General features: G+C 42.4%; 4 protein-coding genes and 4 pseudogenes across 5 annotated transcripts in view; 5 read left to right on the top strand and 3 right to left on the bottom strand.

The window, feature by feature from the left end:
* IGFL2 (IGF like family member 2) overlaps positions 1 to 17,212 on the bottom strand; it is a 22,188-nt gene extending 4,976 nt beyond the window's left edge. The window contains exon 1 of the mRNA XM_010377442.2: positions 17,153 to 17,212. Coding sequence (XP_010375744.1) covers positions 17,153 to 17,171 — 19 coding nt within the window. The 5' untranslated portion in view covers positions 17,172 to 17,212. The remainder of the gene's footprint in view (positions 1 to 17,152) is intronic.
* Positions 17,213 to 30,953: 13,741 nt separating this feature from the next.
* Positions 30,954 to 31,818, top strand: LOC104673417 (homeobox protein TGIF1-like). The gene is made up of 2 exons (XM_010377444.2): positions 30,954 to 31,249; positions 31,281 to 31,818. The coding sequence occupies exons 1-2, from the start codon at positions 30,969 to 30,971 to the stop codon at positions 31,816 to 31,818; spliced, it is 819 nt and encodes a 272-aa protein (XP_010375746.2). The 5' UTR covers positions 30,954 to 30,968.
* An 11,302-nt stretch (positions 31,819 to 43,120) lies between these two features.
* On the bottom strand, positions 43,121 to 44,123 carry LOC115900748 (annotated as a pseudogene).
* Positions 44,124 to 48,362: 4,239 nt separating this feature from the next.
* IGFL3 (IGF like family member 3) lies at positions 48,363 to 50,994 on the top strand. Of its 2 annotated transcripts, XM_010377445.2 has the most exons (5): positions 48,363 to 48,424; positions 48,728 to 48,781; positions 48,893 to 49,195; positions 49,753 to 49,815; positions 50,939 to 50,994. In XM_010377445.2, the coding sequence occupies exons 1-4, from the start codon at positions 48,400 to 48,402 to the stop codon at positions 49,782 to 49,784; spliced, it is 414 nt and encodes a 137-aa protein (XP_010375747.1). In that variant the 5' UTR covers positions 48,363 to 48,399; the 3' UTR covers positions 49,785 to 49,815; positions 50,939 to 50,994. The 2 variants fall into 2 exon arrangements, with proteins under 2 accessions (XP_010375747.1, XP_010375748.1); XM_010377446.2 differs by lacking the exon at positions 50,939 to 50,994 and having other exon boundaries at positions 48,893 to 49,164; positions 49,753 to 49,793.
* Positions 50,995 to 59,556: 8,562 nt separating this feature from the next.
* Positions 59,557 to 61,506, bottom strand: LOC104673420 (annotated as a pseudogene).
* Positions 61,507 to 61,994: 488 nt separating this feature from the next.
* On the top strand, positions 61,995 to 86,573 carry LOC104673491 (annotated as a pseudogene).
* Positions 86,574 to 96,286: 9,713 nt separating this feature from the next.
* Positions 96,287 to 96,777, top strand: LOC115892415 (annotated as a pseudogene).
* Positions 96,778 to 139,504: 42,727 nt separating this feature from the next.
* On the top strand, positions 139,505 to 140,748 carry IGFL4 (IGF like family member 4). Its single transcript, XM_030941627.1, has 4 exons — positions 139,505 to 139,530; positions 139,899 to 139,949; positions 140,027 to 140,310; positions 140,539 to 140,748. Exons 1-4 carry the CDS (start codon positions 139,515 to 139,517, stop codon positions 140,581 to 140,583), a joined length of 396 nt encoding a protein of 131 aa, XP_030797487.1. The 5' UTR covers positions 139,505 to 139,514; the 3' UTR covers positions 140,584 to 140,748.
* The last annotated feature ends 3,431 nt before the right edge of the window (positions 140,749 to 144,179 follow it).

Genomic DNA, 144,179 nt, shown 5'->3' with positions numbered 1-144,179 from the left:
AATGCAGCCGGCGCACGGGAAGGTGCAGACCAACTGGGCATGCGCCAGGTGACGTCAATGGGAAGAGACCAAGATTTACCTGGTCGCACCTGCGGAACGCCCCCCTGACATGCCCCTGCCCCGCCTATTGCCCTCCCACTCCTAGAAAAGCCGCTCCGGAGGGACGCCACGCGCGGCCTTCCTCAGTCCTACACTCCTGTCGGGATGTCAGGACTGCAGGAACTCCGTCCGAGAGCCCCACCGCGGGACTCTGTCGGCCTTCTTTGCAGGAGGCCGACAGACCTCTTCCCCACACCTTAGGTGACCAAAATAAACTTGCAGTTTTGCTCCTACACTTGCCTACTGGCTGGTTCTTTTGTGCCCGCTCTGGTGGTCTTAGAAAAACAAATCAGAGTTATTCCTAGTTTTTCCATTATTATTCTTTTAGTGTCTGCAAAACCTATAGTGATATCTCCTGTCTCATTCCTGACACTGACAATTTGTGTCTTCTCTTTGTTTTTTGAGAGCTGTGCTAAAACTATCAAAAGATTGATCTTTTCAAAGAATTAACTCTTTATTTCATTGATTTTCTAGGCTATTTTTCTGTTTTAAATTTTATTGACTCTTGCTCTCCTCTTTATTATTTCCTTCTTCTTCTTGCTTTGGGTTTATTTTGCTCTTTTATTTTTTCCTAGCTTCTTGAAGTGGGAGCTTAGACTATTGATTTTTCCTGTTTTCTAATACAACTATTTAGCACAATAACTTTCACCCTTAGCACTGCTTTATATATGTTCCACAAATTTTGATATATTGTATTTTCATTTCATTAAGTTATACATAATTTTTAAAAATCTTTGAGACTCATTATTAAACCATAAGTTATTTAGAGTTGTGTTGCTTAGCTTCCAAGTGCTTGGAGATCTTTCTGTAGTCATCAGTTTGATCAAATTATGGTCAGACAACTTACTCTGTTTTAAACTCAAATACTTTAGAACTTGTTGAGGTTTGTTTTATGGCTCTAGATAGAAGCCAGTTCCCCACTACCATTTACAATGACATCAGAAATAACAAATACCTAGAATTAAATCTAAAAGAAAGGTGAGAAACCTCTGCAAAACTATGCTGAAAGATACTAAAGAACACCTAAGTAAATGGGAAACATGCCATGTTCATGCTTTGGAAGACTCAATATAACAAAGATGTCAATGTTCCCCAAACTGATCTATAAATTCAATCAAACTCAATAAATATGACAGCAATGTTTTGTATCAGTTAACAAAGTGATTCTAAAATTTATCAGAAAGTGATGGTCGGGTATGGTGGCTCACACCTATAATCCTAGCACTTTGGGAGGCTGAGGCAGGAGGATTGCTTGAGCCCAGGAGTTCAAGACCAGCGTGGGCAACACAGTGACACCCTGACTCTATACATATATATTTTTTAAATTACCAGAAAATGAAAATGACAAGATAGCCAATACAATATTGAAGAAACTAAACAAAGTTATAGGACTTACACTAACAGATCAGGAAGTTTTATAAAACTATAATAATCTAGAGTGCGGTATTGCAAAAGATAAACAGATTGATCCATGGAATGAAACAGAGTTCAGACACAGACCCACCCATAGGCCATCAGTGATTTACGACAAATGCACCACTACAACTCACCAGGCAAAGACTAGTCCTTTTAATGGATATCTACATGGTGGTGGGGGGTGTATCTCAACCCTTATTTCACACCAAATGTGAAAATTAATTTGAAATGGGTCATAGACTTAAACGCTAAATATTTCAAACTATAAAGCAGGACTTCCAGAAGCCAGTGTGAAGAGCATGGGCGCCTTCCTCCCAGCAAAACAACCATTTAACCGGTGAAAAAAAATTTTTTATATAAAAACAACTAGTTAAGTCTCAGGAAATTGTCCTAAGGGCATACAGCAAATGAAGAAATGTTTATTCAAGAAATTCTACTCAATCTGTATAGAGCAGCAAGAGTCTGAGGGCATTTAAGCCACAAATTACCCCTATTCCCCGCATCCCCAGCCAGCTCTGTGTAATTGAAGCTCTATGCTGGGTAGTCACGGACAAGAAAATGGGACTCCACCTCTCCCCAGCTCCCAGCCTAGGGTTACAGTTTCAGTCCAGAAAGGGCAGCACACCAGTATTTATTTATTTATTTATTTATTTATTTATTTATTTATTTATTTATTTTTGAGACAGAGTCTCGCTCTGTCACCCAGGCTGGAGTGCAGTGGTGCGATCTCGGCTCACTGCAAGCTCCGCCTCCCGGGTTCACGCCATTCTCCTGCCTCAGCCTCCCGAGTAGCTGGGACTACAGGCGCCCGCCACCACGCCTGGCTAATTTTTTTGTATTTTTAGTAGGGACAGGGTTTCACCGTGTTAGCCAGGATGGTCTCGATCTCCTGACCTCGTGATCCGCCCACCTCGGCCTCCCAAAGTGCTGGGATTACAGGCGTGAGCCACCGCGCCGGCCGCACCAGCATCTTTTAACCTGCTGCCTCCATGTTGCAGATGCTCTACATTAGTTAGAAATTGTGGCTTACAGGACCAGAGCTCCTTCTCCCATCCAGCCCCTCCTTCTAGCATGGAAGTTCCACGCCAAGTTTAGCAGGTGAAGTACACCGGGCTTCTTTGGTCCTGCCTGAGTTCGCTCATGGGGCAGAAGTTCCACACAGGAAAGGGCAAACCGAGAAGACTGGCAGCTACCACCCCCTCCCAGTGTTCCAGCTGTTACAGCAAAGACATCACCGCAGGAGAAGCTGGCTGCTGTCCCTGACACCAGCTCCAGTCCAGTAGCTCAGCGGTTCTGCCCCGGGGAGAGAGAGGCCATCAGAACAGAGAGCTCCACAAGTCTCCCTAAAACTGTCTTTTCTGAAATAGAGTGTGGAGAAGTACATGCCTAAGGACATCGTACAAAAAAATTGGAAATTTTGGTGTTAGAAGAGGGTGGTAATTCCGTGATGGTAGTAACAAGAAACAAAAACACCAGGCAGAAGCTTAACAGAGAAAATCAGAAAAAGAGATAACTAAAAAGGGCCCTCCTGGAGTCAGAGACAGCCTCAAACCCTGGCAACACTCTGTCTTGGCAAAAGGGCTAGACATTAAGCAGCCTACAGAATGATTTATGCATTGTGCTGTAGGCCTATTAAAAAGAATAGAGCGATCAATTAACAATTAGAGGGTGTAACAGATGCAAGTGATACCAACAAAGGCAGATGAGCCAGAAGCTTAACAGAAACATCAGGGAAAGAATAGTCAAAAACAATGAGTTCGTGTCCTTTGCAGGAACATGGATGAAGCTGGAAACCATCATCCTCAGCAAACTAACACAGGCACAGAAAACCAAACCACATGTTCTTATTCATAAGTGGGAGTTGAACAGTGAGAACACATGGACACAGGGAGGGGAACAGCACACCCCGGGCCTGTCAGGGGCTAGGGGGAAAGGGGAGGGAGAGCATTAGGACAAATACCTAATGCATGCGGGTCTTAAAACCTAGATGACGGGTTGATAGGTGCAGCAAACCACCATGGCACATGTAACAAACCTGCACGTTCAGTACATGTATCCCAGAACTTAAAGTAAAAAAAAGAAATATATATATGTGTATATATACACATATACATATATATGTATAATTTGTAAGAAACAGGCAAAAGCTACCCAAAAAAAAAAAGAACCCAGCTAAAACCATAATTATCTGGAGTAGTTAGCGATCCAGCACTCATGCCCAAGGCTGTACCCTCTGGAGAGCACTAATAAAACAGAATTATGTAATTATATAAGCAATTATATAATTTGTAACTCCTTATGAAAACAGTATAATTGCTTATTTCTTATCCTTTCTTCTCTTAACTGTTTTTTTTTTTTTTTTTTTTTTGTGAGACGGAGTCTCGCTCTGTCACCCAGGCTGCAGTGCAGTGGCGCGATCTCGGCTCACTGCAAGCTCCGCCTCCCGGGTTTACGCCATTCTCCTGCCTCAGCCTCCCAAGTAGCTGGGACTACAGGCGCCCGCCATCTCGCCCGGCTAGTTTTTTGTATTTTTTAGTAGAGACGGGGTTTCACCGTGTAGACCAGGATGGTCTCGATCTCCTGACCTCGTGATCCACCCGTCTCGGCCTCCCAAAGTGCTGGGATTACAGGCTTGAGCCACCGCGCCCGGCCAACTGATCTTAAAAGTAATGGCATAAAACAATATGTACATAACTGTATTGCTGGGAAAAATAAAGAATCTGATTTTAAAATGGGCCAAAGATCTGAATACCTATTTCTCAAAAGAAGACATACAAACACTCAAGTATATGAAAAAAAGTATATGAAAAAATGTTCAGCATTACTCACATTAGAGAAATGCAAATCAAAACCACAATAAAATACCTCATCTCAGTTAAAATGGCTTTTATTAAAAAGACAAGAAATAACAGATGCTGGCAAGGATGCAGAGAATGAGGAATATCCACACATGAGAAATGCCCATCCAGGCCTAGATGGTGAATTTTACAAAACAGTTAAAGAAGACTTAATACCAGTCATTCACAAACTTTTCAAAAAAAACAAGCACAACTTTCCAATCTGTTCTGAGGCCTCTATTACCCTGATACCAAAGTCAGACAAAGACATCACAAGGAAAAAAAACTACAGACCAACATCTCTTATGAATATAAGTTCAAAAATCCTCAACAAAATGTAGCAACCCAAATCCAGCAGCATATATAAAGAATGATATGCCACGACCAAGTGGATTTATCCCAGGGATGCAAAGTTGGTTCAACATATGAAAATCAATTAATATAATACACCATATTACTAGACTATAGGGGGAAGACACGTAATTCTCTCAAATGATACTGGAAGAGGATTTGACAAAATCTACACTCTTTCATGATAAAATACAAAGAACAAACTAGGAATAGAAGAGTTTCCTCAACCTGTTAAAGAGCATCTACAATAAACTCATAGCTAACATCATACTTAACTGTGAAAGATTGAATACTCTCCCCCTGATATCAGGGACAAGACAAGTATATCCACTCTTACCACTCGATTCAACATAGCACTGGCGGTTCAAGCCAGGAAAGTTAGGCAAGAAGAGAAAATGAATTTAGACTGAGAAAGATAAAGTAAAATGATTTCTATTTGCAAATGACATGATTTTGTATGTTAAAAATCCTAAGGACCAGGCACAGTGGCTCACTCCTGTAATCCCAGCATTTTGGGAGACCAAGTGGGGAGGATCACTTGAGGTCAGAAGTTTGAAACCAGCTTGGTCAACATAGCGAGATCCCGTCTTTATAAAAATAAAAGCATAAAAAAGTAGCCAGGGATGGTGGCACACGCCTGTAATTCTAACTGCTCAGGAAGCTGAGCCAGGAGGATCACTTGAGCCCAGGAGTTCAAAGCTGCATTAAGCTATGATCATGCCGCTGCATGCCAGCCTGCGTGATAGAGTGAGATTCTGTTTCAAAAAAGAAAAAGAAAAAAAAAAAAAACCTAAGGAAGCTACTAAGACCTAAAGACTAATAGAAAAATTCAACAGGGTTGTAAGATACAAGAGATCAACATATAAAAAGTAATTGTATACACTAGTAAAAAACCATCTAAATATGAAATTAAGAAAATAATTCCACATAAAATAGTATCAAAGAGAATAAAATACTTATGAATAAATTGAACAGAAGAGGTGCAAGATTTGTGCACTAAAATAACAAAACATTGTTGAAAAGAATTAAGAATATATAAATAAATGGAAATACATCCATGTTCACAAATTGGAAGACTTAATATTGTTCAGATGCCAAAACTCCCGAATTGACCTATAGAATCAATGCAATCCATATCAAAGAACTCTTGTGAGATGAAGTATCACTCTGTCACCCAGGCTGGAGTGCAGTGGCACGATCACGACTCACTGCAACCTCCACCTCCCAGGCTTAAGTGATCCTCCCACCTCAGCCTCCCAAGTAGCTGGGACTGCAGATGCACACCACCATGCCTGGCTAATTTTTTGTATTTTTTGGTAGAGACGGGGTCTCACCATATGGCCCAGGCTGGTGTCTAACTCCTGAGCTCAAGCGATCCACCTGCCTTGGCCTCCCAAAAGTGCTGGGATTACAGGCGTGAGCCACAGCACCCAGCCTTCTTTGAAGAAATTAATCAGTTGATCCTAAAACTCATATTGAAACGTAAGGGACCCAGAATAGCTAAAACAATCTTGAAAAAGAACAAAATTGTAGAATTGATACCTCATGATTTCAAAGCTTACCACAAAGCTACAGTGACAGCGTAGGAGCTGACATACAGGATAGACATAGAGATCAATGAATCAAGCTAACAGTCAGAAAATAAACCCTTAGATTTGTTGAAATCAAATTTCAATGAAAGTGCTAGGATGATGAAGTAAGGGAACAAATGATTTTTCAACAAATGGTGCTGGGAAAACTGTATATTCATACATAAAAGAGTGGGCAGAAAGAGAATCTCTTCCTCACAGCATACACAAGGATTAACTCAAAATGTATCATAGACCTAAATACAAGAGCAAAACATATACAGCTCTTAGCAGAAATGGAAAATAAGCAAGCCACAGAAAGACAAATACCACACCATCTCACTTGTATGTAGAATCTAGAAGAGTTGAACTCATAGAAGTAGAGAGGATGGCAGTTACGAGGATGGGTGTGGGCAGATGGGAACAGGGAGATATGCAAAGGATATAAAGTTACAGTTAGACAGGAAAGATAGGTTTTAGAGATCTACTGCAGGGCACGGTGACTATAATTAATAATAGTGTATTGTAGGCTGGACGTGATGCCTCACACCTGCAATCCCGGCACTTTGGGAGGCCAAGAAGGAGGGTTGCTTAAGCCTACAAGTTGGAGACCAGCCTGAACAACACAGTGAGACATCGTCTCCATGAAAAACAAAATTAGCATACAGAGACATCAGGGAAAGAATAGTCAAAAACAATGAGTTCGTGTCCTTTGCAGGAACATGGATGAAGCTGGAAACCATCATCCTCAGCAAACTAACACAGGCACAGAAAACCAAACCACATGTTCTTATTCATAAGTGGGAGTTGAACAGTGAGAACACATGGACACAGGGAGGGGAACAGCACACCCCGGGCCTGTCAGGGGCTAGGGGGAAAGGGGAGGGAGAGCATTAGGACAAATACCTAATGCATGCGGGTCTTAAAACCTAGATGACGGGTTGATAGGTGCAGCAAACCACCATGGCACATGTAACAAACCTGCACGTTCAGTACATGTATCCCAGAACTTAAAGTAAAAAAAAGAAATATATATATGTGTATATATACACATATACATATATATGTATAATTTGTAAGAAACAGGCAAAAGCTACCCAAAAAAAAAAAGAACCCAGCTAAAACCATAATTATCTGGAGTAGTTAGCGATCCAGCACTCATGCCCAAGGCTGTACCCTCTGGAGAGCACTAATAAAACAGAATTATGTAATTATATAAGCAATTATATAATTTGTAACTCCTTATGAAAACAGTATAATTGCTTATTTCTTATCCTTTCTTCTCTTAACTGTTTTTTTTTTTTTTTTTTTTTTTTTTGTGAGACGGAGTCTCGCTCTGTCACCCAGGCTGCAGTGCAGTGGCGCGATCTCGGCTCACTGCAAGCTCCGCCTCCCGGGTTTACGCCATTCTCCTGCCTCAGCCTCCCAAGTAGCTGGGACTACAGGCGCCCGCCATCTCGCCCGGCTAGTTTTTTGTATTTTTTAGTAGAGACGGGGTTTCACCGTGTAGACGGATGGTCTCGATCTCCTGACCTCGTGATCCACCCGTCTCGGCCTCCCAAAGTGCTGGGATTACAGGCTTGAGCCACCGCGCCCGGCCAACTGGTCTTAAAAGTAATGGCATAAAACAATATGTACATAACTGTATTGCTGGGAAAAATAAAGAATCTGATTTTAAAATGGGCCAAAGATCTGAATACCTATTTCTCAAAAGAAGACATACAAACACTCAAGTATATGAAAAAAAGTATATGAAAAAATGTTCGGCATTACTCACATTAGAGAAATGCAAATCAAAACCACAATAAAATACCTCATCTCAGTTAAAATGGCTTTTATTAAAAAGACAAGAAATAACAGATGCTGGCAAGGATGCAGAGAATGAGGAATATCCACACATGAGAAATGCCCATCCAGGCCTAGATGGTGAATTTTACAAAACAGTTAAAGAAGACTTAATACCAGTCATTCACAAACTTTTCAAAAAAAACAAGCACAACTTTCCAATCTGTTCTGAGGCCTCTATTACCCTGATACCAAAGTCAGACAAAGACATCACAAGGAAAAAAAACTACAGACCAACATCTCTTATGAATATAAGTTCAAAAATCCTCAACAAAATGTAGCAACCCAAATCCAGCAGCATATATAAAGAATGATATGCCACGACCAAGTGGATTTATCCCAGGGATGCAAAGTTGGTTCAACATATGAAAATCAATTAATATAATACACCATATTACTAGACTATAGGGGGAAGACACGTAATTCTCTCAAATGATACTGGAAGAGGATTTGACAAAATCTACACTCTTTCATGATAAAATACAAAGAACAAACTAGGAATAGAAGAGTTTCCTCAACCTGTTAAAGAGCATCTACAATAAACTCATAGCTAACATCATACTTAACTGTGAAAGATTGAATACTCTCCCCCTGATATCAGGGACAAGACAAGTATATCCACTCTTACCACTCGATTCAACATAGCACTGGCGGTTCAAGCCAGGAAAGTTAGGCAAGAAGAGAAAATGAATTTAGACTGAGAAAGATAAAGTAAAATGATTTCTATTTGCAAATGACATGATTTTGTATGTTAAAAATCCTAAGGACCAGGCACAGTGGCTCACTCCTGTAATCCCAGCATTTTGGGAGACCAAGTGGGGAGGATCACTTGAGGTCAGAAGTTTGAAACCAGCTTGGTCAACATAGCGAGATCCCGTCTTTATAAAAATAAAAGCATAAAAAAGTAGCCAGGGATGGTGGCACACGCCTGTAATTCTAACTGCTCAGGAAGCTGAGCCAGGAGGATCACTTGAGCCCAGGAGTTCAAAGCTGCATTAAGCTATGATCATGCCGCTGCATGCCAGCCTGCGTGATAGAGTGAGATTCTGTTTCAAAAAAGAAAAAGAAAAAAAAAAAAAACCTAAGGAAGCTACTAAGACCTAAAGACTAATAGAAAAATTCAACAGGGTTGTAAGATACAAGAGATCAACATATAAAAAGTAATTGTATACACTAGTAAAAAACCATCTAAATATGAAATTAAGAAAATAATTCCACATAAAATAGTATCAAAGAGAATAAAATACTTATGAATAAATTGAACAGAAGAGGTGCAAGATTTGTGCACTAAAATAACAAAACATTGTTGAAAAGAATTAAGAATATATAAATAAATGGAAATACATCCATGTTCACAAATTGGAAGACTTAATATTGTTCAGATGCCAAAACTCCCGAATTGACCTATAGAATCAATGCAATCCATATCAAAGAACTCTTGTGAGATGAAGTATCACTCTGTCACCCAGGCTGGAGTGCAGTGGCACGATCACGACTCACTGCAACCTCCACCTCCCAGGCTTAAGTGATCCTCCCACCTCAGCCTCCCAAGTAGCTGGGACTGCAGATGCACACCACCATGCCTGGCTAATTTTTTGTATTTTTTGGTAGAGACGGGGTCTCACCATATGGCCCAGGCTGGTGTCTAACTCCTGAGCTCAAGCGATCCACCTGCCTTGGCCTCCCAAAAGTGCTGGGATTACAGGCGTGAGCCACAGCACCCAGCCTTCTTTGAAGAAATTAATCAGTTGATCCTAAAACTCATATTGAAACGTAAGGGACCCAGAATAGCTAAAACAATCTTGAAAAAGAACAAAATTGTAGAATTGATACCTCATGATTTCAAAGCTTACCACAAAGCTACAGTGACAGCGTAGGAGCTGACATACAGGATAGACATAGAGATCAATGAATCAAGCTAACAGTCAGAAAATAAACCCTTAGATTTGTTGAAATCAAATTTCAATGAAAGTGCTAGGATGATGAAGTAAGGGAACAAATGATTTTTCAACAAATGGTGCTGGGAAAACTGTATATTCATACATAAAAGAGTGGGCAGAAAGAGAATCTCTTCCTCACAGCATACACAAGGATTAACTCAAAATGTATCATAGACCTAAATACAAGAGCAAAACATATACAGCTCTTAGCAGAAATGGAAAATAAGCAAGCCACAGAAAGACAAATACCACACCATCTCACTTGTATGTAGAATCTAGAAGAGTTGAACTCATAGAAGTAGAGAGGATGGCAGTTACGAGGATGGGTGTGGGCAGATGGGAACAGGGAGATATGCAAAGGATATAAAGTTACAGTTAGACAGGAAAGATAGGTTTTAGAGATCTACTGCAGGGCACGGTGACTATAATTAATAATAGTGTATTGTAGGCTGGACGTGATGCCTCACACCTGCAATCCCGGCACTTTGGGAGGCCAAGAAGGAGGGTTGCTTAAGCCTACAAGTTGGAGACCAGCCTGAACAACACAGTGAGACATCGTCTCCATGAAAAACAAAATTAGCATACAGAGACATCAGGGAAAGAATAGTCAAAAACAATGAGTTCGTGTCCTTTGCAGGAACATGGATGAAGCTGGAAACCATCATCCTCAGCAAACTAACACAGGCACAGAAAACCAAACCACATGTTCTTATTCATAAGTGGGAGTTGAACAGTGAGAACACATGGACACAGGGAGGGGAACAGCACACCCCGGGCCTGTCAGGGGCTAGGGGGAAAGGGGAGGGAGAGCATTAGGACAAATACCTAATGCATGCGGGTCTTAAAACCTAGATGACGGGTTGATAGGTGCAGCAAACCACCATGGCACATGTAACAAACCTGCACGTTCAGTACATGTATCCCAGAACTTAAAGTAAAAAAAAGAAATATATATATGTGTATATATACACATATACATATATATGTATAATTTGTAAGAAACAGGCAAAAGCTACCCAAAAAAAAAAAGAACCCAGCTAAAACCATAATTATCTGGAGTAGTTAGCGATCCAGCACTCATGCCCAAGGCTGTACCCTCTGGAGAGCACTAATAAAACAGAATTATGTAATTATATAAGCAATTATATAATTTGTAACTCCTTATGAAAACAGTATAATTGCTTATTTCTTATCCTTTCTTCTCTTAACTGTTTTTTTTTTTTTTTTTTTTTTTTGTGAGACGGAGTCTCGCTCTGTCACCCAGGCTGCAGTGCAGTGGCGCGATCTCGGCTCACTGCAAGCTCCGCCTCCCGGGTTTACGCCATTCTCCTGCCTCAGCCTCCCAAGTAGCTGGGACTACAGGCGCCCGCCATCTCGCCCGGCTAGTTTTTTGTATTTTTTAGTAGAGACGGGGTTTCACCGTGTAGACGGATGGTCTCGATCTCCTGACCTCGTGATCCACCCGTCTCGGCCTCCCAAAGTGCTGGGATTACAGGCTTGAGCCACCGCGCCCGGCCAACTGGTCTTAAAAGTAATGGCATAAAACAATATGTACATAACTGTATTGCTGGGAAAAATAAAGAATCTGATTTTAAAATGGGCCAAAGATCTGAATACCTATTTCTCAAAAGAAGACATACAAACACTCAAGTATATGAAAAAAAGTATATGAAAAAATGTTCAGCATTACTCACATTAGAGAAATGCAAATCAAAACCACAAAAAAATACCTCATCTCAGTTAAAATGGCTTTTATTAAAAAGACAAGAAATAACAGATGCTGGCAAGGATGCAGAGAATGAGGAATATCCACACATGAGAAATGCCCATCCAGGCCTAGATGGTGAATTTTACAAAACAGTTAAAGAAGACTTAATACCAGTCATTCACAAACTTTTCAAAAAAAACAAGCACAACTTTCCAATCTGTTCTGAGGCCTCTATTACCCTGATACCAAAGTCAGACAAAGACATCACAAGGAAAAAAAACTACAGACCAACATCTCTTATGAATATAAGTTCAAAAATCCTCAACAAAATGTAGCAACCCAAATCCAGCAGCATATATAAAGAATGATATGCCACGACCAAGTGGATTTATCCCAGGGATGCAAAGTTGGTTCAACATATGAAAATCAATTAATATAATACACCATATTACTAGACTATAGGGGGAAGACACGTAATTCTCTCAAATGATACTGGAAGAGGATTTGACAAAATCTACACTCTTTCATGATAAAATACAAAGAACAAACTAGGAATAGAAGAGTTTCCTCAACCTGTTAAAGAGCATCTACAATAAACTCATAGCTAACATCATACTTAACTGTGAAAGATTGAATGCTCTCCCCCTGATATCAGGGACAAGACAAGTATATCCACTCTTACCACTCGATTCAACATAGCACTGGCGGTTCAAGCCAGGAAAGTTAGGCAAGAAGAGAAAATGAATTTAGACTGAGAAAGATAAAGTAAAATGATTTCTATTTGCAAATGACATGATTTTGTATGTTAAAAATCCTAAGGACCAGGCACAGTGGCTCACTCCTGTAATCCCAGCATTTTGGGAGACCAAGTGGGGAGGATCACTTGAGGTCAGAAGTTTGAAACCAGCTTGGTCAACATAGCGAGATCCCGTCTTTATAAAAATAAAAGCATAAAAAAGTAGCCAGGGATGGTGGCACACGCCTGTAATTCTAACTGCTCAGGAAGCTGAGCCAGGAGGATCACTTGAGCCCAGGAGTTCAAAGCTGCATTAAGCTATGATCATGCCGCTGCATGCCAGCCTGCGTGATAGAGTGAGATTCTGTTTCAAAAAAGAAAAAGAAAAAAAAAAAAAAAACCTAAGGAAGCTACTAAGACCTAAAGACTAATAGAAAAATTCAACAGGGTTGTAAGATACAAGAGATCAACATATAAAAAGTAATTGTATACACTAGTAAAAAACCATCTAAATATGAAATTAAGAAAATAATTCCACATAAAATAGTATCAAAGAGAATAAAATACTTATGAATAAATTGAACAGAAGAGGTGCAAGATTTGTGCACTAAAATAACAAAACATTGTTGAAAAGAATTAAGAATATATAAATAAATGGAAATACATCCATGTTCACAAATTGGAAGACTTAATATTGTTCAGATGCCAAAACTCCCGAATTGACCTATAGAATCAATGCAATCCATATCAAAGAACTCTTGTGAGATGAAGTATCACTCTGTCACCCAGGCTGGAGTGCAGTGGCACGATCACGACTCACTGCAACCTCCACCTCCCAGGCTTAAGTGATCCTCCCACCTCAGCCTCCCAAGTAGCTGGGACTGCAGATGCACACCACCATGCCTGGCTAATTTTTTGTATTTTTTGGTAGAGACGGGGTCTCACCATATGGCCCAGGCTGGTGTCTAACTCCTGAGCTCAAGCGATCCACCTGCTTTGGCCTCCCAAAAGTGCTGGGATTACAGGCGTGAGCCACAGCACCCAGCCTTCTTTGAAGAAATTAATCAGTTGATCCTAAAACTCATATTGAAACGTAAGGGACCCAGAATAGCTAAAACAATCTTGAAAAAGAACAAAATTGTAGAATTGATACCTCATGATTTCAAAGCTTACCACAAAGCTACAGTGACAGCGTAGGAGCTGACATACAGGATAGACATAGAGATCAATGAATCAAGCTAACAGTCAGAAAATAAACCCTTAGATTTGTTGAAATCAAATTTCAATGAAAGTGCTAGGATGATGAAGTAAGGGAACAAATGATTTTTCAACAAATGGTGCTGGGAAAACTGTATATTCATACATAAAAGAGTGGGCAGAAAGAGAATCTCTTCCTCACAGCATACACAAGGATTAACTCAAAATGTATCATAGACCTAAATACAAGAGCAAAACATATACAGCTCTTAGCAGAAATGGAAAATAAGCAAGCCACAGAAAGACAAATACCACACCATCTCACTTGTATGTAGAATCTAGAAGAGTTGAACTCATAGAAGTAGAGAGGATGGCAGTTACGAGGATGGGTGTGGGCAGATGGGAACAGGGAGATATGCAAAGGATATAAAGTTACAGTTAGACAGGAAAGATAGGTTTTAGAGATCTACTGCAGGGCACGGTGACTATAATTAATAATAGTGTATTGTAGGCTGGACGTGATGCCTCACACCTGCAATCCCGGCACTTTGGGAGGCCAAGAAGGAGGGTTGCTTAAGCCTACAAGTTGGAGACCAGCCTGAACAACACAGTGAGACATCGTCTCCATGAAAAACAAAATTAGCATGGTGTGGTGGTGCGTGCCTGTGGTCTGAGCTACATGGGAGCTGAGGTGGGAGGATCATTCGAGTCTCAGAGGTAGAGGGTGCAGTGAGCTGTGATCACACCACTGCATTCCAGATTGGGCATCAGAGTAAGACCCTGCCTCTTAAAAAAACAAATGGTGTGTTGTATATTTCAAAATTGCTGAAGAGTATATTTTAAATGTTCCAGTGACAAAGAAGTATATGAGGTGGTAGATATGGTAATTAACTTGATTTAATCATTTAACAAGGCAGACATAGATTAAATCATCATATTTTACCCCATAAATATACACAATTATTCTTCATCAACTTCTTTAAAAGATTCCTAGCAGAAAACATAGAAGTAAGTCTTTTTTTTTTTTTTTTTTTTTTTTGAGATGGAGTCTTTGCTCTGTCACCCAGGCTGGAGTGCAGTGGAGTGGCAGGATCTCGGCTCACTGAAAGCTCCGCCTCCTGGGTTCACGCCATTCTCCTGCCTCATCCTCCCGAGTAGCTGGGACTACAGGCGCCTGCTACCACGCCCGGCTAATTTTTTGTATTTTTAGTAGAGACGGGGTTTCACCGTGTTAGCCAGGATGGTCTCGATCTCCTGACCTTGTGATCCACCCGTCTCAGCCTCCCAAAGTGCTGGGATTACAGGCGTGAGCCACCGCGCCCGGCCAGAAGTAAGTCTTAATGACCTCGAGTTAGGTAACATTTTCTTAGATATTACACCAAAAGCACAAGAGACAAAAAGAAAGAATAGACTCCATCAAAAATTAAAAACCTACGCACTACAAGCAATAGCATCAAGGAAATGAAGACAATCCACATAATGAGGAAAGTATTTGCAAATTATATATATGATAAGGGATGAGTATCCAGAATATCTTTTAAAACTCTTACAACTAAATAATAATAATAATAATAAATAATAATAAAATAAATAACCCAATTTAAACATGGAAAAATCTGAATAAACCTTTTCTCAAAAAGAAATACAAATGGCCAATAAGGACATGGAAAAGACGCTCAGCGTTGTTATTTACTAAGGAAACGCAAATTAAAACTACACAGGATATCATACACACCCACCCAGGTAACTGTAATAAACAGAAAAATAGAAAATAACAAAGGCTGGAGAATCTGCGGAGAAATGTGAGCCCTCATGCACTGCTGGTGCGAGTGTAACTGATGCAACGTCTGTGGAAAACAGTTTGCCAATTCTTCCAAAAGTTCAACAGAATTACCTGTGGCCTAGCCATTCCACTCCTAAGGCTACACCCCAAGATAACTGAAAACAGGTTCTCAAGCGAATACATGTATATGTATGTTCGTAACAGCACTATTCACAATAGCCAAATGGTGGAAACAGTCCAAGTGTCCATCAACAGATGAATGGATAAATGAATGCTAATATGTGGATACAACTGAATATTATTTCATTATAAAAAGGAATGAAGTACTAATAAATTCTAAAACAGGGATATGCCTTGAAAACATTCAGTAAAAAAAAAAAACAAAAAAAGTGACACAAAAGGTCACATATGGTGTGATTCCATTTATAAGAAATGTCCCAGAGAGGTAAATCCAAAGAGACAGAAAGCAGACTGGTGGTTGCCAGGGGTGAGGGTAGAGGGGAAGGGAAGGAACAGCTGAGTGGGCATGCGGTGGTCGGGGGCTGTGGGGCCAGGTGACTAGGGGGTAAAAAGCAATTCTGGAATATGATTGAGCTACTCTTCCTTCAACTTGAGAGAGAAAGTAAGAGAAAGAAGGAGAGGAGGGAAAAGACAGGGAGGGGAGAGGGGACGAGAGCAGAGGGCGATGGGAGACAAAAGGAGAGAGGGAGGGGGAGGAGGGAGAGAGGGAGAGAGGAGGAGACAGAGAGGGACAGAAAGAGAGAGAGACAGAAAGAGAGAGAGAGAAAGAGAGAGAGAGAGAAGAGAGGAAAGAGAGAGAGAGAGAGAGCGATGGTTGCCCAAAAAGAAGTTAACGAACACAGCAGGCATTGCTCATCTTGATGGAATACAAACAACAAAACAGTCCACCGCCTGGGCTGCCCTTACTTGAGCACACTCCTGGTGTAGTCGATCCTCATGCCTGGGACACTGAACCTCATGATTTCCTGGTGCTGAGAGCCCAGGAACTCCAGGCAGCAGTGCCTGGGCTACAGAGCTGGGTCTGGTTCGAGGGCAGGATGATCCCCTCATCACAGTCCCAAGAGATTGCAGATCTGGTCTCCACTCCTGAGTGTCAACTGGCACAACCACAGTTCAATATCTGGAAGAGTCAGAGCTGATGAGCTGGCAGGCTCCTCTGGGAGCTCCCAACCCTATCCACAGTGCTATAATCCTCCCTCCTCTCTTCTCCCTCCACTCACCACACCCATTCTCACCAGTAGTCCCTTCTGAGTCTGAGCCCAGGAGTTCAAAAATAAAGATCGGCTGAGAGCAGAAGGAGAATGACGGTGATTCTGGGATCACCAGATCATGATCATGGAGCACAAGATGTTGTCTCTGAGTTTCTTTGGTTGCTATAACAACTCACAGTGGAATTTGGGACTGACTCTGTGTGCAGGTTCTGGGGACTGGGCTTGGCAGGTGAGGAAATGCAGGGAGGGCTCTGGGAAGGGTTAAGCTTCTGGAATTTGTAGATGGGGACAGAGATTGCAATGCAGTCAGAGAGGACACGAGTGACTATGAGGTGGGAAACCAAGAATTAAATAGGGAAGAGAGAATTAAGTATGAGGTTCAGAGGTACATTAGAGATAACAGTAGGCATTAGCTCAACCTGGGGCTAGCGTTGCCTTACCAAAGATTCTGGGTACCATGGAGCTTCAGAGCAGCTGATGGGATAGCAGCAGTGGAAATGGGTCAGTGACTTTACACAGGGACTTACGTAGGCTATGAACTTACCCACATTTAGGGAGGTGGGCGGAAGCAGTGGCCTCTTGGAGAGGGTGGGGCATGAGAAGTTGCAGAAAGCATAAGGAAAAAAATGCAGCAACAGCTGAGTAAGATGTTCCTGGACCTGTTCCAAGTGGCTGCTACCTTCTCAGAGCTCTCGAAACCTCAGTATAAAGTCTTCCCTAGAACCTTTCAAAGCTGTGAGTGTCATTCTTTGAACTCTGCCCATGCAAAGCCACTTGGAAGAGATTCCTTGGCTCTTACTTATCTGACAGCATACTACTCACCAAACACCAGCCGTCTCTAAGCTCCCCATATTCAACCACCCTGAAGTTTCAAGGGGTCCCTCTACCCCCATCTCAGTCCACCTCCAGACCTGCACTGTGAGAAACAAACTCACCCATCCAAGCCCAAAGAATGGACTCAGAGACACAGAAAACAGCAGAAGCAAGACTTTTAATGACCATCTTGCAAAATTGAGTGTCTGGTAGGCAGGCACACCCTGTATGGTTACAATAAGCAATTTACCCCTAGTGCACAAGTCTCTCCCCCAGTTCCTCGTAGGCTGAGTACGATGTGGTCACAATCTTCCCAGACATCATCTATTGGTTGCTGGGTTGAGGCTTTTAGGTGTTTTCTTCAGGATTGTCTCACTGCATTTTGTTGCAGCCTATAATGCATTGCAATCAAACTCAGCTTGGGGGCTTTTCAAGTATTTGACTTATGACCTAGGTAGCCAGGCAAGCTGATAAGAATAGATAAAATGAGCTATTTTGCTGGCTAGTAAACTTTCATTCTAGGACTAAACTCTGAATCAGGCGAGGGTAACTAAGGGGGCCCCAACAAGCATGCACCAGCTATTAAAGCACGGGCCTAGTATATTCTGTCCTTCCATAGTTTGTGGGCCTCAGCCTATTTGAAGTACTTTTTCTTGGAAATGGATCACCATATCCATTATTATAATTGTAGACAGCACTGTCTATAATTCTTCAGAGTCATTTAGGGGAAACTGTGAAGATGCAGCATAATCTAGAAAAAGAGCAGGAGCTGTAAAAGCTCTGCCAGGGAGAACAAAAAAGGAACAGTGATAGAACAGACATCTGGGATTCATAGAATAGACGGAAAGGCAGCACCTTTTTGTTGTTGTTTCTGGAGTGCTTTGTCCAAGGAAATGCTCCTTCTGTGTTTCTTACTGTTATTTTATTGTCACCATCACTCTCATTTGTGTGATGGGATACCATGTGGGCTATTATTATAATGTGCTCCTGTGTTTTCCATTGACTTCCTTCCCATACCAGCAGTGAGATGGGTGGGAGGGTGAGACAGAGATCAGGAGAGGTGTTAGGCCTTTATAAAAGTGCACTGTTAGTAGAAGAGTCTCTTCCCCGTCTCTCTCTTTTAATTGGATGTCCAGCTCTTCAGTATTGATTCACACAATAAACTAGCTCTCCTCTCCTAATTCTGCAGTTGTTTGCATGAATGTGTCTGTCTGTCTACCAATATGCCTTCTCCTTGCCCACACAAACAGAAGTTCCACCTGTAAATACATATCCTCCCCATCTACACAAAATAGCTACACAGAAAACAGACCTATGAGAACTACATTCCTGTTTACCAAGTTAATTAGTGTGAACTCATTATAACTCTCAGCCAGCAACCAAGGTATTCACAACTGTCAAGGAATTCATGACTGCTTGAAAGAGAAAGGCCAGGGTTGGTGCCAAGATGGCCGAATAGGAACAGCTCCAGCCTCCAGCTCCCAGCGTGAGCGACCCAGAAGACAGGTGATTTCTGCCTTTCCAACTGAGGTACCGGGTTCATCTCACTAGGGCGTGTCAGACAGTCGGCACAGGACAGTGGGTGCAGCCCAACGAGTGAGAGCTGAAGCAGGGCGAGGCATCGCCTCACCCAGGAAGTGCAAGGGGGAAGGGAATTCCTTTTCCTAGCCAAGGGAAACAGTGACATACAACACCTGGAAAATTGGGTCACTCCCACCCTAATACTGCGCTTTTCCAAGGGTCTTAGCAAACGGCACACCAGGAGATTATATCCCGCGCCTGGCTCGGAGGGTCCCACGCCCACAGAGCCTCCCTCATTGCTAGCACAGCAATCTGAGATCTAACTGCAAGGTGTCAGCGAGGCTGGGGGGGAGGGTGGTGTGCTAAACAAAGCAGCCTGGAAGCTCGAACTAGGTGGAGCCCACCGCAGCTCAAGGAGGCTTGCCTGCCTCTGTAGACTCCACCTCTGGGGACAGGGCATAGCTAAAAAGAAGGCAGCAGAAACCCCCACAGATGTAAATGTCCCTGTCTGACAGCTTTGAAGAGAGTAGTGATTCTTCCAGCACGGAGGTTGAGATCTGAGAACAGACAGACTACCTCCTCAAGTGGGTCCCTGACCCCCGAGTAGCCTAACTGGAGAGCCTAACTGGGAGTAGCCTAACTGGAGTAGACCTCAAGCAAACTCCAACAGACCTGCAGCTGAGGGTCCTGACTGTTAGAAGGAAAACTAACAAACAGAAAGGACATTCACACCAAAACCCCATCTGTACATCACCATCATCAAAGACCAAAGGTAGATAAAACCACAAAGATGGGGAAAAAGCAGTGCATTAAAGCTCAAAATTCAAAAAATCAGAGCGCCTCTCCCCCTCCAAAGGAACGCAGCTCCTCACCAGCAATGGAACAAAGCTGGACGGAGAATGACTTTGATGAGTTGAGAGAATTAGGCTTCAGTCGATCAAACTTCTCAGAGCTAAAGGAGGAACTACGAACCCAGCACAAAGAAACTAAAAACCTTGAAAAAAGATTTGACAAATGGATAAGTAGAATAACCAATGCAGAGAAGTCCATAAACAACCTGATAGAGATGAAAACCATGACTCGAGAACTACATGACAAATGCACAAGCTTCAGTAACCAACTCAATCAACTAGAAGAAAGAGTATCAGAGATTGAAGATCAAATGAATGAAATGAAGCGAGAAGAGAAGTTTAGAGAAAAAAGAGTAAAAAGAAATGAACAAAGCCTCCAAGAAATATGGGATTATGTGAAAAGACCAATTCTACATCTGACTGGTGTACCTGAAAGTAATGGGGAGAATGGAACCAAGTTGGAAAACACTCTGCAGGATATTATCCAGGAGAACTTCCCCAACCTAGCAAGGCAGACCAACATTCAAATTCAGGAAATACAGAGAATGCCACAAAGATACTCCTTGAGAAGAGCAACTCCAAGATACATAATTGTCAGATTCACCAAAGTTGAAATGAAGGCAAAAATGTTAAGGGCAGCCAGAGAGAAAGGTCGCATTACCCACAAAGGGAAGCCCATCAGACTAACAGCAGATCTCTCGGGAGAAACTCTACAAGCCAGAAGAGATTAGGGGCCAATATTCAACATTCTTAAAGAAAAGAATTTTCAACCCAGAATTTCATATCCAGCCAAACTAAGTTTCATAAGTGAAGGAGAAATAAAATCCTTTACAGAGAAGCAAATACTGAGAGATTTTGTCACCACCAGGCCTGCCCTACAAGAGCTCCTGAAGGAAGCACTAAACATGGAAAGGAACAACCGGTACCAGTCATTGCAAAAACATGCCAAAATGTAAAGACCATTGATGCTAGGAAGAAACTGCATCAACTAATGAGCAAAACAACCAGCTAACATCATAATGACAGGATCAAGTTCACACATAACAATATTAAACTTAAATGTAAATGGGCTAAATGGTCCAATTAAAAGACACAGACTGGCAAATTGGATAAAGAGTCAAGACCCATCAGTTTGCTGTATTCAGGAGACCCTCTCACGTGCAGAGAAACACATAGGCTCAAAATAAAGGGATAAAGGAAGATCTACCAAGCAAATGGAAAGCAAAAAAAAGCAGGGGTTGCAATCCTAGTCTCTGATAAAACAGACTTTAAACCAACAAAGATCAAAAGAGACAAAGAAGGCCACTACATAATGGTAAAGGGATCAATTCAACAAGAAGAGCTAACTATACTAAATATATATGCACCCAATACAGGAGCACCCAGATTCATAAAGCAAGTCCTTAGTGACTTACAGAGAGACTTAGACTCCCACACAATAATAATGGGAGACTTTAACACCCCACTTGTGGGGAAAAGAAAGAGAGATCAGACTGTTACTGTTTCTATATAGAAAGAAGTAGACATATGAGACTCCATTTTGTTCTGTATTTGAAATGCTGTTAATCTGTGACCCTATCCCCAACCCTGTCCTTGCAAGAGACATGTGCTGTGGTGACTCAAGGTTTAACAGCTTTGGGGCTGTGCAGGGTGTGCTTTGTTAAACAAGTGCCTGAAGGCAGTATGCTGGTTAAAAGTCATCACCATTCTCTTAATCTCAAGTACCCAGGGACACATACACTGCGGAAGGTTGCAGGGACCTCTGCCTAGGTAAGCTAGGTATTGTCCAAGGTTTCTCCCCATGTGCTGATCTGAAATATGGCCTCATGGGAAGGGAAAGACCTAATCGTCCCCCAGCCTGACACCCGTGAAGGGTCTGTGCTAAGGAGGACTAGCATAAGAGGAAAGAAGGCCTCTTGGCAGTTGAGATAGAGAAAAGCATCTGTCTCCTGCTGGTCCCTGGGCAATGGAACATCTCAGTGTAAAACTCGATTGTATGTTCTATTTACTGAGAAAGAAGAAAACCGCCTTAGGGCTGAAGGTGGGACGTGCTAGCAGCAATACTGCTCTTTATGCACTAAAAAGGTTTATGGAGATGTTTGCATATGCGTATCAAGGCCCAGCACGTTTCCTTAAACTTATTCATGTCACAGAGATCTTTATTCATATGTCTTACTGCTGACCTTCTCCCTACTATGATCCTATTATTCTGCCACTTCTCCTTTTCCAAGATGGTCAAGACAATGATCAATAAATACTGAGGGAAGTCAGAGACCGGTGCAGCACGGGTCCTCTGTATGCTAAGCGCTGGTCCCCTGGGCCCACTTTTTCTTTCTCTGTACTTTGTCTCTGTGTTTCATTTATTTTCTCAAGTCTCTCCTTCCACCTAACGAGAAACGCCCACAGGTGTGGAGGGGCAGGCCACCCCTTCATATAAATACATATTAGCTATACTAGAATTACAAATTAAAACCACAGTGAGATATTGCCTCCCATCTACTAGAATTGGTAAAATTTAAATATATATAATATATTAAATAAATACATATATATTTATATATAATAAATACATATAAATATGTATTTATATATTTATTTATTTATACATATTAGCCATACTGGAACTACAAATTAACACCACACTGAGATACTACCTCCCATCTACTAGAATTGGTAAAATTTAAATATATGTATTAAATAAATACATATATATTTATATATAATAAATATAATAAATACATATGAATACATATAAATATGTATTTATATGATTTATTTATTTAATATATTATATATATTTAAATTTTACCAATTCTAGTGCATCCTTAATTCTCTATCAGTGAGGGAAGCTGGAAGCAAGATGGGAAGGTGGGGAGAAGAAGAAACACTGAAAGGAACTAAGAGTTACTGGAAGGAGGGCTTCAAGCTGGTAAGTGGGTCACTCACTGGTAGGTAAGTCATGTGTGGAAGCCTGTTTGGGGTGTTGCAAGGATCGACTGTGTCGGACTGGACAAGGGAGGGCCACTGGGGGTGCAGGTGAACAAGTACTGGAGTATGCATATTTAGATATTATGAAACTATACACAAACATATATGAAAGAGAGCGAGAATACCGGCAATATCGAGTGCTAACAAGCAAGTAAAGACACTGAATTTCTCCTATTTCACTGATGGAAATGAAAATGGTATATATATGTATCACTCCGAAAACCATTTTGGCTGTTTTTATAAAATTATACATTTACCATACAAACCATCACTCACACTCCTGGGTATTTATCCCAGAGAAATGAAAACGTATGTTCCCACCAAAAAAGCACAAGCGTTCATAGTATTTTACTTGTAATAGCAAAAACGTGGAAACAACTCAAATATCTATCAACAGGGGAAATGGGAGACAAACCGCAGTACACACATACAACGGAAACTTTTGAGCAATAAAAAGGCAAGGAACTATTTACATACACCATGACTTGGTGAGATCTCAAAGGCACCTTGTCAGATACAAGAAGTTGGTCTCGACAATTACATAGGTAAGAATCCACTCAGCCTTTCCTGTGACACTCAGGAAAGGCAAAACTGTAGGAAAGAGTGAATGCCAGGATTGGGGTCGGATTTGGGGTGATGGAACTGTTCTGTAACCTGATAATGATCGTGATTACATGAATCTATACCTGTGTTAAAAAGTTGTGCATAGAAAAGAGTCAACTTACTGTATGTTTTTAAATAAAATAATTAAAATCAGGGTGTGGAAACTAACCTTTGTATTCACTTATTTATTCAGAAATAATTTTGAATATATATTTTATGCTAAGTGTTGTTCTAGTTGCAAAGAATACAGCAGTGAGCAAAATAAGGGGTTTAATTTTGTTCAGAAGACACAGAAAATAAACATCAAATAAGTAGATATGATATGATATGATATGATATGATATGATATGATATGATATGATATCAACCAGTGATGTATGCCATGGAAAAATAACAAAGGAGTTTCGGAGATAGAGAATTACATGGACGGGTATCAGCAAGTCATGACTTGAGGGTCAACTGCCCGAAACTAAGAATAATTGTATCAATGGTCAAAAAGTTCAAAAGAGGAGTAACATTTCAAGACACATTTAAAATACATGAAATTTATATGAATTAAATGAACTTAGCATTTCTGTATCTATATATAAGGTTTTACTGGAACACAGCCACATTCACTCATTCATTCATTCATGTATTGTCTTCACGCTTCTGCACTACAACGGCAGAAGTGAGTGTTTGCAGAAGAAACGTATGTTTTGCAAAGCCTGACTCTTTACATAAAAAGTCTGCCAACCCCTGCTGTAGACGATGCTAAGTTAGGGTGGTCAGGGAAGGCCTCTGTGATGAGGTATCTTCTGAGCAGAGGCCTGACAGAGGTGAGGGGTGGGCCCACAGATTACTCAAGGAATCCCCTAGGGTTCTAGCCCAAGTTGGGGTTGCCAGCATGGGGCATTCAACAAATAACAGAGGCTATGTGGTGGGTCTGAGTGAGGGAATGTGAGGCGGCAGGTGATGGGTCAGAGTAGACCAAGGGCCTGTTTGTACAGCTCAGTGAGCCACCGTGCACAATCTTGATTTTCTCTGAGCCACAGGGAAGCCACTGGAGGGGTTTGAGCAGAGACATTATCTACAGTGCGTGGCAAATGGGAAGGGGTTTATAAATGTGAGCTATTGTAATTGCCAACAATACCATCTGATAATACAATTGGCTCTTGAACAATGTGTGGGTTAGGGGTCCTGACACCCCTGTGCAGCTGAAAATCTGCATATAATTTTTGACTCCCCAAAAATGTAACTACTGGCTGGGCCTGGTGGCTCATACCTGTAGTCCCAGCACTTTGGGAGGCTGAAGCAGGTGGATTGCTTGAGCCCAGGAATTTGAGGCTGGAGTGAGCTATGATTGCACCACTGCACTCCATCCTAGGTGACAGAATGAGACTCTGTCTAAAAGAAAAAAGAAACAAGAAACAAGAAAACGTAACTACAAATAGCCTACTGTTGATGGGCAGCCTTACTGATAACATAAACAGTAGATTAATACATAGATCGTATATTCTATGTGTTATACACTACATTCTTACAATAAAGTAAAATAGAGAAAAGAAAATGTTATTAAGAATCATGAGAAAGAGAAAATATATTTACTATGCATTAAGTGGAAGCGGATCATCATAAAGGTCTTCATCCTTGCCTTCACACTGAAGAGGGTGATGAGAAAAAGGAAGGATTGGTCTTGCTGTCTCAGGGTTGGCAGAGGTGGAAGAAAATACAAATGGACCTGCATAGTTCAAGCGTGTGTTGTTCAAACACCAACTGCAGTAACATGTAACAGTCAACCCCTGCATTTCCACCCAGCAACCTCACACGGCCAGTGCATTTATAGGAGTTAAATGAAAATTCTTCGGATTTTGTAGTGTAGAGGTGTTCTTCATTATATAAACTTACGCTATAATAATATTTGCTGTGAAGACTTGACAGTGATAAGCTAAATGAGATTATTTGTATCAAAAGCTGTTATAATGTGCATGTAGAAGCCAGTGGAAGCTTTTAAATTGACAGAAGTCCAGGCAAGAGGATGCAGAGTGCAATTAGCCAATGTCAGCAGCTCTCTGGGCTTGTTTGTACATACAGAGCAGTATCTCTCATCTTCCCTACCATTTTCCGGAGGGTTTCACCCAGCATGGGTCCCAGTAATAATATCTAACAGCAACTAGTGGTGCTACCTACTAAAGTCCAATTTAAATAGTCTCTTTCATATAATAATTTAAACATAGATAGATAACATATTTGTATATTTATATTACATCACAGTGCATCATTTTTTCATTGCAGAAGGAATAGATAACTTGACTTAGATATTATGCAACATATTTCTTACTTCAGATACCCATACTCACCAGTGAGTAAATGTTAACAAAGAAGTAACTCTTTTTGATGCTATATTTCTTTCTTTCTTTTTTTTTTTTTTTGAGACGGAATCTCGCTCTGTCACCCAGGCTGGAGTGCAGTAGCCGGATCTCAGCTCACTGCAAGCTCCGCCTCCCAGGTTTACGCCATTCTCCTGCCTCAGCCTCCCAAGTAGCTGGGACTACAGGTGCCGCCACCTCGCCCGGCTAGTTTTTTTTTTTGTTTTTTAGTAGAGACTGGGTTTCACCGTGTTAGCCAGGATGGTCTCAATCTCCTGACCTCATGATCCACCCGTCTCGGCCTCTCAAAGTGCTGGGATTACAGGCTTGTGCCACCGCGCCCGGCCCTTGATGCTATATTTCATGTAGAAACCCTGGATAGACGGCTAGAAAGCTTTTTAAGAGTATTTTTGTAATGTTTGAGGAAATTACCTGGTGGTATGAACTGGGCTAGGAACATTATTACTTTTGTCAATTAAAATAATAGAATGCAAATTTCTACATTTCTACATTCTGAAAATTTTCTATCCAACATACTTCCCAAGGTGGATTCACTCGGCATGATAAGGGGTGTGTGTGGGGTCCCCACTTTACATGATCTTTACACACACATTTATGTTATTGGATGCTTATAAGTCATTATTTCATTGTGCTTAAAGAAGAAACTGTAGCTCAGAGATGTTAAGTAAATTTTAAAATTCCACAACTGGTAGTGGTGTCTCTGGGTCCCTAAAGTCACGAGAAAGAATTATGAGAGTATGATAGGAAACTTCAGAGATACTGAAGCCAGAATCTGCTAACAGCACTGATCTCTGAGGAGTGCAAATGAGCAAGTGAGGGGTGAGGTAAAAGGAGGAGAAGGATACTTTATTTGTAATTTTTAAAGACCATGTACTGGAAGTTTTGTTCTTTGCATGTGTATCTTTGATAATTTAGGGAGAATTTGGGTTGGGCAAATACCCAGGAGAGTGACCAATGGCAGAACAAGATAATGAGAGAGGTAAGCATGAGTCCTATGGGATGCATAGAGTGAGTCCTTTATTCTCTATCAGTGAGGGAAGTTGGAAGCAGGGTGGGAAGGTGGGGAGAAGGAGAAACCCTGAAGTAACTAAGTTACTGGGAGCAGGGCTTCAAGCAGGTGCTGGTAGGTGAGTCATGTTGCTGAAGCCTGTTTTGGGTGTTTCTAGGAGTGGCTGTTCAGCTGGATGACGGATGGCCACTGTGGGTGTAGGTGGAGAAGGTGCTGGAGAGAAAGGCAGGCCCAGGTAGTGAAGAGCCTTATGGGATGAGCTGGGGAGCCTGGGTTTTATTCTAGACATGGTGGGGAGTCGTTCAATAATTTTAAGCAGTGAAACTCACGACGAGATTTGCATTCTTCTAAAACCAGGCCCCACTCTGTGATCCTGGTGTGTCTTCCCAGACACCTGGTACTATCACAGTCACCATGGCAGCAAGGCAGCGTTTTCCTGCACACTAGTATCACCTTGCTCATGTGTTTATTTACTTTTCAAAAATATTGGTTTGTTGGTGTCAGACACAATTCTCCATGGATCTTTTGCAATTTTGCCGGCCTGGCAGTGAGGCATTGACTGTCCTTTTGTTCCACACTCTTTTCAAGGATGTTTGTGTAGTGAACCTCCTTGGAAGACAGAGGTATGGTTTTCCTTTAGCGCAAACAATAGGTGTTTACTGTCCTGTATAATAATGATACTCTCTTCCTCCAGGTCATTTAGGCTCTGATAAAACCCTAATAATTTAGGTTCTGGTAAAACTGGTTTCTCTTAACGGCAGAGCTTGTTAAAAAGAACAGAACACTCTGGTGTGTTTCGCAATGGTTACTTTCCCCTTCCCACTTCACGCCGGGGCATGAAGGAGATTTTTCTCCCATATTCGCTGTGAGAACCTGATAGGGTTCCTGGAGGTAAAACTCTTGGAGAAGTGCAGAGGCTCCCCTTGGACTGGGCCCCCTGGAGTTTTTAATTCTCAGATTGGTCCACACTGAGCCTCCAGGATTTCATTCATTAGACTTCATGTTTTCCTGTCCTGGTACTGGTTCCCACAGAGGTTTCTGCTGATGGGTTCTATTGCAGTAGTTTTGATTCTCTGCATCCACCTGCCTGTGTCAACAAATCTTAGGGCAGTAGTTTGCTCTGTGATCCCACTTATCTAAGAGTTGTTAATTTTTTACTTTGTTCAGTATTTACTTTCTGTTAAGATGGTGGTGAGGAGTTCCAAGCCTCTTACATGCTTGACTAGAAACTGGGAGTCCCAGAGAACATTTTCTTTAGAGATGAGGTCTCACTATGTTGTCTAGGTTAGACTTGAACTCTTTGGCTCAAGTGATCCTCCCACTTTAGCCTCCTAAGTTTCTGGCATTACAGGCAGGTGCCACTGTGCCCAGCTCAAAAACCTATTTTTAATAATGTTCATCCTCTGGAAGCTGAGATTTTCCTTATGAGCCAACATATGATCAATTTAGCGTAAATCTTCTATGTAGACTTGAAAATCATGTACGTTCTACCATTTTGAGATATATATATATAGGCTGGGTATGGGGGCTCATGCTTGTAATTCCAGCACTTCGGGAGGCTAAGGTGGGTGGATCACCTAAGGTCAGTTCAAGACCAGCCTGGCCAACATGGTGAAACCAAGTCTCTCCTAAAAATACAAAAATTGGCCCAGCATAGTGGTGCACACCTGTAGTCCCAGCTACTCAGGAGGCTGAGGCAGGAGAATCATTTAAACCCAGGAGGTGGAGGTTACAGTGAGCTGAGATCATGCCACTGCACTCCAGCCTGGGCGAAAAGAATGAAACTCCATCCCAAAATATATATATATATTTGTGTGTGTGTGTGTGTGTGTGTATAGTGTGTGTGTATCTCATACTATAATATACGTATACACATATAAATATATACACACATATAAATACATATAGACATATACACATGTAAGTTTGGTTATGTGTGTTAGTTGCATTGTTCAAATTTTTAGCCCGTTCTGATTTTTTGTTCTCCTTATTACATAAGCTATCCCAAAAAGTGTATTAAAGTCTTTCACCATAGTTGCGACGTTGCTTATTTCCACTTTTATTTTAGTTACTTTTTTGAAGCTAAGTAATTAGGAATATTCAGATTCATAATTATTATATGTTGTTTTTGGATTGACCCCTGTGTCATTATTCCTTGTCCTGCTTTATCTCTAGCTTTATCTTTTGTATTAAAGCCTACCTTGCTATTCACTTAACTACAGTAATTTTCTTTTGCTAGTGTTTGCATGACGTATCTTTTCTACATATTAATTTTTAACATTTCTGGAACCTCATATGTAACATATATTTCTTACAAGTGCATAGAGGTTCTTTCTTAAATTCAGACTTAAAATCTCAGAATTCAATTTGAATGATTTAGTTTTTTTTTTAAATTGGTTCTGACTGGCGAGAGGAACTGAGATAGCCAACCAGATGCAGCCAGAAGAGCTTCTCCCACCTAGAGACTGACCGTCAAGAAGCCCAGCATACACCAAGCAGATCTTTGAAAGGAAGGCATTGAGAGTGCAGTGAGGGAGGCAGGCCCTCAGCTGGAAGGGGAGGAAGCTGGAAACCCTGCACAGGGTTGCTGAGCATGAGGACTTGATCCTGGCCCTGAGCAGCTCTTGGGGAAGTGAGGAGTTAAATAGGTATGGAGTGGTCCACTCTTGCAAGAGACCTCCGGAATCCTAGCTGCAAAAGCTCCCACAGCCCCCATGGACATTTGCGCTGGCAGAGAGAGCTGCTTGGAGAGTTGGCAGGGACAGGACTCTAGCCTGTGTGGAGTCCAGAGCGTCCAGTTTGGAGACAGCTGCAGTGCAGCATGGACAGAGATGCTCATTCCCCAAGGCTCACCTTTGGCCTTTCTTGACTGTCAGACCTGGACAGAACAGGACTGTCTTGCCCAGGGGATGGGGCCAGTCTGATATGAGTGCCTCCCAGTGTGCTGGCCTCTCCCAGGTTCCCTACCTGCCACATCTGTTTGCGGCACAGCCTCAGTTGCCAAACTGGGGTGCTTCCCAGGGGCCACTGCCTTAGCCCTTTCACCAGTAGACCCCGTCCAACTATCAGAGAGCCTTTGCAGATAGTTTCCACCAGGATGCACCCAGCCAAAGGCTCCTCTCACCACTTTGCCAGCAAGCACTTACCCACAGCCTCCCTTCAACACTTTGCCAGCATGCACATGCACACAGACATCAATGCTTCACCACCACCAGCACGAGTGAAGATCCCACTGCCATGACCCAGATGAAACACTTCTGTCAACACCCTACATTGCAGTGTCGTTGCTAGTGAATGGGGAACACCTTAGCCCCTCTAGTGCAGTAGGTGTTTAACCCTGAAGATCCAGAGAACAAAGCCATGGCAGCTCCCCAGGGTTAGATGATGCAGCCCAGAAGTGCTGAGCTGAGCCTTGGCCCCATGAAATCATCCAGAAATGAAACCAGCTGACTAAACCCAACTTATACCATAGTTAAACCCTCAAGGGCATCAAAGAATATAAAACCCCAAAGCCCCATCCAAAGGAAAGCAACTTCAAAGATTAAAGCAACTTCAGCCCACATAGATGAGAAAGAACCAGCACAAGAACTCTGGCAACTCTAAAAGCCAGGGTGTCTTCTTGCCTCCAAATGACTGCACTAGCTCCCCAGCAATGGTTCTTAACCAGACCGAAATGGCTGAAATAACAGACAGAATTCAGAAGCTGCATGGCAATGAAGATCGTCAAGATTTAAGTGGAAAGTTGAAACTCAATCCAAGTTATCTAAAGAATTTACTAAAATGATTCAAGAGCTGAAAGAATAAACAGCCATTTTAAGAAAGGACCAAATAGATCTCACAGAGCTGAAAAACTGACTACAAGAACTTCATAATATAATCAGAAGTATTCACAACAGAATAGATCAAGCTAAGGAAAGGATCTCAGAGTTCAAAGACTGGTTCTTTGAATCATCTCAGTCAGACAAAAATTTAAAAAATAATTTTTAAAAATGAACAAAGCCCTCTCCCTGAAGCTGGGGACCAGGGCCACTGGCCACATTAGTGGGAACCTCCATGGTCCCCATCCTGTGGCACGCAGGGTCCTGCTCCTCTGTGCCGACTCATGGAAACAATGAAAGGTATTGTTGCAGCATCTGGCAGTGAGACTGAGGATGAGGACAGCATGGACATTCCCTTGGACCTTCCTTCATCCTCTGGCTCAGGCAAGAGAAGGAGAAGGGGCAACCTGCCCAAGGCGTCTGTGCAGATTCTTCAGGATTGGCTGTATGAGCACCATTACAATGCCTATCCTTCCGAGCAAGAAGAACCACTGTTGTCCCAGCAAACACATCTGTCTACACTACAGGTCTGTAACTGGTTCATCAGCGCCCGCTGCAGACTTCTCAGATAAATGAGCCTATGGATGGTGTACGCGTCCTGACATGCTGAGAAAGGATGGCAAACATCCAAATCAGTTCACAATTTCCCGCCGTGGGCCCAAGATTTCTGAAACAAGCTCTGCAGAGTTGGTGATGGGCATCAAAAACTTCATGCCAGCTCTAGAGGAGACCCCGTTTCATTCCTATACAGCTGGGCCAAACCCAACCCTAGGGAGGCCACTGTCTCCTAAGCCGTCTTCCCCAGGATCAGTCTGGGCTCATCCATCAGTGATCTGCCATACCACTGTGACTGCACTGAAAGATGTCCCTTTCTCTCTCTGCCAGTCAGTTGGTATGGGACAAAACACAGATATACAGCAGGTAGCGGCCAACAACTTTACAGACACCTCTCTCATGTACCCAGAGGACATGTGTAAATCTGGACCAAGTACTGACACACAAAGTAGTCTTTTCAACACTCCTCCCCCTACTCCAACGGACCTCAACCAGGACTTTAGTGGATTTCAGCTTCTAGTGGATGTTGCCCTCAAACAGGCTGGAGAGATGGAGCTTCAGGCGAAACTTACAGCTTAATCCATTTTCAAGCAAAAGAGTTCTCAGAAATGTCATGATTTCTGGTGTGATAGCAAGAGACGAATTACATTATTTTACCTATTTTTTATTAATATTTACACATGGGATTGCTAAAACAGCCTCCTATTACTGAGATGCCTTCAATGGAATACTGTCATTCCAAGAACCATAAACTCAAAGCTACTGTAGTAATAATGAGTTTTCTTTTTTAAATGTTTCTTGGTAGATTATTCATAATGAGAGATGGCTCCCCATATCATGTAATTTTTTTTCCCTTCCCTTCCCCTTTCTTGTTAGTTTTTCAGACTGTGCAATTTTTAGAGAACCCATAGCATCTTCTCATTCCCATGTGGAACAGGATGCCCACATTCTGTCTATTTAATACATTTTCAATTCTTTTTCAAACAAGTACGAATCTAGTTGATTGATGACTTTTTTCATGACATAAAATTTTCTTAAAAAAATGAATGAAACCTACAAGAAATGTGGGATTATATAAAGAGACCAAACCTACCACATATTAGCATCCCTGAAAGAGAGGAAGACAGGGCAAGTGACCTGGAAAACACATTTGAGGATGCTGTCCATGAAAATTTCCCCAACTTTGCTAGAGAGGTTGACATTCAAATCCAGGAAATTCAGAGAACTCCTGTGAGATACTATACGTGAGGACCATCCCCAAGACACATAGTCGTCAGACTTCTCCAAGGTCAATGTAAAAGAAAAAATATTAAAGGCAGCTAGGAAGTAGGGGAAGGTCTCCTAGAAAGGGAATCCCATCAGGCTAACAGTGGACCTTTCTGCAGAAACCCTACAAGCCAGAAGACGGAGGGCCTATATTCAGATTCCTTAAAGCAAAGAAAGTGTTTGCTGCCATACTTTGTAGATACCTCCTGAGTTTGAAAAATGTTGACACGGATGAAGTCTGGAAGCCAAGAATAGTTAGACAATTGCCAGATAATAAACATTTACACAACTGTTACTGGAAAAGAGATATGGAGTCAAGAGTCAAAGGCAGTGGAATGTTTCCACTCGGGGCTGCAAGCCTGTCCAGGAAAGTCTTCCCTTTGAGGTGGAAATTGGTTTTAGATCTACATAGCCACAGAAGACTGGAATGGAGGTCAACTTCCTATTCCTCCAGCATGTTTCTTGCATAAGTGAAGTCCTACCTCCCTCACTGGAGGACCTCAAATCAAAGGTTTCAGGAACTTGTGTCCTACTTCAGTGAGGTTCCTGTAGGAAGTGACTGAAACCTTTGTTCTAACCCTCTTCTCTCCCCTACACTAAAGGGGATGGTTCAGAGCAGGGGCTCTGGCTCTCGGGGGAGATGCAAACGACTCTGACCATGAGTTAAACCCTGTAGTTAATGGATACCAAATAGAGAAATACAGACTCAAGAAAACACAAAGCACTATCCCAGTTGGGAGGGCACAAAGGAGACATGATCATCAAAAGCAATGTGGGATTCTGGATTGGATCCTGTAGCAGAAAGTGGACACGAGAGGACAACTGACAAAATTAAAATAAAGTCTGTAGATTCGTTAATAGTGTTAGTCAATATTCATTTCCTGCTTTCTATAATTGTATTAAGATCACTTAAGATGTTAACATTATGGGAATCTGTGTGAAAGATAGAAAGAAACTGACTGTACAATATTTTTGTAAGTTTAAAATTATTTCAAGATAGTAGTGAAGTTTAAAATTATTTCAAGATAGTAGATAAGAAAATATTGTAAATGATACCTAACAGATATTATCAAGATAGTGACAGTGAACATTCATTAAAGAGATAATCAGGATGCCCAATGATGCTTCCTTGTGCCTAAAACTGCAATTACAGAGCTGCTCCTCTTCTCAGTATTATGTACCTAGGGCTCTCCTTGAGACAGAGGAGAGACAGGGCTTGGTTTCATCTCATCCCTACTAGAGCAGGGGTCTCCAACCCACAGGCCATGGACTGGTACCAGTGTGTCTCCTTTTAGGAACGGGGTTGCACAGCAGGCGGTAAGCAGTGAGTGAGTGGGTGGAGCTTCCTCTGTATTTACAGTTGTTCCCCATCACTCACCTTACTGCCTAAGCACTGCCTCCTGTCAGATCAGTAGCAGCATTAGATTCTCATAGGAGCATGAACTTGATTGTGAACTGTGCGTGAGAGGTATTTAGGTTGCACACTCCTTATCTAATCTAATACTCCTTATCTAATCTAAGAATCTAATGTCTGATGATCTGTCACTGTCTCCTGTCACTCCCAGATGAGACTGTCTAGCTGCAGAAGAACAAGCTCAGGGCTCCCACTGATTATACAGTATGGTGAGGTGTATATGTAATATATAATGTATATTATTTCATTATATACTACAATGTAATAAATAATAGACAGAAAGACCACAATTAATGTAATGTGCTTGAATCATCCTGAAACTATCCCCCTCCTCCATGGTCCACGGAAAAAATTGTCTTCCCTGGGAAACCAGTCCCTGGAGCCAAAAAGGTTGGGGACTGCTGTACTAGAGCATTCCTGCTAATCACAAAACCCACACCGCTACCTCATTGCTAATAGTCCTTTTACTTAAAGAATCCCAGGAACTGGTCTTAGGAGACAACCAAGATCCCAGAAAGAATGCTGAACAACTGATTCACAGCCTTGTTGCCACGGGCCAGACCACCAGGTGGTCCATTCCTCAAGAAAACCATCCTAAGCAGATACTGCTGACCTGCAAACCTTACACCTCTCCGGCTTTGCCCGGCCCAGCCTGCATACCCTACCCCGATGTCAATTCCCATACTTTGCCTAATAAAAAAAGCACTACCAGCTCTTTTCAGGGAGTCATCAGGGAATTCTTTCTCTCTTGTACTGCCTCTTTTATGTCCAGGCATAATCTCCAATGAAGCCTTGTCTGGGAAAACTATTTTGACCTCTTGTCAATTTCTATTGCATTGAGAGTCCAAGAATCCATGACCAGTAATGTATTATTTAGGGGCTTGCCTGGGATCACAGTGTAGAAAATAAAATAAGTAGAGGTTCCTCTTCAAAGGGACTTGCCTCCTCCTCCTCCTTGAGAACAGACAGTAACCTCTCTTAGAAGCAAAATTTACTCAAAGACCTGTGCTAATATTTTTAAATATCTGCTAGCCATAATAAAGAAATCAATATACTCTTTTTTCTTACCTACCACATTTTAGTCTAGATATTTGACCTGGCATGCCTGAACAGGCCCAAGCAAGCATTAGGTCATGGCCTATTTCTCTTCCTTATCTGGAAGTGTTTTTGCCTCTCTCAGCATTCTACAAGTTACTTCCTCTCTTCCTTTGCTCTCCTCTGCCTTTGCCTCTTTGGGGAAGTTCTAAGTTGCTGGCCAATCGGGTCAAGTACAGAATGTGAGGTCCCGTTCCAGCCAATGGAAGCCGGACATAGCAGCAGGGTGGCACATCAGGTTATAAATGACCCTGTCTCCTTTGTTCGTGTGTGTTCTCATGGCAAGACCACTAGCAAGCGGCCCTCTTTCTGCAGAAAGTAAACTAGCCTTGCTGAGAGATCCTTTGTCTCAGTGTTGATTTTTGTGACACTGAGCACCCACTCCCAACAATGGGATGTGGGGAGCCTTTCTCTCCCTGAGGGTGAGACTTGGGAGCTGATGGGACTGCTGGACAAGATCCCTTCACGGCTGACAAGCAGCTGCCTGAACTTCTGATCCAGTGTCGCCATGATGGTTGAGTCTTTCTCCCGCCTGCCAGCCCTCCTTGCCTCCCCCTTCCTCCTGCAGGCAATGCTTTTCTTCCTTCTCTTCTTGCTTTCTCTCCTTTCCACTTCCTAACTTTTCCGTCACTTAGGATGCCTTGCCTCTCCTCTCCTAATCCTTACTGGTTTGGGTCACCTCAACAGGTATCTGCGAGGGACAGGTTGAAATCGCTGACTACCTGGATCTGATCAACTCAGCAGGCAGTGGGACAGAGTGTACCTTTCCCCTGGCCTAAGCTGGTTTGGGTTTCAGTCCCAAGAAAAAATTCTATCCATCCATCCCTCCCTTTCTCCCTCCTTCCCTTTCTTCTTCTTTCCTCTCCCTCTGCCTCCCTCTCTCCCTCCATCGTTTTCCCTCCCTCTTCCTCTCCCTCTCTCTCCCCTTCTCTGTCACACTGGCCCTCAATCCAGTAACTCTATTCAAAACCCCTCACCACTTCACTTTCTCTTTGCCACACCATGTGAGGAGGGGAAGCCTGTGGACTTTTCTGTCATCTGTCTGTCCAGGTGTGTGAGTCTATCAACTTTGAGTGCTGGCTTTTTAAGGAGAGAATTGACAGCCCGTGGAGCCAAAGTTTGTGTCACTTATGTCCCAATGAATTTTTTCTTTCTGTGCATTTAATTCAATATCTTATTTTCCCATGCAACCCACTTGATGGCCTCTTGTAAAAATGAGAGACTTTTGCCTATGGTTCCATGAAATGGAAAGGGATCATTTTCTTTTGTAACATGGCTTGGCCCCCACAGCTATGCCACAGGGAGCAAGGTCACCAAAGTTGCTCAGAAAAAGAGAACCCAAAACCCTAGCATGCCAGCAAAAGGGTAAGACTTTCTTACCAGCCAGGCTTCTGGACTTTCTGTGTGTGTGTGTGTGTGTGTGTGTGTGTGAAAACTGGTTGAGCGAATGGCAAAATTCACTGTTTCCCTCCTCTGCAAGGCTTTAACCCACTTCCTGTTGGCCAAGAATATTCTTATCTCTAATACTAATGTAAAATCGTATACATTTCTGTTACTGTTAGTATTAGAGACAAGTTCTGCTTAGAAATAACTCCAAGAACAGTTTTGTTGTTGTTGTTGTTTGAGAGGGAGTCTCGCTCCGCTGCCCAGGATGGAGTGCAGTGGCATAATATTGGCTCACTGCAACCTCTGCCTCCCAGGTTCAAGCGATTCTCCCACCTCAGCCTCCTAACTGAGACTACAGTCACAGGCCACCATGCCCGGCTAATTTTTGTATTTTTAGTAGAGAAGGGTTTCGCCATATTAGCCAGGCTGGTCTTAAACTCCTGGCCTCAAGTGATCTGCCTGCTTCAGCCACCCACAGTGCTGGGATTACAAGCATGAGCCAAGAAGGGGTTTTTATGTTTTATTTTCACATTGGAAATCAGTCATATTTGCTTCAGCCTCGAAGAGCATGTTTATGTAAAATTAAATGGGTGGTGACAGCAAACCAGACCTAATAAAAAAAGAAGTCAGTAAACCTCTGAGACAAAGTATTAAGACATTACAATGCTCATCCTTTCCAAAGCCAAATAATGTTTACAAAATAATTTCATCTGAATTCCCATTTTTAAATTTTGCTATTTTTTAGGAGGAGGGTTTAGAAAATTACTTTGGAGCTCTTAAAGCTGACTGCACAAATATTGTCAAGTAAAGCTTAATGTAGTGTAATAAGGAGAGAAGTTTTTGTCTATTATTAAAATTTAAAACAAAGCTACTGTAAATGAACCAGACACTACCTAGGAAAATTACACATAAATCAGTTGAACAGAGTCCATCAACAGATAAAGCTAATGATGGAAAACCGAGATATAAGAAAAGTAACATTATACATTAGAAGAAAAGGGATGAAACTAGTCAACAAGTAATTTTAGATTCAAAAGGACATTCATTAGCAAGAAAATTAAATTAGACTCAGCATTGCATCATATAGAAAAAGTAAGTTATATGTGAATAAAAATGACGAAAATGAAAGTAAAAATATAGAACTATTCATAGAACTTTAAGTTGGAGGTGACCTCCTTAAGTAAGTGGAAGCCAAAAAGTGGGAAGAAGATGTAGGGTAGTGGTAAAAGACACTGCTGCATAAAAATTTAAAATATCTCAAAAAAGAAGACTCCATCAGCATTACTGAGAAACAAACACAAAGGCTTAGAAAACACGCGAGGAAAACATATAATAGACAAAAGGTATCTCCAATATACAAAGAGCATTTATAAATTAATAAGAAGGAAGCAAACAACCCAAAACAATTACTCTGAATAGTGTATCATTATTTACAGGAAAGGAAGTATACATCATTAAACATAAAAATAATGAGAAATACTGGGAACCTTCATCCAAGCTCGTAAATTTCTTCTAATCTTAGTTCTTGCTCACTTTATTTTTTAATTTGGAACCTACCAAAGATCGTAAGTTCCTCTTTTTGCCACAGCTTAAGCTAGTTTAAACTGGCAAGCAACCACTTGCAAGTAACCAGTTTATAAACATAATGAAAAGGTGCTTCCAAGAACCTCGATATATGGCATGTAGACAAACAAATGCCATATTTTAAATAACATGGTATATTCTTTTTTTTTTTTTTTTGAGACGGAGTCTCGCTCTGTCACCCAGGCTGAAGTGCTGTGGCCGGATCTCAGCTCACTGCAAGCTCCGCCTCCCGGGTTCACGCCATTCTCCTGTCTCAGCCTCCCGGGTAGCTGGGACTACAGGCGCCGCCACGTCGCCCGGCTAGTTTTTTGTAGTTTTTAGTAGAGACGGGGTTTCACCGTGTTAGCCAGGATGGTCTCCATCTCCTGACCTCGTGATCCACCCGTCTCGGCCTCCCAAAGTGCTGGGATTACAGGCTTGAGCCACCGCGCCTGGCCGGTATATTCTTTAACTCATCATCTGATGCTTGCTGGGGGAACTAAAAGATTTTTCAAAACTCTAAAGAAGTTATTGCCCTGTGAGATAATGAAAAAGGCTGCTTTGTAGGAAACGTGTACTTCACCCACTTAGTTCAGGAGATCATACCCTGTAGTATTTGGTTTAAATAAACAGTGAACCTGAACCCTTAAAATTGCTTGCAGTCCATCTCACATGCAATGACACCCATAGGCTCAAAATAAAGGGATGGAGGAAAATCTACCAAGCAAATGGAACACAGAAAAAAAGCAGGAGCTGCAATCCTAATTTCAGACAAAGACTTTAAACCAATGAAGATTAAAAAAAAAAAAAAAAAAAAAAAAGACAAAGAAGGGTATTACGTAACAGTAAAGGGTTCAATTCAACAAGAAGGCCTGACTATCCTGAATACATATGCACCCAACACAAGAACACCCAGATTCCTAGAGCAAGCTCATAGAGACCTTCAAAGAGATTTAGACATCCATACAAGAATAGTGGGAAATTTCAATACCTCACTGACGGTATTAGACAGATCGCGGGTCAGAAAATTAACAAAGATACTCAGGACCTGAACTCAGCACTGGATCAAATGGGCCTGATAGACTTCTACAGAACTCTCCACTCAAAAGCAACAGAATATACATTCTTCTCACCACCACATGACACACATTGAAAAATCGACCACATAATGGCAACGAAACACGCCTCAGCAAATGGAAAGAGGGGCCTTCCCGGCCCCCCAAAGTGCCAAGATGCCTAGGTCCTCCCTGTGCTTGGGAGGGTGGGGCTCTTGCCTGCTCCCAGCCCCCAAGAACACAAGGAGGCCCCGGTCTGCAGCCACGACTTGGGAAACTGCAGCCCTGACTTGGGCACATCCAGGAGGGTGGGGCACCTGCCTCCTTCTGGCTTCAGCTGGCTCTGTGAAGTGTGGCACCACCCTCAACGCAGCTTCTCCTCAGGGCTCCTCTCTGCCTGCCCCTCTGTGCCCAACCAGGCTGCTCCCCTGCTGGAGGGTGACTCAGCCCGGCCCCATTGTGGTGGTGCCCAGGGCAGTGGGTTCATATGGCTCCCAGGGACTGGCTCAGGGGACTGCCCACCTCTTCTCTACATTTTCCCGGCAGTGATGGCAGGCAAGGTGCTGGTAGCGCAGCGGCCCCGACCAACCCCACACAAACTCGATGCTCTCAGGGCTGGCCCCAGGAGTCCTGGCTGTGCCTTCTGCCTGGTGCTTGTGGGTTCCTGGGACGCAGTGGGGAGCAAGGCTGAGGCTGCAGTGGAGGCTCCAGGCCTGGGAGTGGGTCCTGTTAGGCCATGCAAGGGTGGGAGTGGCACAGTCAGCTGCCTCGGGAACACAGGGCACAGGGGATGCGGGGCACAGGGGTTCCACCACCACCACTGTTGCTCCTGCAATCACTCCCACCACCACTGCAGCGCACCTCCCCGCTGCAGCCAGCATGATTGCAGTGACCACTTCAGACGGCCAGCCGCTGCTATCAAAAGCAATTTATAGATTCAACACTATTCCTATTAAACTACCAATAACATTCTTCGCATAACTAGAAAAAACTATTTTAAAATTGACATGAAACCAAAAAAAGCCCGAATAGCCAAGGCAATCCCAATCAAAAAGAACAAAGCCGGAGGCAACATCCTACCTGACTTCAAACTATACTATAGGGCTACAGGAACCAAAGTAGCAGGGTACTGCTACAAAAACAGACACACGGACCAACGGAACAGAATAGAGAGCCCAGAAGTAAGGCTGCATGCCTACAACTATGTGATCTGAGACAAAGCTGATAAAAACAAGCAATGGGGAAAGGACTGCCTAGTCAAAAGTGGTGCTGGGATAACTGGCTGTCAATATGCAGAAGATTGAAACTGGACTCTTTCCTTACATCATATACAACAATCAACTCAAGATGGATTAAAGTCTTAAATGTAAAACCAAAAATTATAAAAAAACCCTGGAAGATAACCTAGGCGATACCATTCTGGACATAGGAACAAGTACAGATTTCATAGCTAAGATGCCAAAAGCAATCATGACAACAGCAAAAATTGACAAATGGGATCTAATTAAACTGAAAAGCTGCACAGTAAAAGAAACTATCAACAAAGTAAACAGACAACCTACAGAATGGGAGAAAATTTTTGCCAACTATGCATCTCACAGAGGTCTAATACACAGCATCTATAAGGAACTTAAGTTTACAAGAAAAAGAACAAACAACCCCATTAAAAAGTGGGCAAAGGACATGAACAGACACTTTTTAAGAAGACACACATGCAGCCAACAAGCATATCAAAAAAGCTTAATATCACTGATCATTAGAAAAATGCAAGTCAAAACCACAGTGAGATACCATCTTGCACCAGTCCAAATAGTTATTATTAAAAAGTTTAAAACATAATAATAACAGATACTTGCAAGGTTGTGGAGAAAAAGGAACACTTATACACTGTAGCGGGAGTATAAATTAGTTCAACCATATGGAAAACAGTGTGGTGATTCCTCAAAGACCTAAAAACAGAAAGACCATTTGTCCCAGTAATTCTATTACTGGGTATATACCCAGAAGAATATAAATCATTCTTTCATAAAGACACATGCACGTGTATGTTCACTGCAGCACTATTCATGATAGCAAAGACATGGAGTCAACCTAAATGCCCATCAGTGGTAGACTGGATAAAGAAAATGTGATACATACACATCACGGAATACTATGGAGTCATAAAAAAAAGAATAAGATCATGTCCTCTGCAGGAACATAAATGGAGGTGGAGGCCATTACCCTTAGCAAACATAGGAACTGAAAACCAAATATCACATGTTTGTACTTATAAGTGGGAGCTAAGGCCGGGCACGGTGGCTCAAACCTGTAATCCCAGCACTTTGGGAGGCCGAGACGGGCGGATCACGAGGTCAGGAGATCGAGACCATCCTGGTTAACAAGGTGAAACCCCGTCTCTACTAAAAAAATACAAAAAAATCTAGCCGGGCGAGGTGGCGGGCGCCTGTAGTCCCAGCTACTCGGGAGGCTGAGGCAGGAGAATGGCGTGAACCCGGGAGGCAGAGCTTGCAGTGAGCTGAGATCCGGCCACTGCACTCCAGCCTGGGCGACAGAACAAGACTCCGTCTCAAAAAATAAAAAAAATTAAAAAATAAAAAAAATAAGTGGGAGCTAAATGAGAAAACACGGACACATAGAGTGGAACAACACACACTGGGGCCTTTCAGAGAGTGGAGGATGAGAAGAGGGAGAGGATCAGGAAAAATAATTAATGGGTACTAGGTTTAATACCTGGGTGATGAAATAATCTGTACAACAAACCACCATGACACAAATTTACCTATATAACAAACCTGCAAATGTACCCCTGAACTTAAAATAAAAGTTAAAAAAGTTCATTGTAGATTCTGGATAGTAGTCCTTTGTCAGATGTATAGATTGTGAAGATTTTCTCCATTCTGTGGGTTGTCTGTTTACTCTGCTGACTGTTCCTTTTGCCGTGCAAAAGCTCCTTAGTTTAATTAAGTCCCAACTATTTATCTTTGTTTTTATTGAATTTGCTTTTGGATTCCTGGTCATGAAATCCTTGCCTAAGTCAAGGTTTAGAAGGGTTTTTTCCAATGTTATCTTCTAGAATTTTACAGTTTCAGGATGGAAGTCCCTAATCCATCTGGAGTTGATTTTTGTATAAGGTGAGAGAGGAGGATCCTGTTTCGTTCTCCCACATGTGGCTAGCCAATTATCCCAGCATCATTTGATGAAAAGAGTATCCTTTCCCCACTTTATGGTTTGGTTTGCTCGTCGAAGATTAGTTGGCTGTAAGCATTTGGGTTTATTTCTGGGTTCTCTATTCTGTTCCATTGGTCTATGTGCCTATTTTTATACCAGAACTATGGTGTTTTGGTGACTACGGCCTTATAGTATAGTTTGAAATCAGGTAGTGTGATGCCTTCAGATTTGTTCTTTTTGCTTAGTCTTGCTTTGGCTATGTGGGTTCTATATGAAATTTAGAACTGTTTTTTCTAAGTCTGTGAAGAATGATGGTGGTATTTTGATGGGGATTGTGGATTTCAAACAAATCAGTAAACGATCCCATCAAAAAGTGGGCTAAGGACATGAAAAGAAAATTCTCCAAAGAAGATATGCAAATGGCCAACAAACATAAGAAAAAATGCTCAACATCTGTAATGATCAGGGAAACGCAAATCCAAACCACAATGCGGTACCACCTCACTCCTGCAAGGATGGCCATAATCACAAAATCAAAAAACAGCAGATGTTGGCATGGGTGCAGTGATCAGAGAACACTTCTACACTGCTGGTGAGAATGTAAACTAGTACAGCCACTATGGAAAACAGTGTGGAGACTCCTTCAAGAACTAAAAGTAGAACCACCATTTGACCCAGCAATCCCACTACTGGGTGTCTACCCAGAGGAAAAGAAGTCATTATATGAAAAAGATACTCACACATGCATGTTTATAGCAGCACAATTCCAACTGCAAAATCGTGGAACCAACCCAAATAACCATCAGTCAACGAGTGGATAAAGAAACTGTGGTACTTTTTTGCAATGGCTTTGCCACCAGAACACCCCTAAAAGCCAAAATGGGAAAGGAAAAGACTCATCTTAACATTGTTGTCATTGGACATTGATGCCTCAGGACACAGAGACTTCACCAAAAACGTGGTTACAGGGACATCTCAGGCTGACCGTGCTGTCCTGATTGTTGTTGTTGGTGTTGGTGAATTTGAAGCTGGTATCTCCAAGAATAGGCAGACCTGAGAGCATGCCCTGCTGGCTTCCACACTGGGTGTGAAACAACTAATTGTTGGTGTTAACAAAATGGATTCTACCTAGCCACCCTACACCCAGAAGAACTATGAGGAAATTGTTAAGGAAGTCAGCACTTATATTAAGAAAATTGGGTACAACCCCATCGCATTTGTGCCAATTTCTGGTTGGAATGGTGACAGCATGCTGGAGCCAAGTGCTAACATGCCTTGGTTCAAGGGATGGAAAGTCACCTGTAAGGATGGCAATGCCAGTGGAACCACACTGCTTGAGGCTCCGGACTGCATCCAGCTGACACCAGCTCATCCAACTGACAAGCCCTTGCACCTGCCTCTCCAGGATGTCTACAAAATTGGCGGTACTGGTACTGTTCCTGTTGGCTGAGTGAAGACTGGTGTTCTGAAACCTGGTATGGTGGTCACCTCTGCTCCCGTCAATGTTACAGCTGAAGTAAAATCTGTTGAAATGCACCACGAAACTTTGAGTGAAGTTCTTCCTGGGGACAATGTGGGCTTCAATGTCAAGAACGCATCTGTCAAGGATGTTCATCTTGGCAACATTGCTGGTGACAGCAAAAAACGACCCACCAATAGAAGCAGCTGGCTTCACCACTCAGGTGATTATCCTGAACCATCCAGGCCAAATCAGCACTGGCTATGCCCCTGTACTGGATTGCCACATGGCTCATACTGCATGCAAGTTTGCTGAGCTGAAGGAAAAGATTGATCGCCATTCTGGTAAAAAGCTGGAAGATGGCCCTAAATTCTTGAAGTCTGGTGATGCTGCCATCGTTGATGTGGTTCCTGGCAAATCTATGTGTGTTGAGAGCTTCTAGGACTATCCACTTCTGGGTCGCTTTGCTGTTCATGATATGAGACAGAGTTGCCATGGGTGTCATCAAAGCAGTGGACAAGAAGGCTGCTGGAGCTGGCAAGCTCACCAAGCCTGCCCAGAAAGCTCAGAAGGGTAAATGAATATTATCCCTAATACCTGCCACCCCGGTCTTAATCAGTGGTGGAAGAATGGTCTGAGAACTGTTTGTTTCAATTGGCCATTTAACTTTAGTAATAAAAGACTGGTTAGGGGTAACAATGGATCATAAAACCTTCAGAAGGAAAGGAGAATGTTTTGTGGACCACTTTGGTTTTCTTTTTTGCGTGTGGCAGTTTTAAGTTATTAGTTTTTTAAATCAGTACTTTGTAATGGAAACAGCTTGACCAAAAATTTATCACAGAATTTTAAGACCCATTTAAAAAGTTTAATGAGAAAAAAAAAAGAAACTGTGGCATGTATATATATATATACAATGGAATACTGCTCAGTCATAAAAAAAGTAATGATTTAACAGCATTTGCAACAACCTAGATGAGATTGGAGAAAACTATTGAGTGAAGTAACTCAGGAATGGAAAACCAAACATCATATCTTCTCACCAATATGGGGGAGCTAAGCTGTGAGGATGCAAAGGCATAAGAATGATACAATGGACGTTGGGAACCTAGGGGGAATGTTGGGAGGGGGTGAGGGATAAAAGACTACAAATAGGGTGCAGTGTATACTGCTCGGGTGATGGGTGCACGAAAATCTCACAAATCACCACTAAAGAACTTACTCATGTAACCAAATACCACCTGTACCCCAATAACTTATGAAAAAATTAAAAGTAAATATTTAACATTTTAAAAAAGTAAAATTAGTGACTAAAAAAGGAAATTGCATGCAGTCTGTCTGTCGTCTATCAATCTAACATCTATCATCCAACCACCCATCCATCATCCATCTATCTATCTATCTATCTATCTATCTACCTACCTACCTACCTACCTATCTATCTATCTATCTATCTATCTATCTATCTATCTATCTACCTACCTACCTACCTACCTACCTACCTACCTACCTATACATCTTACCTATCTACCTATACATCCGTTTAAGAACAATTTTCTAGGAGGAGGATTGATAATTTTCATTAAATCAACAAAAATTGTCCAGTACCTAAATTATGTTGAAACTTAGTGCCAGAAAGTTATTTCTTCCTTCAAGAAAATTTAGACTAAGGATGATTGCCTATGACCTAAATTGTCAATAGTTCATGGAACAAGATGTGTATATTTTGCTCTTTCTTTCTTATTCTCTTCTTCTCCTTCCTTCCTTCTTCTTTCCTTTCAACAGCATCTCACTCAGTCACCCAGGTTGGATTACAGTGGTGCCATCACAGCTCACCGCAGCCTCAAACTCCTGGGCTGAAGTGATCCTCCCACCTCAGCCTTCCAAGTAGCTGGGAATGCAGGCATGCGCCACCATGCCCAACTAATTTTATTTTTGTTTTCTGGCACAGACAGGGTCTCACTTTGTTGCCCAGGCTGGTCTTGGACTTCTGGCTTTAAGCTATTCTCCTGCCTCAGCCTCCCAAAGTGCCAGGATTACAGGTGTGAGCCACTGTGCCAGCCTGTTTTGCAGCTTTCTTAAGAAAGCACAGTTGAGAAGAGAAAACACTAATAGCTTGACACATGCCAGCTACTGTGCTGGGAGCTTTTTCAAGTGTGACTTCATCTGATCCTCATAAATACTAAGTTTCAAATTAAAATGACTCTCCTCCACTCAGAGATGTACATATATAGTCTACATTCCCATATCCTTGAACTAGTGATGCAACTTATCATCAATAAGGTCTTGCAATAGCTGTCAGACAAGCAGAGTGACATAGCTGCTGCCGCTTGTACAGGGACAAACTAAGTCTTCAGGTTAATATTCTTGACACTTCAATTAAGTTGTGTGGATTGCTTATGTTTCATGTGTTGAGTGTAACTGTCATTTTAAATATCAGAAAACACCATGATTTGGCTTGTGTGTTGTGTGTGCAGAATTAATAGAAGACCATGAAGTAAATTTACTGTTAATGAAGCACATACTCATTGTTTTAGGAATAAACCCAGGTACATATTTTCTTGCAAATCAATAACCAAGTGCTTTATGGGGCACAAGAAGACAAAGGGATGAAGAGTATCACATTTTGTTTTCGAGACAGGCACAAAAGGATTGCCTAGCACAAGGAAAACAACATGGTCTATGTATACATATGTAACAAACCTGCACGTTGTGCACATGTACCCTAGAACATAAAGTATAATAATAATAAAAAAAAAAAGGCAGAAGGAGTTGTCAAAATCTCTAGGAGTCAATGAAAGACAATTCAAAGAAAGAAGGGGCTAGTGTCACCAGTTCAATGATAACTTGCAGCATGGGTGTCAGCAGCTTAGAATAAAACCAAACTCTGCATGACCAGTGCTGTTGGTAGAACTGAGAACGATGTTGTGTAAGAAAGCACAGGAATCAATCTGGGGTTGAAAGATGATTCACAGGAGGCAGTCTCTAAATGTGGAGACATTTTAAGAAATCTTTAACACATTTATTTCCCATATATTTTTATTTTTCTATTTGCCTTCTAAAAGTCTACGTCTCAACATGTTGCAAGAAGCTCTGTTAATAAGTATAAACATTCTAAGTGATGAGATTGCATCTTAGAGTTGTAAAACAACAGTGTTGTTTACACTAAGGTGTAAAACAATGACACCTTAGTGTTAATGAGATACAACATTAAGGATAATTTCTCTAAATGATTATCATCATAAAATGCATTAAAAATTATCCCTTCAAGTTGCCCCTTGCCACTCCTGTAAGATGAAAAATTAAGTACACATTAACTTCCCAATGCCCAATAGTCAAGCTGAAATTTCCTCTGGAATAAGAATGATAATTGTATATTAAAGATATTATTATTTGTCCTTTGTTTTTTACCTAATCAAACTCGAATGTTTCTTTTTAACATTTGGTAGTAAACAAGCTGATAGCCTGGGCTCACTAGGAATCTTCACATTGTTGGCCTTCTCAGGTTCCGGGGTAGGGAAAAGCAGCCTTGTACATCCAAACCAAACGCCACACCTCCGCACATGTACAGGAAGCTAAGAATGAAGCTCAGAAAAGGAGAACCATTTCAAAGGCTATGGTACAGGCTGGATAAACTCGTCCCTATGCTGTGCCAGCAAGTGGAGGATGGAAAGTCTGACCAATCCTTAGACATTTTCTGATGGAATCATCACACACCCATGAAGGCTGAGGTCCTTTCCACAGCTTTGGGATTATTTGAACTTGTCCAAGCCCTTCCCTAGCTGGCACTTGCCTGGTAGGCCTCAGTTTGCCCTGCCCTTCCCTTCCCTCTGTCTGCACACCTAAGTACTACACACATCTAAGTACTACATCACATATCATTGGCCACTAATATAATATGATTATGAAAAGCAGGTGTTTAGTACTTTCCCTGACCATGTAACTAAGATGCTGGAAGTCTCTGAATCCTTGCACCAAGCACACCAGGAGATTTGGGCCATTGCTATTCTCCACCCCCACCCCGCTTATTGGAGTTTCCAGAGCCATGGCTCATCTGCTAGAGCAGGTGACAACTCTAATGACTCCAGAGCAAAAAACAAAGTGGCTTCAGAAAGGGTCCCCTTGACATTTCCAGAGACATCGTGCTTGGGGAATATAGAAGAAGCAAGCATTAGGAAGGGAAGGATGTGAAACCAGATGGAGAAGTGGCTGAAGTACTCTCTGATTGGAGCTTAGTTGGGCACTCTCTCCTCATCAATGCCAGAGTCCGAAAACTCTTAGAAGCCTAACTTGGAGTAGGACCAACCTACGTTCATTCACCCTGAGTTCTGGAATAGTATGGAGAATGCAATTAGTCACCCTGCAATATTCAGCTCTCTGGTCCCTTACGCCACCCAGTCTCCTCCTTAAAGAAACTAAGGACCTGCACGTTATGTACATGTACCCTAGAACTTAAAGTATAATAAAAAAAAAAAATCCATTAAAAACCCAATGTTTTCTAATAATTCTACTTACAAAGAATAAAAAAATTATTGTGAAATTCAAAAAAAAAAAAAAAAAAAAGAAACTAAGGAATGTGCTTGGGAGACTTTGGTTACTTTCAAGGAGTGTGCTTGGGAGACTGCAGGTGGCATGATCAGCAACTGTCCAATCAGTAAACTTACCAGGGTAACAGACAAGCCCATTTAGCCTGTATCCATAAATTCCAGCCTTTTACCACTCTCCTTTAGTTCTCCTAGAGCCTCTTTGGAAGCATGATGCCACGATGCTGCATCTTGGGTAAGTAGGACCCCAAATCCAAATATCATCTCATCCCATCCCCAGTGCAGCTCCCAAACCTCAACCCAATTCATTCCCCTTTATCCCTAACATTATTCCAGCCTCCTGTGCCCTCCCTCCTAGTTATCTCAAAGCGTGACGAGCGTGCTGCTCAGAGCCTGCCTGAACAGGATCCCATACAGATTTAGCCCCAAGTGATAATCTCCACCTTTAAACCACCTTAACCCCTGTTCGTTTATTTGTTTGTTTCCATACTTGTCACATTCTCAGCTCCATGTTCAACGTTTTCTCTTTCTCCCTTAGTTCTTGTCTGGGCGATAACAGTCTTCCTCTCCCAGTGTTCAAAAGGAACTACAGGTAAGGACAGGACAGGGAAGAATGAGAAGGGAAGAGGTGACGTTGGGAAAAGAGACTGGGAATTGAGTATCTGTTCTTCCTTGGATGCACACCATCAATGTCTGCCCCCAGATGCTCCTGTTGACTCAGGACCATGGCTGTGCCAGCCGGCGCCCCGGTGTGGGAACAAGATCTACAACCCTTCGGAGCAGTGCTGTTACGATGACGCCATCTTGTCCTTAGAGCAGACCCGTCGCTGTGGCTCCAACTGCACCTTCTGGCCCTGCTTTGAGCTCTGCTGTCCCGAGTCCTTTGGCCCCCAGCAGAAGTTTCTTGTGAAGCTGAAGGTTCTGGGCACAAAGTCTCAGTGTCACTCATCTCCCATCTCCCGGAGCTGTTATCGGGTAAAGGCCCCTACCTTGCTCTTAACTAAAGGTATGACGGAGGGATCAGGGATACAGAGGGCTTGAAGAGGAACTCCTGTTTGTGGAGTTCTAATAAGGGCAAAAGAGTCAGCCTGGTGGGAGCAGGGGAAAGCAAAAAGAAGAAGCAGATAAGCTGTAAGTCTGCCTTTCTTCATGGTCCAGGACAAATAGCCCTCCTGCATAAATAACTCACAACCTTCTTGCACCCAGCTATCACCAGATCCTTAGCTGGTAGAAAAATGCAAGTCATGCAGTTGCCTTCCTGATGTAAAAAACTAACATGCTAAATAATCCAGTGTCGGGAAGACAAAGATGTTTTGCTTCTCTGAAGAAGCTTATAATAATGTACAGTATATGTATATGCAGGGAACAATTGGTCAAAAGTGGATTTTGGTTTCCCCGAGGGGAAAGACTGGCTTTGTAATTATAATTTTTTCCTTATTTTACTTACAACTGGTAGAGTCTAAGTATTGTACGAAGTGCCCATAACTCTGTCAGTAAATTTGAGCATATTTTTATTAGTTAATGTCAGTTTAAGTAGTCCTTTTGTTTGTTTCTGTTTTTAAGGTGAATTTTTAATTCTATCTGAAATCAGTTAAGATACCTTGACAAAAACTGCAATGAGAGGAGGTAAGATATCCTTTTTCAGGAAGAACTGATATCTCTGGCTAAATATTTCTCCTTTTATTATGGTTTCTGAATCAGTTATTTTCTTCAGCTTTAATTTCATAAAATTAAAAAACTATAAAAAACTTCCTGTAGCTGTTGGAATAATTAAAAAATCTGGTGCAGCCGTGGTATACCAATCTTTAGAATTCTTAAGTATTCTAATGTTTCAAGATGAGGTCATGCTTGGGAAAATCATGTCACAGCATTTACATTACTTTCAAATGTCATTTTTTTACCCTGGAAAAAAGTAATAATGTTCATCGTAACCCTAGCAGCCTGGATAGCGAGCTAAACAAACCCTTGGAAGATTAAATTTTAATCAAGTAGACTAGGAATACAAAAAACAAGTCCTTCCTCCCCTTCCTCCCACCTTTACAATCTTACTGGAAGGGTGTTCAGAAATTAAAATTTGTGTTTGCTAAGACTTTATTCTGTTGGGGGTTTTAAGAGGTAATACATGTAATGTAAAATGTATGTAAACCATTGCAGGTTTCTGGGGCATTTTTCCATGCATCAGTAAGATGTCTGACGGTAACTGAATGTAACTTACAGAAAGTAACTAAAAGTTACATTCAGAAAAATAGCATCAGGCCTTGGATGTTCTTTATTAAACTCTTTTCAGGCACTAACTTTACCAAAAACATCTGTCATTTTCTAAAGTTCTTTTGCTAAAATTGTTGACTATGGAAAACAACAAAAAGGAATTTTTTAGTCTGCTGCTATTATTAACATTTATTATCTGTATCTTTTGGCTCAGGAAATGACTTCACCTAGTCATTCCATAAGCCGATCTTTAACAGGGTCACCTAGCTAATTGGGTTGTGTAAACAGATGTGCTGGGAGAAAATTATAATATTTAGTATTTGTCCTAAATATCAAAAATATTTTGACAAGTTTCTTTTTAAGGTAGTTTCTAAAGCCTTACCCTGGCTAAAGACGTTTTGTACAAATTATATATAGCCTGCCTAATCTACTAACATGGCACAGAGGCTCACAATTAACAATGTGGGGAAAGTCAGGGCAGTGGAAGTGGATGTATACTTTTTATTTTGAGGGCTTCAACCAAATTGCTTTGGAATTAAAGGTGGAATTTGTTTGGATGAACGGAGGCAAGATGGCGCACTTCCGGGTTCTTCATCCCCCAACTTTTCCCGCGTGCGCGAAAATCCAGCCGGCAACCCGGGAAGGTGCAGACCAACTAGGCATGCGCCAGGTGATGTCAATCTGAAGAGAGCAAGATTTACCCGGTCGCACCTGTGGAACGCCCCCGGACACGCCCGTGCCCCGCCTATCGCCCTCCCGCCGCTCTGGAGGATGGCCACGCGCGGACTTCCCAGCTTCCCCACTGCGGTCGGGACTGTTGGAACTCCGTCCCAGAGCTGTACGGGTGACTCTGGGGGCCTCTTTTGTCGGGGGCCAACAGACCTCTCCCTACCCACCTTCTTCCCTTGAAGCTAGGTGACCAAAATAAACTTGCAGTTTTGCTCCTACCCTTGCCTAGTCGCTGGTTCTTTTGTACCCGCTCTGGTGGTCTTAGAAAAAACAAAACAGAATTCTTTTGGAATTCTGCAGCTTTCAGTACAGAGAAAAAGAAGAAAGTGAAGCTGTGCCAGTTTTAGCATTAGCTATATCACAGCATGTTTTAAAAAGATAGATGAAGTCATTTGCATAAAGGTACAGCATTGAAATACTATGTTGTGTTTGTTTTTACATTTTTCTACTTTAAAAATGCAGTAAAAGCCAAGTTAAATTTCATTAAAAAAAAAAAAAAGAAAAATGCAAATCAGCTCACTGCAACCTTGCCATTATCAGTACTGTAAGTAGCTCTCTCCAGCACAAGCACCATCCTATAAAATCCCCAGCAAGCCTTTGTCTCTTTGCAGTCAGCTCCCCACTTGCTGTTTTGCCTTTGCTTTCTTGCAACATATTTTTCTACTTTTGCTAAAAAAATCTGCCTTTCTTTACCTACAACTGTCTTGGTGAATTCTTTTTACTACCCACGTGACACCAACCCTAGATAGTCGTCACCTGCGACACCATTGTTTTATCTCTGTCTAATTCTGAAATCTTTCCTCTCTTCTCCTTGTCTTTGTCTCATAATTCCTCAATTTTTCTTTCTTCACAGCTGAGAGGAAATAATACTCATCTCAGTGAGTTGTTGAGATGCATCTTGGGAAGATGTTCAGGCTATGAGTGTTAGAGTGAGCAGTTGGGAGGAAAATCTTGGAAATTTTCTTTTCTTCTTCTTCTTTTTTTTTTTTTTTTTCAAGACAGGATCTCACTTTGTCACCCAAGCTGGAGTACAGTGGCATGATCTCGGCTCACTGCAGCCTCAACCTCCTGGGCTCAAGTGATCTTCCTACCTCAGTCTCCTGAGCAGCTGGCACTACATGCACATGGCACATGCCACCACATCTGGCTAACTTTAGTTATTTATTTTTTTTTGGAAAGACACGATTTCACCTGTTACCCAGACTGGTTTCAAACCCCTGAGCTCAAGAAATTTGCCTGCCTTGACCCAAAGTGCTGGGGCTATGGGAGTTAGGCACCACTATGGTGCCTGGAACTTTCTAAGCACTGAAAAATGTATCTTCAAACGCAAATATATTTTAAAAGGGCTATAAATTGGATGTGAATTTTAAAAATTTTATTTAAAAAATAAAAGTAGGCTGGGCGCGGTGGCTCAAGTCTGTAATCCTAGCACTTTGGGAGGCCGAGACGGGCGGATCATGCGGTCAGGAGATCAAGACCATCCTGGCTAACACGGTGAAACCCGGTCTCTACTAAAAAATACAAAAAACTAGCCGGGCGAGGTGGCAGGCGCCTGTAGTCCCAGCTACTCGGGAGGCTGAGGCAGGAGAATGGCGTGAGCCCGGGAGGCGGAGCTTGCAGTGAGCTGAGATCCGGCCACTGCCCTCCAGCCCGGGCGACAGAGCGAGACTCCGTCTCAAAAAAAAAAAAAAACTAAAATAAAATAAAAATAAAAGTAAAAATAAACCTCTTATTTTTTAATTTTTAATTTTAAATTGACAAATTATAGTTGTGTTTATGGGATGCAGCATGATTGATGAATTCAAGGTGGAATAATTAAACTCAAGGAAATTAACATATCTATTACCTTCAATATTTGGCATTTTTCTGTGGTAAGAACACTTGAAACGTACTCTCTTAATAATTTTGAAACATACATTTTCTTTACTATATGCATCGTGCTGTGCAGTAGCCAAATTATAGAAGTTTATGATATCTGTATCTTCTTGGTAAATTTCTCATTCATATCCCAAACCGAATTTCTGATTTCTTTGTGTTGGTTTTCAGATTTCTATTGTATTGCATTTTCTTTAAGATTCATATTTTTAATTCTCTATCTGGCATTTTGAGGAATTCTTTGTTATTGGGATCTACTGCTGGACAACTGTTATGATCTTTCATGTGGTGTCACATCTTCCTGCTTTTTCATGGTGACTGTGTCCTTCTGTTGATATCTACACATTGGGTGTAGCAGCCAAGTCACTTGTTCCAGTTTGTTAAAATTGCTTTTGTAGGGGAAAATTTTTTCCTGAGGATGTACGTTGTTAAGACACTTTGATTTGGGGCACTGTGATAGGAACAGGAGGCAGGAAAATTCTAGGCACAAAAGGGCAGGGTCCCTGGTAAGAGACCCACCCTCAAGGCTGGAACCACAGCCCATGGGGGGAACTTTACATCCCTGTTTTCCTGTTCAAATGCTGCCTTTTCCAAAACCACCCCTGGCCTGCCCCGCCACCCCTGCCCCTGTCCTGTACCCATAAAATCCCCAGGCTCCACCGGCAGAGAGCAGAGAAGGGGAGAAGAGGAGAAGCAGCTGGACATCGGAGACTACAGTTGAACTTCGGAAAGAAACAACTTGACTTCAGAGGGATGGCTTGATGGCATAGCTTTGGAGAGGAGCCCAGCTGGGGATGGCCAGACTTCGGGGGAAGAATACCTTCCTGTTTCATCCCCTTTCCAGCTCCCCTTTCCACTGAGAGCCACCTTCATCAGCAATAAAATTCCCCACATTTACTATCTTCAATTCGTTCATGCAACCTGATTCTTCCTGGACACTGAACAGGAGCTCACGATACACAGGGCTGTCACACCGAGCTGTTAAACACCTAAGCCATTCGTGGATGGCAGAGCCAAAAGAGCACTGACTGTGACACTCCCTCTGAGACTTCATGGGTTGTGAGCATTCCCCAGATGCTGCCGCAGGGCCAGTACAGAGTTGTGCTCCTCCCAGTGCCCAAAACACGCCTGCCCTGGCTCCTGCATCCCGTTGCCAGCATGCTCCACCCCCACCCCACCCCACCCACTGGTGAGCAATTGAGCGCTACAGGTATTTTGAGTACCCGTCACAAGTCTCATGAAGGGGTTAGGGAAATTATCCCGGTTGACCTGCAGTAGAGTGGTCTTTGTATGACTTCTCTGGCAGTATTCAGGGTCAGTGGTATCTGTGATTTCCTCAGTGGCTTAAGCTACAGCTATTAGTTAAGGTTGTAGTAAAGTTTAACTGGGGACTTGGACGTCAACTGAGCCAGTCTTTGGCCCCAGTAGTGGCAGCAGTGGGATCAGAGTGACTGTTTTAGGCCCCAGAGCCGCATACCCTGGCTCAAGTTAGTGGGTTCTAGGGGGCTGATTCTTGGGCCTCCAGATGTCTGGCTTAGAAGCTAGCAGTGGGAACGATGGTCCCGGTGTGTGGGCAGGTTCTCAGGCCCCTGGACAGCTGATGTGGCACGGGAGATAGCAGTAGCAGTGGGGAAGCAGCTCACTGGGACTCAAGCCCTCCATGTTGGTGTTATAAGAAGATGCGATCAGTTGGCAGGGTTGTCCCCAGTCCCACAGTCACTTGTAGCACTGCAGTGGTCATTGTCCTATGTGTGGTGTACCCTGGAGAGCTTGGACTACCCTGTTTGGTAAGAGAGCTTGGTCTACCCTGTTCCTCTGCCAGCAGGGTGTGGAACACATCACCTCAAACTCACCTGGAGGGTGGGGCACAGCCAAGTGTTAAACTCTTAAAATGGTGCCAGCTGTGGGCTTGTGACCAGACAAGACAGAGACCCCTTCCAGAAAAGCATCATCCCACAGCAGGGTGTTGCGTATTATCCTGAGTATGTATAGGAGAGCCTGGACTCCCTGTCCCTCCTAAACCGGGCCACAGCTGCAGCCAAGTCAACTCTAACTGAGGCCAAGGGTGGGGCACAGCCTGAACTTCAACTATGCAAACTGCACCTTGGGCCTGCAACCAGAGAGGCTGAGGTCCCTCCCAGGCAAGCAGCATGGGCAAGAAGCTATGGGGAATGCAGTCTGCTCACGTCTAAGTCTCAACTGCAGCCTTGGGCAGGGCGGCAGTGACCCTCCCAGGGGTGCCTGGGAGTGCCTGGTCTCCCTTCTGCCTTCTTGCAGCAGCACAGTGGCAGCAGCTGTCCGCAGATACCTGATGTCTGGGCTCAAAATAGTGCCCATCTGAGGCTGCCCAGGGTTCAGATGCCTGTGGGAGTGCATGTGGGTTCCCTTTCTGGAGCAACATCTTTAGGCAGCTTTGTATGTCAGGCCTGAGGCCCTAGTGAGTCCGGTGTTTCTCCCACAGCCAAGACTCTAAAAGCCCGTTTGGGAGTGTGGAGCCCAGGGGCTGTCTCTCTTATTGCTTCCCCACATCCAGGAGTCTCTCCCAGCTCAGTCAATCCCAGGCGGGCAAGCTGCCTCGAACCCTCTGCTAACTTCTGGTGCTTCCCACCTCTTCTCTGGTGAACCCCAGCATTCTCTCCCAGACCATTTGTTTGAAATGTGAGTATCTACTTGCTATTCTGGTTTTCTCTGTGGAGGACACCTACCTGCATCTATTCAGCCATTATGATTCATCTCCAAAGTCTATTCCAAATCACAGAACTTCCAAATTACAGAAGTTTAAAAGGCTGCTCCAAAGTCTATTCCAAATTACAGAAGTTTAAAAGGCTGCTTCTAGACTATCGGTGGTTTAATATTAAACACATTTATGAACACTAAACTTTCCTTTAAATTTTTTTTTATTGTTTTAATTGCCTCCTGTTTACCTTGTTTATAAGAAAAGGATTCCCACCCTAGGACTGTGGGGATGGCAAAACACAGGACGTTAATTCTGGGTGGATGAAATCATCAGTAAATTATTAGCCCCACCTATGCTCACAGCCTGAGGGAGGACACTGCATTGCTAAGTATGGCCACAAAGGTTGCATTTAGGAGCACCCAACAAGCAGGGGCTACGGAAGGCAGGCTCCGTAGTGTCAAGAGAGTGAGGTGGTCCCTGGTTCCTGCAGGAGGAAGTGCTATTCTGGGGCCTGTAGTCCCAAGCAAGATTCATTTTAAAAATGAACGGATGGTAGTCCGGGCGCGGTGACCCACGCCTGTGATCCCAGCACTTTGGGAGGCCGAGGCAGGTGGATCACGAGGTCAAGAGATCGAGGCCATCCTGGCCAACGTGGTGAAACCCCGTCTCTACTAAAAATACAAAAAAATTAGCTGGCCATGGTGGCACGTGCCTGTAGTCCCAGCTACTTGGGAGGCTGAGGCAGAAGAATCACTTGAACCTGGGAGGTAGAGGCTACAGTGAGCCGAGATCATGCCAGTGCACTTCAACCTGGCAACAGAACGAGACTCCGTCTCCAAAAAAAAAAAAAAGGAACGAATGGATTCACAGAATGAATGTGACTGGGCTGCTTGAGTGAGTTCAGGGTCTGGCAGGGAACTGAAACCAGCTATTCAGGAATAAACAAGATAAACAAGAACTGTAACCGGTCTCCTTGATAGGGAGGGTTGTTTGGCTAAGAGACCTTATCACAGGAGCAGAGTGAAGGGGATACTTTGTAGTTCAGACTTGTAAGGCCCTCCCAATGTCCCCAGCTATCAAGGATGAACATATAATGTTGGGCCTCAATTTTAGGTCTTATGCAATACTTATGCACGAAGATGTTTACACATGCCTGTGCTTCTTAGATAATACAGTGTTTGTTTGAAAGGCAGAATTAGGAAACCACAAAAAATCAAAGGTAACACAATTCTCCCACACAAACTGAATGTTTTAAATCTTGACTAGAAATGAAAAAAAAAATTTTTTTTTTTGAGACAGAGTTTCATTCTTGTTGCCCAGGCTGGAGTGCAGTGGCGCGATCTCGGCTCACTGCAACCTCCACCTCACAGGTTCAAGTGATTCTCCTGCCTCAGCCTCCCAAGTAGCTGGGATTACAGACACCCACCACCACACCCCACTCATTTTTGTACTTTTAGTAGAGACAGGGTTTCACCATGTTAGTCAGTCTGGTCTTGAACTCGTGACTTCAGGTGATCCACCTGCCTCAGCCTCCCAAAGTGCTGCGATTACAAGCATAAGCCACTGCGCCTGGCCCAAAATGCGAACATTTTTAAGACAAATCTTGCTTGGGATTACAAGCTCCAGGAAGGAGATAGCAAAAGTTAGAAGTTTGATGTGGGTGGTGAATCTGCTAACAGGAGAATGATAGGCATAAGGAGACAGATGAAGTTCTAGGAGCTAAACTGGACCTCAGAACCAACACCAGCAGCAGGAATTGTCAGATTGTCCATCAGTGGTAGAATTTTTACACTGCCTATGTCCCTGTGAAGATCTAATTTTCTTGACTGCAGAAATCTGCCCGTGTGAGAACAATAGCGTGGTGTAACTTCCTGGGCTATGCCACTCAAGGAAGATAGGAGACCTCCTAGTGTCAATGTGATACCTGGAAAGCCAAGTGCTGTGGCTCATGCCTGTAGTCCCAACTACTCAGGAGGCTGAGGTGGGAGAATCACTTGAGCCCAAAAGTTCCAGGCCAGCCTGGGCAATATAATGAGATTCCATCTCTATTAAAACAAAAAACAACCTGGAAACTATACAGGGTGTGTGTGTGTGTGTGTCAGTGTGTATGCGTGTATGTGTGTGTCACATAGCTGAATAGGACACATTCGTAAACCTAAAGTTGGTAACAGAAAGGATTGGGGTTGGGCACAATGGCTCATGCCCGTAATCCCAGCACTTTGGGAGTCCAGGGATGGAGAATCACTTGAGCCCTGAGTTTGAGACCAGCCTGAGCAACAGAGTGAGAATCTTGTCTCTACGATTTTTTTTTGTATATACTAGCCAGGCATGATGGCACATGCATGTAATCCCAGCTACTTGACAGGCTGAGGTGGGAGGATCCCTTGGGCCCAGGAGTTTGAGGCTGCAGTGAGCTATGGTTATACCACTGCACTTTTGCCTGGGTGACAGCACAAACTCTGTCTCTAAAAAAATCAAGCAAACAAACAACAACAACAACAACAAAACAACAAAAAAGAAGGGATTGAAAACTACCAATTCAATCAGATTTTAAAAAATGACTTTTAAGAGAATTCTTCTTGGCCTGCTGCAATGACTCACACCTGTAATCCTAGCACTTTGAGAGACAAAAGTAAAATGATCACTTGAGGCCAAGAGTTCAAGACCAGCCTGGGCAACATAGCGACACCTCATATCTACAAAATATAAAAATTTAAAAAGAGAGAAAACTTCCTAACTGCAGCCTCAATTAACCTTTATTCTCCAGGTATATTGAAAAAACTTACTGAATAAGCTTAGCTCAATTAAAGCTTAAACTTACTTTTAAAATAAATAATAAAGTACCTTACATAACGAGAAAAAAATCGTCAAAATAAAGCTCAAGATTTTAAGGCTTCATTTTAAAATCGAATCCTTGCCTACTTTTACTCCAACCAATTAAGTTTATGCCAAACCAGTATATAAAATTTTTACTAGTTATTATAATTGCCTAATTTAATATAAGATAAACAAGTTAATTAATTTAATTTGTGTAAGTTGTCTAATATAAATAATTTAATATAAGTTAAATTCAAGTGTGAAAAGATTTACTGGCTCTATTAAAACTAAAAATATAAGCAAGGTAATTGGCATGTTAATTAGCTTGATTTAATCTTTCCCCACAGGTACCACTGTGGGTTGGTATGCCTTTCCCAGAACTCCGTTACATGAATTAGAGCATCACATTGTATCAGATAAATGTGCACAATTATAATTTGTCCATTAAAAAAATACTAACTGGCCCGTTTCGGTGGCCTGCACATGTAATCCCCACAACCTGGGAGGCTGAGGTAGGAGGATTCCCTGAGGCCAGAAGTTTGAGATCAGCCTGTGCCACACAGTGAAACCTCATCTGTAAAAATTTAAAAATTGTTCTAATTAGAATAATACTAATTGAAACTTGCTTTAACTGAAGCAAATGCTTTGGAAAGATTCAATATAGCTGAATCAGCAAAGTGACATTGTTCTTATTTGCTAGAGGCAAAGCGATGTATTTTTTTTTCTCAATATTCAATTTTAAAGAATTTATTTTCCTATTTGTGGAGTAACATTATTGTAACATCTACAGTTATTGCAATACCCGCATTGCTTAAAAGAATTCCTAAGAATTTTGTTAAAGCATAGTGTTTTTAAAAGCCTGAACCAAAATAATGTACATTTTATCTCTAAACACTGTGTCATTAAAGTCCATATAACGTCCTCTGTAAAATCAATGTGATGTTACAATAATATATATGATCTGATTCTTATCCTAAAGGCTTCTCTGACCATGTATGATATCCAAGATAGATCCAATGCCTTTAATATCAGACTGTAGAGACAGTTATGATCCTAAACAAAAGAAGGAAAAGCTGTATATACAGGACAGCAATATGACAGTTTAGCTGTTTGTAGCATCTGCTTGGCGGGGCCAGCCTTCTTCAACTCCAGAGTCATACTCCTCTTCAGAGGATTCTTTTGTTGAAGGCTGGATGTATCCTGGTTCCTTTTTTCCTTCTACTACTTCTTTGTCAACCTCCACACATACGATATCAGAATTAGGGACTTCAAACATTGGTTCTAGTAACAGTTTTTCCATTATGGACCGAAGGCCTCGTGCACCTGTTTTTCGTTCTAGTGCCAATCTGGCTATAGCTTTCAAAGCATCCTCAGTAACATTCAGTTCACATTTACCCATGCTAAATAAGGCCTGGTACTGAGGAATAACAGCATTTCATGGCTCAGTTAGTATTTGTACAAGTGTTTTCTCATCTAGGCTATGCAATGGAACCACCACAGGCAACCATCCCACAAACTCAGGAATCATGCCAAACTCAATCAGACCTCTGGCTTCCACACGATGCAATAACCGATCTTTTTCTTCAATGTCTTGGTGAGTATTTGATACCCCACTTTATTAGCAAGGTCTGCAGCAGCTGCAGCCCTTTGGCCTTTTCCCAGATTAGATGGTGTTCCAAATCCAAGATACTTTTCATTTTTCCTCCTGCTGATGGTTCTGTCTAAACCACTGAAAGCACCAGATGCAACAAACAGGATGTTTGTTGCATCACCTTGTACTGTTTCTCCACAGAGCTTTCGGGAATTCTTTTCTGGAACATTGACTATGGTGCCTTCTAGTAGTTTTAATAAGCCTTGCTGAATGCCTTCTCCACCTACATCTCGTAACTGATGAATGCCTCGCACACTGCCAATCTTATCGACTTCATCCAGAAAGACAATTCCTTGTTGTGCTTTTTCCACATTGTAATTGGCATCTTGGAGTAGTTTGGCAATCACAGATTCAAAATCCTCGCCTATGTATCCAGCCTGAGTCACGCATCCAGCCTGAGTCAAAGTTGTACAGTCACAGATAGCAAAAGGGACATCAAGGCATTTAGCTAGGGTTTGTGCCAGCAGAGTTTTACCTGACCCAGTTGGTCCAAGCAGCAAAATATTACTTTTTTCAAATTTTCTGTCATCATGAGAAGAATCCAATACTTCACCTCCTCATTTTTCCTGAGGTATTTGTTGATTTACCTGTTGCTGCACTGATGCTCCTAAAGCATTACCATGTGGGCTAATTCCAGCAATCTGAAGCAATTTTGTAAATCTGTACTCATCCTCCCGTCTTCTTATTTCTAACTCTCTTGGTGATAATGATGTCTGCTTCTCAACCTCTGCTTGCTGTCTCAGATTAGCTGGGATATTATTATATGTTCTCTTATAATGATTGTACACAGCAACTGAAAGCACCTTCTTAGCAAATGACTGGCCAACATACTTGTCGAGGTAGTTATAAATCTTCTTGGGGGAGGTGGTGGTTTCTGTTGGAATGCCAGTTTTACAGCTTTTGCTGCTGATTCAGGTTCTTTAATTATGCTTTTCTTTAAGTCTGCTTCAGATAGCACAACAAAAAAAATGACATTTTTCACACTTGACAAAACGGGTGGATGACACAAAGGTCTCTATATGTGTGCACAAGTCGCCACATTTAGGACAGCACAGCTGGTTTCCACCTTTCCCAGAATTCCCAGGGCCTGATTTCTTACTACTTCCCTCACTTGCTGATTTCTTATTTCCATTTCCAGAACCATCTTTACTTATCCCATCTTTTGAGGCAAAGTATGCTGGTGTTTCTGTAAAGGATCTAAGAGGAGCTCTTCGCAGAATCTGAGTTTCAAATGTCCCAAGCCTTCCTAAAACCGGTATATCAATGCGACCACCAGAAATACCTCTCTGCGCGGAGGCGAGTGAGGAGGTGATGAGCGGGCGGCAGCCGCGCCGCAAGTACAAGCACCGCAGCTGGGCATTTCCGCGGGGCCTAGGCCAGGGCTTCGCCCCCGGAGGACCTCCGGGTCTCAGCGGTGTGAATCCTGCTCGCAAGGCTCGCTGACTCGGTTCCGAACCCTTCCGCGGGCCCTAGACCCCGTGCAGAGTTCACCTGCCGGGCAGCCAGGCCTTCGCGCTTCTGTGCCCCACAGCTGTCTACTCACCAGAGTAGACACCCAACCCCTCCTTGTGATTTATTTTTTTAATTACTAAAATCTAGGATTTCCCAGTCAGACTATTATGTAAATGTCCTCAAACTCATAGCACTTTTTACAGAAAACCACAGGTAGATATTGCCAGCAATGCATTATCAATATTATCTGGTGGTGTTGCCAGAAAGACAATGAGAGCTCTTTTCTGTAAGCTCACACTCGCGGAGAAAATCCTTTGGTATGTCTTAAAAGATTGGGAAATGAACAATCCAAAAATAGAATTACCAGTCCCACTTACAACATCAACAAAAGGAAAAATGGACCCATCCTCAGTCACCAAGACCTGAGAACAGAGAGTGGCAGCTCCTTCACACAGGTGGCAGAGAAAGGAAGCTGTCAGCCAGGGAGCCTCCTGGAGTATGCCTGAGATGGGCAGAACTGGGGACATCGGTTCTCTACAGCAACACTGCAATGAGGGGCTGGAGTGGTGTAGAAAAAATTCCAACACTTTTTGCTGGTGAGTGGCTCTACTCATTCGTTCATCCCTGTCGCTGGTTCCCTTCTTGAAGCTTGAAAATAATCTGAACTTTGCGTGTCAAGAGCAGCTGGCCTCCTCCCAGACATTAATGTTCTGTATTGGCTAGGTATTGGCTGCAAACACAAGATTAGATTACACAGAGAGTTGGGGAGTGAAACTGCTCCCACTCAGGCTGAGTCACCAGAGTCAGGCTGCATTACCAGACTCATCCCCTCAGAGGCTTCTGGGGTTGGTTGATAGCTTGGGTCTGCATAGCTACCTCTCAGAGAACACACTGGCCACAGCTCCCAAGTTGTAGCTGTTTCTGCCTCCCCTGACCCAGAACTGCTACTTCCCTCAACGTTTCCAGTGATTTGTCGCATTTCATTTTGTCTTGTGTTCTCTACTGAAGCTGCCCGATTTTCATTTTATGTGCCTTACCTGACATTTTGGGGGTTATTCACATTTTTAAAATGTATTTTCATTTTCCCTGTAAGAGAGAGCCTGTGTTTCTGGCTTGCAAACCAGGCTGGAGATGGCACCTTCCCCAGAGCTCAGGAATTCTGGGTGAGGATTGAATGTGGGGAATGTCACGAGATTTAGCCTGCTCCTGTAGGCAAAAGGACCTTTTGAAACACACAAGTGGAGATAGTTAGGTATTTCATACACATAACATAGTTGTGATACAAAAGTCAGAGAAAGACAATCGCCAAATATTCTAGGACACTAGTCCTCAATATTAGTATGCATGAGAGCCACTAGGGCTATGGATGAAAATGCAAATTCCTGGGCCTCACTCCCAAAGATTTTGATTCCGTAAATCTGTGGGGAGTCCAGGAATCTGCATTTTCAAAAAGCACTTGTATTAGTCAGTTTTCACACTGCTATGAAGAGCTGCCTGAGGCTGGGTAATTTATAAAGAAAAGAGGTTTAATTGGCTCACAGTTCTGCTTGGCTGGGAAGGTCTCTGGAAATTTACAATCATGGCAGAAGATGAAGGGGAACCAAGGCATGTCTTACATGGTGGCAGGCGAGAGAGAGGGAGAAAGTGCCACACTTTTTAACCATCAGATCTCGTGAGAACTCACTCACTATCACGAGAAAAGCATGAGGGAAACTGACCCCATGATCCAATCACCTCCCATCAGATCCCTCCCTAACACATGCAGTAATTCAAGGTAAGATTTGGGTGGGGAAACAGAGCCAAACCCTATCAGCACCCATGACTTTAATAAATGGAGTTCACCAATAACTTCCGTGAAAATAAAGACTAACCAAATGAGAAAGCAAAGGCTATCTATTCTACAACAAGTAAGTCAGCCACCATCACTTCCATTTTGGGAGAGACTCAAAGGCCAGCCGAGGAGTAAGAAAGCTTTATAGTGGAAAAGGTATCATCCTTTTTTTCACATGTTCCCTGATTCGAGGCTGTTGGCATGGGGAAGCTGAGGATAGCTAACTAGATGTACGACATCCTATGGGATTGGTTTAGGGTACATATTTGGCTTTCCTAGGTTGCTCCTAAGTTAAAAACAGGAACAAAAATTTGGGAAGCTGTCAGTTATTAATCAAGTCCTGGCCATTTGGAGCTGATTGTTACTGGAGTTATTGTTTAGTTTCCTGGATTGTTACTAGAGATAGTCTGACTTCCTACAAGTGTGACTTACAGCAAGTGGCTTCCTGGGCTGTTTATTGTAGAAAAGTGGGTTGATTTCCTAGGCAGGTTGCTGTAGGGCATGGGTCAGAGTTCTGTTTTTATATGTGGTCTGGCCATTGTCTGTATATTTTGTCTCTCGTCTCTGAGAAATATAGCCATAAACCAAGCTCTTTTTGTAACACAGAGCAGAACTTCAATACGGGGGACTGCTTTCTTCATTATTGCTGTCATCTATTTGTTGTTGCTTTTTGACAGTGATGATCTCAAGGCAAAAACGGCTGAACATCCTATTTAATTAGGATAGTCCAGGGCTCTAACTTACATGCTTTACACGACCATTGCCTTCTTAGGCATGGCAGATAACAAGCATGGAATATTATTGCTAGTCTTGGCTTTGTGGTGTAAAGTTGGTTTTCATACAGCTCCCAGAAAGCTCTCTATAGACATCAGTGGAGCCAAAAGTCTTCAAGCTTTATCCCATCTTATTTCCCGCTTCTCTTGTGCCCATGGGTCATTATCTTTCCTGTGACAACTGAGATTAAAGATAAATCTTGGTTTTCTCTCTTTATGCCTTCCACAATGCTTATCTTCTTTGTCGTAATCCTGGATTGCATGGATTCCATTTGTTCAGTCAAAATGGAAGTTTCCAAATGTCCCCACGATTGATCCTTTCCCATTTTTGTTAGTGCTTTGGAAATTTTTGAATACATCCAACAACAGTCTGAACAAAACTGCTATGAACAAAACGGCATACCAGGAAAGTGCAGAACACATCCTGTCTGGAGGAGTAGTAGTGAGTGCTAGGTCTTCATTTTGTCTACCAAGGTCTTTTCATCTCCCTCTAAGAGAGGACGGAATGCTTTTTGCCTCTGTAGAATCATTCTATGATGTGTTGATCAGCAGTCTGGGTCTCATCTCAGATGTATTTCACACACTCTATGACTGCTGTGTTTTAGTCACGATATTTATTGCTGCCCTGATGAAAAGATGGAATGCAATGGGGATTTTTCTCCTATGAGTGCACCCAAATAGAAATTCTCTCTCAATTTATTAATCGACTTTTTCTTTTTTCCAAGAAAATTCCATTTGTATTTCAATTAGTATTAAAACTAACTTACAAGTGTTTTGAAGGAATTGACGTCTTCCCTAAAATGCACCTTTCCACTTTGAGCAGCAGCTCTAATGTACTGTATTTCCTTGACACCATCACTAAGTATGAGCCACATCATCAATCTGATAGCAGATTTGTAAAAACCAAACCAAAACATTACATTACATCCAGAATGTGATGATTCTTCCAAATCACTTTCAGCCATTGGCAGCAATCACAGTGACAGGCTGTCTACTCCCACTCCTGCTCCCCAGGCTTAAGCTATCAGAAAATCTGTTCTCTAACATATTTGAAAGTTCTAAAGTCAAACATGTTTCAGGGCTGCTTGATTCAGCTGCTCATCCATGTCCTCAAGGTCCCAGCTTGTGTTCATCTCTGCTTTGTGGTCCTGACTGTACTTGTTTCGCCTCCAGGCTCCTGGCACACAGATGGAACAGTTTTGGTATCACATCCAAACACAGCAGTGTCCAGAGATCCAAAGAGATTCTCAGTCTTTTTCTTAAGCCCCATAGCTTTTTCCCTTTCTCATTGGAAAAACAGGGTCACTAGTTTACCCTGAAACCAATCTCTGACATGGGGTGGGGGCCACTATAATTATTTAAGTCCAAACAGAATGTACCGTCAGGTGGTGGCGGTGGTTTTTGTCATAATTGCAAATCTTGGATCTCCAAAATAAATGCGAAGCACAACAAAGAATACTTGCCTATTAGTTAAAGTGCTTAACTTAAACTCTCAGTTTTGTTGAATTAGTATTATTGCAAATTAAACTGCCTTCTGAAAGTTAGCTGGGAGCTTCTGACACATAGACACTCAGCATCTCAGGGATAAATCTTCATAAAAGGAATAACCTGGTCACTCCAATTTCTCCTAGCTTTGAAAGTCATAGAGTCTATTCTGGAGGACTATTTAATGAAGCAGTTTTGAATGCAACAGGAAAAGTTCCATGTAACAAAGTTTTCTGTTTCACTGCTTCATCATAATGTAATATTTTTTTTATTTTTATTTTTTATTTGTACAGACTTGGGGTGTACATTTACAGGTTTGTTACAAGGACATACTTCATAATGGTGAGGTTTGGGTTTCTATTAATAGATTTTTCTAATGGCAAAACTTGTTTTTGTGTTAGTTGGTGGCTCAATTGATCATCTAGTATTAGATACACATGTTAACACCAGTCTCAGCTAGAGGGCTGGCAGTAAACCTGATTGAGCTTCTCAATGAAGATGTCATTCATCTGATCATAGCCATTTGCATCTTATACATGGACACCATGATTGTGAAACGGTCACAGTCATTAATGAGGCATGAATGCTAGAAGAAAGATGTATTTCCATATGTTTTGGCAGACACATTTGGCAATGGGGGTGTGATCATATCCATTATGCTCACAGAGCAGTGTGGGTGGTTTATTGCTTAACTCTTCTATTCCTTTTTATTGCCTCATGAATACTTCTCAGTGTTGCCCCATTAACTAAAGATGCCTGTCAGGTTATCAGGTCATCCTTTTGAGACTACCACCAGAATATCCAACAGATATACATACTGCTTTTAAAAACTGAAGGCTTCAGCCGGGTGCGGTGGCTCACGCCTGTAATCCCAACACTTTGGGAGGCCGAGACGGGTGGATCACGAGGTCAGGAGATCAAGACCATCCTGGCTAACACAGTGAAACCCCGTCTCTACTAAAAAAAAATACAAAAAACTAGCCGGGCGAGGTGGCAGGCGACTGTAGTCCCAGCTACTCGGGAGGCTGAGGCAGGAGAATGGCATGAACCCAGGAGGCAGAGCTTGCAGTGAGCCAAGATCGCGCCACTGCACTCCAGCCTGGGTGACAGAGCAAGACTCCATCTCAAAAAAAAACACAAAAAACAAAAAACAAAAAAAAAAAACCTGAAGGCTTCATATTACAATGAGACCTTCACTTTTTGATATCATTCTGCCACTATTGGGACAGGACCAACTGATATAGAGGTGACATCCAATGTGCTGGAACAAAGAATAGCACTGCAAGTTATAGCAGTAAAGACCCTAGAGTAAACAATTTAACAATTCAAGTGGAAAAAGGGTTACTTTCAACATATGTCTGATCTAAGAACTGGATTTTATAATGTTCTGGCTATAACAAAACAAACGAAGGGTATGAAGTACTGCAAAAGACAGTACTTACATCATGTAAGATAACAACTACCCTGGGGTATGAGCAATAAAGAATAAATGACTCAGTATTTATGTTGCTGGAAGTAAAAAAATTGCACACAATTATACAGAAACATGTCACCATATTTAAAAAATAATAATAAAGCTCCTCATTATTAAATCAAGGAATCTTTCTTACAGGAAATTTAAATACAGAGTGAAACATTAATTGTAGAAGTAAAATAATTGTTATTTGAATTACATATATAAACAGAATTTTAAAATGTAAGTGAACATGGTGTATCATAACATCTTGGAAAATAGACAAATAATAATGAGTTCTAATGAAGACCAAAATCACTTCTGGGTGTTTACTTCTTGTCAGAAGGTATCTCCACTATAAACTGTATTTGCATGCTTAAACACCTACAGTAAAGGCTGAACAACTTTTTGCATAGCCTAAGGATAAAATAGGAAAAAAGTTGTATTTTATGGATTCTCTGTAAATAAAAGTGGTTCCTAATTATAACTTAAGTCCATTAAGTAAATTGCCACTTTTACTGTATACTAAACTATTTGGGAAAATTTCAGTCACTGATATGAAATAAGCAATGAGAATATGAAAGTATAACATTACAGTTTTTGATGTATCCTAAAACCAACCCTGGAGAGCCACAGGGGGCAAGGGGAGTCCCCATCCCCAGCCAAAAAAGGCAGTGAATGATTGTGTTGTTGCAGAAATCAGGAGGATCAGAGAGACCTCAGGGTAAAATACTGGAGGATCTTTATTGAGTGCACTCAGACCCAGCAGACTTAACATCCAAAAACTGGGCCCCGAACAAAGACAGGGTCTTGCTTATACACCTTCTTCTGAGTGGCATGAAAGTGAATGTAAAGAAGCAGAACAAAGGCAGTTTATCAAACAGTGACAGGCTCATAACTCAGGTTTATATATGTCTCTTGCTATGCGGCCCCTATGGCTGTTATCTAGCTTTTGCTAAAGGAGTCTTGCCCAAACTTATGTCCTTTGCTGTGATGCCTAGATGGCTACAATCTAGGATCACTCAAGCATGTCCTGTGACCTTTGTTATGCAGCTCAGATGAAAAACAGAAACTTACAGTTATTAGTGTCAGGCCTGTGAGCCCAAGCTAAGCCATCGTATCTCCTGTGACCTGCAGGTATACATTCAGATGGCCTGAAGCAACTGAAGATCCACAAAAGAAGTGAAAATAGCCAATTCCTGCCTTAACTGATGATATTCCACCATTATGATTTGTTCCTGCCCCACCCTAACTGATCAACTGACTTTGTGACAATATACCCTCCCTGCCCTTGCAATAATGTACTCTGTGATATTCCCCACCCTTATGAATCATATACTTTGTATGATGCACTCTCCTCATCCTTGGGAAGGTAATTTGTAATATTCTCCCCTGCCCTTAAGAAGGTATTTTGTAATATTCTCCCCACCCTTGAGAATGTACTTTGTAAGATCCACCCCCTGCCCACAAAAAATTGCTCTTAACTCCATTGCCTATCCCAAACCTATAAGAACTAATGATAATCCCACCACCCTTTGCTGACTCTCTTTTCGAGCTCAGCCTGCCCATAACCAGGTGATTAAAAAGCTTTATTGTTCACACAAAGTCTGTTTGGTGGTCTCTTCACATGGACGCATGTGACATTTGGTGCTGAAGACCCTTCAGGAGATCAGTCCCCTGTCCTCGCCCTCACTCCGTGAGGAGATCCACCTACCACCTTGGGTCCTCAGACCAACCAGCCCAAGGAACATCTCACCAATTTCAAATCAGGTAAGTTGTCTTTTCACTATCTTCTCCAACCTCTCTCGCTATCCCTCCACGCTTCCATCTCCCCTTTCCTTAATTTTGGTTCCTTTCCCTTTCTGGTAGAGAGAGAGGACACATCTTTTATCTGTAAACTCAAAACTCCAGCACCGGTCACGCATTCAGGAAGACAGTCTTCCCATGGTGTTTAATCACTGTGGGGATGCTTGCCTGATTATTAACCCACATTTCAGAGGTGTCTGATCACTGTGGGAATGCCTGCCTTGATCCCTCACCTTGGTGGCAAGTACCACCTCCCCTAGGTGGCAAGCACCACCTCCCCTGGGTGGCAAGTACCACCCCACCTCCTCCATGTCTCTACCATCTCTTTTCTCTGGGCTTGCCTCCTTCACTATGGGCAAACCATTCACCCTCCATTCCTCCTTCTTCTCCCTTAGCCTGTGTTCTCAAGAACTTAAAACCTCTTCAATTCTCACCTGACCTAAAACCTAAGCATTTTATTTTCTTCTGCAACATTGCTTGGCCCCAATACAACTTTGATAATGGCTCTTGGCCGGGCACGGTGGCTCAAGCCTGTAATCCCAGCACTTTGGGAGGCCAAGACGGGCGGATCACGAGGTCAGGAGATCGAGACCATCCTGGCTAACACGGTGAAACCCCATCTCTACTAAAAATACAAAAAAAAAAAAACTAGCCGGGCGAGGTGGCGGGCACCTGTAGTCCCAGCTACTCGGGAGGCTGAGGCAGGAGAATGGCGTAAACCCGGGAGGCGGAGCTTGCAGTGAGCTGAGATCTGGCCACTGCACTCCAGCCTGGGCAACAGAGCGAGACTCCGTCTCAACAAAAAAAAAAAGAAAAATGGGCAAACGGTCTGAGGTGCCTGACATTCAGGCATTCTTTTACACATTGGTCTCTCCCTAGTCTCTGCTCCCAATGTGACTCATCCCAAATCTTTCTTCCTTCTCTCCTGTCTGTTCCTTCAGTTTTCACCCCAAGTTCTGAGTCCTCTGAATCCTCCTTTTCTACAGACTCATCTGACCTCTCCCCTCCTCCCCAGGCTGCTCCTCGCCAGGCCGAGCCAGGTCCCAATTCTTCCTCAGCCTCCACTCCCCAACCCTATAATCCTTCTATTACCTCCCCTCTTCATATCCTCTTCATACCCGGTCTGGCTTACAGTTTCATACCATGACTAGCCCTCCCCCACCTGCCCAACAATTTCCTCTTAAAGAGGTGGCTGGAGCTAAAGGCATAGTCAAGATTAATGCTCCTTTTTCTCTATCAGACCATTCCCAAATCAGTTAGCATTTAGGCTCTTTTTCACCAAATATAAAAACCCAGCCTAGTTCATGGCCCATTTGGCAACAACCCTTAGATGCTTTACTGCCTTAGACCCAGAGGGGCCAGAAGGCCGTCTTATTCTCAATATGCATTTTATTACCCAATCCACTCCCGACATTAGAAAAAGCTCCAAAAATTAGATTCCAGCCCTCAAACCCCACAACAGGACATAATTAACCTCGCCTTCAAGGTGTACAATAATAAAAAAAAAAAGAGGCAGCCAAGTGGCAATGTATTTCTGAGTTGCAATTACTTGCCTCCACTGTGAGAGAAAGCCCAGCCACATCTCCAGCACACAAGAACTTCGAAACACCTAAATTGCAGTGGTCAGGCATTCCTCCAGGACCTCCTCCCCCAGGATCTTGCTTCAAGTGCTGGAAATCTGGCCACTAGGCCAAGGAATGCCTGCAGCCTGGGATTCCTCCTAAGCTGTGTCCCATCTGTGCGGGACCCCACTGGAAATCGGACTGTCCAACTCACCCAGCAGGCACTCCCAGAGCCCCTGAAACTCTGGCCCAAGACTAACTGACTCCTTCCCAGATCTTCTTAGCTTAGTGTTAAAGACTGATGCTGCCTGATCACCATGGAAACCTCCTGGACCATCAGACCTTTGGGTAACTCTTACAGTGGAGGGTAAGTCCATCCCTTTCTTAATTAATATGGAGGATACCCACTCCACATTACCTTCTTTCCAAGGGCCTGTTTCCCTTACCTCTGTAACTGCTGTGGGTATTGACAGCCAGGCTGCTAGACTCCTCAAAACTCCCCCACTCTGATGCCAACTTGGACAACATTCTTTTATGCATTCCTTTTTAGTTATCCCCACCTGCCCAGTTCCCTTATTAGGTCAAGACATTTTCACTAAATTATCTGCTACCCTGACTATTCCTGGGCTACAGCCACACCTCACTGCCACCCTTTTCCCCAGTTCAAAGCCTCCTTCGCATCCTCCCCTTGTATCTCCCTACCTTAATCCACAAGTACGGGATATCTCTACTCCCTCCTTGGCGACCAATCATGTACCCCTTATCATCCCATTAGAACCTAATCACCCTTACCCTACTCAATGCCAATATCCCATCGCACAGCAGGCTTTAAAAAGGTCAAAGCCTGTTATCACCAGCCTGTTACAACATGGCCTCTTGAAGTCTACAAACTCTCCTTACAACTCTCCTAACCTACCTGTCCAAAAACCGGACAAGTCTGACAAGCTGGTCCAAGATCTTCATCTTATCAACCAAATTGTCTTGCCTATCCACCCCGTGGTGACAAACCCTATCCTCAATACCTCCCTCCACAACCCATTATTCTGTTCTGGATCTCAAACATACTTTCTTTACTATTCCTTTACACCCTTCATCCCAGCCTCTCTTCACTTTCACTTGGACTGACCCTGACACCCATCAGTCCCAGCAACTTACCTGGGCTGTACTGCCACAAGGCTTCAGGGACAGCCCCCATTACTTCAGTCAAGCCCTTTCTCATGATTTACTTTCTTTCCATCCATCTGCTTCTTACCTTATTCAATATTTTGACAACCTTCTACTTTATAGCCCATCCTACAAATCTTCCCAACAGGACACCCTCCTGCTCCTCCAACATCTGTTCTCAAAAGGATATTGTGTATCACCCTCTAAAGCCGAAATTTCTTCCTCATCCATTACCTGTCTTGGCATCTTTCTTCATGAAAACACACGTGCTCTCCCTGCTGATCGTGTCCGGCTAATCTCTCAAACCCCAACCCTTTCTACGAAACAACAACTCCTTTCCTTCCTAGGCATGGTTAGGTACCTTCTCCTTTGGATACCTGGTCTTGCCATCCTGACTAAACCATTATATAAACTCTACCCGACTTCAAACTATACTACAAGGCTGCAACATGGTACTGGTACCAAAACAGACACACAGACCAATGGAACAAAATAGAGATCTCAGAAATAAGTCCACACATCTACAACCATCTGATTTTTTTTTTTTTTTTTTTTGAGGCGGAGTCTCGCTCTGTCGCCCGGGCTGGAGTGCAGTGACCGGATCTCAGCTCACTGCAAGCTCCGCCTCCCGGATTTAGGCCATTCTCCTGCCTCAGCCTCCCGAGTAACTGGGACTACAGGCGCCCGCCATGTCGCCCGGCTAGTTTTTGTATTTTTAGTAGAGACGGGGTTTCACCGTGTTAGCCAGGATGGTCTCGATCTCCTGACCTCGTGATCCGCCCGTCTCGGCCTCCCAAAGTGCTGGGATTACAGGCTTGAGCCACCGCACCCGGCCTAACCATCTGATTTTTGACAAACCTGACACAAACAAGCAATGGGGAAAGGATTCCCTATTTAATAAATGGTGCTGGGAAAACTGGCTAGCCATACGCAGAAAATTGAAACTGGACCCCTTCCTTACATCTTACACAAAAATTAACTCAAGATGGATTAGAGACTTAAATGTAAAACCCAAAACTATAAAAACCCTAGAAGAAAATCTAGGCAACACCATTTAGGACATAGGCATGGGAAAAGATTTCATGACCAAAACACCAAAAGCAGTTGCAACAAAAGCAAAATTGACAAATGGGACCTAATTAAAGAGTTTCTGCACAGCAAAAGAAACTATCATCAGAGTGAACAGACAAACTACAGAATGGGAGAATGTGTTTGCAATCTATCCATCTGACAAAGGTCTAATATCCAGAATCTACAAGGAACTTAAACAAATTTACAAGAAAAAAAAAAAACCATCAAAAAGTAGGCAAAGGATATGAACAGACAATTCTCAAAAGAAGACATTTATGTGACACACAAACATATGAAAAAAAAACTCAACATCACTGATCATTAGAGAAATGCAAATCAAAATCACAAGATGCCATGTCATGTCAGTCAAAATGGTGATTATTTAAAAAGTCAAGAAACAACAGTTGCTGGCAAGGCTGTGGAGAAACAGGAATGCTTTTATACTGTTGGTGGGAATGTAAATTAGTTCAACAATTGTGGAAAACAGGGGCAATTCCTCAGGGATCTAGAACCAGAAGTACATTTGACCCAGCATTCCCATTACTGGGTATAAACACAAAGGAATATAAATCATTCTATTATAAAGATACATGCACACGTATGTTTACTGCAGCACTATTCACAATAGCAAAGACATGGAATCAGCCCAAATGTCCATCAATGATAGACTAGATAAAGAAAACATGGCACACATATACTATGGAATACTATGCAGCCATAAAAAGGAATGAGATCATATCCTTTGCAGGGACATAGATGAAGCTGGAAGCCATTATCCTCAGCAAACTAACACAGGAACAGAAAACCAAATACTGCATGGTCTCACTTATAAGTGGGAGCTGAACAATTAGAACATATGGACACAGAGAGGGGAACAGCACACACTGGGGCCTGTCGGTGGAGGCAGGGGAAGGGAAAGCATCAGGATAAATAGCTAACGCATGCAGGGCTTAATACTAGGTGATGGGTTGATAGATGCAGCAAACCACCATGGCACATGTTTACCTATGTAACAAACCTGCATGTCCTGCACATGTATCCAAGAACTTAAAATAAAATTTAAAAACAGAAAAAAAAGAAAAAAAACAACAAAATTACAACAAAACAAAAACTGATTGGGGTGAGGTAATGGAGACTTTCACCTTTAGCTCTATAGACTTCTATCATTTTGAATAGAATAGAACACATATATTCATACACTGCTTATCCAATAAAATCAATCTAAATATTTTTTTAAAACCAACCCCTCTGCAAAATAAATTTTCTTACTTTTGATTAAAAAGGAAAACTCAATTGGCCATTTTTGTGTGGGTCTATTTCTGGATATTCCCTCACGTTCCATCGATCTATATGTTCTTTCATTCACCAATACGGTATCGTCTTGATTACTACACCATAAAAGCCTCAAAATAGACCTGTGGGTCTATTTCTGGATATTCCCTCACGTTCCATCGATCTATATGTTCTTTCATTCACCAATACGATATCGTCTTGATTACTACACCATAAAAGCCTCAGAATCAGGTCCCTAAACTTTGTTCTTCTTTTACAAAATTGTCTTGGCTATTCTGGTTCTTTTGCCTTTCCTTACACATTTTAGAATCAGCTTTACAATATTGACTCCCTCCCAAAAAAAATCCTCCCAGGCTGTTAGGTTTGCTTTGAATGCACATATCAAGGTGAAGAATACTGACATCTAACAATGAGTCTTCCAGTCCATGGCTACAGTATATCTCTCCATTGATTTAGATCTTTATGTCCCAGTTTTTGAACTTTTCCGCATACAGATCCACACACATTTTGTTTGATTCAGGCATAGATATTTAATTTTTGATACCATTTTAAATTGCTTTTAATTTCAAATTTGAATTGTTCAAAGAGACAGACAGTGAAGAATTCAAATGTGAATTGTGCCACAGACGATTGTTTATAGTCTACAGAAATATATTTTATTACTTTATATTAATTGACTTGGTAGTCTGTGAACTTGCTAATCTTATTTATTTGGCCTATGAATTCTTTATAGACTCCTTGGGATTTTCTACATCGGCAGTAGTGTCTGTGAATAGACAGTTCATCACTTATTTTCCAATCTGTATGCGTTTTTGCCTCATTACACTAGTTAGGACTTCCCGTACAAAAATGAATAGAAGTGGTGAAAATAGACTCCCTTGCCTTGTTCCCGACCTTAGGAGGAAAACATTCCATCTTTACCATTAAATATGATGTTAGCTGTAGGATTTTTGTAGATGCCTTTTACAAAGTTAAGCAAGTTCCCTGATATTTCTAGTTTTCTGAGAATGCATTTTATTCTGCTTATGAATGTTTTAATTACTCAGAAACCCATATACACTTCCAGTGAGATATTAATGTCTTGTTAAGTTTTATATTTTGATCACCATTAGAGAAATTATTAATAGATGCATTTTTATAAACCTGAGGTTTTCATAATCATAAAGGCAATTTCCTCATCAATTGTCCAACTGCTTCAAATATCAAGGTCTTTAAGCAAAGATCTTCAGAAAATTTTATAAGTAAAAATAAATTACTAATAAAGAGAGGCAGCTTCTAGTAAATAAATATTTAGTTGTTATTAAACTAATATTTAATTTTAATTTCCTTACAGACTTAAGTTTATTAGCTTGAGGCGAACTTTAATAGTTAAAAATTATTTATCATTTTGAAGTTTTAAAAATATCATTTTGTCAATTTTAAATTGTCACTTTTCTGGTTGAGGCTACCTTAGACATAAAAAGTGTCAAACTTCCCAAAAACATTTTGGAGTCATTTCTACTTAGAGAGACAGTATGTCCTTTTAAAAGATCAACTGCATTATAACTTAGATTATCTGATAAAATACCAATTTCAAGAAATGATCAAAAATTAGGTATTATAGACAGCCATGGTGGCTCACACCTGTAATCCTGGCACTTTGGGAGGCTGAGGCAGGAGGATAACTTGAGGCCAGGAGTTCAAGGCATGCCTAGGCAACACAGTGAGATCCCATCTCTACAAAAAAAAAAATTGTTTTTTGAGACAGGGTCTCACTCTGTCACCCAGGCTGGAGTACTAGAGCACAGTGGTGCAATCTCAGCTCACTGCAGCCTCGGCTGCCCAGGTTCAAGTGATTCTCCCACCTTAGCCTCCCGAGCAGCTGGGACTACCAGCACATATCACCAAGCCCAGTTAATTTTTGTATTTTTTGGTAAAGGCAGGGTTTCACCATGTTGACCAGGCTGGTCTTAAACTCCCAACCTCAAGTGATCCACCCGTCTCAGCCTCCCTACGTGCTGGGATTACAGGCATGAACCACCATGCCTGGCCAAAAAAATATATATTTTTTTAATTAGTCAGGAGTCGTGGTGTGTGCCTATAGTCTCAGTTACTCAGGAGACTGAGGCAGAAGAATCGCTTGAGCCCAGGAGTTTGAGGGTGCAGTGAGCCATCACCACACCACTGCAGGCCAGCCTAGGTGACAGAACAAGACCCCAGTCTCTAAAAAACAACAACACGAAGTTAGTCTAGCATTAAGAAAAGAAACAACCCTAAAATGTGAATCAAGAGCCTTGACAGTGATTGAAAGTAATTATTTAACTTATCTTAAAATCCAGGTTTGAATGTAAAAAATGTTTACCAAATGTGCTTAATTTCTCCCCATTATAGAAGAAATGTGACACTTCAAACTTTTGATTATGGTATATACACTTAATACATTGCATTTTTACAGATTTTAGTCTAACCAGTAATTCAGAAAAGCATTAAAACAAAACAAATTGAAACTTTATTTTTATATAAAAATTGATCACACTGTTTGAGTTCATTTTTTTTAAATACTTTTGTATGTGTCATTGAAACTGTTGAGGCTCTCAAATTCCATAGCTAATGACTGTGTTTCTTTAGCTGAATAATTCTTTCAACTAAAGACATTAAGTGTACAGAGTCATCTTTCAGCTCTTGTAGCTGCTGCTTCTGTATATTAGCAACAAGCGTATGAAAACAGAAACAATAGGACTCTAAGTTGAACAAAGGCTTTCATTTCATGGTAAGCCTGTTTTACACCTACAATGAGTGACATCAGTCTTTCTTACAAAACGTATTATAAATAAAATAGGATATAATAATAGGTTATCTCAGCAACAGAAATATGACTCACAAGTAGAAACAGAAACATGGAAAACACAAGTGTTTCTTCTAACAGAATAATCTGTATACTGATTATTTCAAGTTTTATGACTGTGTACTGATTTCAAAAAAATATGTAGGCCAAGCACCTTACATGCCAAACACCTTACAGAACTGAAGACATTCTAAGTAACAGTTTGCCTATATTCTTTCATAAATATCCCCCCTTAATGGCCTCCTCACACTAAAATGTGCTGTTTCAAAACATAAATATGTACCACTTTTCAGTGGAATCCTTCCCTAGATATCTACTTCTCACAAATGCTTTTTTATGAGGCTGTAGGCATTTGGGAAGAAGGGCAGAGCAAGATGGTGCATTAGGACTCTCTAGTAATCACTGCCCACGCAGAAACACCAATTTGAATGATTCATGCACAAAAATACATTCAAAAGAGCTAAGGAAACCAGGTGAGAGATCACAGTACCTAGTTATAGCATCATAAGAGGAAAAGATACATTGAAGAGAGAAGGAAGGACAATTTTATGTTACCCAAGTTGTCCTTCACTCAACCCCAGGCAGCACAGCAGAGAGAGAGATATATACTGTCTGCTTGATGGAAAGAGAAGAAAATAAACAAAATGTTGCCCTGGACCCTAATAGCGGACCTTCCACAGTAAAACCCTGCATTAGGCAGATCCCTACAACCTATCAACCCATACCAGTACCTATGGGCTACGCTTCCAGACCTGCTCTGGAACCACATGGGAACCCACAGCCCCTGCAAGGCCAACTCGATCTGCAGTTTGCATCACTGATAGCCTGGGCCTTGGGCTACAGACAAGTCTCGGCAGCAGGCAGGCATCAGCAGCCACAGTCTTCAGGCATACCCCAGCACTGTGCCAGCCTCAGAAGCCATGAGATTCCAGCCTGGCACCGTGCTTGTCATGGTGTACCAGCGTAGGTCACCCTCTAGAGGTGTAATGGCCACAGTGGCACAGAGATCACACCAGTCTCTCCAGGTTATCTGGACAGGCTTATTGTTGAAAGGCATTCCCAGACAAAGTCAGTTTACAAAGACTGGAGTAAGTACCTACTTCTTAAAATATGCAGACGTTGATGTGTGGCCACAAGATCAAGAACAATCAGGGAAATATGACATCGGCAGGGAGACAAAATAAAGCACCAGTGACTAACGATAAAGTGATGGATAAATATGAACTCCTTAGTAAACAATTCAAAATGGCTTTTTTAAGGAAGCTCAGCAAACTTAAAGAAAATACAGAGAAATAATTCAAAGAAATGAGGAAAACAATAAGTAGTTAGAATGAGAAATTTAGCAAAGACTGAAATAATTTTTAAAAACTCAAACAGAAATCCCAGAGCTGAAAAATACAATGAACAAAATTTTAAATGCAATAGAGAGTCTAAACAGCAGAACCAATCAAGCAGAAAAAAGAACCTGTGAACTTGAAGACAAGTTATTTGAAAATGTACTGTCAGAGGGGAAAAAGAAGAAAATAAAAATAAATGAAGGAAGCTCATGGGATTTATGAGACAGCATCAGAAGGGCAAATGTTTGGGTCACTGGAATTAAAGAGGGAGACCAAGAAGTAGAAAGTTGATTTAAACAAATAATAGCAGAAAATTTTCCAAACCCGGAGAAAGATGTAAATATCCAGGTACAAGAAGGTCAAAGGACTCTAGCCAGATTCAATCCAAATAAGACTACCCCAAGCCATATTATAAGTAAACTGCGAAAAATCAAATACAAAGAGAGGATCCTGAAAGCAACAAGAAAAAAGAAGCAAATAAGGCAGTTTCAATACGCCCACCATCAGACTTTTTGGAAATTTTATAGACCTGAGAGAGTTCAAAGTGCAGAAGGGAGAAAAAAAAAAAAAAACTACCACCAAGAATACTACACCCTAAAAGGATCTTCTTCAGAAATGAAGGAGAGATAAGACTTGCTCAGACAAACAAGTGCTGGGGGAGTTTACCTCCACCAGAGCAGTCTTACCAAAAATGCTAAAAGGAATTTTTCAAGCTGAAAGAAAAGGATACTAATGAGTAACACAAAAACATCTGAAAGTATAAAATTCACTGGTAAAAGTAAGTATGCAGTCAAATTTAGAATTATACTGTAACAGTGGTGTATAAATCACATGTATTTCACATGAAGGTTTAAAAACTATTAAAAATAATAATCACAATAATTTGTTAAGAGATATGCAACATAAAAAGATGTAAATGATTACATCAAAAATTCAAAATGTAAGGTGCACAGCAGTAAAAGTGTAGAGGTGGGATTTTTTGTTATCAAAGTTGTTATCAGCTTAAAATAACATATGATAACTATAAGGTATTCTTGTAACTATAAGGTTTTTTTGGTAACTACAAAGCAAAAACCTATAGTAGATATAAACACAAAAATAAAAAGTAAGGAATCAAAATATACTGCTAGAGAGAATCACTTAACCACAAAGGAACAGTAAGACAGGAAGCAAGGAACAAAAGATCTATAAAACAATAAACAAAATAGCAGTAGAAAGTCCTTACCTATAAGTAGCTTTTAAGATCTACCAGAGTCTACATTAGTGCCTCTAACTCACTCATATTCATAGAATGACTTCATTTTTCTATTTCAATCCTTTATAGCATTGCTGATTATTTCTTCTGCCTGGGACATCCTTATTTTGTTTTGTTTTTCAAATCTTCTCAAACCCCAATCAACATACAACAGTAGGCTATGATACTGCTTCATCTGTGAGGTCTCAAATGACACGATCGCTCCAGAAGAGCTCTAGATATGTCTTTATCTCTGTATTCTCATCGCCTCTTCTCACATTGTTTTGTAACTTCATTTATTGTCACCCAAATGCCTCGACTCCAGCAGAACAGATATTATCTTCTTATTTTTATATTTCTAGTGCACAATTACGCTCTTAATATATAGAAGGTGTTCAATAAATCTTTGTAAATCAATGACAAGAAGCTGAATGGAAAAGTTTTAATTTCTGGTTAGCAGTTAGCCAAGTAGATGAATGATGGCCCCATTCAACAAAATAATGAACATAAACTGTAAATACATATGTTACAATTGAAGGTTGTGTGTTAAATTTTAGTTGTTTTGATACTGAGACTCAGTGGTGGTGAATAAAGTCTGACAATTAAACATATGGGTTCATTAGTTAGTACAGTAAAAAAGCCCTTACCTTAAATAATAAACAATGTAAATCGATCAAATTATCCAATCAAAAGACACAGAATAAAGGAAAGACATTAACACAGCTGACTAGATGCATCGGGTACTTGCCTCTTTTATGGAGAGGAAACAAAATAGTCCATAGATAATGACACTTCAAATAGGTCATCTGAAAGAGGACATTAGAATTCAACAGAGAAGTAATGGGAGGCACAAAAGGCAAGGAAGGAGAGAAAAGTGAGGTAGCCTGCTGAGCCAGGATCAACTGGGGGAACAGTGAGAGGCCCCCAGTGGTCCACATTTCCACCACAGATTCCTACCGTCCTAGCCACAGGAGAGCCCCTCAGCCCTCACAGGTTCTGAGACTAACATAGGGAGCTGCCTGGAGACTGCACCATGGCATTGCTCCACTCAGATGGAGTCCCACAAACTCCTAAACTGACATTCCCCACTCACTGCCAGGACCAAAGTGGAAACCCATGGCAGTGACCCTTTCCCATCAGTAGAGGGGTGGTCATGCGTTTTCTCATGCCCCAAGGACAAATTCCACTGCCTGCTGCCACTTCCATGCTACTACAGGGTTCAGGCAGGGTTGAGGCACAGGCAAAGCACACATGCCCCAGCCACCTGCCTAACACTGCTCCCACTAAAAGCAGTCTCACTGTTCCCAGTAGCATGGCCCCAGTGCAGCCCCTGCTGCCCTCAACTGAGCATTCCACTGGCAGCCTGAGGATCATCCTATCCGTGATTACCAGAGCCAGTGCCTTCATACATCATCTGGGGGCCTGAGAACAGGTCTGCCTAGCACAGCTCCACCTCCCCAGTACCTGAGCACTCATCAAAGGGGCCCACAGATCACACAGCCCAGTTCACCACTAATAGCACCTGAACACTTCTCTTGACATCTGAGGTTAGGCCCAACCAGCCTGCCACTACCACCACAGTCAGCACCCACCTGCAGGTGCCACCTGTGAGCCTGAGGAATGGCCTGCCTAGTGCACCCTAGCTACTGCCAACATCAGCACAGACTGCTTGGGTCTCAGAGGATTGTACCATCACTGCTGCTGCCACTGCTACACATGCCCAGGGGCCCAAGAACCTGTCCACCCATCCAACATACCACTGCTATTCTCAATACCTGATCAAGCCACCTGGAGGCCCAATGATTGGCCTGCCTGGACCTGCTAACACTGATGCCAGTGTATGCCACCCTGGGACCCAAAGACAGGCACATTCAGCCCACCACTGCCACCACTGTCATCCAAAACCTGGCCTACCTGGGATCCCAGTCTCCAGCAAAACTTCATAATAGCCTTCACTAACAATTGCACCCTAAGCCACTGAGAAAATGACAGACACCACTGATGCTGTTTATAGCCAAAATAAATCATACAGAGACTACACTACTGCATGTACCCACAATCAAAGTCAAAATTCCCTACCCAACCAACATCATAGATACACCTTCAGGAAAAAAATCCTCCCTATGACAGCAAATTCAAAAAACTGAAAGAAGCCACTCTTACACCAGATGTGCAGATATCAATGTAAGAACACAAGAAACATGAAAAAGTCAGGAAATATCCAAAGGAACACAATAAATTTCTAGCAACACATCCCAATCAAAAAGGAATTTATGAAGCCAGGTGTGGTGGCTCACGCCTGTAATCCCAGCACTTTGGGAGGCTGAAGTAGGCGGATCACTTGAGGTCAGGAGTTTGAGACAAGCCTGGCCAACATGGTGGAACCCCGTCTCTGCTAAAAATACAAAAATTAGCCAGGCATGGTGGTGTGCACCTGTAATTCCAGGTACTCAGGAGGCTGACACACGAGAATTGCTTGAACACAGGAGAAGGATATTGGAGTGGGCCAAGATCATGCCACAGCACTCCTACCTGGGAGACAGAGCGAGACTCCATCTCCAAATAAAAAAAAAAAAAAGGAATTTATGAAATCCCAGAAAAAAATTCAACATATTGTTATTAAAGAAGTGAGTTGTTCTCAGTGACATATAATACAAAAAAACCCAACAATATTAGAAATACAATTTGGGATATGAATGAGAAATTTATTACCAAAGAGATAGGTATCATTAAAAAAGAACCAAAGATACATTCTAGAACTGAAGAATTCATTGAATGAAATAGAAAATACATTCAAAGTGTTCAAAAATAGACCATATGAAGAAGAGGAAAGAATCCCAGAACTTAAAGTTGGGTCTTTTGAAGTAACCTAGTCAGACAAAAACAAAGAAAAAATAATTTAAAAGAATGAGCAGAGCCTACATGAAATAGGAAGCACTATTAAAGCAATAAAATACTTGAATTGTTGGTGTCCCAGAAGGCAACCAATGTTCCTGTATAGTTTCTTTGTTGTTGCAAAGAAGAAAAATGCAAAGGAGAAAAGAAAATCCTTTTCATACAAGCAAATGCTAAGGGTCTTCATTACTGCCAGACCTGCCTTACAAGAGTTCCTTATGGGAGTGTTAAACATGGAAACAAAACACCATTACCAGCCACCACAAAAACACACTTAAGTATATAGCCCACTGTCACTATAAAGCAATCAGGTCTACATAACAACCAGCTAACAACAGGATGACAGGATCAAATCCTCAAATATCAATCTTAAACTTAAATGTAAACAGGCTAAATGCCCTACTTAGAAGACAGAGTGGCATGTTAGATAAAGAAGCAAGACCCAACTGTATACTGGATTCAAGAGACACATCTCAAATTCAATGGCTCAAAAGAAAGGGATGGAGAAAGATCTGTCAAGCAAACAGAAAACAAAAAAGAGCAGGGGTTGCTATTCTTATTTCAGACAAAACAGACTTTAAACCAATAATGATCAAAAAGGAAAAAGAAGGGCATTACATAATGATAGAGGGTCAGATTCAACAAGAAGACTTAACTATATGAAATATATATGTACCCAACACTACAGCACGGAGTCAAAAGAGACTATTTTGGACCGTTAATTTTTTTTTTTCTTTTTTTTTTTGAGATGGAGTCTCGCTCTGTCGCCCAGGCTGGAGTGCAGTGGCACGATCTGGGCTCACTGCAGGAGCTTTAAGTTTTAATGACTGCCCTGCTGGGTTTCAGACTTGCACTGGGGCCTGTAGCCCCTTTCTTCTGGCCACCTTCTCCCTTTTGGAGAGTGACCCAATAGCTGTACCCCCATGGTATGTTGAAAGTAAATAACTTGGCCGGGCGCGGTGGCTCAAGCCTGTAATCCCAGCACTTTGGGAGGCCGAGACGGGCGGATCACGAGGTCAGGAGATCGAGACCATCCTGGCTAACACGGTGAAACCTGGTCTCTACTAAAAATACAAAAAAAACTAGCCGGGCAAGGTGGCGGGCGCCTGTAGTCCCAGCTACTCGGGAGGCTGAGGCAGGAGAATGGCATAAATCCAGGAGGCGGAGCTTGCAGTGAGCTGAGATCTGGCCACTGCACTCCAGCCCTGGCGACAGAGCGAGACTCCGCCTCAAAAAAAAAAAAAAAAAAAAAAGAAAGTAAATAACTTGGTGTGATTTTACAGGCTCATAGGTGGAAGGAATTCATGTCCAGATGAGACTTGAGTCTTTTGACTGAGTTGATGCTAGAATGAGTTAAGAATTTTTAGGACTGTTGGGAAGGCATAGTTGTATTTTGCAATGTGAGAAGGACATGAGATGTGGAGCCAGTGGTGGAATGATACAGTTTAAATCTTTGTATTCCCACCAAATCTCATGTTGAAATGTAAAACCCAGTGTTGGAGGGGGGACTGGTGGGAAGTGTTTGCATTAGGTGGCATATCCCTCATGAATGACTTAGTGCCATCCCTTGGTGATAAGTTCTTGTAAGATTCAGTTTTTTTAAAGTATGTGGCACTTCCCACACTTTCTTTCTTTCTCTCTCTCTCTCTCTCTCTCTCTCTCTCTCTCTCTCTCTCTGTCTCTCTTGCTCCTGCTCCCACTGTGCCTTCTGCCATGATTGTAAGCTTCCTGAGGCCTCCCCAGAAGCAGATGTTGGCACCATGCTTCCTGTACAGCTTGCATAACTGTGAGTCAATGAAACCTCTTTTTTTATATAAATTATCCAGTCACAGGTATTTCTTTAAGGAAATGTAGGAATGGCCTAACATATTAATATATCTGAAGAGAGAGACGGACAACAATGTGGTAATAGTAGGGGCCTTCAACACCCCACTTTCAGCAATAGACAGATCAACCAGACAAAAAAAAAATCAATAAAGAAACATCAGAGGCCGGGCGCGGTGGCCCAAGCCTGTAATCCCAGCACTTTGGGAGGCCGAGGCGGGCGGATCACGAGGTCAGGAGATCCAGACCATCCTGGCTAACACGGTGAAACCCCGTCTCTACTAAAAAATACAAAAAACTAGCTGGGCGTGGTGGCGGTCGCCTATAGTCCCAACTACCTGGGAGGCTGAGGCGGGAAAATGGCGTAAACCTGGGAGGCGGAGCTTGCAGTGAGCTGAGATCCGGCCACTGCACTCCAGCCTGGGCGACAGAGCGAGACTCCGTCTCAAAAAAAAAAAAGAAAAAGAAACATCAGATTCAAGCTATACTCTGGACCAAATGAACTCAATAGACTTATACAAAACAGTTCATCCAACAGCTGCATAATACACATTCTTCTCAACTGCACGTGAGCATTCTCCAGGATATATCATATATATGCCACAAACCAAGTCTTAACAAATTTAAGAGGATTGAAATCATATCAAGTATCTTTCCTAACACAAGAGTATAACACTAGAAATCAGTAACAGGAGGAACTTCAGAAACAGTACAAAGACATGGGAATTAAACAACATGTTCCTGACCAATCACTGGGTCAATGAAGAAATTAAAAGGGAAATTTAAAGATTTCTTGAGACAAACAAAATGGAAACACAACATGCCAAAATCTGTAGGAAAAAGCAAAAGCTGTTCTAAGAGGGAAGTTTACAGCAGTAAATGCCCACCACTGCACAAAACTGGTAGTGCCAGAATCCCCTCACATAATTGACTGTTCTTGAACAACTAGAGGATCAGAGGACTTTGTTCCAGGGTCTACCCCAGAAGCCAAGTCAACCACTGTCAATGCTCAAAACAAAATCTCTAATCACCACCTCCTCCAGCTTACTCTTCTCTCAACTTTCTGTGGCTGAGGTCCTTCCCTTTGTCTCTTGCCACTCTTTGTGACTCTTCCGTCCTCTCTGTCACTGTCTCTTTCTCTCTCCTGGTCTCTCTCTTCTTTCAGTCTATACATATGGCTTAAAATAATAACTCAAATAATAAAGTAATATATTTTCTTGAAAAATGTTGTATATGTTCAGAAATAGAGATTATACAGCCGTAGTTGGTATTCTCTCATCACACCTCCTATCCCCAAAGTAACTGTGTTTACAACATAGTGTCTGAATTTTTCTATATTCTACACATTTGCATACCTAGTAATATAAATATACACATGTACCACACTTTTGTCTTTATATAAGTGAGATAATGTTATACACACCCCTTTAAATCCCTAAGAGCACACAGCCATTTCTTACAGCTGCCTACATTTCCATTGTGTGAATGTTTCAGTAATTTATTTCATTAGTCTTCTGTTGAAAATGATTTTAAGTTGTTCCCAATTTTTCACATTGCTCTAAAATATCACAAAAAAAGTCTTACATGTATGTCTTTGTGCACTGCATCCAGTGAGTAACAGCCCTGGAAGTAGAAATTCTAAAGTGAATTGTTTATGATGCACTGAGTTATATGTTAAGGAAAAACTAATTGAAAACTAAAACAATAAACACATTGATTATCTCATGTAACAAGAATTATGAGCTACCGTGGGTCCAGGGTTTCAGTTCTAGGAATGTAAACATATAGAACAACTGCCAGTAAAATGCGTTGAATCCAAATGCCCCAAACGAGAGAATGTCATGTTTATCGCAGGTCTTCTTTCTGGAGATGTGTAATTGTGTAGTTACTGTGTAATTGTGCAGGTCCTTCTTAACCACCCCACACCCATGGGAAAATTACCACCTACTAAGAGAACAAAAGAGATTTCTATGCAGTTTGTCATGAGAGCTACCTGTATCACTCACTACATCAGAGTTACTCCTACAGGCTCATCAGCTGTCCTACATTTTGTCAAAATAAAGCTCCTATCAAAAATGAAGACACGACTTGAGCCCAGAAGACCAAGGCTGCAGTGAGCCACGGTGGCATTACTGTGCTCCAGCCTGCGTGACAGAGTGGAGTGTCTCTTTAAAAAAAAAAAAAAAAAAAAAAATGGAGACAGTTACCAGTTCAGGGAGCCAGAAGTCCCTGCTTCTACCCTCTCCCTTACAGCACGGCTGGATCCCACTAATCTTGGTTCTGTACAACCTGCCTGTCTGTATCAGCTCCGCATTTCCCCTCAATGTGTTTTCCCTCTTTCCAGTGCCACACAAGCAAGTTCAGGGGTTCAGTATGCGTTGAATAGGAAACCAGCCAAGTTTACCTCCGCCCTGTGGGGATGAAGAGAATTATAGTCCCTGTTACAGAGAAACACCTTGCCCCAAAAGGCTACCCTCTTTTTGCCTTCCAGTTCTCCTCTTATACTTGCAGACAGTCAAACTTCTCTCCCACTTAGGAACCCAGGAGAGTTCAACCGTCTGAATAATGACAGTAGTAATAATAAATACATTTTCATGGAGCCAGGTATGAGGAAACAGAAAAAGAAAGTAATAGTAATTTGAACCGAAGAGAAGATGGTGTGAAAACTGAACTCCTGAAAGCATGACTGGTCTGCTAACCAAGGACATGAATAGTACTAATAAGGAATTTCCTCATTAAAGAGTGAAAGAATGAAACAGCCAACGTAGAAGTGTATACTCTGCTAAAATAGCCTTCAAGATGAAAGTGAGGATTCTCCCATTTCTAGCCATGATCATGTTAACTGAAACCAGACTAGCTCTCTTGACATTAACAACTATAAAACTGCACACTGAATAAAATATATGAAGTCACTGTGTTTAGGTACCAGACAACAGGTAGCACAAGACTGCAATTCCTCAAGGGATGGACATTTACAGAGTGAGCCCTTAGATAAACAAGTTATTTGCCAAAGAACAGTTTCCCAACTGCAGTGCAGATAGCTGGGATCTGAGCACAGGACAGCAGTTCTGCAGTAATGAGGGCATTCAGGGCAGTTGGTGAGGGTGGAGTCTCTGAGGTATGGTATCAAAGAAGAACTGTGCAGAGGTAAGCACCAGATGTCCTTGTGGAATCTTCCCCAAATTCCTGGCTGAGGGCTAGGCTGCATCAATGCACAGACAAGACTATCCAAGGCTTATCAGAGAGGTAAGGCTTAAGGAAGAACTATCCCAGAATGGAGGAGAGTAAGGAAACACAATAATGAATTCTAACACTGGATTCTGGATTGCATCCTAGACCAGAAGGTGGACAGGAGTGGGACAACTGATGAAACTCAAATAAGGTCTGCAGATCAGTTAACGGCATCATGTCAGTATTAGTTTTCTGGTTTCAATAATTTTATTAAGGCTATGCAACATTAGAGGAAGCTGAATGAAAAACACCAATTCACCATACTATTTTTATTTTTTTTATTTTTTGAGACGGAGTCTCGCTCTGTCACCCAGGCTGGAGTGCAGTGGCCAGATCTCAGCTCACTGCAAGCTCCGCCTCCCGGGTTCACGCCATTCTCCTGCCTCAGCCTCCCGAGTAGCTGGGACTACAGGCACCGCCACCTCGCCCGGCTAGTTTTTTGTATTTTTAGTAGAGACGGGGTTTCACCGTGTTAGCCAGGATGGTCTCGATCTCCTGACCTTCTGATCCGCCCATCTCGGCCTCCCAAAGTGCTGGGATTACAGGCTTGAGCCACCGCGCCCGGCCTCACCATACTATTATTGCAACTTCTGTGTAAGTCTAAAATTATTTTAAACTAAGTTAGACAGAAGTTTAAATGTTGCATATAAAAACACAATAACGATAATGAATACTTCCTAACGATGCAATCAGGATGCCTTCACATGCTCCCTCACACCTGAAATAAGTGTTATGTATCTAAGGCTCTCTCTTCAGCGTTTTGTATCTAAGGCTCCCCTGCCCTTTGGTGTGGCCTGGTTTAGCCAGTCCAAACCAGATGCAGATAGTTGTGTGGGAAGCTTGGCGACACAGACAGTTATACTATCACCCACAAGATAACTGGTCAATTGTGGGCTGGGCTTAAAAGGTGGGCTGATGATCCCCAGTGCATGATGAGCATGGCAATAAATGCACAGGGAGACTAGGTTCCCATCCACCAAGGGAAGCCTGCACTCGAGTGTCCACCTGGACAGGAAGTGATGGACACAGTCCTGAAAGCACAGCAGGCACTGCTCCCACCCACCAATGGGCAGCCTGCCTGGAGAGTCAACCGTGGACATCAAGGCTGGAATTCCCTTTCTGGCTCAACAAAATTACCAGAGACCAAACCATAGACATCATAGAACTCCTTTACCTAGTCAACACTGTCTGGCTCTTTCGTGACGTAAGTCTCAAACCAAGAACACCAACAGGAACAGGGCCACACATCTCAACATTGACACCACACCCCCTTGACACTCAGAATGCTTAAGCCCTGAATCACAAGATCTCAACTTCTTTTTTGGAAAGGTGTTTCTTTATCTCATGATTTACAAAGATACAAAGACTTGGTCAGAAGGACCAAAATACTTTCTGAAATTAGAAACAAAATTATTATAACATTCAAATAGAATCAATCCCATGAACAAACCATGACTCACAGAATTTAATTACTAAGTAGCTGTCGTTTTTACACCTCTTTCCTTTTAAATTTATTCTTTTTTATTTTAAAAAATAAATAGAGAGGCCAGGCGCGGTGGCTCAAGCCTGTAATCCCAGCACTTTGGGAGGCCGAGACGGGCGGATCACGAGGTCAGGAGATCAAGACCAGCCTGGCTAACACGGTGAAACCCCGTCTCTACTAAAAAAAAATACAAAAAAATTAGCCAGGCAAGGTGGTGGATGCCTGTAGTCCCAGCTACTCGGAAGGTTGAGGCAGGAGAATGGCATAAACCCGGGAGGCGGAGCTTGCAGTGAGCTGAGATCCGGCCACTGCACTCCAGCCTGGGCGACAGAGAGAGACTCCGTCTCAAAATAATAATAATAATAATAATAATCAAATAAATAAAAAGAGATGGAGTCTCCCTATGTTGACTCGCTATGTTGATGAGAATGGTCTCAAACTCCTGGCCTCAAGTGATTCTCCCATCTCGGCCTCCTAAAGTGCTGGAATTACAGGCATGAGCCACCTCTCGCAGCTTAAATGTATTCTGTAGTGCTAGTTCTTCCCCTGCCCCAGGATAAAAGTTAGGTCAAATCCCATTAATTTTTCTGGTCATTTTATTTAATAAATATCTGCCCGTGACTCATTTAAAGCGGCCTTATGTATATAAAAGTGAAAACGACAACCTTGATTTAAACTTACATTTTCACTGTCTCTTCCAGTTCTGATCTGCAGTCAAGCAGAAGCCTGAACTCGAGGAAGGGAAGGGCCTCTGACTCATGATTTCCGACCTAGCACGGTTAAGAATCTTCCCCCATTTGCTGACTTAGTTTCTGAATCTACTGTGTTTAGGGCTCAAGGAGAGAAGCCAGGGAGCAATAGAGTTCTTCCTTGATGGGCAGCATTGCGGTGATCTAACACTGACACTGTCCTGAGGTTGCAAATACTTGAAACTGACTCTTCCCTTTAGGGGAGACTTTTGGCTTCTATGCAGAAATCTCTCATCCGAGCTTCCTTTGATGACGGCAATTTCAGCTGGATATTTACAGCCCTCATCCACCACGCAAAGTTTCTGATTCAAATCCAGGCTACCGAGCTGACAGGAGTGGTGCAGACAATGATGTAGCCAAAGCAGACAGGTACCTGCCATTCACCGACGTACAAATGTTTCCAAAGCGCCTGAGGCCTGGAAACTCCGGTGGCTGGTTGGGGGATCATGGCCAGGGGCGGAGGAGAACATCTGAGCCCCTGTGTGACCTGGATCTCATTCGGGCTATGGGGGTGCAAACAGGTTCCAATCCGCGAGGAGGATGCACTAAAGTGACCCGCTTAGGCCACAAAACCAGGTGCACTCTGGGAGGCACGACTTGCTGAGCTCCATTTTGGAGGCGGGGAACCCTGAGGCGGCGACTTGACACCCCTCCTGGGCAGCCAAAACAAACCATTGCGGAGGATTCTTTTCCACGCAAGGAGAGACCTCAGCCATGAACTCTGCAGCATCCCAAGTGTCCAGAACGCCCGGAAGTGGCAACGCCTACTGACACCAAGGCGGCAACTGAGACGGAAACTTGGTGGCCAAGGCCGCCTCACCCATGCGCCTGCGCGAGCTCTACTGACGACGCCTGCGCACTGCAAGGTGGGCGCCGCTCTCCATCTTCTAAGCAGTCTCCTACTGCCATCTAGTGTTGGCTACTGGAATATCGGCTAAAACTCCCCCAGAGAGAGTGCCTCGCAGGCCTTTTGACCAGCTGTTGTGAATTGATATACTGCTATGTTTGCTGCATTTTACAGTGAGCCTTGACCCCACAATTGAATGCTATTATAACCCCTACAAAAACTAATTGACAAAAAAGACCAATGGGTTAGGGTGTGAAGGCCACTAGGTAATACAGGTCCAGGTGGTCTTATATTAAACTTGTTAATCCAAGTCCGTGGAGGTCCTGGGAGGAAAAGGTTCTCAACAGATCTTAGGGCCGCTTCGTAAGTTGGCCTCAGATGATCTTCTCTCAACACTGATTAGTTGGAACCATCCTGGGTTAAATTAATATGGAATGTGTTATCAGACAACATGGTTTATCATTAAAAAGTCCCTCAGTATGTACTTAAAAGGACTGTGACTGGACACTTAGACCCAGATGACTGTGTAACCTGGACTACAAAAGAAAAAAAAGTTTAAAAAATAAGCCTTGGTTTTCCACAGTGGAGTTTCTTGTTCCTGAGTATAACACTTGTATGCTTTGGAAGCTACACTTAAAGGCTGACAGAAGCCCATGGTTCCTGTCACGTATTGGCTATTATTTTTGCTTGGCTAAACTACACCATTGCTCGGTGGAGTCACCAGATATGGGAGTGACTGAGCTTCAGATGATGCCAGTCTCAGTACCAGTTCTCTTCAATCACATAAGAGACCTTAACTGAGAACCATCTGGCTGAGCTGGGTCAATCCTCAGAACTATGAGAGGTAATAATAAAGTTATTGTTGCTGTTTTCAGCCACTAAGTTCTAGGATGGTTTGTCATGTAGCATTGGATAACCTGAACCTTTCCACTAAATGATGACGGTTTTAATCAAATATGCACAAGGATATGCAGCTGAAAACCCAAAATGCCATTCAGTATGGGTCTAGGCACAAAGTAGGATGAATTCTGAAAACATCGTATTTTGATGCAGAAGAGAGTTGTACTTAATTCGTATTGCAAACAGTGGATAGAAAAAAAATGTGGAAGAGCTTACAATGGAATTGAGATGGAGAAAGTTGGGAGGACACAGAGGTGGATGAAACTGAGAGGTGTCCTAGACACCTCTCAGTTCCTTTATTTGATGGATGCTACCCTAACACTTTGGTAAAATCAATTTGCAAAATCAATCATTTGGCATAGGTAGGAACTTTCTGCAGTTGAGCCCCTGGAATGATGGCTATGCTTAATCTCAATAAATTTTGGAATTAATCTCATGATTATCAGAAAATCCCATATTTGTCTTAATCCCATAATTATCTGAAAATTTTGCTTGTCGTGCCTCTACTGTCCCTCAAGCCATGGATGCAGAGTTTATTCCCACATACAGGTTTCTCTTTCCCATGAACAAATGTTATAATGCCCCTTAACACTCCCAACTTCACTTTCAATTGTATCAATCTCTTTGAATAATCAATTTGTGTCTTTGCTGATTTTCTCAATTGTATGTCTGTTTCCTACTTGCAACCACTATGTAAGATCAGCAGCATATTTCCTGAGTTCAGATTGATATTCACATGCAAAAGACAACATAGCTTTAGCTTGGCACCAGGATTTTAAAAATAGGAGGCCGGGCGCGGTGGCTCAAGCCTGTAATCCCAGCACTTTGGGAGGCCGAGACGGGCGGATCACGAGGTCAGGAGATCGAGACCATCCTGACTAACACAGTGAAACCCCGTCTCTACTAAAAATACAAAAAAAAACTAGCCGGGCGAGGTGGCGGGCGCCTGTAATCCCAGCTACTCGGGAGGCTGAGGCGGGAGAATGGCGCAAACCCGGGAGGCGGAGCTTGCAGTGAGCCGAGATCCGGCCACTGCACTCCAGTCCGGGCGACAGAGCGAGACTTCGCCTCAAAAAAAAAAAAAAAAAAAAAAAAAAAAAAAAAAAAAAAAATAAAAATAGGAAGGACATCTAACATGTCAGCATGAAAAAGTTAGATTCATCTTTATTGGGAATACTTACAACTATCGAGGTGTTGCTTTCCAGCCACCAAAATAGGCAGTTCAATTGAAAGGAGTAAGACCATCTGGTTGGTGGTATGGACCATTCATCAAACAGGACAAGCAAAAATAGCTTATATCAGTTTATGAGTGTAGCTCCCAACATACACAACTGTCATGCTCAGTAACAGAAGACTCCACCCATGGCAGCCAAGACTTAATTCCTACACCATGTTTTGTAGTACAGGTGATGTAATCTTTCTGAGTCTATGTGTCTACTCACGTCCTTGTAGTCCAGATCAAGGGTTTTTTAAATGATAAACAATGTTGCCCAATAACACAGTCAGTACTCCACATTAATTTTAACCCAGTATGTTTCCAAATCAAAGAAATCGGAAACGTAGCTTCCAGTTCCAAAATAGTGTCATAGAAGCAAGCTGGCTTCACTCCCTCAACTCCCACAGAAAACCAAAACCAAATATACAGTGCAGAGATTAACACCAGAAATATCCAATAACTCATCTATGAAGACAGAACAGTTCCCAGGGCCACAGAGAAGTGAAAAGAACACTGAGCAGAGGGTAAGAGAATCCGACTTCCACATCTGTGACTCCCCTCCCTCCATTCTGCAGGGCACCAAACTTGTGGAATATTTTCCCCCAATCCACTGTTTCTACACTAGGAAAAAAGATCAAGGTGAACAACCAGTTTCCCCACTATCTTGGGTTCCCTGGCAGGAGACCTGTCCTCTATTTTTTCTCTTTCTTTTTTTTTTTTTTTTTTTTTTTTTTTTTTTGAGACGGAGTCTCGCTCTGTCGCCCAGGCTGGAGTGCAGTGGCCGGATCTCAGCTCACTGCAAGCTCCGCCTCCCGGGTTTACGCCATTCTCCTGCCTCAGCCTCCCGAGTAGCTGGGACTACAGGCGCCCGCCACCTCGCCTGGCTAGTTTTTTGTATTTTTTAGTAGAGACGGGGTTTCACCGTGTTAGCCAGGATGGTCTCGATCTCCTGACCTCATGATCCGCCCGTCTCAGCCTCCCAAAGTGCTAGGATTACAGGCTTGAGCCACCGTGCCCGGCCCCTGCCCTCTATCTTAACCCACGGGAGGCACCAAGAGTGCTTAAAGGGAGAAATACCCCTAAGGACAGAGGTGGAAAGTGGTTCTACTGTCCCCAACCTTGGAAACTCTGCTCTGTAACTCAGCCAAAGCAGACACCAAATCAGCGTCTGCTCAGCAGCACCACACTGTAGAAGGTTCCTTCTACAGCTCCCCTGGGAATGAACCCCTAGCCAGGCTTTCCACACTGCTGAGATATTCCCTTTTGGGACCTCCCACATGCCAGAACGGCAGTGTTCCCACAGATTATTAGAGCTGAGGCAAATCTCGGCTTAAGGCTCCACCTAGACCTGAAAAGGAGGCAGTGATTTAGCATTAAAGAACCTCTAAGCTTGAGAACAAAATGGCTGACTGGGCCTGGTGGCTCATGCCTGTAATCCCAGCACTTTGGGAGGATGAGACAAGTAAATTACTTGAGTGCAGGAGTTTGAGACCAGCCAGGGAAATACAAAAAAATAGAAAATAATCAATAAAATGACAGTTCTCACCTATTAAAAATAACCTTGAATAGAAATGGACTAAATTCCTCACTGAAAATGTATAGACTAGATGAATGAATTTTAAAAAACAAGACCCAACTATGTACTGCCTACAAGAAATTCATCTCATCTATAGAGACACACATAGACTGAAAGTGAAAGGATAAGAAAAGACATTCCATGCAGATACAAACCAAAAGTGAACACGAGTGGCTGTACTTATATCAGACAAAACAGACTTCAAACCAAAAGCTGTAAACAGAGACAAAGAAAGATATTATATAATACAAAAGGAATCCATTCAACAAGAGAATATAATTCTAAGTATTAGTATATATGCATCCAACACCACAGCACACATCTATCTAAAGCAAATATTATTAGATCTGAAGGGAGAAGTAGATCCCAAAACTATAATTGTTGGAAACTATACAAATACATGACAATTGAACAACATGCTCCTGAATGATCCATGGGTGAAGGAAAGAAATAAGAATGAAGTTTTAAAATTCCTTGAACAAAACAGAAATAGAAACACTACATGCTAAATAAAACCTATGGGACACAACAAAAAACCATATTAAGAGGTAAGTTTACATTAATAAATGCCTACATCAAAAAACTAGAAAGATTTCAATTAAACAACTTAATAATGCACCTCAAGGAAAAGAAAAACAAGAACAAACCAAACCCAAAATTTATAGAAGGAAAACGATAAAGATCAGAGCAGAAGTAAACAAAATTGAGACTAAAAAAACAAAGATCAATGAAACAAAAAGTTGGTTTTTTGAATAGCTAAACAAAATTGACAACCTATTACTTAGACTAAGAAAAAAGAAAGAAGACCCAAATAAATAAAAGCAGCTACAAAAAAGGTGGCATCACAATGGAAACCACAGAAATACAAAGGATCACTAGAGGTTACTATGAACAATAGTAACTAGAGATTACTATACACCGATGAATTAAAAAACTTAGGGGAAATACATAAATGGCTGTACACATATAGCCTACCAAGACTGAACAAAAAAGAAAAAAAAAATACACAACCTAATAGACAACAGCAAATAATGAGATTGAATCAATAATAAAAAGTCTTCCAACAAAAATCCAGGACTTGATGGCCTTGTTGCTAAAGTCTACCAAACTTTTAAAGATGATTTAATAGCAATTCTTCTCAAACTGTTTTTAAAAATTGAACCAGAGGGAATTATTCCTAACTCATTTTATGAGGCCAGCATAACCCTGGTACCAAAACCAGACAAACACATAAAAACCACAAAAAAACTACAGACTAATATCCCTCATGAACATAGATGCAAAAATCCTCAGTAAAATACTACCAAACCAAATCCAATGATACATCTAAAAGATCATACACCATGATTAAACCAGGAATGCAAAGATGGTTCAATATATGCAAATCAATAAATTTGATACATCAATAGAATGAAGGATGAAAACTACATAATCATCTCAATAGATGCAGAAAAAGCATTTGATAAAATTCAACATCGCTTCATGATAAAAATTCTCAATAAAGTAAGTAGAGAAGGAAATTACCTCAACATAATGAAGGCTGTATATAACAAACCCACCCACAGCTAACATAATACTGAATGGGGAAAAACTGAAAGTTTTTCCTCTAAGAACTGAAATAAGACCAGGATGCCTACCCTCAGCATTCTTATTCAGCATGGTACTGGAAGTCTTAGCCAGAGCAATTGGAAAAGAGAAAGAACTAAAAGGCATTCAATAGGAAAGGAGGATGTCAAATTTTCCCTGTTTGCAGATGACATGATTTTATACATTAAAAAGCCTAAAGATTCTCCCAAAAACTCTTAGAACTAATAAATTCAGTAAAGTTACAGGATACAAAATCAATGCAAAAAAAAGTAGCACTTCTATACATAAACAATAAACTAGCCAAAAACAAAATCAAGGTTATCATATTTACAATAGTTACAGAAAATGAAAATAAAAGACGTAGGAATAAATTTAACCAAGGAGATGAAAGACCTCTAAAGAAAAACTACAAAACACTGATGAGTGAAACTGAAGAGGTTACAAACAAATGGAAAGACATCTCATGCTCGTGTATTAGATTTAATATTGTTAAAATGATTGCTCTTAAGCTTGGCGTTTGGTCGATGGGGACCCACACGGGTTCAACATGTGTATCAAGAAGTGTTATTTCTGTTTGGGGCCCATCTACCCTGGCCAAGGCATGATGTTCATCCACAACGATTGCAAGGTGTTCAGATTTTGTAAATCTAAATGTCATAAAAACTTTAAAAAGAAGCACAATCCTCATAAAGTTAGGTGGACCAAAGCATTCTGGAAAGCAGCCAGTAAAGAGCTTACAGTGGATAATTCATTTGAATTTGAAAAACATAGAAATGAGCCTATCAAATACCAGCGAGAGCTATGGAATAAAACTACTGATGCAATGAAGAGAGTTGAAGAGATCAAACAGAAACGCCAAGCTAAATTTATAATGAGCAGATTGAAGAAAAATAAGAGCTACAGAAAGCTCAGGATATCAAAGAAGTCAAGCAAAACATTCATCTTATCCGAGACCCTCTTGCAGACAAAGGGAAACAGTTGGAAGAGAAAATGGTACAGCAGTTACAAGAGGATGTGGACATGGAAGATCCTTCTTAAAAATCTCTGTAACCATATCTTTTATGTACATTTGAATGTGCCCTTTGGAGACTTGGAACTGTTAAATTATTCGTTTATTTTTTACATAAGGTCACTTAAATGAAAAGTGATTAAAATATATCCTTCCTACATTGCCACCTGCAAAACTTCAGATATTATGGATGTTAGATTGCATCTCAGTGTAAAATCTTCACTGATAGATGTACTTACGTAAATCATGAAAATTTCACTTATAACTATAGAAGTGAATTATGGACGTAAAATGGTTATGTCATTTGGATAATGGCACAAGGCAGCATTTGTATAATAACTAATGGCAAAAATTCATGGCTAGTGATGTATAAAATAAAATATTTTTTGCACTAAAATATTCTCTTTATTAATGTTATAGAAGGGGGATACAACAAGTAACTAACAATTTGTATGACAGTGTCAAATATTATTTTGATTTTAGTATTTCCTGTTTTGGTTTATTTACATCTTAGATGAGCATAGTGACATTGTTTGATGAAGCCTAATTATGCTGGACTGTTTTGACCTAGTTTAACTCTTCTGATAGGTAGTTGTGGATGTTAGGGATGAGAACTGAATAATCTTTGCCTGAAATGACACTACACTCTAGAAGTTCCACTTTGGAGAATACTCAGTTCTCACTTGAGATTCCTGGTAGAAGAAACTTTGTTTTTCTAGCCTATCAATGATCTAGAAGCAGAGGAATCCCAGTCCCTTTTAAAAGTTATTATGTGGTTTTCTTTTAAAGAGCTCCTGTTTTGGGGAAGTAGAATTTATGGGTACAACATCTGTTCATTATTTGCACATAAAATAAAACCATTTAAAAAGTAAAATGACCACACTATCCAAAACAACCTACAGATTCAGTGCAATCCCAAAATAACAATGACTTTCTTCACAGAAATAGAAAAAAAATTCCTAAACTTTGAATGAAGCCAAAAAAGGCCCCAAAATAGCCAAAGCAATCCTGAACAACAAGAACAAAGCTGGAGGCATCACACTACCAGACCTCAAAATATACTACAAAGCTATAGTAACCAAATCAGCACGATATTGGCATAAAAACAGACACATAGACCAATGGAGAAGAATAGAAAAATCCAGAAATTAATCCATGTGTCTACAGCCAACTGATTTTTGACAAAGATGTCAAGAACACTCAATAGGTAAAGGACAGTCTCTTCAATAAATGGTGCTGAGAATACTGGATATCCATATACAGAATAAAGAAACTACATCCCCACCTCTCACCACATCAAAAATCAACTCAGAATGGACCACAAATCTAAATGTAGGACCCAAAATGATAAAACTACTAGATGAAAAAAATATATAAGGAAAACACTTCAGGACATTGGTCTGAGAAAAGATTTTATGAATAAGACCTCAAAAGCCCAACCAACAAAATTAAAAATAAACAAATCTGACTATATATACCTAAAAAAAACTTCTGTACAGCAAAGGAAACAATCAACAAATTGAAGAGACAACCTACAGAATGGGAAGAATGGGAGAAAATATTTGCAAACTACTCATCCAATAGGGGATTAATATCCAGAATATACAAGAACGCAAAAATCTCAATAGCAAAAACAAAATTGGATTTTAAAATGGGCAAATAATCTGAACAGACATTTCTTAAAAGAATACACACAAATAATCAACAAACATAAAAAATACTCAACACCACTAATCAGGGAAATGTAAATAAAAACCACAAAGAGGCATCATCTTACCTGAGTTAAGGGGGCTATTATCAAAAAGATGAAAAGAAAATAATAAAGGCTGGCAAAAATGCAGAAAAGGGGGAACTCTGGCCGGGTGCGGTGGCTCATGCCTGTAATCCCAACATTTTGGGAGGCGGAAGGAGATGGATCACCTGAGGTCAGGAGTTTGAAATCAGACTGGGCCATATGGCAAAACCACATCTCTACTAAAAAAAAAAAAAAACACAAAAAAACAATTAACCAGGCATAGTGATGGGTGCCTGCTACTCGGGAGGCTGAGACAGGAGAATCGCTTGAACCTGGGAGGCGAAGGTTGCAGTGAGCAGAGATCACTCTACTGCACTGCAGCCTGGGCCACAGACTGAGACTCTGTCTCCTCCCCACCCTCCAAAAAAAAAAAAAAGTAGGGGAGGAACTCTTATATGCTGTTGGCAGGAATGTTATATACTGTTGGCGGGAATGCCAGTACAGCCACTAGAGAGAATAGTATGGAGGTCCCTCAATAAAATATAAATGGAACTACCATGTGATCCAGCAATCCCGCTACTGACATTTATTTTTTTAAAAATGAAATCATATTAGAAAGGCATCTGCACCCCACGTTTATTACAGCAGTATTCACAAGAGCTAAGATATGGAATCAATCTCGGTGTCCAACAATACATGGATGTAAAAGAAAATGTGTTATATATACAAGTGAAATAATACTCAGCATAAGAAAGAATGCAATCTTGTCATTTGCAGCAACATAGATGGAACTGAAGGACATTATGCTGAGTGAATAAAGCCAGGAACTGTTAAACACTGCGTCTTCTCACTCATATATGGAAGCTGAAAAATGCTGATCTCATAAAAGTGAAAAGTGGACCAGTGGTTACTAGAGGCTGGGAAGGGTAGGGAGAAAGAGGGATAGAGAGAGATTTTTAAAGAATACAAATACAGCTAGGTAGGAGGAATAAATTCTAGTATTCTATAACACTGTAGAATGACTATAGTTAACAGTTATATTATGTAGTTTCAAATAGGTAGAAAGAGGATACTGAATGTTCCCAACACAAAGAAATTTTAAATGTTTGAGATGATGGATATGCCAGTTACCCTGATCTGATCACCATGTACTTACGTGTATTGAAACATCACTATGTACCCCACGAATGTGTTCAATTATTATTTGTCAATTAAAAATAAAAATTTATTAAAACTAACATGGGATTCTGCTACACATAATTAGAATTACTGGTTGGAATGTAAATTGGGACAACCACATTGGGAAACAGTTTGCCAATTTATTGTAAACAAGTGTACAATTTATTATTGCACACAAGTCTTTGTTCATAATATCCAAAGATGGGACGCAACCCAAAAGTCCATCAGCAGGTGACTGAATAAGTGAATTGTGATATATCTATACAACAGACTACTACACATCAACTATAAAAAGAACTACGAATGCATGCAACGACATGAATGAATATTAAAAACGTTATAGTGAAATCCTGAGTGAAAGAAACCAGACACAAAAGACTACATATATATTACTCCATATTCTAGAAAAAAATAGATTTAATCTATGGTGACAGAAAATGGACTAATGGCTACCTGAGGTGGGAGGGATTGGGAGATTTAACTAGAATGTGGACGAAGAACATTTTGGGGGTGATAGAAATGTTTTCCATGATTGTGATGATTCATGGGTGAATGAGTCAAATTTGCCAAAATGTACACTTAAATGGGTAACATTTTATTGTAAGTGAATTGAACCTCAATTTAAAACTTTAAAAGAAGGAGGAGGAGGGGAAGGAAGAGGAGGAGGAAAAAGAAAGAAAGAGGAGGAGGGAAATTAAGAGAAGGCCGGGTGCAGTGGCTCACACCTATAATCCCAACACTTTGGGAGGTTGAGATCAGTGGATCATGAGGTCAGGAGTTCAAGACCAGCCTGGCCAACATGCTGAAACCCCATTTCTACTAAAAATACAAAACTTAGTCGGGTGTGATGGCATATGCCTGTAGTCCCAGCAACTCAGGAGGCTGAGGCAGGAGAATTGCTTGAACCCAGGAGGTGGAGGTTGCAGCGAGCTGAGATCAAGCCACTGCCCTCCAGCCTGGGCAGCAGAGCAAGACAACATCTGAAAAAAAAAAAAAAATTGGAGAAGACCATCCGAGGTTAACTTCCAGCAGAGAAGGGGTTAGTAGTCAGCGCCATTGTATCAAAATACCACATTTTGTTTATTTATTCATCTGTCGATGGACACTTAGGTCATTTCCATCTTTCGGCTACTATTAATAATGCTGATATGAGCATTGATGTCAATATCTGAGTCCCTATTTCAATGGTGTGGAGTATATACCTACGATTGGGATTGCCGGGTCATATATTAATTCTATATTTACCTTTTTGAGGAACTACTGTTGTTTTCCACAGCAGCTGAACCATCTTACATTACCACCAGCAATGCACAAGGGTTTCAGTTTCTCCATATGTTTACCAACACCTGTTAATTTCCTTTTTTTTTTTTTTTTTTTTTTTTGTTAATAGCGATTCTAGTTGGAGTGAAGTACTACCTCCATGTTATTTTGATTTGCATTTCCCTGGTGATCAGTGATGTTGAGCATCTTTTCATGTAATTATTGACCATTTGTGTATTTTATTTAGAGTCATGTCTATTGAAGTCCTTCTCCTGTCTCTTAAATGAGTTGTTTGTTCCCGTTGTTGAATTTAGGAGTCCTTTATATATTCTGGATATTAGTCTCTTATCAGAAATATGATTTGCAAACAGTCTCTCCATTCTGGGGGTTGTCTTTTCCAATCACTTTTTATATAGGTTATATGATTTAATCACAGTGTCAAAGGCACGTTTAGCACTATATATAGCACTATATGACTTTTAGCACCCAATATAGCACTATATGACTTTTAGAGGCTCTCAAAACAACTATCTTGCGACACGGTACTCCAGCCGCTATCCCGGTATTCCTCCCTAGGTGGCAATAGGAGACTGCTCAGAGACTAGAGCAGCGGACTCTGCAGTGCAGAGCTCCCGCGGGAGCCTCCAGTGCAGAGCTAGCGCGGTCGCCTCCAGCAGAGCTCGCGCGGGGGCGCACCGGAGCGGCGGTGTAGGTAGCCGCCATGTTTCTGTCGTTGTTGCTTTCTTGGGGGTGTCACTGATGACTGGCTATTGCGGCTACCAGACGCTCTGGACACTTGGAACGCTCCTGAGTTTGCGGCTAGGTCCGCTTCCTGAACGGTACTGGGATCCTCCACTGTGGTTTCTCTTGGCTGCCCCGGAGCTACCTCCAGCCCCCATGGCCGTCTTTTTCAATGTCAGGCGGTCTAAGTTCCCCGCGGTGAAAATGGAGCGCGGTGAGTCGTGCCCACGGCAGCGCACCTGGTTTTGCAGCATGGGCAGGTCACAGGTGCATCTTCCATGGGGATTTGAGCCAGCGTGCACCCCCATAGCGCGACTCAGATTCCAAGTCACACGCAGGAATTCTGGCCTCGCAAGTCCGCCTCTGCTGTCAGCCGGCACCCGACTCTACAGGTCACAGCCCGCGATTTAGAAACGCCAGCACCCCGGTGAATGCCCACGGCTCCTCAGCTTTAGCTGCACCGACGTCTGCACCACGCCCGTCAGCTCAGCTGCAGCCTGACTCTGGGTTGGAAACTTTTCATGGTGGATGAGGCCTGTAACTACCCAGATGGAATCAAGACACAATAGCCCTAGTCGAGGGATGCTCAGATGAGAGATCCTCAGCATTTGTGTCTCTGGAGAAGCCAAAAGCGGCCTTTGAGGTAATCCGCTTTACCTATTTGCAAAGTTCATGGCTAATCACAATAATGTTAGGAATCAAGGAGAAGCTTGTTGCCCTCTCTTACCCCTCTCTATGCTTCCAGCACCAAAAGAACAGAAACTAGGTCAGTAAACAGGGAATATGCATAGGTAGAAGTGCCGGGCAGCCAGGAAAGGTAGAGTGAAACGTATCTTTAAAGCAAGAGTTTTGTTTTCACTTTTACATATTTCTGGGCATTTAAAGTTGACAACACCAGGATATTTATTATTTCTATTACAAACTATTTATATTTATATAAATAATATATTTATATATAACATAATTTATATATTATATATTTATATATAATTATATAAAATTTATATATTTTACATATAAATATATGTATTAATACATATATACAATACATAAATACATGTATTAATACATATATACAAATTGTATACATTTTCCCGGTTAGTTTTATTTAATATTTATATTTATTAAATAAAACTATTTATTAAATAAAACTAACCGGGAAAATGTATACAATTTGACCAAAACTTTTATGAGGATCAGGGAAGAACTAGAACCACAGAATAAAAGGAAAGAGGTGTAAAAAGGGACTGCACAGTCCTTGGAAAAATGGCATATTCTAGATCTGGGACAGAAAATATACACGATGAATCTGGAACATCTTGTGCCAGAAAATAAGGAAGTGCTGAAAATAACAATTACAATAATGATAAAACCCCACATTGATCACAATATGTCAAAGGGGCACAAAGGCCAGCAGAAGAGCTCCCAGTGGTCAAAGCTGGAACAATTTGAGCAAGAAATGAATTCGGTGGTATTGGATTATGACCCTACTGTGGTCTGAATTTTTGTGTCCCTCAAAGATTCACGTTGAAACTTAATCCTCAATGCAACAGTATTAAGAGGTAGGTTCATAGGAGGTGATTAGGTTATGAAGGCTCCTCCCTCATGAGTAGGATTAGTGCCCTTATAAAAGTGCTCCAGGAAGTCCGTTCTTGTTTCCCCTTTCTGCCATGTGAAGACACAATGAGAAGATGTCATCTTTGAAGCAGAGAGCAGCCCTCACCAAACACTGAATCTGCAGGTGTTTGAAAGTTTGGACTTTCAAACTTTCAGAAACTGTGAGAAATAAATTTTTGTTGTTTCTAAATTACCCAGTCTAAGGTATTTTGTTATAGCAGCAGGAATGGACTAAGATAAACCCAAAGTTGGCCGGGCGTGGTGGCTCACGCCTGTAATCCCAGCACTTTGTGAGGCCGAGGCGGGCGGATCACGAGGTCAAGAGATTGAGACCATCCTAGCCAACATGGTGAAAACCTGTCTCTACTAAAAATGCAAAAAAAAAGAAATTAGCCGGGCGCTGTGGCGGGCGACTGTACTCCCAGCTACTGGGGGGGGAGCTGAGGCAGGAGAATGACGGAGGAGAATGACGGGAACCCAGGAGGCAGAGCTTGCAGTGAGCCGAGGTTGCGCCACTGCACTCCAGCCTGGGCGACAGAGCAGACTCTGTCTCAAAAAAAAAAAAAAAAAAAAAAAAAAAAAAAAAAAAGATAAACCCAAAGTTTAAAATAAATATTCATGAGTTCCTACTGGTATAAATAAATGATTGAATAAATAAGTGGGGAGAAGAGACAAATCTCCAATATAGAAGAATTCCAAGTAATGTATATAAATGCAGCACCATCAAGGAAGGAAAGCCCAACTCCTCACTTTTTAAAATGCGGGCTGCAAATAATGACCTGGTTCCAAAGAGTTCAGTGTGGAAAGGGGAGAAAAAGAGTAACTTTACACTGGAGAAAAATACCACATCAGCCAGGTAATCAGTGACATAATCATCAGTGATAAATCAGGTTGACAGTATCTCTTGATAGGATGTGATAGAAATGGTACTTTACCTCGGTTATCTTGCTCCCCAAAACCAATAATGTCAGTCTAATCATTAGGGGGAAAAAAATCACACAAATTCCAATAGGGTTATTCTACAACCTTACCAGCGCTCTTCAGACCCTGGTAAGGATCTGAAGCAACTTGTGCCAGAAAATAAGCAAGTTCCTTACCAGTACTGCTCATAACTGTGAAGGTCATCAAAAACAAGGAAAATCTGAGAAATTGTCACAGTCAAGAGGAGGCTAAAGAGACAGGACAACTAAATGCAATGTGTCCTGAATAGGATTCTGAAACAAAGAGGACATCTGGTGAAAATGAAGAAAACCTAAATAAACTATAGTTACTAACAGGGTATCAATATCCTTTCATTAATTATAATAAATATACTAACGTAAGAAGTTAAAAATAGGGGAAGCTGGTTTCAAGGTATTTGGAAGCTTTGCATACTACCTTCTTAATTTTTCTGTAAACCTAATGCTGTTCTAAAAAATCAATTATTCTTTAAACTATTGGAAACTCTATTTAAGTGATATGTTTAAGGTAGCCACAAATTCTTTCTGTTCTTCCCATTGAAAGGTGGAATTGAATCCCTTCCTCTTCAATCTGGGCTTACCTTAATGACTTCCTTGACCAGTAGAATGTGGTGAAAGTGCCTTGATTTCCATGTCAGGGACATGATTTTCATCAGCTTCTTGGAATATTTGCATGTGGAGATTGGCTTCTGTAATGGTTAATACTGATTGTCAACTCACTTGGATTGAAGGATGAAAAGTATTGATGCTAGGTGTGCCTGTGAGGGTGTTGCCAAAGAAGATTAACATTTGGGTCAGTGGGTTGGGAAAGGCAGATCCAACATTAATCTGTGTGGGCACCATCTAATCAGCCGCCAGCTTGGCTAGAATATAAAGCAGACAGAAAAACATGAAAAGGCTAGGCTGTCTTAGCCTCCCAGCCTACATCTTTCTCCCGTGCTGGATGCTTCCTGCCCTCAGACATCGGACTCCAAGTTCTCAAACATCAGACTCCAAGTTCTTCAGCTTTGGGACTCAGAGTGGCTTCCTTGCTCCTCAGCTTGCAGACAGCCTATTGTGGGACCTTGTGATCGTGTGAGTTAATACTAATTAATAAACTCCCATATGTGTATATATACATACACATATATACATAGTAGATATACATATATTAATTATAATAATTATAATAAGTATACATATACATATATGGGAGTTTATTAAGTAACATTAACTCACACGATCACAAAGGCCCACAATAATAAGATATATACATTAAAAAGTCAGGAAACAACAGGTGCTGGAGAGGATGTGGAGAAATAGGAACACTTTTACACTGTTTGTGGGACTGTAAACCAGTTCAACCATTGTGGAAGACAGTGTGGCGATTCCTCAAGGATCTAGAACTAGAAATACCATTTGACCCAGCCATCCCATTACTGGGTATATACCCAAAGGATTATAAATCATGCTGCTATAAAGACACATGCACATGTATGTTTATTGTGGCACTATTCACAATAGCAAAGACTTGGAACCAACCCAAATGTCCATCTGGATATACTGGATTAAGAAAATGGGGCACATACACACCATGGAATACTATGCAGCCATAAAAAAGGATGAGTTCATGTCCTTTGTAGGGACATGGATGAAGCTGGAAACCATCATTCTCAGCAAACTATCGCAAGGACAAAAAACCGAACACTTCATGTTCTCACTCACAGGTGGGAATTGAACAATGAGATCACTGGGACACAGGAAGGGGAATATCACGTACCGGGGCCTAATTGTGGGGTGGGGGGAGGGGGGAGGGATAGTATTAGGAGATATACCTAATGTAAATGACGAGCTCATGGGTGCAGCACACCAACATGGCACATGTATACATATGTAACAAACCTCACATGTACCCTAGAACTTAAAAGTATAATTTAAAAAGAAAGTACTCCCTATAGCTTTCCATTTTCTGGTTCCAGTCCATTCATTATCCTTATAATAAATTCCCATTTTGTGCTTCAAAAAATAAGATATATATGTCTGTGTGTGTGTGTGTGTGTGTGTGTGTGTGTCCTATTAGTTCTGTCCCTCTAGAGAACGCTGACTAATACAGATTTCTTGGGAAGAAGCCCAAGTAGCCCTGTGGAGACACTAATGTGAAGAGAAACTAAGACCCCCTAGCCAATTATCTGGACTGAGCTCCCAAATGACACCTAGTACCAGTTTCTCAAGCACATAAATGAGCCATTCTGGAAACAGATCCTCCAGGCTCAGTCAGGCCACCCTAGCTAACACTGTATGAAGGAGAAATGAGCCTTCCCCACTGAGACATTCCCAAGTGAAGTATTAGAGAAGGAAAGAAATGATGATTTTTTAAAGCTACTAAGACAGGAAAGAATATGCCTTGTAATTATATGCCATCAATCAAGTTTTTTCAGCAAAATTATTTTATGTGTTACAATAATTTGGCTTTTCATTACAAAAAATACTTTCAGTCATTCTGATCATTCTATCTTTAAAGACCTCCAGTGTCCAGAAAAGAAGTTGAAATTGTGAGTCTATGATCCAGAATTGAGGATCCTGACCATAGAAGAGAATGTGATGTCAGAGTGTTAAGATATTTGCCAAGTTCACGAGAATGATCCCAGAATGATTCACTGTCAGGAAATTTCCAGGCAGCATGGACTGAGTGGAGGAGTGCTGTTACTCTAGTGTTAGTAGAGACTGTACTAATTCAGTCTCTGGCCATTTTTCTGGGCCACATAGAGTGTGGTAACTTTGTCTCCCTTTGGTTACAGGACTGCACCCATCACACAGAGGGCCTAGACCTGGTGCAGCACCTGGCCGGTTATCTTGTGGGTAATAGTGTTATTCTACTAGGACCCTAAGGCTTCCTGTGAAACTATATGCATATGGGTCAGACATTATACCAGGCTACAAATAGCTCAAGGGAGCCCCAGTTACATAATATTAAGAAAAGAAGGAACTCTAATTGCAATTTCAAGAATAAGGAGGCCTATTAGGGAATCCCGATCATATCTTCACTGAGTGTCCACTATTACTATCATAATAGCATTTTGTAGGTATGATTTAAAATGCATTTTAACCTGCCATTTTGAAATAATTTTAGATTTACAAAAAGGTTGTAAAGTCAGTACAGAGTTTTCATCTTTCACCCAGTTTCATCTAATGTTAACATCTTAAATGATCCTGATACAATTATTGAAATTAGGAAATGAATGTTGACTAACACTATTAACTAATGTACAGGCTTTAATTTTGTCAGTTGTCCCCTCATGTCCACTTCCTTCTCCAGGATCCAATCCAGAATCCCACATTGCTTTTGATGATCATGGCTCCTTTGTGCCCTCCCACCTGGGATAGTGCTTTGTGTTTTCTTGAGTCTGTATGTCTCTATTTGGTATCCATTAACCACAGGGTTTAACTCATGGCCAAAGTTTTCTGCATCACCCCCAAGATCCAGAGCCCCTGCTCTGAACCACCCCCTTTATCTCTCTTACACACCAAGCCAACATTTTCTCTGCCCTAAGTCAACCCAGGTACCAGACAACTAGAGGCTGCCACTGTATTTCACAGCCTGCCGATATTATTCAAACTGACCAATTGTGAGCTGCATCTCCTGCCCTGTTCTGCCCTTCCCACAGAACACATCATAAGGGCTCTGGCCTAGGCTTTTCCTCACTCCTGCCTCTGTCTCCTGACCACACCTGGGCTTCCCTACATGCCCCTGCCTGACATGCTGTGCCTCTCATTTCTATAGAAACTGTGAGTGACATTATACTTCTTTCAATGGCATTGGCGTCTCTCTGTCATCACCTCCATAGATTAAAATTCCATGGGTATAAATGAGACAAATACTTCTTCTTAAGACTTACCTCTCTGCTAAGCTTTGGGTGCTCTAGAACGTGCATGTGCAGACCAGTCTTCATCCAGGGACTTTGGTGGACCCCACGTGGATTTTGGGGGCTCACACTTCTTCACTGATGCTACACCTAAGGAATTCCAGTTCCATCAGCCATCCAGAACCTTAGTTCTGCAGGACTGCTGTGCTATACTCTCAGATCCTTGCTACTTGTGCTTCCGATGGGAAGCTGTCCCCAGGCTGAGTCTAAATATCCAAGTGTTCATTTTGTGACTTTTCTTTCAGAGGTTGACTTTTTTTTTTTTTTTTTTTTTTTTTGAGACAGCGTTTCACTCTTGTTGCCCAGGCTGGAGTGCAGTGGAGTGATCGCAGCTCACTGCAACTTCTGCCTCCTGAGTTCAAGCTATTCTCCTGCCTCAGCCTCCCTAGTAGCTGGGATTACAGGCATGTACCACCATGCCCAGCTAATTTTGTATTTTTAGTAGAGACAGGGTTTCTCTGTGTTGGTCAGGCTGGTCTTGAACTCCCAACCTCAGGTGATCTGTCCACCTCGGCCTCCCAAAGTTCTGGGATTACAGGTATGAGCTACCGCGCCTGGCCACAGAGGTTGATCTTTTATCCTTTCTTTTGTTCACCACCTGAAAATAGTGGCCTCATATGGTTCATCCAGTTTTACAGTTGTCAATAGCAGGAAAACTAGTCTGGTTGCAGTCACTGCCCTTATGACTGTAAGTGGGAGAATCTTCACCTTCATTTTTTTTTTTTTTTTTTTGAGACAGGGTCTCACTCTATAGCCCAGGCTAGAGTGCAGGGGCGTCATCTCAGCTCACTGCAACCTCTGCCTTCCAGACTCAAGCCATCCTCCCACCTCAGCCTCCCAAGCAGCTGGAACTACAGGCATGTGCCACCACATCTGGCTAATTTTTGCATTTTGCAGAGATGGAGTTTCACCATGTTGCCCAGGCTGGTCTCAAACTCCCAGACTCATGTGATCCACCCATCTTGGCCTCCCAAAGTGTTGGACTTAGAGGCGTGAGCCACCACGCCCAGCCTCCTTACCATTTTTGAAGACTATTTTAGCAAGGTCTTTGTTGGCTGTTATTTTCTTTTACTGTTTTTTTGTTTGTTTGTTTGTTTGTTTACCTCTTTAAAACTATCCCATCACTTGAAATTCTGAATTTATTCTGCTGGTGTCCTTGATCAGCAGACCAGGCTTACAGTTTCAGGAGTCCTGGTTTCACACTACCTCCTGTCTAATGCAAGTCACCTCTGTCTTTGTCTTCCACTTCCCCATCCCTACTTCAATGAAGATTACTTATTTGGTTTCAGGACCACACCCATTTATTTGTGTGTTTATGTTTATTTGATACAAAACTTCTCCAGATCCCTGGATGGGAGAGAAGCAGAACCAACTAGTGATATAAGAGGAGTACTGGAAACCAGAAAGAGGGTGGCCTTTCAGGGAAGAATATTGTACTTGCAGAGAGGCTGTGTCTTCTCCTTACCCCCAACATGGTCAAGGGAGAGGCAAATAAGACTTCTGTCCTGATTCAGTACGTACCGAGCCCCTAAACTTGGCTGACTTGCTTGTGTGCCACTGGCGTGAGGGAAGGCACACTGAGGAGGATTGCTGAGCTGATACACACAGGCAGAGAAAAAAACAGGATCATGTCTTTGAGTTCCTGATTGCTGAGAGTCATGGAAGGTGAATCCCATGCAGGCAAACAAATACCGTCTTAGGACTCAGAGAGCAACCTGAATGGAGGTCTGCAGGCTTGTTGGGGACTGTACTCCACTGGGCAAATATCACAGATTTCTGGAGAATGTGGTGCAATGCCATCACCTGAAGTCACCTGAAAGATTTAGGCAATTCAATTTATTGAGGATGATGTTTTTCCCCCAAATACAGAAACATCGACCAAGAAAATCCCTTCAAAACACTTTGCACACACCCGAAATAGAGTCCAGATGCCCTGATAAGGAGTATTTCAGGCCTAACCATGTACGAGAGAGGGTGAAGCAGGGAATTCTGGCTCCATGAACTGCTGATGTGCCTTCATCTTTGAGAGGAGCTTTATTTTGACAAAATGTAGGACAGCTGATGAGCCTGTAGATTTGACTCTCTGATGTTGTAAGTGAGGGTGCGTCTCCTTTAAATATCTGTATGGTCATCACTTTTCACCTAAGAGGCGATTGGGCGTTTTGAGTTGGGTGATGGGTGATTAAGTCAGCAGCTCTCTGGAACCTGCACAGTCACACAACCATTAGTAACACCTCCAGAAATAAAATTCCTTTTTTTTTTTTTTAGTTACTAAAATACATTTAATGCTTGTTATTGTGAGCAGGCAGAAGAAAGAAAATAAGACTATAAAATGAAACAAGGGCTAGAATTTAAAGTCAATGTATAGGAAATGTTCTAAATTGTGCAAGTGATTTAACAATCAGATGTTCCCCTACGATTCCGAACATGTGTCTCCAGTGCCAAGTTCCAGCCCGAAGTCTGTTGGACTTTCAGAGAAAATGTATAGTAACAAAAGCAGCCAAGACTTGCATGGCGTCAGCTCTTATTTCTCCTTGAGTTTTTGTCCCGTGAATGTGGATCACTAAGAACACATGCATTCCTCAAGTTTTAGGAGATAAATAAGGCGAAAAACATCTTAGGGATCTGCTTCAATTCTTCTTTGAGCTTCATGGGATGCAAACATAGGAGACTAAAGCAGAAATAAGTATTGCTTCAGTAATCATGAGTCCAACCAGCTTAGTGAACAAAACAGGCATTACCTTCCTAACCTTCCTGATAACAGGACTGTCTTGTTTGAAGTGTATGGAGTCCGTGCATTTTACTGACTGCCAATCAAAATATATTGCAATTCTTAAAACTGAGACCCTGTTCGTTCTTGTTTATTGTTTTAGTTGGGGCGTTTTCCCTATACATATGGCTCAGAGCATCCTACACAATTTGCTTCAGAATTTTCACATCTACTGCTGTTGACTAAACACTCTAATTAAAGGGGCCAAATATGTATATACAAGAATATTTGTTGAAATTTTTAGGGTAAGGCTGAAATATTGCAAACAACCTACATAATTTTCAAAAAGAAGACAAATGAAGTAAATTACAATTTATCCATAAAATGGAAATCTAGGCAGCCGTGAGAATTATCTGTGGACTTTCAGGGCTTCAAGGGTGGATATATGCTATCTTATTTATAAAAAGGGAAAAGTGTGGCATATATGTAGACTTATATGTATATGTATTCAACTATACAGAATTTATGGGAAAATACAAACACTACATCTTAAATGCAGTTACCTTTGGGGAGGGTAGGAAGCGTGATTAAAATGCTCAATGCTCACCATGTAATCTTTACTTCTCAGACTGAACATTTTCATTAGAATACATTTGTTTCTTATCTGTATTATTATTCTAGGTCATATTTGAAAGTTGAGTGAGAAAAGTCAGTTAGACGAGAGAGGAGAATACAGAGTAGGAAGAGACAGAGCAAATGACCTCAGCAACACAGAATCCAGATGGGTAGAAAACTGGGGGAAAGAGGTGGAAGATTTTACTCATACCATTGGCAGTGCCTGGCCTCTGAGATGGGCTCTAGGACAAAGTCCTCCACTTCCTCTCATGTCTGGGGACAGTCAAACATGTGAAAAGGTTTTCCAGGGAGACATTTTCTCTGACCACCTGTTCTATACAGTACTGATACGACAGCTTTCCCACGTACTGCCAGCAGCCCCGATCCGGAACTCAGCACTGCCCCTCCAGTCAGAATCAGAGGACCGAGGGGAAACATGCTCTCCTGGCCCTAATCACAAATGAAACTGTCTTTAGCATGAAGATATCCACTTGGTGAGAACTTAAGTCCACTGGACAAAGAGATGTAGGTCTCCAGAGCTCAGAGTGAATGTGTCTTTTGCAAAATCCTGAATGTGATTGCCCTGAGGCTGATATGGGGCCAGAAATGCCTGAGTCATCTCTACCTCTTCCTCTATGAAACCACATACTTTTCTCAGACTGATCTCCCAATACATTTAATTGTTTTGATCAAAGTATTTCCCAGTGGTTCCTCAGAAGGAAGGATTGGGCCTGGAGGCCTACCCAGGGAGGGAGCCAGAGATGAACAATTCTATCTGTGTATGCGCCACCCCTACTACCAGACTTTGAAACCCTTCGACAAACAAGGGCTTTGGGATCCCCAAAATGAATCCCAAGCCCCTGTTTACAGAATCAACAAAGCAGGATGACAAATAAGGGAAAAGTTCAAATCTGGTAAACTTATCCCACAATTTGCAAGCAAAAAAATTGGGAACTATTTTTTTCAATTCAGCACACAATGAAGCATCATGTTTGCATTCAGTCTTGCTTTATGCTGGATTCCATCGTGATGAGATTTGACACTTAGAGCTCGAGGTCTCTAATATCTTAATGTACCCTGTATCTCAAGACCACAGATTACTCTCTAAGCCACTGCAAGGAAACATCAGCTCTGTCTGCTCTGGTGGGTCTTTCTTCATCTGGAGAGATAAAGAGATTGTTTAAGATTGGAGTTCAGAGATACATGGTGGCACATGGTGGCTGAGTTGTTTGAAGAGCATCTGTGACAAAAGGTGGAGAGATGGAGAACAGAGCAGGGTCCCCTCTTGGGAGGATCCAGTTATTGAAACTCCTTTTCTGCTGCTCTCTCCCCACTTCAGCCTGGAGCATGGCAGGGATTCCTACCTGGGTCCTTCTTTGATTATGAGGGAAAATGTGCAGTCAGAGTTCACACCTGAGACCTTTTGACTCAAAGTCTTTTGCCCCAAGAGACCAAAGAATTTTCGGCATCATTGCTGGAAGTGGAACATAGGAGCAGGTAAATCCACACCTGGGTAAATGGCACTAGGGCTTACTCATGGGCTTATCCATGGAGCAGTTCTCCGTGATGTCACAGATCTGGTTCCCACACCTGAGGGCTAGCTGACTGACTCTTTCTTGAGGGATAGATCAGATGTGGGTCCCAGAGAGAAATAAACCTGGCTCCCAACCTGGGGCCCTGTCAGAGCCCCATACTGCAACCCCACAAATTCCTCCTCCATTCTGCTTGTTCATCACTCTTTCCTCACCTGAAACTGACTCTGAGCCTGAGCACACGTGGATGAGGATGCAGACAAGCCCCTGTGGGAAACGAATGGGGTCAGCAATGAGTTTTATGTGTAGTCATCTGTTTCCTGCCTGGGGAATTTTCTAGGCTAGCTTTTGTTCTGGATAAAGCTTAGCATTTCTTTGGGGCTAATTCTTTTGGGGTCGGGCTCATCGGGGTAAGGGCACTGTTCCTGGTAGCTGGTCTTGGGCTCTCTGGAACCCAGGAAGGTGAAAGCATGCAAGGAAGCTCATAAAAGAGCCAAGATGGCCAGGTGCGATGGCTCAAGGCTGTAATCCCAGCACTTTGGGAGGCCGAGACGGACGGATCACAAGATCAGGAGATCGAGACCATCCTGGCTAACACGGTGAAACTCCGTCTCTACTAAAAAAAAAAAAAATACAAAAAACTAGCCGGGCGAGGTGGCGGGCGCCTGTAGTCCCAGCTACTCGGGAGGCTGAGGCAGGAGAATGGCGTGAACCTGGGAGGCGGAGCTTGCAGTGAGCTGAGATCCGGCCACTGCACTCCAGCCTGGGCGACAGAGTGAGACTCCATCTCAAAAAAAAAAAAAAAAAAAAAAAGAACCAAGATGAGAATCCAGGGAAGGGAGTGAGCTTCCTGGATGGGTGGAGGGCAAACTGGGACTGAGGTGTCACAGAGGGGATGAGGACAACATCAAGGGCCTGGGCCGAAAGTGGATGTCCAGTTAGTAGTGTTAGGTGTAGGCAAAGTTGGATATGCTGAGGCTGGGATTGGAATTGAGATTGGGATCATCCTTACTAAAGGTTTGGCTTCTGTTTGCCGTGGCTTTGAAGCAGGCACAAGAAGAGTGGACAGGAGAGTGTCTGAGGATCTGAAATGGGGACTCTGATTGAAGCTTGAAGCCCCGTGAGCCTCTGGGAGGTTCTCTTATTGACCACAGCCAGAGCGCAGAGTTCCCACTCCCAGATCTCTCCAATGAGAACCAGATTGGACATGAGGATATGCCCTTGGCTAAAGGAGAGGAGCTGAGATGGTTATAAGAGTATGCTTAGGTAGTTATAATTCATGCTTGCTCTTAAATATTTTCATTCCTCAACTTTGAATTTAAATGGTTGATACAGGTTGAATCTCCTCTCCAAATCTCATGTTGAAATACAATCACCAGTGTTGGAGGTGGGGCCTGGCAGGAGGTGTTTGGGTCATGGGGAAGATCCCTCATAGCTTGGTGCTGTCCTCATGATAGTGAGTTCTTGCAAGATCTGGTCATTTAAAAATGTGTGACACTTCCTCTCAGTCTCATTCCCACTCTAGCCATGTGACATGCTTGCTCCTGCTTCACATTCTGCCATGAGTAAAAGGTCACTGAGGCCTCACCAGAAGCCAACCAGATGCCGGCACCATGCTTCCTATATACCCTGAAGAAGCATAAGCCAAACAAACCTCTTTTCTCTATAAATTACCTAGCCTTGGATATTTCCTTATAGCAATGCAAAAATGGCTTAATACACTAGTCGCTGAAGAAGTATTAGTACCTCTTTGGCTCTGAGTCTGCAGGAAAGTGGAGGGAGCTTTCATGGATGCTGGGAGTTGGGTGCTCCTAGTTACAGCTGCCAGTTTAGCAAATAAAAACATAAGAATGCCCACTTAAATTTGACAGATAATTTAAACATTTTAGTATGTTTTGGCTAACACTTGGGATAAGCTTACACTCAATATTTCTTTGTTGCTCATCGGAAATTCGAACTTAACTAGAAGTCTTGTATTTTATCTGGCAGCTTGATACCTTGATATATGGTGTCAGGATGTTTAAAGATCTTTGGCTTCAGGCTTTCAAGCAGTTGGTAGGTGCTGGCTCCCTGTGGCTTTACAAGCTCACGCTTCACCAGAAATCAGGAGAAAAAAATCACCTGGCTGAGAGAGCCATGCTGAGCTAAGTTCCATGTTCAGCCTTAAGGGTCTCTCGGGCTACTTTGATGGGATTCTTTGGTTCTCACTTATCTTGCTTCATGGCCGTTTTGACATTCAAACCCACACACCCTCTGCTATCGGGAGAACCTGCTCCCAATGATTATGTGGGTTCTTTTCTATTTTCTAGGTGTCTCAGCTGGGTTGAGAAATAAAGGGAAAGAGCATGAGAGAGAAATGTAAAGCTGGGTGTCCGGGGGAGACATCACATGTCAGCAGGATCCGTGATGTTCCCCGAGCTGTAAAACCAGCAAGTTTGTATTAGCGATTTTCAAAAGGGGAGGGAGTGCACAAATAGGGTGTGGGTCACAGAGATCACATACTTCACAAGGTAATAAAATATCACAAGGCAAATAGAGGCAGGGCGAGATCACAGGATCACCAGATGAGGCGAAATTAAAATTGCTTATGAAGTTTCGGGCACGCATTGTCATTGATAACATCTTATCAAGAAACAGGGTTTGAGAGTAGACAACCTGTCTGGCCAAAATTTATTAGGTGGGAATTTCCTCATCCTAATAAGCCTGGGTGTGCTACAGGAGACCAGGTCTTATTTCATCTGTTCGGCTTCGACCATAAAAGACGGCACACCTTGAGGGGGCCGTTCATAGGCCTGCCCTCAGGGCGCATTCTCTTTCTCAGGGATGTTCCTTGCTGAGAAAAAGAATTCAGCGATAGTTCTCCTATTTGCTTTTGAAAGAGGAGAAATATAGCTCTGTTCCATCCGGCTCACCAGCAGCCAGTTCAAAGTTACCTCTCTTGTTCCCTGTTATCCTGTTCTTTTTTTAAGATGCCCAGATTTCATATTGTTCAAACACACATGCTCTACAAACAATTTGTGCAGTTGACACAATCATCACAGGGTCCTCAGGTGTTGGAGGTGGGGCCTCCAACAGCTTATGTCTTCATAAGCTGAGACATTCATCGTCCTCAGTTTATGAAGAAGATGACGGGATTAAGAGATTAAAGTAAAGACAGGCATAGGAAATCACAAGGGTATTGATTGGGGAAGTGATAAGTGTCCATGAAATCTTCACAATTTTTATTCAGAAATTGCAGTAAATACAGGCATAAGAAATTATAAAAGTATTAATTTGGGAAACTAATAAATGTCCATGAAATCGTCACAATTTATATTCTTCTGCTGCGGCTTCAGCTGGTCCCTCCATTCGGGTTCCCTGACTTCCAGCGACACTCTGCCTGCTTCCAGGTTTTTTTCCAAACTCCTAGCAACTGGTTCCTGGCTGCGTCCATGGATCTTCTGGCACATCACATTTTACCCTCTGGAGAGCAGCCCTGAGAAATATATCAATATAGGGCAAGACTGGAGAGAAACAGATTCTACAGAAAATCCCCTACACAACAAAAGACCTCAAAAAGCCAAAGCAATCTGTAAAAAGAACAAAGCTGGAAGCATCACACTACCAGACCTCAAAATACACTACAAAGCTGTCGTAACCAAAAAAGCATGGCACTGGCATAAAAATAGACACAGAGACTAATGGAACAGAACAGAAAACTTGAAAATTAATCCAAGTATCTGAAAATTAATCCAGCCAACTGATTTTGACAAAGGTGCCAAGAACACTCATTGGTGAAAGGACGGTCTCTTGAATAAATACTGCTGGGGAGACTGAATATCCATATGTAGAATAATGAAACTAGACTCCCATGGATCACCCTATACAAAAATAAACTCAAAATGATTCAAAGATTCACATGTAAAACCTGAAACTACAAAACTTATAGTAGAAAACAGAGAAAATGCTTCAGGATATTGGTCTGAGAAAATACCTTATGAATAAAACCTCAAAAGCACAGGCAATCAAAGCAAAAATAAATAAATAAATGGGATTATATCAAAATAAAAAGCTCTGCACAACAAAGACAACAATCAACAGAGTGAAAACATGACTTACAGAATGGAAGAAAATATTCGAAAACTATTCATCTGACTAGGATTAATATCCAGAATATACAAGAAACTCAAACATCTCAATAGCAAAAACAAACAAACTGATTTTAAAATGGGCAAATGATCTGAACAGACATTTCTCAAAAGAAGACATAAAAGTGGGCAACAGATATATGAAAAAACTACTCAACATCACTAATTATCAGGGAAATGCAAATTAAAACCATAATGAGGTATCATCTCACCTAAGTTAGGCTAGCTATTATCAAAAAGATAAAAAATAATGCTGGCAAGGATGCAGAGAAAAGGGAACTCTTATACACTGCTGATTAGAATGTAAATTAACACCACCACCAGGTAGAACAGTATGGAGGTTCTTAAAAAACTACAAAACAACCACTATATCATCCAGCAATCCTGCTTTATCACACCACAGAAAAAAGGAAGTCAGTATATCTAAGAGCCATCTGCACCTCCATGTTTATTGCAGCACTATTCACAATAACTAAGATATGGAATCAACCTAGGTGTCCAACAGCAGATGAATGAATAAAGAAAATGTGGTATATAATCCCAGCACTTTGGGGGGCTGAGGCAGATGGATCAATCCAGGCCAAGAGTTCCAGACCATCTTGGCCAACATGGTAAAACCCCAGCTCTACTAAAAATACAGAAATTAGCTGGGCGTGGTGGTGGGTGCCTGTAATCCCAGCTACTCAGGAGGCTGAGGCAGGAGAATTGCTTGAACCTGGGAGGTGGAGGTTTCAGTAAGCCAAGATGAAGTCACTGCACTTCAGCCTGGGAAACACAGTGAGACTCTGTCTCCAACAAAACAAAACAAAAAGCAAAACACATCATTTAAATCAGAACCAAGTGAGGTAACACAAACACCCTGGCTGTATTGCAGTGTGAGTAACTAATATTCCCCACTTCAAATAATTGTTTTTATTAACCAACCCCAATTATACAACTTGCCTATCCCCAATTATACAGACATGTTGCGTAAGGGGTACAGAAACAGATGGGCCTCCCTTGGCATGTTTACCGTCTGTGCATACTTTCCACTGAGGGTTCCTCCCCTTTTTGTTCTGTTTTTTTTTTTTTTTTTTTTTTTTTTTTTTTTCCTGACTTCTCCCAAAGCTTTTCAACTCCCACTACTTTCAGCCCTGGGATGTTTGCTGATACACAGTAGCAAGCATTTCCAAAAAAAACAAGAGATAACATATAAACACCTTTAGAATTCTAGGGAATAAAACATGTAATGTACATTTTAAGTATGTATTAATAGTTTTTTGTTTTTTGGGTTTTTTTGGTTTTGTTTTTTTTTTTTTTTTTGAGACAGAGTCTCACTCTGTTGCCCAGGCTGGAGTGCAGTGGCGCGATCTCGGCTCACTGCAAGCTCTGCCTCCCAGTTCATGCCATTCTCCTGCCTCAGCCTCCCAAGTAGCTGGGACTACAGGTGCCCACCACCACGCCCGGCTAATTTGTTGTATTTTTAGTAGAGATGGGGTTTCACCGTGTTAGCCAGGATGGTCTCGATCTCCACCTGCCTCGGGCTCCCAAAGTGCTAGGATTACAGGTGCGAGCCACCATGCCTGGCCGTATTAATAGTTTTGATGTCTGCAAAGCAGTTGATATTTCTGCCTTTTAGGCTGGGATTAATACTTTTTATTTTTATTTTTGATAGAGTTTCACTGTTGTCGCCCAGGCTGGAGTGCAATGGTGTGATCTCAGCTCACTGTAAACTCTGCCTCCCAGGTTCAAGCGATTCTCCTGCCTCAGCCTCCTGAGTAGCTGGAATTACAAGCGCTCACCACCACACCCGGCTAATTTTTTGTATTATTAGTAGAGACGGGGTTACACCATGTTAGCCAGGCTGGTCTTGAATGCCTGACCTCAGGTGATCCACCCGCCTTGGCCTCCCGAAGTGCTGGGATTACAAGCGTAAGCCACTATGCCCAGCCAATACACATATTCTTTGCTGTTTCCTGCAAAACCTTGTTAAGAAGCAGGAGGTAGGTGGCACTTCTGCAATTTAGTCCTCCGGTCCCTGCAAATAGAAACCAGGGCAAGATGTCGACAGTAACCCACGGTTGCTGTCAGCCATTTCATCCAGCCCTTAGTCCTTCAACTGTCCTGAAACCCTCCTGCCTATTTTCACCTTTTTCCCAGTGGAAGGAAGGGGTGGGGGAGCAGGAAACAATGTAAACCCTCTTTGTAAGAGTGTGAATGAATTTCAAGTATGCTAAACACCTCAGTCTTCCAGCTTAATTAGAACACATAGAAAAGAGGCATTTTCAGGACATTTAATACTTGCAGCGTAATAACCCATCTGGAGAGTGCCACTGTGTGTCCTTGCGGCTGGTGTGCCCAGCAGGTCTTTCCCCAGCCCTGGCTGTCTGATGCACACCCTCCCTCCAGTCCCCTGCAGTGCTCTTGGCTCATGGGGTCAACTGTCCAGTACAGGGCACAGAGCCAGTGTTGCTTCGGGTGAATTCAGAACAGCCTGGGATTATACATCTCGGCTGATAAAGGAATAACAACAAAGGCAGAAATAAATTCAATTTCTGTCACAATAAAATTCTGTTAGGAGATGCAAAAGTAAGGGTGGAAGCCTGGGAAATATCGATACTATATTGCAGGAGGGAGGTTAAGGTTGTAGATTTGTGGATACCATTGCACAACTGCTTGGGTTCAAATCCCAGGTTCGTCATTTGAGTGTCTACTACGTCAGCCATTAGTGTTTTAAAAGGTGGTTTTCTTTCTGCCACTTAAGGGTAGCCAGGAATTTAAAAAATGTAAATAGATACATATATATGTATACATACACATATATATCCTGACCTCAGGTGATCCACTGGCCTCAACCTCCCAAAGTGCTGGAATTACAGGCTTGGGCCACCATGCCTGGCCAATAAAATATATTATTTGAAACAAAAAAGAAAAAAAGAAATACTAAAGGAAATACTTCATTCAGAAGACAAGAAGACAAAGTAACCCATCCAGAAACATGGACAAGCATGGTAGAATGGAGAACAAACAAAATGCAAAGATAAATATATGGATAGATATAAAGAATATTGACTGCGGGCTGGGTGCAGTGGCTCATGCCTGTAACCTTAGCACTTTGGGAGACTGTAAAGGTAAACTGAGGCTGGAGCCGAACCAGGAACGAAGACACAAGGCAAATGGCAGTGAGAATAGTCTTTATTAGGACTCGCGGGCGAGGTTCCTCGGTCCAAAGGTGCGGGCCGAGGAAGTCGCGCTGAGGGAGGAGGGTAGGGGCTTTTTTAGCCCGAGAGGTAGGGAAGCTGGTTGTGCAAACAGGGCCTGGAGGGGTCTTGAAACTACTAGGGCAGGAGTTGAGTAAGGGTCATGAGGAAGGGGTCTTTGGAAACTGTTAACCGAAACTGCTGTTTACGAACTTGTGGAATGCAGGTGAGCTGCAGGTCATGGGGGAGTGTGGTTGCCCAGCCGGAACTCTGACGCATGTAAGTCTGCAGGTGTGTACAAGGGTGAAGGGAGTCTTTAACAAAAGGCCTGCTACGCCACGTAATGCCGCCATGTTGGGTCTAGATTCCTGCCTAACAGAGGCCAAGGTGGGAGGTTTGATTAAGGCCAGGAGTTTGAGACCAGCCTGGGAACCATAGGGAGATGATGTCTCTACAAAAAAAAATAAGTAAATAAAAATAGCCAGGCATGGTGGTGCACACATGTAGTCCCAGCTACTCTGTAGGCTGAGGTGGGGAACTGCTTGAGCCCAGGAGGTCAAGGCTACAGTGATCCCTGATCATGCCACTACACTCCAGCCTTCCAGCCTGTCTCAAAATAAAGAATGTTGACTATTGATATGGTTTGGCTCTGTGTCCCCACCCAAATCTCTTCTCAAATTGTAATTCCCATGTGTCAGAGGAAAGACCTGGTGGGAGGTGATTGGATCATGGGGGCAGATTTTCTCCATGCTGCTCTTGTGATAGTGAGTGAGTTCTCATGAGATCTGATGGTTTAAAAGTGTGGCACAGGCCAGGCGTGGTGGCTCACGCCTGTAATCCCAGCACTTGGGAGGCCGAGATGGGTGGATCACGAGGTCAGGAGATCGAGACTATCCTGGCTAACACGGTGAAACCCCATCTCTACTACAAATGCAAAAAATTAGCCGGGTGTGGCGACGGGCGCCTGTAGTCCCAGCTACTCTGGAGGCTGAGGCAGGAAAATGGCGTGAACCCGGGAGGCGGAGCTTGCAGTGAGCCGAGATCGGGCCACTGCACTCCAGCCTGGGTGACAGAGTGAGACTCCGTCCGTCTCAAAAAAAAAAAAAAAAAAAAGTGTGGCACTTCCCCCTTCACTGTCTCTCCTGCTGCCATGTAAAACGTGCCTTGCTTCCCCTTTGCCTTCCACCATAATTGTAAGTTTCCTGAGGCTTCCCCACCCATGCAGCATTGTGAGTCAATTAAATCTCTTTTCTTTATAAATTACCACATCACAGGTAGTTCTTTATAGCAGTGTGAACATGGACTAATAAAACTATGTTATAGCCTGATGGCTTTTCCTGCCTACTGCCCAGAAAAGCCAGTGCACTAAGAACAGCAGGTTTTACAGCAAAGAAGGAATTTTATAATCATAGGGCCTGCCAAATGGAAGGACAGGAGGTATTTCTCAAATTCACTGTCCCAAGAATTTGGAGACTAGAGTTTTTACAGATAGTTTGGCAGGCAGAAGACTGGGAGATGAGAAATGCTGAATGACTGGGTTGGGGATGAAATCACAGGGGTATGGAAACTGCCTTTGTGCACTGAGTCAGTTCCTGGTAAGTGTCAACCAGTCCAGGTGGTGTCAGTCATTCCCCAAAATGCAAATCTGAAAAATATCTCGAAGACCAATCTTAGATTTTACAATAGCAGTGTTATCTATAGGGCAATTGGGGAAGTTATCAATCTTGTGATATCTGGGTACGTACATGACTCCTGAACAGGAAGCAAGTTAGGAAAGAATGACTAAGTTATTATTTACACATAAGTCTTAGCAAAATTCAGGCCTTTTCTGTAATTCTAACCTTGAGAACTTTCATTAGTTTTACAAAAGCAGCTTTGGTTCCCAAACAAGGAGGTGGGTAGTTTTAAGAAGGGGCTATTATCATCCTTGCACTAAGGTTAAACTAAACCAAATTCCTCCCATAGTTAGCTTGATCTATGCCCGGAATGAGCAAAAACAGTCAGCTTACGAGATGAGAAGCAAGATGCAGTCAGCTGTGTCCGATGTCTTTCACTGTCATAATTTTTGCAAAGGCAGTTTCAACTGGAAAACAACAACAATATTGTCTTCTTGGATTTAGAGTATGTGTGGAATTAAAATGAATAGCAACGGCTGGGCACAGTGGCTCAAACCTGTAATCCCAGCACTTTGGGAGGCCGAGGCGGGCAGATCACGAGGTCTGGAGATTGACACCATCCTGGCTAACACAGTGAAACCCTGTCTCTACTAAAAATACAACAAATTAGCCAGGCATGGTGGCACGCATCTGTAGTCCCAGCTACTCCAGAAGGCTGAGGCAGGAGAATCTCTTGAACCTGGCAGGCAGAGGTTGCAGGGAGCCAAGATCATGCCACTGCATTCCAGCCTGGGTGACAGAGTGAGACTCCATCTCAAAAAAAAAAAAAAAAAAAAAGAATAACAACAATAGTCCAAGGCATAAGAGTGCAAATGGAATTAAAGCGTTCTGAGGTTCTAGCAATATTGGGTAGTGGTAAAAGAAATATTTTGTTTTAGAATACCATAGTTCCCCTTATCCAGAGTGTCACTTTCCTGGTTTCAGATACAATCAACCACAGTCCAAAAATATTACATACAATAACATATTTTGAGAGAGAGAGAGACCACATTCACGTAACTTTTATTACAATATGTTGTTATAATTGTTATATTGTATTATTAGGTATTGTTATTATTTTACTATGGGTCATTTTTTTTTAGCAGACAAAGATTTTAAAACATCTATTATAAACGTGTTCAGGAATAAAAAATAACGTGAACATAGAAGGTACTGATATAAAAGACATGAAAAAAGATCCAAATGGAACTTTAGAGGTGGAAAATAAGCAAAAATGAAAAATCTACTCAATATAATTGTATTAGTGTTTTCCAGAGAAACAGTATCAACTATGGGTAATTTATAAATAAAACTTTACCATAGGTATGAATGTATAGAAAAAAATACTATATATAGAGTTCGGTACCATGCAGTTTCAGGCATCCACCGAGGGTCTGGGAACTTACCCTCCTTGGATAACAGGGAACATTGTTAGTCAATGATACATCTTTTTATCTTAAATAAAGAGTAAAAGACTAATATGAATGTATAACTAAAAGGTTGAGTGGAAAATCACAATACTAAAAATTTATAAAGAAGGTATTAACTTTTTTTTTTTTTTTTTGAGATGGAGTCTCGCTCTGTCGCCCAGGCTGGAGTGCAGTGGTGTGATCTCCGCTCACTGCAAGCTCCGCCTCCCGGGTTCCCGTCATTCTCCTGCCTCAGCCTCCCGAGTAGCTGGGACTACGGGTACCCGCCACCACGCCTGGATAATATTTTGTACTTTTAGTAGAGATGGGGTTTCACCGTGTTGGCCAGGATGGTCTCTATCTCCTGGCCTTGTTAGCTGCCCACCTCGGCCTCCCAAAGTGCTGGGACTAGAGCTTTTATAAGTGAAATGAATGACAGTGGTGACACAAGAGATGGGAGGGAAAAATTAAGAATGTTTTGTTATTATAAGATACTTGATTAGATGAGGAAATTTAATAAACTAAATTAAAATGACAAAAAAAAGATAATTGAACTATCCATGAAGTATAGTCTTGGCAGCCACTCAAAAAAGTAAAGGAAGTATCATTGATTTTCTAAAACAGGAGACAAAATGAAATGATATAAAATAAAATGCTCAGAACCACATAGAGCAGGAAAAGACAAAAATAGAAACAAAGGACAAGGGCAGCAAATATAGTGGATATTAATCCAATAATTTTTTACAAATTCAATCATCTAAATACAGCAGTTAAAAGGCAAGGATTGTCAAAGTGGATTAAAAAATAGACCCAATTATATATTGTCAATAAGAAATCTACCTTAGGCCGGGCGCGGTGGCTCAAGCCTGTAATCCCAGCACTTTGGGAGGCCGAGACGGGCGGATCACAAGGTCAGGAGATCGAGACCATCCTGCCTAACATGGTGAAACCCCGTCTCTACTAAAAATACAAAAAACTAGCCGGGCGAGGTGGCGGGCGCCTGTAGTCCCAGCTACTCGGGAGGCTGAGGCAGGAGAATGGCGTGAACCTGGGAGGGGGAGCTTGCAGTGAGCTGAGATCCGGCCACTGCACTCCAGCCTGGGCGACAGAGCCAGATTCCGTCTCAAAGAAAAAAAAAAAAAAAAAAAAAAGAAAGAAATCTACCTTAAATATAAGGATACATATAGATTAAAAGTAAAGGGATGGAGAATGATTCCAAGTATCTGGAAAAGGGAAATCTATAGAGACAGTAAAAAAATCAGTGGGTGCCAGAAGGAGGGGGAAGGGAGTGAAGAACAGGCAAAGCACAGAGGATTTTTAGGGTAGTGACACCACTCTCTATGGTACTATGGAGGCGAAGCAGCATCATTGTCTGGGGTTTGTCATCTCATGCCAAGAAGATTTAGGACGCAGACACATATGAGGAGATCAGGAATGGAGGTTTAATAGGCAAAAGAAAGGGAAAGGGGCTGGGCGTGGTGGTTCACACCAGTAATCCCACACTTTGGGAGGCCAAGGCGGAGGGATTACCTGAGGTCAGATGTTCAAGTCCAGCCTGACCAACATGGCAAAACCCCATCTCTACTAAAAAATACAAAAATTAGCCAGGCTTGGTGGTGGGTGCCTGTAATTCCAGCTACTTGGGAGGCTGAGGCAGGAGAATCTCTTGAACCCAGGAGGCAGAGGTTTCACTGAGCCAAGATTGTGCCACTGCACTCCAACCTGCGCAAAACAGCGAAACTCTGTCTTAAAAAGTAAGAGAAAGAGAGAGAGGGAAAGAGAAAGAGGAAGGGAGAGAGTGAGGGAGGGAGGGAAGGAAGGAGGGAGGGAGGGAGGGAGGGAGGGAAGGAAGGAAGGAAGGAAGGAAGGAAGGAAGGAAGGAAGGAAGGAAGGAAGGAAGGAAGGAAGGAAGGAAGGAAGGAGAGAGAAAGGAGAACAGCTCTCTTTCTAGTGAGAGAGAGGGGCTTCTGAAAGGAAAGACCAGCTGGTGGGGAGTGTGCCAGATTTTATAGGCCGACTTGAGAAGGCGGTGTGTCATGTACATAGGGCCCACAGATTGCTTCAATCAGGTATGATATTTACATCGCACACAGGGAAGCCTGACTACCCCACCCTAATCTTATTATGCAAATAGGCTTTCCTCTTGGCCAGCACCATCTTGTCTGCTCCTTACTATACACATGGCTGGCAAAGAGAAGGAAGATGGAGCCGCCATCTTGAACATGATTGGCACAACTGCCGGCATCTAGGACTGCAGCCTGACTTTTCAGGCTGATCATTCTTAGGAAGGAAAATGATTTGGGGCTGATTTTCATTAAAAGGAAAACTTTACTGAGGACTTCCATACCCTCACTCTCTGCCTCAGTGATTTCTTTTTAACTCCTATATCAGAGTTATAGTATATAACTACATCAGAGTTATAGGATATAACAGTTATAGGATATAGATACGGACACATATCATTCTACATTTGTCACATGCCATAGGATATACAACACCAGGCCAGGAGTAAATCCTAATCTAAACTATAGACTTTTTAAGTGATAATGATGTGTAAATGCAGATTCAATAATTGGAACAAATGTACAACTTTGGTGCAGAGATATTCATAGTGAGATGCATGAGTGTGTGAGGGTAAGGGTATTTGGGAAATCTCTGTACCTTCTGCTCTATTTTGCTGTGGACCCAAAACTATTCTTTTTTTTTTTTTTTTTTTTTTTTTTTTTTTTTGAGACAGGATCTCACTCCGTTGCATGGGCTGGAGTGCAATGGTGTGATCTTGGCTCACTGCAACCTCCTCCTCCCAGGTTCAAGCGATCCTTCTGCCTCAGCCTCCCAAGTAGCTGGGACTACAGGCCTGCACCACCATTCCTGGCTAATTTTGTATTTTTAGTAGAGACCGGGTTTCACCATGTTGGCCAGGCTGGTCTCCAACTCCTAATCTCAAGTGATCCACCTGCCTCGGCCTCCCAAAGTGCTGAGATTACAGGCGTGAGCCACAGCACCCAGCACCTAAAACTGCTGTAAAAAATAAAGAATATAAAATTCTCTGGACAAAGTGGAATCATGCTAGAAACCTATTACAAAAAAAAAGATACCTAGGAAATTTCAAAGTTTTGGAAATGAAGTAATTTACTTATAAAAGGACCCCTGTGCCAAAAAAGAAATGATGGAAATTAGGAAGCCAATTAAACTAAATCATGATGAATATACACCATAACACAACCTGTGTGACACAACTAAAAGAGGAGCATAGAGGGAAATATACAGTCTTAAATGCACATATGGACTTACCTCGTAGTGGTTTCAGTTCATGACATTTTACCAGAATCTCCCTTTACAAGTTGTGCTATTTTTTGATGAAAGTTTTCTCCTTTTTTGGGGGGGGGCGGGGATTCACTTCCTGTTTCACCCCAATCCCATGAAAATATTTACTATTCGAGGGAGTATTATTTCAACGTCAGGAACATCAGAGTTTGGATATGTATGCACATCACTTTTCTTGTCAGAAAAGTTTATTGTCAGAAAATATCATAAATAAAGCAAATTTGAATTTTGGACTGTGGATGGATAAACCAAGATCTTTTCTTTCACAAACAAATGCAATGAGAGAGATAAAGAGGTAATAGTTTTAGTGACGGTTCAGTCTTTTGAGCATCTGTGCTATTTCCATGTGTTTAGAAGTGTTTTGGCTGGGCACAGTAGCTCACGCACTTTAGGAAGCTGAGGCCAGCGGATTGCTTGAGCCCAGGAGTTTGAGACCAGCCTGGGAAACATGCCAAAACCCCATCTCTACAAAAAGTACCAAAATTAGCTGAACGTGGTGGCACATGTCTGTAGTCCCAGTTACTGGGGAGGCTGAGGTGGGAGGATCGGTTGATCCTGGGAGGTGGAGGTTGCAGTGAGCTGAGATCACACCACTGCACTCCAGCCTGGGCGACAAGGACCTTGGCTCAACAACAAAATAGAAATGTCTTCATGTTTACCAATTATTTTCTTCTAAAGATGTTTACATTGATCCAACTTTATTTTTAAGAGCAGTTTAAGTGTAAGATGCATAAACCCAACAAGTTGGAAAATATATTTGAAAATTCTACCAAATCTGATTTGGTATACTTGAAGGAGAGACATGAAGCCAAACTACAGGAAGGCAAGTGACTTTCTTCCTTATATTTTTAAAAACAATTTGCACATCTATGAATTTGTCAAAACCTCCCACGTCAGGAGGCTTTTGTCAAGTCAAAAGTTCCCCTGCTTTTTATAATTTGTCTACACCAATGACAATGATAAAAACCACTCACCTATTCCCCATAAAGATGCATGGCAAGATCTAATGCTATTATTTCTTTCTAAGCCAGTATCTATGCATTCAGTATTTCTTTCAACCAACCAAGATGGACTGAACTATATCTGGCCTTATCCACATATGGCTGAAATCAAATAAAATCCAATGTAGTAAAATACAATGGTGAGGATAAACATAACATTGTTACAAATAGTAAGTCCTACTTGCAAAATAATCCTATTTTCAAAAACAGAGCTCCTCAAATCTTTGGAGTGATGTGTTTCATAGATGTTGGAAATTTATCAACAGTGATCTCTTCAAACGTTTTTCTACATAGATCACTACCAAGACCACCTCTCTAATTTGAGCCTCCTGTGAGGACAATTATCTTAAGATTTTGAGAAGCCCCATTGTTTGACAGGGAGGGCCTAGGAGACATGCCCTTAAGATAATTGGATTTAATTTTGTTTTGGCTGAGAGACTATGACACATAAACTTGGATTTATCTCAGAGCTTTAAAAAAACACATGCACGGCTGGGCGCGGTGGCTCAAGCCTGTAATCCCAGCACTTTGGGAGGCCGAGACGGGCGGATCACGAGATCAGGAGATCGAGACCATCCTGGCTAACACGGTGAAACCCCGTCTCTACTAAAAATACAAAAAAACTAGCCGGGCGAGGTGGCGGCGCCTGTAGTCCCAGGTACTCGGGAGACTGAGGCGGGAGAATGGCGTAAACCTGGGAGGCGGAGCTTGCAGTGAGCTGAGATCCGGCCACTGCACTCCAGCCCGGGCGACAGAGCGAGACTCCGTCTCAAAAAAAAAAAAAAAAAAAAAAAAAAAAAAAAAAAAAAACACATGCACAAGGCAAAACAAACCAACAATCTCACCTTGGATTTGACCTTTCCCAAGAGGCTTTTTAAAATTTGAGATCTTGCCACTTGGAGAGACAGGAATTACAAAACTCTTTCATTCTTGAACCCAGCATATCCTGGTACTTCTTTATATACCCTCTAAAATTTGCTCAAAAACTGGACATTTTCTCTATTTTTTATACCTTATATCTCTGTTCTGATTGTGGTGGCTGAAAGAAAGCAATTGTTACACATGTTATTCTGCCTAGCAGTATCCTTAGCCAAATCCATAGGTTCATTAGGAATATTTACTATTTTCAATGTTACCACAAGTGTCATTGTTACCAAAAATTCTGCTAGTATATAATAAGAAATGCATTTTTTCTCAGATTCTAATGACAATTTCTCCCATCCTCCCAGCTTTCACCAAGAGCCAATTGAGACCCTTCCAGCCTTCATGAACTTTCTCCACCAGGATCTTCTGGTGTCTGACTACCACCCAGACTCAAGCTAAAACCACACGTCTGAGGTCTCTTTGTTATAGCAGCTCCTCGTGGCCACATACCAATTTCTATGCTAATGATATGTTGCCTCATTAGAAACCACTGCAAATGCAGTGGCATAAACAACTATTTTGTTATTTTCATGGATTTCTTGGGTCAGGAGTTTGGACAGGGCATAGTAGAAATGATGTGTTTCTGCTCCGTTATTCCTGGGGCCTCCACTGGAAAGAAGTGAAGGCTGAAAGTGGCTGTGGTTAGTGAAAATGAGGAACTAAGTCTTAAATTTTCTTTAATTTGAACGAATCTAAATAGTCATGTGTGCCTAGTGGCTTTGATATTGGACAGCACAGTTCTAGAAAATAACAACACTGCAGCTTTAGGACAGACCCTCGGGATTCCTGATCATGCCCCAAGGTTCTCCCATATCTCCTCACCTGGAAAACATTTCTGAAATATGACCTGAGGTCAGCAGGTTCTGGGAGAGCTCTGGGTTCCAGAAATGCCGTCTTGGTTCGAATCTCTCTGGATCCTCCCAGGTTTGTTATTTCCAAGCTGCAACTGATCCTGTCACAGATGATCCGAGCAGTGAGGATCACCTGGTTCAGACCTCACACCCTCCAAGGGTTACTCTTATCTTTCTCTGAATGAGATAAATCCTGCCATTGCAGAAAGATCCCAGCGGGCTGGGGCAGAGTCCATTCTATGACCATATGCTTGTCTCATTGCCACTCAGCTCTCCCTGCAGGGCGCCACTAATTCATAATTCTGCAAATCATTTAAACAACTCCAAAACATTGCGTGTATTTTTGTGCTAATTACATCCATTGTTTAAATGTGGGCATTTAAAATAAACCATGATTTTAGTAACCCTGGTTTGCCTTTCTTTATTTTTCAATACAGAGGAGCCTCAGAAAATGGAAAAGAGGCCTTGGGTGCAGCTTTTGGACAAATCTGAGTTCCCACCTCATGCCTGTGTGAAGTAGACCAAATTGCACTGCGTCTTCCAGCCTTTACCTCCTCCCATTCAGAATATACGCCGTGACCGCTCGTCATACAGCTGAGGTTTCCTTCTGTGTGCCATTTCTGCCATGATGAATGGGTCTGGGTGTTGGTCTAAGTGGTGAGTGGGTAGCTCTGCCAATTGGACTAACCCTTGGGCAAACTAAAGCAAGACTTATATTTCTACTACCTGGGATGGGTCCATCCCTTCAAACAGTTGTGCCTGGTGGTGGGATATGATAACTTGTGGCAATTTTGCAGAGCACAATGGTGGAATGAAGCCAGTTTACCCTGATGAACATGCAGATGCCAGCTGCCGCCCACTCTGCTAAGCTGAGACTTTAGCCTCTTACATACCTTGATGGCACAACTACTCCCTGTGCATAGGATCTAATATAATAAACATGAGGGAGGCTCAGCTCTTCTCACCATTAAGGAAATCCTACTTGCAATATCAGAACCATCAAAACCTTGAGTGGGATGAGAAATTCACCCTGTCAAACACATAGGCAAATATAAATGGAAGTTAAAGATGGCAGAAATGACCAGGCACGGTGGCTCACACCTGTAATCCCAGCACTTTGGGAGGCCAAGGCAGGCGGGTCACCTGAGGTCAGGAGTTCGAGACCAGCCTGGCCAGCAGGGTGAAACCCCATCTCTACTAAAAATACAAAAGTTAGCCAGGTGTGGTAGCGGGTGCCTGTAATCCCAGCTATTCAGGAAGCTGAGGCAGGAGAATCGCTTGAACCTGGGAGACAGAGGTTGCAGTGAGCCAAGATTGAGCCACTGCACTCCAGCCTGGGTGACAAAGCGAGACTCTGGGTCAAAAAGAAAGACAGAAAGACAAAGAGGAAGGAAGGAAGGAAGGAAGGAAGGAAGGAAGGAAGGAAGGAGGGAGGGAGGGAGGGAGGGAGGGAGGGAGGGAGGGAGGGAGGGAGGGAAGGAAGGAAGGAAGGAAGGAAGGAAGGAAGGAAGGAAGAAGAAAGAAGAAACTGGCTAAAACCCAACAAAACCAGGATAGCAATGAGAGTGACCTCTGGTCGTTGTCACTGCTACACTCCCACAAGCGTCGTGACAGATTACAAATGCCACAGCAAAGTCAGGAGAGTTATAGGTGACTCTCCTATGGGGTCTAAATAGGAGAGGCATAAATTATCCTCCCCTTGTTCAGCATATAATCAAGAAATAACCATAAAAGGGGCAATCAGAGGCCCCCAGGGCTGCTCTGTCTGTGGAGTAGCCATTCTTTATTCCTTTACTTTCCTAAAAAACTTGCTTTCACTTTACTCTATGGATTCACCTCCAATTCTTTATGCAGGAGATCCAAAAACCCTCTCTTGGGGTCTGCGTCAGGACCTCTTTTCAGAACACCTCTTCCCTGAGCCCCAGTTCCCTCAGAGTAATGGGAGGAGGTGCGGGTAATGCTGATACAATAAGTTGCATTACAGGAAATGAGTCTCAAAGTTAGGAAATTCAAATATTTCATAATGTAAGATTATTATTTTATTTCCTTGTTTAAGTAAGCCTCCCTGCACTTTGTCCTGAAGGAAAAGAGTATCCTTTTTATATAGGACAGTAAACACCTATTCTTTGCTCTAAAGGGAAACCTAACCTCTGTCTTCCAAGGTGGTTCACTACACAAACATCCTTGGAAAGAGTGTGGAACAAAACGACAGTCAATGCCTCACTGCCAGGCTGGCAAAAATGCAAGAGATCCATGGAGAACTGTCTCTGACACCAACAAACCAGTATTTTTTAAAATATAAATAAACACATGAGCAAGGTGATACTAGTGTGCAGGAAAACGCTACCTTGCTGCAGTGGTGACTGTGATAGTCCCGAGTGTCTGGGAAGACACGCCAGGATCACAGAGTGGGGCCTGGTTTTAGAAGAATGCAAATCTGGTCATGAGTTTCACTGCTCAAAATTGTTGAAAAACTCCACACCACCCCTAGGATGAAACCCAGGCTCCCCAGCTCATCCCACAAGGCTCTTTACTACCTGGGCCTGCCTTCCCCTCCAGCACCTTCTCCACCTACACCCACAGCATCCCTTTTTCATCCAGCCCAACACAGTCACTCCTTGCAACACCCCAAACAGCCTTCACAACGTGACTCATCCACCAGCACCTCCTTGAAGCCCTCCTCCCAGCAACTCTTAGTTCCCTTCTGGGCTTCTCCTTCTCCCCATCTTCCCATCCTGCTTCCAACTTCCCTCACTGATAGAGAATTAAGGATGCACTCTCTGTGTCCCCATAGGACTCCTCATGCTCACCTCTGTCTTTATCTTATCCTGCCATTGGTGAGTCTCCTGGGTATTTGCCCAAGCCTGAATTCTCCCTAAATTATCAAAGACAGGAGTGCAGAGAATAAAACTTCCAGTACATGGTTTTTCAAAATTGAAAATAAAGTCTCCTTCCCTTCCTTTTACATCACCCCTCATTTTCACTCCTCAGAGATCAGTGATCTTACCAGTTCCTGGCTTCAGTACCTTTGGGGTTTCCTGTATACTCTCATAATTCTCTCTCGTGACTTTAGGAACCCAGGTTCACCATTACCAGTTGTGGAATTTTAAAATTTACTTAATCTCTCTGGGCTACAGTTTCCTCTTTCAGCACAATGAAATAATGACTTATAAGCATCCAATAACATAAATGTGTGTGTAAAGATCATGTAAACCCCACACACACCCCTTATCATGCCAAGTGAATCCATCTTGGGAAGTATGTTGGATAGAAAATTTTCAGAATGTAGAAACTTGCATTCTTTTTTTTTTTTTTTTGAGGCAGAGTCTCGCTCTGTCACCCAGGCTGGAGTGCAATGGCTCAATCTCGGCTCACTGAAAGCTTCACCTCCTGGGTTCAAGTGATTCTCCTGCCTCAGCCTCCCTAGTAGCTGGGACTATAGGCGCCCGCCACCACGCCCGGCTAATTTTTGTATTTTTAGTAGAGACGGGGTTTCACTGCGTTAGGCAGGATGGTCTTGATCTCCTGACCTAGTGACCCACCCACCCACCTCAGCCTCCCAAAGTCTATTATTTTAATTGACAAAAATAATAATGTTCCTAGCCCAATTAATACTGCCAGCAGATATTATCACTGGCTACCATGCTGGGCAAAACGGTCCGGGAAGTGGTAGGGAAGATGAGAAATACTCTTCTAGCTTTTTATAGTTTTGGTTTCCTACATTTAAGTCTTTAATCCATCTTAAGTTAATTTTTCCTTATGATGTAAAGAAGGGATCCAGTTTCAATTTTCTGCATATGGCTAGCCAGTTCTCCCACCACCACTTATTAAATAAGTAATTCTTTCTCCTTTGCTTATTTTTGTCAGGTGTGTCCAAGACCAGATGGTTGTAGGTGTGTAGTCTTATTTCTGAGTTTTCTATTCAGTTCCATTGGTCTGTGTGTCTTGTCTTTATTATTATTATTATTATTATTATTATTATTATATTTTTATTTCCATAGGTTTTGAGGGAACAAGTGGTGTTTGGTTACAAGAATAAGCTCTCTAGTGTAATTTCTGAGATTTTGGTGTACCCATCACCCAAACAGTATACATTGTACCCAATATGCAGTCTTTTTATATACTTTTATCTATTTTTCAACCTCCCATCCTTTCCCCAAGTCCCCAAATCTATCATGTCATTCTTTTTTTTTTTTTTTTTTTTTTTTTTTTTTTTTTTTTTTTTTTTTTTTTTGAGACGAAGTCTCGCTCTGTCGCCCAGGCTGGAGTGCAGTGGCCGGATCTCAGCTCACTGCAAGCTCCGCCTCCCGGGTTTACGCCATTCTCCTGCCTCAGCCTCCTGAGTAGCTGGGACTACAGGCGCCCGCCACCTCGCCCGGCTAGTTTTTTGTATTTTTAGTAGAGACGGGGTTTCACCATGTTAGCCAGGATGGTCTCGAACTCCTGACCTCGTGATCCACCCGTCTCGGCCTCCCAAAGTGCTGGGATTACAGGCTTGAGCCACCGCGCCCGGCCTATCATGTCATTCTTATGCCTTCGTGTCCGCATAGCTTAGCTCCCACTTATGAGTGAGAACATATAATGATATGATGTTTGGTTTTCCATTCCTGTGTTACTTCACTTAGAATAATGGTCTCCAGTTCCATCCAGGTTGCTGCGAATGCAAATGCCATTATTTCATTTCTTTTTATGACTGAGTAGCGTGTGTGTGTGTGTGTGTGTGTGTGTGTACCACTTTATCCACCATTTTCTTTATCCACTCATTTATTGATCAGCATTTGGGCTGGTTTCATATCTTTGCAATTGCAAATTGCAAACTGTGCTGCTATAAACATACATGTGCAACTATCTTTTTCGTATAATAAATTCTTTCCCTCCAGGTAGATACCCAGAAGTGGGATTAGTGGAACAAATGGTAGATTTACTTTTAGTTCTTTTGGGACTCTCCACACTGTTTTCCATAGTGGTTGTACCAGTTTACATTCCCACCAACAGTGAAAAAGTGTTCCCTTTTCACCACATCCATGTCAACATCTATTTTTTGTTTTAATTTTTTTCATTATGGCTATTCTTGCAAGAGTAAAGTGGTATTGCTTTGTGATTTGGATTTGCGTTTCCCTGATCATTAGTGATGTTGAGCATTTTTCATATGTTTCTTGGCCACTTGTATATCTTCTTTTGAGCACTGTCTATTCATTTCCTCAGCCTCTTTTTTGATGGAACTGTTTGTTTTGTCCTCGCTGATTTGAGTTTCTTGTAGATTCTGGATATTAGTCCTTTGTCAGATGTATACATTGTGAGGATTTTCTCCTACTCTGTGGGTTGTCTGCTTACTCTCCTGATTATTTCTTTTGCTGTGCAGAAGCTTTTCAGTTTAATTAAGTCCCATCTATTTATCTTTGTTTTTGTTGCATTTGCTTTGAGTTCTTGGTCATGAAGTCTTTGCCTAAGCCAATGTCTAGAAGGTTTTTCCCAGTGTTTTCTTCTAGAATTTTTATGGTTTCAGGTTTGATCCATCTTGAGTTGATTTTTGTATAGGGTGAGAGATGACGATTCAGTTTCATTCTTCTACATGTGGCTTGCCAGTTATCCCAGCACCATTTGTTATATAGGGTGTTCTTTCCCCCACTTCATGTTTTTGTTTGTTTTGTCAAAGATCAGTTGGATGTAAGTATTTGACTTTATTTCTGAGTTCTCTTTTATTGTGTTGCTGTCTATCTCATTATTTAGATCTAGTACTAATTGTTTTATACATTTGGGAGCTCCAGTGTTAGGTGCATATATATTTAGAATTGTGATATTTTCTTGTTAGACTAGTTCTTTTATCATTTTATAATAATCCCTTTTTGTCTTTTTTAACTGCTGTTGCTTTGAAGTTTGTTTTGTCTAATATAAGAATAGCTATTCCTGCTCACTTTTGGTGTCCATTTGCGTGAGATATCTTTCTCCACCCATTTACCTTAAGTTTATGTGAGTCCTTGTGTGTCAGATGAGTCACTTGAAGATAGCCACACACTTGGTTGGTGAGCTCTTATGCATTCTGCCATTCTGTGTCTTTTAAATGGAGCATTTAGGCCACTTACATTAACATTAGTATTGAGATGTGAGGTACTGTTCTGTTCATCATGTGTTATTGTTTTTTTGGTTGTTTTGTTTTGTTTCGTTTTGTTTTGTGAGACAAAGTATCACTCTGTCGCCCAGGCTGGAGTGCAGCTGCACGATCTCGGCTCACTGCAACCTCTGCCTCCTGGGTGCAAGTGATTCTCCTGTCTCAGCCTCCTGAGTAGCTGGGATTACAGGTGCCTGCCACCACACCCAGCTAATTTTTGTATTTTAGTAGAAACAGGGTTTCACCATGTTGGCTAGGCTGGTCTCAAACTCCTGACCTCAGGTGATCCACCTGCCTTGGCCTCCCAAAGTGCTGGGATTACAGGTATGAGCCGCCGTGCCCGGCCCATTGTGTTATTGTTTTATAGGTTCTGTAAGATTTATGCTTTAAGGAGATTCTATTTTGGTGTATTTTGAGGATTTGTTTCAAGATTTAGACCTCCTTTTAGCAGTTCTTGTACTGCTGGCTTGGTAGTGGTGAATTCTCTCAGCATTTGCCTGAAAAAGACTGTATCTTTCCTTCATTTGTGAGGCTTAGCTTCACTGGATACAAAATTCTTGGCTGATAATTGTTTTGATTAAGGAGACTAAAGATAGGACCTCGATCCCTTCTAATTTATAGGGTTTCTGCTGAGAAATCTGCTATTAATCTGATAGGTTTTCCTTTATAGGTTACCTGATGCTTTTGCCTCACAGCTCTTAAGATTCTTTCCTTCATCTTTTCTTTAGATAATCTGGTGACTATGCGCCTGGGTGATGACCTTTTTGTGATGAGTTTCCCAGGTGTCCTTTGACCTTCTTGTATTTGAATGTCTAAATCTCTGGCAAGGTCAGGGAAGTTTTCCTCAATTATTCCCTCAAATATGTTTTCAAAACTTTTAGATTTCTCTTCTTCCTCCAGACCACCAATTATTCTTAGGTTTGGACGTTTAACATAATCCCAAACTTCTAGGAGGCTTTGTTCAATTTTTAAAATTCTTCTTTCTTTGTCTTTGTTGAATTGGGTTAATTTAAAATCCTTGTCTTCAAGCTCTAAGGTTCTTTCTTCTACTTGTTTGATCCTATCGCTGAGACTTTCCAGTGCATTTTGCATTTCTCTAAGTGTGGCCTGGATTTCAAGAAGCTGTGACTGTTTCTCATTTATGATATCTATTTCACTGGAGATTTTTCCATTCATATCCTGTATCTTTTTTTATTTCTTTAAGTTGGACTTCACCTTTCTCCGGTGCCTCCTTGGTCTTCTGAATTCTTTTTCTGGCAATTCAGAGATTTCATCTTGGTTTGGATCCATTGCTGGCGAGCTAGTGTGACCTTTTGGGGGTGTTAAAGAAGGTTGTTTTATCATATTTACCAGAATTGCTTTTCTATTCCCTTCTCATTTGGACAGACTGTGTCAGAGGGAAGATCTGAGACTCAAGGGCTGCTCTTTAGATTCTTTTGTCTGAGAGGGGTGCTCCTTTGATGTGGTCCTCTCCCCTTTCCCCTAGGGATGGGGCTTCCTGAGAGCCAAACTGCAGTGATTGTTATTTTTCTTCTGGATCTAGCCACTCAGTGGAGCTACAGGGCTCCGGGCTGGTACTGGGGAGTGTCTGTGAAGAGTCTCATAATGTGGTCTGTCTTTAGGTCTCTCAACCATGGATACCAGCACCTACCCTGGTGGAGGTAGCAGGAGAGTGAAGTGGACTCTGTGAGGGTCCTTGGTTGTTGTTTTTTTTTAAGTGCACTGGTTTTGTGTTGGTTGGCCTCCAGTCAGGAGGTGGCACTTTTAAGAGCATGTCAGCTGTGGTTGTATAGGGAGGATACAAACTTGCCCTAGGGTCATCTTTTAATAAGTATTCAGGTTTCTCAGGTAATGGGCAGAGCCATAGAGCTCCCAAGAGATTGTGTCCTTTATCTTCTGCTCCCAGGGGCAAAAGAGAAACGCCATCAGGTGGGTGCAGCATTAGGCGTGTCTGAGCTCAGAATCTCCTTGGGGGGGACTTGCTTTGGCTGCTATAGCGGATGGGGATGTGGTCCCCAGGACAATGGAGTTATGTTCCCGGGGGAATTATGGCTACCTCCCTGTACCATGGAGCCACAGGCTGGATTCTCTACTCAGCAACAGGCATCCTGTTATTCTTGTTCAGCCATCTGGCCCTTCTGTTTCAGTGTCACCCTGTGCAAGGGACGTGGTGCTGGCACCTGTGGCTACTCTTCCTTTACCTGTCTGTGTAGGTAATAACGTGTCTGAATCTAAAAAGAGCTTGCTTTTGTCACTAGCAGAATCAGACTCACGTCTTGCTTGACAGTGGGCTCCGTGGGATTTTCTACATAGATAGTTCAATTATACAGAGATCAATTCTAGTAATCCATTTGGGATTTTCCTCTTTAGTCACTCGTACTCTTCACTGGGGATGTTCCCTTTCAAGCAGTCATAAATTCCTTGGTTGCTGGCTCCGAGTTATAATGCAGTATTCACACTACTTAACTTGGTAAACAGGAGTGTGCTCCTTACAGGTCTCTTTCCTCAGCAGCTGTTCTGTGTAGGTGAGAGAATGTGTCTTTACAGGTGGGACTTCTGTTTGAACGTGTGGGAAAGAAGGCATGTTGATAAGTAGACAAACAGGCATATCTATGCAAACACACAACTGCAGAAGTAGGCAAGGAGAGCTAGTTTATTGCATGAATCAATACTGAAGAAATGGACATCCGATTAAGAGAGGAGAGAGAGGCCAGGCACGATGGTTCACACTTGTAATCCTGGCACTTTTGGAGGCTGGGGCAGGTGGATTGCTTGAGCTCAGGATTCCGAGACCAGAACACATTGTAGGACTCCGACTCTATGAAAAACACAAAAAGTTAGCCAGGCCGGGTGGTGCATGCCTGTGGTCCCAGCTACTCAAGAGGCTGAGGTGGGAGGATGGCTTCAGCCTGGGGGGCAAAGGTTACAGTGAGCCAAGATAGCACCACTGTATCCCAGCCTGGGAGACAGAGAGATACCCTGTCTCAAAAAAAAAAAAAAAAAAAAAAGAGAGAGAGAGAGAGAGAGAAAGAGAGAGAGGAGGGAGGAGGAAGAGACTCTTACACTAACAATGCACTTTTACAAAGCTCTAATACCTCTGCTTTATCCCTGTTTCACCCTCCCACCCTTCTCACTGTGACACATGGAAGAAACCAATGGAAAATGGAGGGGCATGCTCTACTAATACCCCACATGTAATCCCATCACACAAATCACAGTGGTGGTGACAACAAAATAATAGCGAGACACACAGGAGCATTTTCTTGGACAAGGCACTCTATAAACCAAAAAAAGAAAAAAAAAAATTGCCGCTTTCCTATCTGTTCTATGAATCCCAGAGGTCCATCCTACCACCAACTATTTTTGTTGTTGTGCTCCCTAGCACAGTTTTTCAGCCTCTGTTCTTTTTCTAGATTGTGCTGCAACTTCACAATTTCCCCTACGTGACTCTGAAAAAGTATAGACAGTGCAGGTCTGGAGGTGGACTGAGACAGGGAGTAGAGGGACCCCTTGAAACTTCAGGGTGGAGGAATATGGGGAGCCTAGAGACAGCCGGTGTTTGGTGAGTAGTTTGCTCTCAGATAAGCAAGAGTTAGGGAGTATCTTCCAAGTGGTTTTCCCTTGGGCAGTGTTCAAAAAGACACTCAGCAGAGTCGAAGCTTAAATAGCTTCCTGGGTAGCTTTTACCCTGATGATCTGAATGAAGGGTTTTGAGAAGGTAGCATCCACTTGGAATAGGTCTAGGAGCATCTTACTAATGCTTTTGATTATTTACATGCTCTACAGCTCTTCATGCCTTGCTCTTCCCAAGAAGCCACTCCTTCTGCACACGTCCCTAAATGTAAGGAAGTTCATAGCCTATATAAGCCCCTACGTAAAGTCACTGATCCATTTCCATTGCTGCTGTCTCATCCGCTGCTCTGAAGTCTTAACCATGGTGCCCTCCTTTGGTAAGGAGACCCCAGCCCTAGGCTAAGCTCATCCCTAATGATATCGCATCCCTAATTATTTCTGAACTTCAAAGTTAATTCTCTCTTCCCTATTTAATGATTGGTGTCCTACCTCATAATCACCGCTCTGTCATCTGTGACTGTAATCTGTCTCCTGAACTGCAAATCCCAGAAGCTTTACTCTTCCCGGAGCCCTCCCTGCCTTTCCTCACCTGCCACCCCAGTCCCCAGGACCTGCACCCACAGCCAGTCCCAAATTGCAGTGTGAGCTGTCACAGCGACCAAAGAAGCTCAGAGACATCATCCTGTGCCCCATGGTCAGGACCGAGTGACCTCAGAATCACTCTCCCTCCCCTTCTGCTTCTTAGCTGCCATCTTCATTTTTGGACTTCTGGGTTCAAACTCCGAAGGAGTCACAGGTGAGAACAGATGCAGTGAGGGAGGAGAGAACGCCACTAAGATTGGTGGGGAGGTGGTCCTAGGCTGGTCCTTGCAGCCCATCCAGCCCTGACTCTTCCAGATCCTAGACTGTGGCTATGCCAGCCAGCGCCCAGGTGTGGGGAGCTGACCTACAACCCCTTGGAGCAGTGCTGTGATGACGGTGTCATCCTAGACTTGAACCAGACCCGGCTCTGTGGCTCCAGCTGCACCTTCTGGCCCTGCTTCCAGCACTGCTGCCTGGAGTCTTTGGGCTCTCAGAACCAGACAGTTGTGAGGTTCAAGGTCCCAGGCATGAAGCCAGATTGCATGTCCTCTCCTATCACCAGTATCTGTGCCCAGGTAAGAATCTGATTCCAGTCCAGGCTGTGGGAGGGGGGAGTAGGGAATGGAGTTGGGTTGTCCATGTCCCACCCAGATGTGCAGTCTCTGCTGGGTTCCATACCTTCCCAGCTCTGAGTAACCATGCAACTCTGTCTTTCTCCATGTCTCTGTTCCTTCCCCTCTGCTGCTACCACCCTCCCTCTTACTGCCCTTTCCACCCCGCCCCCCACCACTGCCCTGCTGCAGGATTACCACCCAAAAAGCCCTCTGTCAAGATCTGACCTCATCTAGACTGTCCTGGGGTAGCAGAGTCACAGATCACTCTAGAATCTAATATTTGGTAATTATACTGCATTGATTTTGTTGTTGTTGTTGTTGTTGTTGAGACAGAGTCTCGCTCTGTCCCCCAGGCTGGAGTGCAGTGGAGTGATCTCAGCTCACTGCAACCTCTGCCTCCAGGTTCAAGCAATTCTCCTGCCTCAGCCTCCTGAGTAGCTGGGATTACAGACATGCGTCACCACGCCTGGCTAATTTTTGTATTTTTAGTACAAACGGGGTTTCACCGTGTCTGATGTTTTTAACTATAAATATTACTTATTGAACTTCTCTTAAACTGAAAGCAGAAAACACATGTGCTGGCCGGGCGCGGTGGCTCAAGCCTGTAATCCCAGCACTTTGGGAGGCTGAGACGGGCGGATCACGAGGTCAGGAGATCGAGACCATCCTGGCTAATACGGTGAAACCCCGTCTCTACTAAAAAAAATACAAAAAACTAGCCAGGTGAGGTGGCGGGCGCCTGTAGTCCCAGCTACTCGGGAGGCTGAGGCAGGAGAATGGTGTAAACCCGGGAGGCAGAGCTTGCAGTGAGCTGAGATCTGGCCACTGCACTCCAGCCTGGGCGACAGAGCGACTCCGTCTCAAAAAAAAAAAAGAAAAAAAAAAAAAAGAAAACACATGTGCTGTGGTTTGAATGTATCCCCCAAAGTTCATGTAGTAGAAACTTAATCTCCAATGCAACAGTGTTGGAAGGTGAGACCCTTCAAAACTATTATGTCAGGAGGCCTCTGCCCTCACACATGGATTAATGCTGTTATTGCAGGAGTGGGTTCATTATCACCGGAGTGACATCCTTATAAAGGATGAGTTCAGGCCCCTTTCCCCTCTCGTGCACATGGGCTCTCTTGTCTTTCTGTGTTCTGCCATGGGGTGACACAGCAAGAAGGCCCTTGCCAGATGTGGACTCCTGGACTTTGGACTTCCCAGCCTCCAGAACCATAAGAAATACATCTCTGTTCTTTTTAAATTATCCAATCCACTTCTGTTATAGCATCAGAAAATGTACTAAGACAACATGTTTGCTGAAATTGCACTGACTTATTTGTAGTTTTTTTTTAAGCTACAAAACTAAGAACAAATTTTAGTTTATTGAAACTAAATGACTGGCAAGAGAGGAAGAATGAGCAGTTCCTATGCCATGAAGACCTTTGCCCTGGTCCTGCTGGTGGCCCTGCTGTGCATGGAGAGAGCTCAGGGTCTGCACTGCTACAGGTGCTTGGCAGTCTTGGAAGGGAGCTCCTGCCATGTGGTCACGGGCCCCTTCCAGGAGGGGATCTGTGTCTCCCAGAAAGTGAGGCCCTTTCAGGAGATGAGGTCTCACTTTGTTGGCATTTATCTTGCTTGATGTTCTCTGAGCTTCCTGGATCTGTGGTTTGGTGTCTGACATTAATTTGGGGAAAATCTCAGTCATTATTGTTTCAAACATTTCTTCCATTCCTTTCTCTATTTTTTTTCCTTCTGTTATTGTTATGAGGTCTTTGGGGTGTCATCTTTCTGGCTGGAAACCCCTGTGGCTGCTGGCACTTTTGCCTGAGTTCTTGTCCTGCATCCAGGAAGAAAGGTACACAGATAGAGTGTGAGCAAGACAAAGAGGAGCTCTATTAAGTGACAGAACAGCTCAGAAGAGACCCACAGTGGGTAGCTCCTCTCTGGAGGGCAGGTCATCCCATCAAGTGTTCAGCCCTCAGCAGAAAGGAGGCCCTGGAATGGGTGGTTCCTCTCTGTAGGGAGGTCGTCCCATCATCTCCGCAGCTCTCAGCAGAGAGGAGGCCCTGGAGAGGGTAGCTCCTCTCTGCAGCTGTACATCCTGTCATCTTCCCAGTCTCAGCAGAGAGGGTAGCTCCTCTTTTCAGCTGGTCATTCAGTCATCTCTCCATCCTCTGCCCTCCTCTGGCTGGGCCCATAGATTTTATGGACCTCCAAAGGGAGGAAGTGCATACCGATTGGCCTGTGGGTGACCATGGGCACCCAGAAAAGGCACCACAAGTCCCCATTCCTGGCCTGTGAATCTGGCAGCCCAGCCCCCAGCTGTCAGGCCTTCAAGCACATCACAAAGCAGCTGGGACTACAGGCATGCGCTACCATGCCCCACTAATTTTTATATTTTTTTTGTAAAGAAAATGCATGGTTTTACCATGTTGCCCAGGCTGGTCTTGAGCTTCCGGGCTCAAGTGACCCACCCACCTCAGCTTCCCAAAGTGCTGGGATTACAGGTGTGAGCCACCATGCCCGGCCATAAATTTCTATGTCTGATTAAAGCAAGATGTCTATCAGTCTATGTGTTTGTGCACATATGAGCAAGATCCATGTTTGGAAGGCGCTATTTGATGGCATAAGGCAGAGTGGTTCAGGACCAGCCACGTCAGAAAAACATATTTCGGCCGGGCATAATGTCTCACACCTGTAATCCCAGCACTTTGGGAGGCCAAGGCAGGTGGATCACAAGGTCAGGAGTTCAAGACCAGCCTGACCAATATGGTGAAACCCCGTATCTACTAAAAATACAAAAATTAGCTGGGTGTGGTGGCATGCGCCTGTAATCCCAGCTACTCAGTTGGCTGAGACAGGAGAATCGCTTAAATCTGGGAGGTGGAGGTTGCAGTGAGCCGAGATTGCACCATTGTACTCCAGTGTGGCTGACAGAACGAGACTCAGTCTCAAAAACAATAAATAAATAAATACATAAATAAATAAGAAAGAAAAACATGTAGGTTGGGGGTGGCAAAGCCAGCAGCAGCTATTACTTGATTCGGGCTGCAGTGCTGAATCTGGGGGGCAAACGGAGCACTATTTTCCCCTCCCCGTGCCTCACGAGCATGTGGTATTCTCTCCCCAGATGCTAGGGTTGCTCTCCTTGCATGGCCATAAAGTCAGTGTGTTGCAATGATGGATCCGGATGGCAATGACAGGAATGAAGGTTGTGCAAATTTGATCAGTAGCTTGATTCCAGTCAGTCACATCTGAGAATGGGTCCTTACTGTTACGGGATCTTTGGAGTGCTGCTTTTCTGACCAGAAACCCATGGCTGGTGGCACCTTTGCCCAAGTTTTGCTTGGACCCTCAGCTCGTTCTGCCCACTCGGCCTGGCAGGCTGCACTGAGCTCACACTACTGGCCTGGATCCCATGCCTCCAAGGGAGACTGCGAGGGGTGTGTGAGCAAGCATGGGGTCCAGTCACTGCACAGTCAGACATGCTAGTTGCTGCCACAGGGCGGGCAGCTCCCAGTGCCAGCATGGTGCCGGCTCTCTGCGAGGCTGTGGCTGGACCCGGTGCCTTACAGGCAGCTTCCCTGGCTGGAGCTGGGGAATGTGGTAGCATCCAGATACTTGGAGACACCAGGAGTTGCAGGGGCCGCAAGAGGGAGTCATAGCCCTGGTAGCCCTGGCTCACGGAGCTCCCAGGTCTGGGCTCTCTGAAGGACCACAGCTCTTCTCTCCTTCTCTTTGCCTGCAACGTGGTGAGCAAGGGGCATGTTTCAGTCCTGTTTGTGTTACAGCTCTTTCAGCCTCCCATTCAGTGGGTCCTGCGTTCTTGTCCTGCGACCAGGAAG

This window comes from Rhinopithecus roxellana, chromosome 12, assembly GCF_007565055.1.
Source record: "Rhinopithecus roxellana isolate Shanxi Qingling chromosome 12, ASM756505v1, whole genome shotgun sequence".
Classification (NCBI taxonomy): Eukaryota; Metazoa; Chordata; class Mammalia; order Primates; family Cercopithecidae; genus Rhinopithecus; species Rhinopithecus roxellana.
This window is presented reverse-complemented; position numbering and strand designations above follow the sequence as displayed.

Bases quoted from the DNA above. Each gene is read 5' to 3' on its own strand.
- LOC104673417 (XM_010377444.2), top strand. From the start codon at position 30,969: ATGGAAACAATGAAAGGTATTGTTGCAGCATCTGGCAGTGAGACTGAG. The intron at 31,250-31,280 runs CAGATAAATGAG...ATGGTGTACGCG, and splicing joins AGCGCCCGCTGCAGACTTCT to TCCTGACATGCTGAGAAAGG.
- IGFL3 (XM_010377445.2), top strand. From the start codon at position 48,400: ATGATGCCACGATGCTGCATCTTGG. The intron at 48,425-48,727 runs GTAAGTAGGACC...TTTCTCCCTTAG, and splicing joins GCCACGATGCTGCATCTTGG to TTCTTGTCTGGGCGATAACA. The intron at 48,782-48,892 runs GTAAGGACAGGA...GTCTGCCCCCAG, and splicing joins GTGTTCAAAAGGAACTACAG to ATGCTCCTGTTGACTCAGGA.
- IGFL4 (XM_030941627.1), top strand. The intron at 139,950-140,026 runs GTGAGAACAGAT...TGGTCCTTGCAG, and splicing joins AAACTCCGAAGGAGTCACAG to CCCATCCAGCCCTGACTCTT. The intron at 140,311-140,538 runs GTAAGAATCTGA...GCCCTGCTGCAG, and splicing joins TCACCAGTATCTGTGCCCAG to GATTACCACCCAAAAAGCCC.